At 47.6% G+C, this 105,901-nt stretch overlaps 5 protein-coding genes, 1 long non-coding RNA gene and 5 other non-coding genes across 20 annotated transcripts; 1 reads left to right on the forward strand and 10 right to left on the reverse strand.

Moving 5' to 3' along the window:
• Window positions 1–4,823: 4,823 nt before the first annotated feature.
• ZSCAN12 (zinc finger and SCAN domain containing 12) lies at window positions 4,824–21,471 on the reverse strand. Of its 4 annotated transcripts, none has more exons than XM_047103218.1 (5): window positions 21,390–21,471; window positions 20,480–20,935; window positions 15,748–15,913; window positions 12,635–13,769; window positions 4,824–6,156 (listed from the first exon to the last, which is right to left on the reverse strand). In XM_047103218.1, exons 2-5 carry the CDS (start codon window positions 20,888–20,890, stop codon window positions 5,991–5,993), a joined length of 1,878 nt encoding a protein of 625 aa, XP_046959174.1. In that variant the 5' UTR covers window positions 20,891–20,935; window positions 21,390–21,471; the 3' UTR covers window positions 4,824–5,990. The 4 variants fall into 4 exon arrangements, 3 of the variants coding, with proteins under 3 accessions (XP_046959174.1, XP_046959171.1, XP_046959173.1); XR_006966310.1 differs by having other exon boundaries at window positions 6,124–6,156; window positions 12,163–13,769; XM_047103215.1 differs by lacking the exon at window positions 4,824–6,156 and having other exon boundaries at window positions 11,012–13,769.
• A 3,573-nt stretch (window positions 21,472–25,044) lies between these two features.
• Window positions 25,045–30,710, reverse strand: LOC124529352 (uncharacterized). Of its 2 annotated transcripts, none has more exons than XR_006966311.1 (3): window positions 30,144–30,710; window positions 28,211–28,731; window positions 25,045–25,813 (listed from the first exon to the last, which is right to left on the reverse strand). It is a non-coding gene; the product is annotated as an uncharacterized LOC124529352 (long non-coding RNA). The 2 variants fall into 2 exon arrangements; XR_006966312.1 differs by having other exon boundaries at window positions 30,221–30,709.
• A 1,377-nt stretch (window positions 30,711–32,087) lies between these two features.
• Window positions 32,088–38,645, reverse strand: ZSCAN23 (zinc finger and SCAN domain containing 23). 3 transcript variants are annotated; one of them, XM_047103222.1, is made up of 4 exons: window positions 38,238–38,645; window positions 37,616–37,766; window positions 36,661–37,286; window positions 32,088–32,200 (listed from the first exon to the last, which is right to left on the reverse strand). In XM_047103222.1, the coding sequence occupies exons 1-4, from the start codon at window positions 38,643–38,645 to the stop codon at window positions 32,150–32,152; spliced, it is 1,236 nt and encodes a 411-aa protein (XP_046959178.1). In that variant the 3' UTR covers window positions 32,088–32,149. The 3 variants fall into 3 exon arrangements, with proteins under 3 accessions (XP_046959178.1, XP_046959177.1, XP_046959176.1); XM_047103221.1 differs by lacking the exon at window positions 32,088–32,200 and having other exon boundaries at window positions 35,263–37,286; window positions 37,616–37,763; XM_047103220.1 differs by lacking the exon at window positions 32,088–32,200 and having other exon boundaries at window positions 35,263–37,286.
• On the reverse strand, window positions 38,634–51,132 carry LOC124529351 (zinc finger and SCAN domain-containing protein 23-like). 4 transcript variants are annotated; one of them, XM_047103229.1, is made up of 3 exons: window positions 51,089–51,132; window positions 50,092–50,568; window positions 38,634–38,721 (listed from the first exon to the last, which is right to left on the reverse strand). In XM_047103229.1, exons 2-3 carry the CDS (start codon window positions 50,479–50,481, stop codon window positions 38,674–38,676), a joined length of 438 nt encoding a protein of 145 aa, XP_046959185.1. In that variant the 5' UTR covers window positions 50,482–50,568; window positions 51,089–51,132; the 3' UTR covers window positions 38,634–38,673. The 4 variants fall into 4 exon arrangements, with proteins under 4 accessions (XP_046959185.1, XP_046959184.1, XP_046959182.1 ...); XM_047103228.1 differs by lacking the exon at window positions 38,634–38,721 and adding an exon at window positions 46,672–46,749; XM_047103226.1 differs by lacking the exon at window positions 38,634–38,721 and adding an exon at window positions 48,673–49,828.
• Window positions 51,133–54,929: 3,797 nt separating this feature from the next.
• On the reverse strand, window positions 54,930–55,874 carry LOC124529246 (olfactory receptor 2B11-like). Its single transcript, XM_047103077.1, has one exon. It carries the CDS (start codon window positions 55,872–55,874, stop codon window positions 54,930–54,932), a length of 945 nt encoding a protein of 314 aa, XP_046959033.1.
• A 6,306-nt stretch (window positions 55,875–62,180) lies between these two features.
• On the reverse strand, window positions 62,181–62,254 carry TRNAT-UGU (transfer RNA threonine (anticodon UGU)). Its single transcript has one exon. It is a non-coding gene; the product is annotated as a tRNA-Thr (tRNA).
• Window positions 62,255–64,476: 2,222 nt separating this feature from the next.
• Window positions 64,477–64,549, reverse strand: TRNAM-CAU (transfer RNA methionine (anticodon CAU)). The gene has a single exon. It is a non-coding gene; the product is annotated as a tRNA-Met (tRNA).
• Window positions 64,550–66,723: 2,174 nt separating this feature from the next.
• On the reverse strand, window positions 66,724–66,805 carry TRNAL-AAG (transfer RNA leucine (anticodon AAG)). The gene has a single exon. It is a non-coding gene; the product is annotated as a tRNA-Leu (tRNA).
• Window positions 66,806–67,804: 999 nt separating this feature from the next.
• Window positions 67,805–67,877, forward strand: TRNAM-CAU (transfer RNA methionine (anticodon CAU)). The gene has a single exon. It is a non-coding gene; the product is annotated as a tRNA-Met (tRNA).
• A 3,324-nt stretch (window positions 67,878–71,201) lies between these two features.
• Window positions 71,202–71,275, reverse strand: TRNAT-CGU (transfer RNA threonine (anticodon CGU)). Its single transcript has one exon. It is a non-coding gene; the product is annotated as a tRNA-Thr (tRNA).
• A 10,197-nt stretch (window positions 71,276–81,472) lies between these two features.
• Window positions 81,473–92,528, reverse strand: GPX6 (glutathione peroxidase 6). The gene is made up of 5 exons (XM_047103224.1): window positions 92,442–92,528; window positions 88,821–88,974; window positions 83,508–83,625; window positions 82,917–83,016; window positions 81,473–81,738 (listed from the first exon to the last, which is right to left on the reverse strand). Exons 1-5 carry the CDS (start codon window positions 92,526–92,528, stop codon window positions 81,532–81,534), a joined length of 666 nt encoding a protein of 221 aa, XP_046959180.1. The 3' UTR covers window positions 81,473–81,531.
• Between the last annotated feature and the right edge of the window lie 13,373 nt (window positions 92,529–105,901).

The following is a 105,901-nucleotide window of genomic DNA, read 5'->3' on the forward strand; positions in this document are numbered from 1 at the left end:
CAGGCTCCTTGCTGTCAGCACAGAGCCCAATGCAGGGCTCAAACTCATGAACCATAAGATCATGACTTGAGCTGAAACCAATAGTAAGGCACTTTGACTGAGCCACCTAGGCGCCCCTAAGTTACTTCATTTTTAGCATGAAGTCTAATGATGTGTCACCACTCTACCTCTTCTGTTATGGCTGACAGCATTGCCCTTGTAGGGTAAAAGCAGTGGAATGAAACTATTTTTTAAAGTTTATTTTGAGAGAGAGAGAGACAGAGACAGAGAGTGCATAAGCAGGGGAGGGGCAGAGAGAGAGGAGAGAGAGATTCCCAAGAAGGCTATGTGCTCAGTGCAGAGCCCAACGTGGGGCTCGATCCCACAAACCATGAGATCATGACCTGAGCTGAAATCAAGAGTCAGATGCTCAACTGATTGAGCCACCCAGGTGCCCCAGTAGAATGAAACTATGAATAAAGTGTCAGGGCTCCAGATCATGGATTTCTTTCATACCTACAGACCAGCGAAGAAAACTGTATCATGAAGGGATGTATGGAGTGAGGGGTAGTTGGTCATTTCTATGTGATGGCGGTAGCTCCATAGGTATTCTTGGGGTATAAAGTTCTGTGTTCCCAATTAGCAAGTTCCCTAGAGGTTAGAAGGTCATATTTTTCTACCTCACTTTTGCATTTAACAAATGGCTGACCCAGCACAATACACCTATCAAAGCTGACTGACAAAATGCTACTTCTTAGAGAAGGGGAAAAATGGGCAAAAACTTGAACAGATACTTCAGGAAAAGGCTTTATAGGAACGACAAATGCTCCCATGAAAAGATGCTCAATATCTTTAGTCATTAGGAAATGCAAATCAAAGGGGCGCCTGGGTGGCGCAGTCGGTTAAGCGTCCGACTTCAGCCAGGTCACGATCTCGCGGTCCGTGAGTTCGAGCCCCGCGTCGGGCTCTGGGCTGATGGCTCGGAGCCTGGAGCCTGTTTCCGATTCTGTGTCTCCCTCTCTCTGCCCCTCGCCCATTCATGCTCTGTCTCTCTCTGTCCCAAAAATAAATAAACGTTGAAAAAAAAATTAAAAAAAAAATAAATAAAAAAAAAAAAGGAAATGCAAATCACAATTACAATAAGGTGCTACTGCACACCTATTAGAACGTGTGAAATGAAAGACCGACCTTACCAAGTATTAGAAGAATGTGTAGTGAAGGAAAGCTCGTGCGCTGCTGGTACGGGTGTGAAAGAGGACAGACACTAGAAAACAATTTGAGTTTCTTTAAAAGTTAAAAATATTCTCATCACGTAGATCCAACCATCCCACTCCTAGGTATTTACTGAAAACAAATGAAAGCATATGTCTATACAAAGACTTGTACACAAATGTTTATACCAACTTCATTTTAGGAGCCCCCAAATGGAAATAACCCAAATGTCCATCAAAGGGTAACTGTATAAACAAACTGGTGTATCCATACAATGAAATACTCAACAATAAAAAGAATGGATTATTGATATATGCAACATGGATGAATATCAAAATAATTATGCTGAATGAAAGAAGCCTAAAAAAGGAAGGAACATACTGTATTCCATCCATACATAATTCTAAAAAATGCAAATTTATAATAATTTATAGGAATTTCTAGCAGAGATTGTCTGGAGATGACGGCAGGGTCCAGGGAAGTGTGGAAGGGAGGAATTACCAAAACAAACAAGGCAACTTTTTTGGGTGATCTGTTCGTTATATTGATTGTGGTGATCATTTCACAGGTGTGTACATGTTAAAACATATGTGCAACTGTATACCTGTGCAGTTTACTGTACATCAGTTTCCCTCAATAAAGCTATTTAAAAAGTCATAACTGATGATATTGCAGATTCGAGGCAAATAAATTTTAAAATATAGATGAAATGGATAATTTTCTAGGCAAATATTAGATCACCAAAATTGACCCCCATTATAAATAGAAAGCCCAAAAGGGCTTTTTATTTATTTTTTTTTAACATTTATTCATTTTTGAGAGAGAGACACAGAGAACGAGTGGGGGAGGGCAGAGAGAGAGGGAGACACAGGATCTAAAGCAGGCTCCAGGCTCTGTGCCACAGAGCCTGATGTGGGGCTCAAACCCACGAACCACAAGATCAGGACCTGAGCTGAAGTCAGATGCGCAACTGACTGAGCCGCCCAGGTGCCCTCCAAACAGACTATTTTTTAATAGAAGAAACAGAGAAGGTTACCAAGGAACTATCCCACAGAAAAGCACTCAGCCCAGATGGTTTTACACCAGAATTCAAACTCCAGAGACTAGCTAATTCCAATGCTCTATAAATTGTTCTAGAGTATTAACAATGAACAAAAATGTAATTACTTTTAAAATGCAGTTAAAATGTTGAAACCTAGGGGTGCCTGGGTGGCTCACTTGGTTAAGCATCTGGCTTCAGCTCAGGTCATGATCTCATGGCTTGTGGGTTCAAGCCCCGCGTCCGGCTCTGTGCTGACAGCTGGGAGTCTAGAGCCTGCTTTGAATTCTTCCCCTTTCTCTCTGCCCCTCCCCTGCTTGCACTCCGTCTCTCTCTCTCTCTCAAAAATAAATAAAACAGTTTTTAAAAATTTATAAAATGTTGAAACCTAAACCTGAAAAATATAGTACAAAAAAAATTACAGACCAATTTCATATAAACATTGAAGAAAATGGAGTAAATAAAATATTAGCAGTCAAACTCATTAACACATTAAGAAAAGAATACACCATGACTAAGCAGGACTTATTGCAGGAATGCAATGTTGGTTCAATATTAGAAAATCCTTGCACATAATATAATAATGAAGTTAAAAAATAATTTTTAAAAAATGTGATTTCTATAGATGCTAAAAAGACCTTTTATAGAATGCAGTCCATCTTCTAAATGGACTGTAATACCTATGCAAAAAAAAAAAAATAGGGATGTACAGCAAATACACTCAGAATTCTGAAATAATCATTGCAAAGTTTTAAAATCTATATTTATTCCTATATTTAGGAATTCCTAAATTCCTATATTCCTAAGTATTCCTGTATTTAGTAACCTAGTATAAAATACATAAGCCTCATTCTCTCTCATAGAGATTGGGCTATATTAACAACTTGCCGAAAAGCTTCTAAACATCTTTTCCCCTTTTAGTTTGTTTCAGAACTGAAAAGGATAATAAGCAAGTTACATAAAGTATTAGCCTTCACATTATATAATGTATTATCTATAAGGGGAAATATCTTCATCATTATTTCTCAATTTCACTATCTTAAAAACAGCAACAATTAAACCAAAGCTGGAAAATATATACTCTGAAGGATACTTGCGTGGCCTTATGCTGGAGAACACAGAAGCAGCCCCAAATTTAGGGGAGCATCCAACAAATTAATGACGTGGTTCTTCATTACATGTACTGAAACTTTATAAATGTGATTTGTGTGTCCTGGGGTACAGACACAAACCTATTCAGCCCATAAACAAGTAAAATAAAATGACCACAGTAGACAGTAATCTGCTCTTGTTGAATGAAGCTCCGAGAAGAGCAGACCTGGGAGAAACATGTCCCCAGTGTGCACTGTCACGCAGGAGACAGTGTCCCAAGTCCTGACATGCAGGTGAGCAGCTCATTTCAAAATTCCTGGTTGCTCACATCTACAGACTCCTCTAGATAGCAAGAACTGCTGACCTTTCCTTTTCTTGACCTGAGGCATCCACTGAATGTTTTTATTGGCCAAATTGGGCAATTAAGAATACCCATTCCATGGGGAATGGAACCTGTGCACTTGTATTAAATTAATTTTTCAATACTGTGGAGATTCTGTTGTTGAGATTTGGTCTCTGCCCATACAACTTCCTGTGATCCTGCCATTTATAAGAACCTCTCTCATACGGACTCACTGATGTTTACCAAGGTGGAACCACCCTGAAGACTTCCATACTCCTCACACTGTCTGGGTTTCTCTTTAGTGCGAATTCTCCACTGCTGAATGATAAAGCTGGTGATTCCATGCAAAGCATGCCCACATTCACCCCGCTGACAAGATCTCCCTCCTGCGTCGACTCTCTGGTGCAGTCGGTCCTGACTTCTGGGCCAAGGTGTTCCCATTTCCTTCACGTACAGTTCGTTGAGGTTCTGTGCTGAATGAAGGCCTCCTCACAGTCACCACATCTATGCAGTCTCTCGTTTATGTGGATTCTCTGGTGTAAAATAAGGCCACAGTACACGAAAGCATGCCCACACTCCTAACACGGAGCACTGTTCCTTGGGGTGGATCCCCTGGCAGGAAAGGAGGGACCCGCTACAAAGAAAAGCCTTTCCAAACCTGTTGCCCTCAAGGAGGTTCTCTGCGGCATCTGTATTCCCTGATGCGGAGTAAGGGCTCGCCAGTTACTAAAGCTGCTACTACACTTACCGCATAGATGTTGCAGTTCTCGAGAGATCCCACCACAGCATTTCACATCTGCAGGATTGGAAACAAGTCCTTATTTTTATTCTTAGTATAACCATCTACAAAAACGCACAGATAATTCAAATGTCAGTTGTCTCTTCTGCTGAGATAATGAGACTAAAAATGAAGAACAGTGACAAAGGTAAAACCCAGTTTGACTTAAAGTACACGCCTTTATGTGTCTAAACTGTCATCTCAGGTTGGCAAAGTGCCCAAAAAGGCATGTGAGGTTCCACTTTGAGTGAGAAGAGACAGCTGGGCAGAAAGTTTGGAAGAGCAAGGAGGATTTTCCCACAAAATGTGACAAAGAACCAGGAAGGTATAATCAAAAACTTAAGAAGAGATCAGTTTGAATCCAGAGATAAAAAATAGAATATAATGAAATCAAGAGAAATTTTAATTTGTTAGGACTACTTAAAAGGATCATGTATACCAACTGAAATGTACCTAGGCCACTACTACAGACAAATAAATGCTCTACAAATATTGGTTGAGTGAATCAATGAATAGTGGGATATGACAAAAGTTAACTTGAAGCAATAGCTAGGTTTCAGTTATAAAATGCACACTGTTTTGATATGGGAAAATGTTTCAAAATTACATACTATTTTGATATGGAAAAACTAAAGTGGGGAAAAATAATTTTTCCAGTAATGTTCAGGACTAAAACATAAGAAAGCAGCACTTTGAAGTAAAGTAGCTGAATAGGTCAAACCAAACACCCAAACTGCTCACAAATATAGCTGAGTTTCCACCTAAAGAACTGGGCAGACAACAAGGAGACAGGGGCAAGTTTTCAAGGGAAAGGACATGAACTAATGAGAGACCCAAGAAGCTTCTTTTCAAGGATCTCTTCTCTCTGCAGACACCCTTTCTCACTGGCTTTCTGTTTCAAAAGGCAATAATGATGAAAGTCAAACTAAAATTGGGTCTTAACAGGCTGCCTGTGAAGCCTCGGATTCCGAAGTACTTTCTCTGCCATATCTTGTTCTATCCTTTAGCCTGGACCCTAGAGCCAATTGGATGAAGCTGGTCTTGGAAAACTGAATTTGAAGTTAAACACTCAGTAAAAACACTCAAACAACAACCCAACATCGGAAGTTTCCCGGTGTGCACAAATACCAGGGGGAATTAAAGCCCCGAGGGAGGCGCTGGGTTTTCGCTTCAGAGACATATGGTGGATCCTACAGTTCAGCTTTACTGCTTTCTGCGCCATTCCAGAAGGCTTTCACTAGTCAAGCCATAACATAAGCGATTATCCCGACCCTTTCCACCTGATGGCTTTCCCTCCAAGCTGTCTCCAACTTCTCTAGCACAAGTGATGCCTCTTCTCCACATTCTGGGTATTATCCCTGCCCAACTGTGCAGCTCCCTAGGTAGGTGTCAGGACCTACTTCAGCACCTGCTCCTTGGTCTGTTTCTGATCTCAGCACCTGCAGGTAAAGTTCTCTGAGTCGTCTGGCAGCCCCGGGGTGGGGGGCAGGCAGCTATCTTGGGTAGTAGCAACTTAAAAGTCTGAAGGAGTATCCGTGCCTTCTTTGTCAGCGTGGTCCCAGGCACAGCCCTCTCCCTCGGCCATCAGTCACGTTAGGGACCTTCCCACAGGAGGAACGCCATTCTGGAATGAGAGCACTCAGGAGAAGATTCACTCCAGCTTGAGGTTCACGCTGGTTTTTCAGAAGTATTTCCTTGTAGTCGGTCTTCTTCCTGGGACACAAAATAACATTGTTAACAAAACCTCTAAACTTTGTTAAGCTCCTTTTTTACTCAAGAACTCACTACTCAGACAATGCACTGAAAGAAAAAGGAACTTTGTTAGGAAGCTAAATACATTAGAAGAGTGGGAGTGGCTTTGCAAATTATTAGCTAGCACCTTATGCTAAAATCTTTTACTTCCTAAATATTAGTTAATAGAGCTAGAAAGACCATGACGCTCTTCCCTTCGGTTCTTCCCAGAGAATCCCAAATAAATGGTAAGAGGATAACATGAGAAATGAGAAAATAATAACAGCCAATATTTATTTAAAAGTGACTACAAATCTACTCATTTAAGTAGACACTATTATAATTCCACTGACAGCTGAATGATACTGTGGCACAGAGGGATCAAATCGTTTGCTAAATCACATAACCGGGAAGTGGCTTCCAGTCGTGAGTCAGATCACCTCCCCAGTCACTCCCACTGTCCCACAGCCAAGGTATCCTAATACAATTCAAAACTCGGAGGCCATCCTTGACTTCCCCTGGAACCCTGAAGTCTGACCGAAGCCCCCCGTGTCCCGCCCCCGCAGTCCCAGATGCCGGGTCAGAGGCGGAGCCAGCCCGGCGCGCGCAGGTGCACCGCCCCCTCTCCCGATACAGGTGCGCGCCGAGGCCGGCGGAGCGCGCGCTTCCCGGTCAGCTGCGGGGCCCCAGCCGCGGCGCCGCCGGTCTCCTCTGGGAATCTGGAGGCTTTCTCCTCTCGGTGGTTGCCTGGCAGAGTCCCCGCCCCGCAGAGCATCCCGGCGGGGCCCACCTCCCGCCGCACGACCGAGCCAGAGCCGCCTTCCCCCACCCCCGAAGACAAAGGGCGCGAACCTGGGCTGCGTCATCTCCGGTAACCAGGGGGAGGCCTGTCCCCACGGAGGACGGCGACTGCGGGACTGGGTGGCGCACCTGGCACCAGTCCTGGGGAACTGCGCGCGGGGACGGGTGACCTCTGCAGCGGGCGCTCCCGGTGACCGAACACCGCCGTCCAAGTGCTTCGCGTGTAACCCACTCAGCCCACCTAACTGCCCCAGGAGATGGTGGTACTATTGCCATGTTCCCCAAGGGGAAAGTGAGACACAAGGCTAGTAAACCGCTTGCCCAAACTCACTCAGCTGGAATTTACAGTAAACTGTAAGCTGCCACTTTTAGCGGGTATGAAATGATGAGATACCTGCTCCTAAGTATCTCAGTGAAGTAGGCACACCGAAGCACTAGCTCAAAAATTAAAATATGCGTATCAGGCTTAGAGAGGAACCAATAAACACCTAACCCTTGGTTGTTACTAGTTACTAGTAACCTTCACTTAGAAAGCCCTTGGGACATCCAGGACCAGGCCTTTTAGGCTAAAGACCTACCCAAAGACCACCTTCAACTGAGACGGGTGGAAGACGAGCCTTGACTGATGGGCTGATGGGCGTTCAGACCCATGGGTGAGAATCAGTGGTTTCCATGAAATCAAGGGAAAACTCCTGGCTTTCAACGGTGGTCTTACGTGAGCTAAGGAGCTGATCAACTGAGAAGCTGAAAATACTCATCACGGTTGGCCTTGTCAAAATCTTATTGTATGTATAAAACATACACAACACACATTTTTATAAAATATATTCATACGTATACACTCTCCCTATATTTACAGAAATACGTGTGTAAAAAATGTGCAAGGACTCCTTACCAGTTATACCCAGTATTTGGAATGGCAGGATCTACAGAAATTCCAATAAAAGGAACTGCTAGAGCAGCTGTGACAGAACTTTTCAGGGCGAAAGGATGGACGTTGAAAATAAAGGTTATCACATGATTATCACCAAGTTGAACAAGCACTTGCTGCTCAACTTCTGGGCTGTGGGGACAGGACAGGCACCTGAAAGAACTACTTTATATAATAATGATGGTTTCTTTCATCCTAGAAGTGGTATTAGCTACATAGAAGAGATCCATTTGGGCTACTGGGTAGATCCAAAACGGGATAGCTTTCTGATGTGCATCAATGGAGACTGCCAAAAATCTATTCTGCCAGAAAGGAGAGTGAATTTCAGCTCTAAGCCAGGAGGGGGATCCCTTTCTCTAACGAGCCCATTTTTAGCGGAAATGTCTCCTGTGGACACCCTCCTTGTGAGGCAACAAGAATTAGGGCTCATGTTATGCTGACCAAACCTCATCCAAGAGTTGGTATGCAGAGAGGGTGGTGGTGGTATTATTAGCCTTGGGTGTTTGGACCCAGGACTCTGGGGTTTCTGAAGTATCTTCCAGAATAGTGATAGATTTTCCAGATAATTACTTGATTATGACTGCAACACAGGGTTCCTTCAACTGAACTAGACAAGGAAGCATGGGCTCTGGAACTGGGCCGCTGGCCTTCAAATCTTGGCCCCACCACATTCCAACTTTGTGACCTGAGGCAGCTTCAACTCCTCCAAATCACAGGTAAAAATAAAACCGTGGAAAGCACTTTAGTAATGCCTGGCCCTTAATAAGCTGTTAATGTTACATGTTACTAACAAATCCTTTTCTTGACTCCAAAAGATGGCCAATAAGGACTCTGGCTGTAAGAGTTCTGGAACAGATCATCTATGGGATGTAACAAGAGGCTACTTCCATTCAGGGTACGGGAGTGCAGAGCTGCTCCACGTTCTGGTACCTTCGTGCTCTCCACCTCTGCCCTCAACACACAGTGGACATTTCTCAATTTGGAGCCCTGCTCAGTCCCACTTTTTCTGTATTAGCTTTATCTCATACCTAAAATTCCAGGAGCCTGTTCCTACAACTGAGGTTTCTTTTGGAGGAGGCCCATCTTTCTTCCCTTTGCAACCCCTATCACACCCCCTGGAGCTCCTGTTTGTCATGTTACTTTTCATCCTGAGCCTCCTTCACTTTTCACTGCTTTAGCAATTTGATTCTCCCCAAAACCCTACAGGAGCTTTTTGTCTTAAACACTGAGTATCTTGTTTACCTTGAATCAACCAGAAAAGAGAAGCCAGTCAATCTCACTCTTATCCTTAATGTTATTCCCAAGCCACCGCTTCGCGATTCATCATTTGAGTGTTGCACCAATTGCTCAAGCTGGCTGTTATGTCACTACTCTGGACTGACATTTCTACCTTGGACTTGCTTCAGTGTCCTTTTTCCTTTCCATCCCGCCACCTGTTGTTGATGGTTTCAAAATCTGCGAAGATAAGCTATTCAAACGAGCCTAGAGCCTGTCACTGTTCTACCTTTTATTCAGAACGACGTACTGTGGACTTCACTGTGAGGCATTCTCTGTGCACTGCACTCCCCAATTCCATGTCTAACCTCGGTCACATCCTCCACTTGCCCCTCAGGGTCTTCTACTCCTGTGTTGCCCATTTAGCTCCAATTATTCTACTCTATTTTCTTATCCTGGATAGTTTGAGCCCCTTTGATGTCTACCTGGAAACGCCAGGTCACTCACCTTTTCTTGGTAGTGCAACTACATTTAAGCGTAAGAAACAACCAGAACAAAACCTCCCCCTTTATTTTTAACCAAGTTATGAACTGTATCCTATATGATAGGCATATCCCACTATTCTGGATCTTTGTCTAGGGTTCATTCATATTAAGCAAATAAAGGTGTTAGAGGCAAATGGAGGAACATGTCTGCCCTGAGCGGGTATGTTTAACAGCAGATGAAGGGCGGAACCCACAGATAACAGCACTGAGAGCCAAAAGCAAGTTTAAATTAAGAGTCGTGTTCCAGTGAGCAGTAAGATTAGAGGTTTGAGGTTACTATGAAGAGTAACTTCAGTCCGGATAACATGTCTGAAATCAGGCAAGGTGACAAGCATGGACAGCATCTGAAGGACATTCTCATTTGGGTTCTCATCTCTAAGCGACGTCCCCTCCATCAAAGAGCTTGCAAGAGTGAGAGACGCATGGCAGGGGAAGCTGGGAAGAGAACAGGTACACACCCGGCTGAGAGCCCCCAGCCTCACTCAGGGAAACAAACTCAGTTTTCTGGAGATAAAAAAGGAGGTACCCAACCCCAGCTGCCTCGACGCCTTCTGTGTGCAGCTCCAATGTTGGTCTTAGGATATAACACCTCAAGGGTCCTCAACTTGAGAGTGAGCTGTTTTTCAGATGTTCATTTGCTTTCCTCTATTGTGAACTCAGGATGTTTTCCCTTAGTCACAGAAATTGCAATCCCAAAAGCAAATCTGACACACAATGTACCTAAATTATGGTACTAATACATTATTATTATATTATTATTATTCTATTATGAAAATGTGCTCACACTTAAAGCTTAGAAGCTAGAACATATCAATTTCTCCAGGGACTTCTGGTTCCAACCAGTGATGATACTATGTTCTGGATAGGGTGATGGATAGAGGGGCAAGAGATGGGGGCCGTCGGGAAAGGGGGGCAGAGTACATACAGTAGTGGGGAGGAAACAGGATAGACATGGCAGCTGGACAGAACGGCAGTTAGGAGTAAACACGCTAACTACCCTCGTTTCTCCCCTGTCCCTTGTGTGTCTCACCACTTCAGGCCCACTAAGGAGCTAGAGGTGTGGGGAGAAGAGGATCCCGGAGTTGTGTGGGATGATCTGGGGGAGGGGGGGTGGGGGCAGTCCCAGAAGTTGTAGGGCCTGTTGCGGTGAGGTACAAAGGGAAGGATATCAGAGGACATGTCAATGAAGATTAAAAATAATCTCTGTAAATAAAAAGATAAACCGGGTGCCTGGGTGACTCAGTCAGTTAAGCATCTGACTCTGGATTTCAGCTCAGGTCATGATCCCAGGGCTGTGGATTCAAGCCCCTCCTTGGGCTCTGCACTGTCAGTGCAGAGTCCTCTCTCTCACTCCCTCTCCAAATAAATAAACATTAAAAGAAAAAGAAGAAAAGATAAACTGAGCAGGAGTCACGTGTGCGTGCCTGTTGTCCACGACTGAGTCACAGGCCCTCATCTACAACAGAACTGCTTACTCAGTGATACGGGAGTCCTGTCAACTAGCTTTCGGTTGATGTTTTTGCACAAGCCTCAAGGGATAGAGTCACTAATCTTTGGCTCTTTTATGTGCTCAAGAAGGTATACAAACCAAAAAATTATAAACCAGTTTTGAAGAGCAACTATTAGGGAACTCAGAACATAAGCTGGGAAAAAACAGAGGTTAGGAGCAAACCAGAACACCAGCACTCTCCCCTAACTAACACACAGCCTTGTGCTCTGGAGACCCCTGGGTGCCTCACAATGTAGGTCAGTCTCCGATTTCCTAAGACTTAAGTTGGAAGAGGTGGAAAGGCCGTCCCGAAGCCCCTGATGCTGGATGGCTGTCTAATTTCCCTGTTCACTCCTGTCCTTCAGAGCTTTCCCCAAGCTAAGAATCTGCAGTGGCCTGTGTTTAGTGGCCCGTGTTGACGCTTCCCCACCTCACAGGCGACCATGAAGGCAGCTGCGATTCAATGCAGTGTTCCTTGAATTTTAGAATCAGGTGACTGTGGAGCTTGGACAATGGGGATTCTCGGCCCCCGCCCCAGACTTCACGAAGCAGGATGTGAGGGGGTCGCAGGCATCTTAACCAAACTCCACAGGGGACTCTGATGTGCACTGAAGGGGAGAACCACGAGAGCAAGGGACAGGACAAGTCGGAGACCTACTGCCGGCCCCTCCCTGTGACACTGTAGCTAGGTCACCCTCTCCAGAAGCAGGTGTACCCTCACTTTTAAAACAGAGAAGGATTCTAATTTACAGGCAGATCTTAGGAATTAAGAAAAGTGCTTTGTGCCTTTTGTAAGAGGCACCGTCCGCGCCCTCCCAGCCCGGCCCAAGCCGTTCCCAGGGTATCTCCGCCACCGCCCACCTGAACAGATGCCCCACCTCAGGCTGTCACTGGCGCCACAAGCCCCGAGCGTCCTCGCCTCCCCCTACGTGGGCTTTACCCTGGTTTCCACCCCGCCTTCCAAATCTGCCCACTGAACCCCGATCTTCAATACAATCTTGGCTGACCCGCTCAGGCATTGGTGATCCGTCCTTCAGAACGGACAGCACTGGCCGCCACCCGCCACCTCACGGACATGCGGCTCAGATCACTTCTGCCGTCCTGCAGTCCGATCTAAGCTCACACGTGACCTGACGGACCCCAGGCTCCACCGTAAACAGCGAGAAGAGGACTTTCGTGTTACGCTCTTTGTCCTACACACCAGCTGATGTCACGCACGGCACACGGCGAACCCTTTACAAGACGTCTGAGGTGTCCTTGTAGCAACGGTGACTGCCGTTGGAATCACTCCCAAGCTAGTATTCCTCTCCAGCCTGTACTCTGGGACACAGCGTCCCCGAGGTCGTCCCAGAAACAGACTCCTCCCCTTCGTGGACAGTCCGCTGCTGCCTAGGAGCTGAGGGCTGCCTGAACGACTCCCCACACTCATTAGAGGGAGCACCTCTACTATGGATTCTCTGGTGTTTGCTAAGATCTGACCTCTGTCTGAAGGCTTTGCCGCACTGGTCACATCGGTAGGGCTTCTCCCCAGTGTGGATCCTGTGATGCTGAATGAGGCTGGTGATGCCTCGGAAGGCGTTCCCACAGTCGTCACACTTGTACGGCCTCTCTCCGGTGTGGGTTCTCTGGTGTTCCGTGAGAACTGATCTCTGAGTGAAGGCCTTCTCACACTTATCACACTTGTAAGGTCTCTCTCCAGTGTGAACTCGCTGATGTTCTACAAGGCTTGTCCTCTGAATAAATGCTTTTGCACATACGTCACACTTGTAAGGTTTCTCCCCAGCGTGGATTCTCTGATGCTGAACAAGGCCACTCTGACTGAAGGATTTCCCACACTCCTTACACTGATGGCACTTTTCTCTGTGGTGGATCTCCTGGTGGGAAACCAGGGAGGAGTTATAAACGAAGGCTTTCCCGCACTCGCTGCACTCATAGGGCTTTGCCCCAGTGTGAACTCCTTGGTGTTGAGTGAGTATTGAACGCCGACTAAAACTTTTATTGCACTGAGCACAATGGTATGGTTTGTCTCTCGTGTGGATCTTGAGATGGTGAAAGAGGCCCGCTTTCTGGCTAAAGGCTTTGCCGCATTCGTTACAGTGGTAGTGTTTCTCTCCTGTGTGGAGCCTCTGATGTTGGTTAAGAGCCGACCAGCGGCCAAAGGCTTTGCCACACTCATTACATTTATACGGTTTCTCTCCGGTGTGTATTATTTTGTGCCGAATCAGCACGGTTCTCCCACGGAAAGTTTTCCCACATTCCTCACATTTGTAGGGCCTGTCTCCAGTGTGGACCCTCTGATGTTCTAAGAGGTTCAAGTGCTGACTGAAGGCTTTTCCACACTCCTCGCACTCATGAGGTTTTTCTCCTGGACAGACCCTCTGCTGCTCAGTCAGACGGAGTCTGTTCTCATCACCCGCAGACTGTTCACGTTCCCTGGAGTGTCCAGAAGACTCTTCTGTTTCTGCTTCGGATCCGTCCGCTTCTCTGCACCTAGCCGACTGGGACATGTCCCTTTCAAATCCGCTACACATATTCCCCTGCGGCGCCGCTTCTTCAGACACTTCTTGCGTTAGAGTTAAATTCCTGTACTTATTTCCAGTCTCAACACCTGAAACTGCAATGGATCACAGTTACTAGTTTCCACCTCATCAGACACTCATTATTCGGGTGAAAAACATATTAAGAACCCAGAGTTTCTGCAGGAGTGTACAATGGTATTAAAACATAGAACAGACCTAATACATAAAACACTCCAAAAATTGTTATGGAAAAGACCAGTAATCCAATAAAAACTGGGCAAAGGAAAAGTTGTTTCCAGGAAAGGAAATACAACAGCTCTTAAAGATGCCCACCTCAAAATAAGGGAAAAGCAAACTTGAGTATTGAGGTACAATTTGCACCCATCACCTCCGCCCATCAGTAGAACACTGTTCATGAAATGGGTATCACACATCGCCAGTGGGAGTGTAAACTGACCCGGGCTTCATACAGACCAACTTGTCAATATCCATCAAAATGACAACTGTATTTAATCTTGGGGCTGGTAATTCCACACATGGGAATTTATACTGAAGTACTCACACACGCTCACCACAGCACTACCTGTTAGAGCAAATCACTGGGGACAACTGGGGAATGGACAAGTTAATTGTGTGGTTCATCCATACATTAAAATTTTTTTTAACATTTACTTTTGAGAGACAGAGAGAGACAGAGCATGAGCCGGGGAGGGGCAGAGAGAAAGAGAGGAGACACAGAATCTGAAGCGGGCTCCAGGCTCTGAGCTGTCAGCACAGAGCCTGACGCAGGGCTCGAACCCACAAACCATAAGATCATGACCTGAGCTGAAGTCGGATGTTCAACTGACTAAGCCGCCCAGGCACCCCCATCCATACATTTTAATATTAAGGTGCTGTTAGGAAATAAAAAATATGGGGCGCTGGGTGGTGTCCGTCTGACTCTTGATTTCGGCTCAGGTCATGATCTCACGGTTGTAAGACAGAGTCCAGAGTCGGGCTTTGCTCTGAGTGTAGAGCCTGCTTGGGACTCTCTCCCCTGCTGCCCTTCCCCCCACTCATGTGCGTGCATGCATGCTCTATTTAAAATTTTTTTTAGGGGTGCCTGGGTGGCTTAGTCGGTTAAGCATCCGACTTTGGCTCAGGTCACAATCTCACTGTCCGTTGAGTTTGAGCCCCATGTCAGGCTCTGTGCTGACAGCTCAGAGCCTGGAGCCCGCTTCAGATTCTGTGTCTCCCTCTGTCTGCCCCTCCGCTGCTTGCACTCTGTCTCTCGCACTGTCTCAAAAAATAAACATTAAAATAAATAAATAAATAAATAAATAAATAAATAAAATAAAAAAAATTTTTTAAAACGCAAACCTTTACCATCTTAGTAATAAAGAGAAGAAAATGTATTTGCTTGAATGTGGAAAAACATATACATATAAAGAGATCTCTAGGGAAGCACATACAAGAAACGGAACAGTGACAACTCATCTCAGGGCAGGGAGAAGACCAGATGGCCGAGGGAATGAGTGGAAGGAAAACTTGTCACTGGGTAACTTTAAGTTTTTATCTTTGAACTATATGAATTTTTACCTATTTTTAAAAATTAAATGTAGAGAACACAGAGATAAGAAACATGGGGTCTTTCGCACATTCACCAACTTAACATTCCGCCACATTTGCTCTGTTGTTCCTCCTTTTCCTAAGAGTACACATATATATGCTTTCTCCTGAACCATCTGGAAACTGCAGACATCCTGGGCCAAAACCTGGTTACTGAAGGCAGGAGGACAGTAGCACCATCTGACAGGATAAAGGCCAGAAGTAGCAGGGAAGTCAGTATGAAGGAAAGTAACTATCAGAAGGACTCAATTAAGTGATCTCATAAAATACTGCAGGAGTGGAGAACAAAATATTAACATGAAGAGAAAACGAGAGTTGAAGCGTGACAAACCGAACCAGCTGAGAGTCCGTGCACGAGAGGTCGTCCTGACTGTGACGAGGAGAAACGGTACACGGAACTAAAGATGCCCCAGGTCCTGTGCCTGCCTGTCTTCCCTTCCTCCCAAGCTGCTCTGTCTTCCTTACCTTGCTCCTCCGGCTGGGTTCCAGATCCTGGAGATTCACACTTCAGCTGGGCAACCCCGGATGGGAGGGACATGCCGGGCTCCCGTCCTGTTCCCATAAGGGCCGTCTCCTGCAAGAGCGTGTCCTGTTGCTCAGTGTGGACAGGGACACGGTGGACACATTCATCCTGCCAACAGGAAACAACGGTTAGGATCCGATCCGAGGCAGTGACATCCGGCTCTCCGGCACCTGCGCTTCCTTCCAGACATCAGCCTGCTGGAACGCGCCTCATTCCTCAAAGCCTGTATACAAGCGACCTCCTCCAGGAACCCCGCCCTTGTGTTCTGAACCGCTAAAAAATGCTGGCTGTGCCACTGTCACGTCTTTGTCTTATGCTCAAAGTGGAGATGCGAGAGGAAGAAAATAGGAAGGAGAGAAGGAAGAGAAGGTAAAGGGAAGCAACGAGCACAAGAAAAGAACTTGGGCGAAATTAACAGAAGAGAAGAAGAAGAAAAGGACGGGGTAAGTGAAGAGAAATGATGGAGAAACGAGGCAAAAAGGCAGAGGGAACAAAGGAGAAAGAGGGAGGAAAGACAGGGGATGGGAGGAGGAAGCTGTTCCCTACAGTCTCTGCTCTTCTGAGGCTCCTCCCCCACTTCCTTCCAGGAGATGACCTTGTTCTCTCCTTGTCCAAGGTCATGGTCACATCAGAGATCACCCACTCTTTTCTTCATCACCCCCCACACACTTACTCCCTTCCACTTAGAGGAAGAGGCCTTTGCTTCATCAAGGCCCGTACCTTGTAACCTCAACTCTTGCCTTCAACCCCATCCCTTCCTGCACCTCTGACCTCTGCTCCCTAAACTCACTCACTCTGGCTTCCACTCCTCCACGGAATCACTCCCTCTTGTATTTAAAAATAAATCGTATTTCCCCAGCGTGGTATGAAAGGCAGCGATTCGGGGGCCACACTTAGTTGCTTCTTGGTTCAGGAGCTCCATGTCCCTGGGTGGTTTCTCAGACCGTGCATGACTCAGACTGTGCATGAGGCACATTGCGGGGGCACCGGCATACAACAGACCCTCAAGTTACCCCCCAATCCTGTAACAGCTACAGTCTGGGAGTAAGAAATCACCACACGCTGCCTCTACTTCCAACACAGCTTCGTTCTGTAACTTCTGACCCCAGAATAAGAGCCAAAGTCAGTAGGATGCTCTCAGAGGCAGACAGAAAAAGGTTTTCAGACCTCAAATTTGGAAGGAGAAAAAGGCCGGTACAGTGAGCTGTGCCTTCCTTCTGTCCCTGGATCTCTGGTGAGGCCTCAGAAATCAGGATGAAATTCCATCAGCCACCCCCAGCATGCTTTGAGGGAAAGGGCAGTACAAAAACAACATGTTTAAAACCAAATTACTTCTGCCCACACTTGGGAGTGCCATTCTTTCTTCTGGTTCTCTTCCCATCTCCCTGGCCACTCCCTCTCAGTTTCCACCGTCCTGTCGATCCTTTTGTCCCACAGCTTTAAATATCACCCACATTATGACAAGCTCCAATTTTGTTATTTCCAGCACACATCCCTCTGCTGAGTGGAGTTGCTTGCCCAACTTTTCCAACTGGGTTCTAAGAGGAATCTACAATTCAACACGTCCAAAACCTAGTAACTCTAGATTCCCGCCCCTACTCCAAACCTTCTTCTTTCCCCGCCTTTATCATCTCCTTGAATGACAAACCCATGTGACACGACGCGATGTTCAAACAAATCCCCTCAAGATCCAACTGCATCTCGCTGCTTCCACTGCTACTGTCACAGTTCAAGCCACTGGTACCTCCTGCCTGGATTAGTGCTGACCGGGCTTCCCTGCTTCGACCTTTGACCCTGGGCCTCCTGCACTCCCTACACCAACCCTAATCTAGGACTCTTCCAACAGAGCGGCTGGAGTGATTATTTTTAAAATTTAGGTCATAGGGCACCTGGGTGGCTCAGTCGGTTAAGCGTCCGACTTCGGCTCAGGGTCATAATCTCACGGTTCATGGGTTCGAGCCCCGCGTCGGGCTCTGTGCCAACAGCTGGGAGCCTGAAGCCTGCTTCCGATTCTGTGTCTCCCTCTCCCTCTGCCCTCGTCCTCCTCATGCTCTTTCTCTCAAAAATAAACAAACATTAAGAAATAAAAATAAATAAATAACATTTAGGTCAGATTAAACCTCTCTTCTGTTCAAAACCCTCCAATGACTTTCCATCTCAGAATAAAATCCAAAGTCCTTACAATGGCCTGTAAGTGCCCCCATGATTTGATCTCGTTCTAACTACCTGATTTCATCTCCTGCATCTCTACCACGATAAGCACATTCTCACCTGCCCACTATTTCCTCTGGCTGAATGTCCTCGGCCTAGGTGACTGCACAGCCTGGTCTCTGCTCTAAATGTCACCCCATCTGGAAGGCCTTCCCTCACCAGTCTGTCAAAAATCCCACAGTCTCCGCTTCATTCACTGTTTACCTTTTTTCCGCTTCATTGCTGTTTTCATATAGGATTTATCTCCACCTGGCACCACCTGATTACTACTCTCATTAGACTAGAATCTGTTTACAAGACAGAGGCAACTTCTGTGCTTTGTGCACTGCTGTGTTTCCAGTGCCTAGAATGGTGCCTGGTGCGTATTAAACATTCAATAAACGTCTTCTGAACGAATGAACTTTCCCCCAATCCACCATCCCCGATAGCCTTGAACTCTGTTAGGAGCACCTCAATTACACTAGTCTCTCAAGCTTGAAATCCCCCGCGCTTAGCCTAGAATAGATTGCTCCGTAGAGAGTTTTCCCTTTTTTATCCATCTAATCTAGCATTGTTTCCAATTAATACTTACCTAAGACATGCCTCATCCTTCATAGCCTGTCTTGACTCTACTTCAAACTCAGATCTTCAAACTCTGCCACATGTTCCTCCCCCTTGCCAATGCTGAGTTGCACTTCTTGTTTTATTACTTCCCTGTTTTATACTCTTCATACCAAGACTTCTGAGTCTTGATTCTATTGACATGTTGGGTCAGAAAAATCCTTGTTATAAGACGCCATCTTATACGTTATAAGATATTCCAAAACATCCTTACCCTTTAGCCACTCGATGCCAGTAGCACCTCCCCCCACTATGACAACCAAAAATGTGCCAAGACATCACCAAATGCCCTTTAGGGCAGAAAATTGCCACTGGTTGAGAACCGCTGCCTTTTATCAATGTTGGAACAAAACAGAACAGAATTCTACATAATTTGGTTAGATCCTGGCGTTACAGAAGCTCACTTAAAGAGAAAAGGTTAGAAGCTTGTGTCCTACAGAACAGACTCTACACTCCACAGGTGATACTCAAGGTCCTGGACTCTGTTCTCAACCCTTCTACTCACTACCCATGTGTCGGACCTAACTGGGCTCTACTACTCCAGGAATCTCGTCCCTGCTCTCTGAACCTTCCTCTCTGCTCTGACCTCACATTCCTCCAAGATGGTGACCTTGATTTCTCCATCTTTTAATCCTTTAATGGATGCAGAGCAGTGGATATACCTGCAAGACCTTATTTCTTAATTACTTGTATCCTGCAACAGAAGAGATGTCCCTTCCAAGAGACTGCTGCGCACCCGTTACGCTCACTTAACATTTTCTCTTAGAAATCTTATTTTTAAAGAAGACATCCAGATGGCTGACACGTGAAAAAATGCTCAACATCACTCATCATCAGGGAACTACAAAACAAAACCACAATGAGATACCACCTGACACCTGTCAGAATGGCTAACAGTAACAGTAATGCTAGTCAGGCAACAACAGATGTTGGCGAGGATGTGGAGAAAGAGGAACCCTTTTGCGCTGCTGATGGGAATGCAAGCTGGTGCAGCCACTCTGGAAAACAGTATGGAGGTTCCTCAAAAAATTAAAATGCTACGACCCAGCATTGCACTACTAGGTATTTATCCAAGGGATACAGGTGGGCTGTTTCGAAGGGACACATGCACCCCCATGTTTATAGCAGCACTATCGACAATAGCCAAACTATGGAAACAGCCCAGATGTCCATCAACAGATGAATGGATAAAGAAGATATGGTATATATGTATGTGTGTGTGTGTGTGTGTGTGTGTATGTGTGTGTGTATGTGTGTGTGTGTGTGTGTGTATACACAATGGAGTATCACTCGGCAATCAAAAAGAATGAAATCTTGACATTTGCAACTACGTGGATGGAACTGGAGGGTATTATGCTAAGCGAAATTAGTCACAGAAAGACAAGTATCATATGACTTCACTCATATGAGGAATTTAAGATACAAAACAGATGAATATAAGGGAAGGGAAGCAAAAATAATATAACAACAGGGAGGGGGACAAAACAGAAGAAACTCATAAATATGGAGAACAAACTGAGGGTTATGGGAGGGGTTGTGGGAGGGGGGAGGGGCTAAATGGGTAAGGGGCACTAAGGAATCTACTCCTGAAATCATTGTTGCACTACATGCTAACTTGGATGTAAATTAAAAAAATAATAATGAAATAAATCTTGTTTCTAATGTTTCTGAGTAGCATTTCATCAACTAGAAACCATAAGCTCATTACAGAAATACAGGATCCTCCCATAAAAAAGATATAAATAAGTTAGGTCTACATTAACCAAATTTCCATGACTTGGTGGAATAATGCTGTCCTTCGCTCTGGCCTACAAATCCGTAACTTACCTTATCTCAATCACAAACCATCTCTCATTTTCTCACCTGCTCTCCAGGCTCGTCCAGCTCCCGTTCCAGATCCTCCAGCACGGTCACCACCTCGTCCCCGCTCTCCGGGTGCTGTCCCCGCACCCAGGCCTGGAGCTCCTCGGGCAGGATGGTCAGGAACTGCTCCAGCACCAGCAGCTCCAGGATCTGCTCCTTGGTGTGTGTTTCTGGGCTCAGCCACTGGCGGCACAGCTCGCGGAGCCGGCGCAGCGCCTCGCGGGGTCCAGGCGTCTCCTGGTAGCAGAAGTGTCTGAAGTACTGTCGGAAGACCTCCCTGCTGTGGGTGTTGTTCTTCTGCAGGTTCTGATCCCGTCTGGTGGTATTCCTGTACCCCTCCTCCTCCTCCACCTTTACTTCCAGAAGCGCACCCTGTTCCTCGTGGGCCGGCGCAGCCCAGGCCGACGCCATCGCGGCCGTGCAGAAGCTCTAGCGGTGCTTCCAGCAAGGGTGGACCTGAGGGAGAAGCCGTCGCTTTTAACACAAGCTACACCATAAGCGAAAACTGCAAATTCTAACAATTTACTTCTGCGCTTTGCAAGCCACCCCCAGGGTAATTCACGACACTCACGGAAACTGAATACGAAAGACTTAAGAACACATTAAAGAGAAAGATTCGGTAAAAGGTGCTAAGGGTTTAAGGACTTCACAAAGGCAACACTTCCATTTAGCCCTAGAATAAAGGACGACCAAATGGAACACAACTAACGTTCAGAGCAAACAAGTAATAATAAAACACTGAGACGACCTCTTTTAACGGGCAGGCGTGTGGCGGAAAGCACGAAACCGGCGCGGCAGCCCCGCAGCAGATGAAAGGGCGGCGGACGCCGCTCCCGAAAGCTGCCCCCCGCCCCTGCGGCTTCTCGGGCCGGCGGGGAAGGGCAGGGGAGAGCTGCAGCACCTCGCTCACCTGCAGCTCCCGAGGCCGGCAGCCGGGTCCCTCCAGGGGAGACCACGGGTCACGCGGTCCAAGCCGCCGGGGGCCCGAACAGCCCACAGCGCCCCACAAAGGCCGGAAGCGAGCCGGGCGGGAGCAAGCGCACTTCCGCTCCAGCCTCAGGAAGGGGCGGGCACTAGCCGGGCGGATCCCGCGCTGCCCCACGAGGTCCCGAGAGTTGGCCCGGTGGGCGCGAGCGCACTTCCGCTACAGCCGGAGGCCCCACGGGTCGCGGCAGGTGGCCAGGAAGCTGGCTGATGTTGCAGGTCTCGGCCCTGCCGGTCCCGCCCGCCGTCCCCGCTGCCCCGCCCCACGGTGAGCGAGGCCTGGCACACCTGGAATCGGTGCCACTTTGTCATGTGTGTAATTCATTTTATAGATTTTTAGCGTCAACTTGCCAGTGTTTTGTTGAGGACTTGGCGTTTCTGCTCGTGGGACGTCTTGGCCCGTCGTCTTCCCTTCTGTGACTTCGTCCGATTCTGTAGGCTCCGCCGCGTGGGTGCCAGCCCCAGGCACGACCTGCGCGCTGCGAGTCTTGTCACCGGTGCAAGTGCCAGGAGAAAGCACCTGCGCGTCCAGGGGCAAGACACGGGAAGCCGAGGAGCAGAGTTCCTGTCTCGTACACGCGGGAAACCCAGGGATGTAGGGGCACCGAATAGACGTTAGTTTATTACTAACATGTGGACAATTTATAAACCAGGTGATTCTAACATTTAAAAAGTGCCGTCTCCTGTGATATTTTGATAAGCCTTCTAACTACTTCTAAAATGAAAAGAGAAAAATTCACTCAAATGGTGAAACTGTAATGTCAGATCACTTTGTTACTTTGTACATAAAAAATGAGCATAGATACACTTGATTAGCTCAGTCATGCTGGGTGTCTTTAGGGAAGTTAAAAAGGAGGCAAGAAAGGAGAAAAAAAAGTAAACAATTATATAGAGAATCCAAAAAGAACTTTATTATTTTTCCCCCAGGCTTTATATCTGGGTGGATAAGGGTATTTTGGAAAATTAAAGATGACTACAAATTTTTCCATGCTTTTCCTGGTTAGCTGTGGAGTCTATGTCATTTCCCCTTGAGTCTTGAGTGGGCTTGAGGACAGCTCAAATAAAATACAGCAAAACTGATGCTGTTTTAGTTTCCCAGCCTGAGCCCTTAAGGACAGCAGCAGCTTTCACTGTTTTTTGGAACAATTGCTCCTGGAGTCCTGAGCCACCACAGAAAGAGTCCGACGGCCCTACTGCAGAGATCACATAAGGAGGCCCCAAGACCGTCCTAGCTGTTCTTGCCCCAAGGCACTGGGCATGGCAGTGCAGCTTGGATTTTCCAGCAAACCCAGCTGCCAGATAAACACCACCAAGTGCCACTGTAAGATGCCACACGAAATGGAAGAAACTTCCAGCTGAGACCTCGCCAAATTCCTGGCCCAAAATCTCATGGGATGGTTATTCTAAGCCACTGTTTCATTTTTTTGTTTGCTTGTTTGTTTATTTACTTTGAGAAAGCATAAGCAGAGGTGAAGCAGGGAGGGAGGGAGACAGAGAACCCCAAGCAGGCTCCGCACAGTCAGCCCAGAGTCTGATGTGGGGCTTGAACTCACAAACTGTGAGATCATGACCTGAGCCAAAATCAAGAGTCGGATGCTTAACCCACTGAGCCACCCAGGCGCTCCCAACTATATTCTTAAGTGCCTGTAGAAGCCAAAGTAAATCTAGAGGAAGGTAACATCACTCAGAACCTTTCAGAACCTCAGCTTTTTTCCACAAATTTTCACACGTAGTGTGACTCTTGATCTTGGGGTCCTGAGTTTGAGCTCTACACTGGGGGTAGGGATTACTTTTAAAAAAATTTTAAAAACTGAAAAAAAAAAAACCATTTTCTTTGTATACAGTCTGTGATGCATATAGCATACAAAATATGTGTTCAACTCTTCAGGTTATCAGCAAGTCTTCTGGTCAATAGTAGGCTCTTGATGATTAAGTGTTTGGGGGTCAAGTTATACTGAGATTTTTGTGTAGGGGATCAGCACCCCTAACCGCATGTTGTCCAAGGGTCAACTGTACTATACTCAAGAGTAGGAAAAGATCATTGTTTATGGTGGTCGCAATGAATAATTAACCTGATCATCTTTCTCCTGTAGAATTCAAAATAAAGAGAATCCTAACAATTTCCCTGAACTTAATGCAATGTAAAATAATGGTTTTTGTTTTTCTTTGTGACTCTAGGATTGCTTACTTTATTTTTACCTGCCTTTCCTGGGCATTTGAGTTTGCTTATTCTCCCTTGAACACTAACTTGGGTCTTTTCTGTTTTCCTAATACAAATCAATACACCTCTTTTTGAAAAAAAGATGCACCTGGGGCTCCTGGGTGGCTCAGTCGGTTGAGTGTCCAAACTCTTGGTTTCAGCTCAGGTCACGATCTCACGGTTCGTGAGTTCAATCTCCATATTGGGCTCCCTGCTGACTGTGGAGCCTGCTTGGGATCCTCTCTTGCCACTTCCCTGCTCATGTGTGCACACTCTTTCTCTCAAAAAAAAAAAAAAAAAAAAAAAAACTTTAAAAATAAAGATGCATCTTTCTTGTCTGGAGTCTTAACTGGGGGCTACATGTCACACATCATACCCTAGATAGGAACGGAAGGCGCAAAAACTCACCATGTCATTACTAAAAAGATGTTGAACAAGTTTTTTGACTTGGCAAATCATAACTGCAGCATTTAAAATAATTAACCATCTAATAACATTCCTATTTGTATTTTATACATAACTTAAATTTTCACTAAAATAATTTAACAGTCCAAGCTTTTGTGAGAACTGTATTTAAGAACTAATTAAGGGGCGCCTGGGTGGCGCAGTCGGTTAAGCGTCTGACTTCAGCCAGGTCACGATCTCGCGGTCCGGGAGTTCGAGCCCCGCGTCAGGCTCTGGGCTGATGGCTCGGAGCCTGGAGCCTGTTTCCGATTCTGTGTCTCCCTCTCTCTCTGCCCCTCCCCTGTTCATGCTCTGTCTCTCCCTGTCTCAAAAATAAATAAACGTTGAAAAAAAAAATAAAAAAAAAACTAATTAAAACATCTGGAAATCTGAACTGGTGGTCCATAAGCAGCCCTTTGAATCACTAAAATAATGTAGCTGCTTGAGGAGACTTAAAAAAATTTTTTTTCAATGTTTATTTTTGAGAAAGAGTGCAAGTTGGGGAGGGGCAGACAGAGAGACACAGAATCTGAAGCAGGATCCAGGCTCTGAGTTGTCAGCACAGAGCCGGACACAGGGCTCAAATTCACGAGCTGCGAGATCATGACCTGAGCTGAAGCTGGACATTCAACTGACTGAACCACCCAGGCACCTTGCTTGAGGAGACGGTTAAGGAAAAGTAAATGGCTTGTTCTGTTGAATCTGACAAGGTTTTGAGGGACATTCTGAAAGGCCAGTTCCCATCAAAGACCACCCAGAGGTCTGGTATGAAGAAATTCTGCCTTGCTGATTTCACATGCTGGACACTTTAAGAGTCTGTTCTGTTTTGTTTACAGAGAGCAAGCGAGCACAAGCAGGGCAGATGGGCAAGAGAATCTTAAGCAGGCTCCATGCCGAGTGTAGAGCCTGACATGGGCCTTGATATCACAACCCCAAGATCATGACCTGAGCTGAAATAGACACTGAACTGACTGAGCCACCCAGGCTCCCCTAAAATTTTTAATGTTAGATGAGATGCTACTGTTCACAGGCTTTTCCATTCACATTTATCAACTTCTCACACTCTCGAGTTTTCTGGTATTTAATAAGGAATGAAATATCCAGGAAAATTCTTACTACATTGATTAAACGAAGAGTTTCTCTCCAACACAGACTCTGATAGTGAAAAATCTGTGTTCTGACTGTAACCTTTCCCACACTTGTTAAGATGGTAACACCTCTCCTTGGTGTGAAGTCTCTGGTCCTGGTTAAGGGCTGACCATCCAAGGCTTTACCATACTTGTCACTTTTATTATAGGGTCTCTCTCCAGCATGGGTTCTCTATGATGAACTAGTCCAGTGTCTGCACTGAGAGCTTTTCCATATTCTCCATATTTGTGGGTCTAATTCAGTGGGAATTCTCTTATCTTCAATGAAGCCAGCACTCTTGGACTAAAAGCTTTTCCACATTTCTCATTTTCATGGCATTTCTCCTGTGTATCTCAGATGCTGGATAAGGATGGAGCTCTGAAACTCATTCCACATTCATCACTTATGCAATCATAGATCTATTTCTAGGGTTCTCTGGTATTTTGGGACTTCTACATAATTCAGGCACTTAAGAATATTGCCATCAAATCTAGCAGTGTGTCCCTGTTGGCATGTTATTTCTTCAGATTTCTTCTACTTTGGAAACACCTTCTCATTTTCCATTTTGACCAAATCACCTGAAAGAAGAGATTGAAAATTTCAGCCTAATTCCCTCATTCACACATACCTTACTCAGTTACTTGCTCACTGAACAAGTCTCATTCAAACTACATGCTAGAGGGAAGAAAAAAAAAATGTTTCATGTAAGACAGATGTGTATTGAGTTTATGACATAAACTATAGTGTGTTACTTTAATTTTTTTTATTATTTAAAAAAAATTTTAATGTTTATTTATTTTTGAGAGAAAGAGCAAGCGGAGGAGAGGCAGAGAGAGAGGGAGACACAGAATCCGAAGCAGGCTCCAGGCTGAGCTGTCAGCACAGAGCCCGATGCAGGGTTTGAACTCACAAACTGTGAGATCATGACCTGAGCTAAAGTCAGATGCTTAACTGACTGAGCCACTAGGCGCCCCTATAGTGTGTTATTTTTAAAAGGGAAGGGTGTGCATGTACACATGTGCCTATAATAAACAAATAATAAAAGGATAAACCATTAAAGAGCAAAAAAGGTTACCTATATGAGAGAGGGAACAGGAGGAGGAAAAGGAGAATTTCCTTGAAAACATTTTATAGATTTCATGTATAAAACTTTGTATTTCACATAATTTAAAAAATGAAAAAAAATTTTTAAATAAAAAATAAAATAAAAAAAGCAATCCCTAAACATTGAAACAGAAATGAAACAAACTGAATTTAAATGTGTACCTGCTGGTGACATAACCACACAAAAGAGAAATTATTTCCAATGTCCTTTGAAGAGTAATTTTTTTGTATATACCCAATGATATAGAACTTAAGGACAAAAGAATGGAAAAATCAGGCACCACCATTAAGCTGTTTATAAAAACCATATTTGATGGTAATGCTAACATTTTTTTTGAGGCCACTGAGATACTGTGGGATAAAACAGATGAGTATTTGATACTCTATCATTCCCGGTGTCTTTGAGAAGTCTCTAAAAGGAGATGCAGATGAAAGATTAAGGCCCTGAATTTGAACTCGAACTGTCAGTATGAATTCACAATACATACTTTATCTTAAATTCTTCCTAGCTCTGAGCACTGAAAGGCCTAGGAACAATGTCCAATAACAATATGAGCATTCCTAGCACCTTATCTTTGGTTTTAAAATACCATTTCTTACTAAACAGAATCTGGGGTCCTTGGGAAAATGATTGATTTCAGGAGGAGGAAAGGAATTAGAGGAGTTTATACTTCTTTTTATACCAGAAGCAAGAAAGCTGTCAAATGCCTAGACTCATGTCATAAATATAGGAGACCAGCAGCTGAGAAGTGTGCAGAAGAGAAACCCACCATGTAAGACAAGAAGCCTGCTGCATAAGCTTCAGTTTATTTGTTCCATAAACGTCAAATCATTCTGGACAGCTAATTTTTAATAAAGACCTGATTAAAGTAAAAACGAAAAATAATTTGGTATCTGTACAATGGAACTTATGTCAGCCATATGTATACATTACATGTAACTCTTGGAAAATGTGTCCATAATGTAATACTAAATTTAAAAGTAGTGTCAGTTGGTATGTTCAGTATGATTACAATTTGGGCATATATGTGTGCTTGTCCAATGAGCACATAAAAATACTAAATAAGTTTTGTTTTCTACACGAAGTCTTTGAAAATGCACATTTAACAACTTTTCTATTGTATGTAGCCTTTGAGTCATTTTCTATTGGCTTCAATGTAGAAAAATGCTGTCCTGCCTTTGGCATAAAAGGTCAGGCCCAGGGAAGCTGGCAGTATTCAGTTAGAATGGAGAAACAACCATTCAATAGAAGCAGGATTTTCAACGTCAGTGCAAAGTAGTGAAGGGAGAATGACAATCAAGGTTAAAACAATGTGCTTAGAGGGACAAGGTAAAAATGAAACAAGACATCAAGTGAAAGGTAGGCAAAAGGTTTAGTGATGAGGTTCATTTGGAAAAACGCAAAAGACATTTCTGATCTTTTCCCCGGTAGGATCTCCTCTTTCTCCTCAGTAGATTCAGATCGAGCTGCCCTGTTTCTGGCTGGAGCTGCCCTGCCCTCCCCGCCCCGTGAGTCTTAATGCTGCTGCCAGCCAAGCCATTTGCCCTTAGGGCCCTCGTTTGCCCTTCCTGTCCCCACAGGAGGACAAAGGACCCAGGGACAATTAGAGAAATTTGACCAGGGTGATATCTGCTAGGGTTCTAGAGCTTAGATCCCAGTATTAATCGGGGAACAGAAGAGGAGGACAGAAAGCAGAGTTTCCTTTGACCTACAAGGACAGGGAATAAATGGACAGGGAGGGGAACACAACTCTGGCCAATGCATCTTAGCCATTTCCTCTCACTACACTTGAGAGGAAACTTCAAGTCTCTGCTCTCTCTCTGGAGAGAATACCCGCCTCTGGTAATAGATTGTTTCTTCCTTATCTCACCTTCCTCCTGGATGGTCCAGCTTCCTCAACAAGCCCCCAGTCCAGTAACAGCCTCCGCCCTATACACTGGATGCTGCCCCGCACCCAGGCCTGGAGCTCCGGGGGCAGGATGGTCATGAGCTGCTCCAGCACCAGCAGCTCCAGGATCTGCTCCTTGCTGTGCGTCTCGGGCCGCAGCTACTGGCGGCGGAGAGCCTGCCTGGAGCCGGACTCCCGAGGCCCAAGGGAATCCTCCTAACAGAACTGCCAGGAGTTTTGTCCGAAGAACTGTCAGAAGCACCACTTCTGTGCAGGCTAGATGCTTTAACTATTTGACATCCCTTCTGTTCTTCTGCAGCCCAAAAGGGTTGGACTGAATCATTCCTGGGCAAAGCAGTTCACCACAACAGTAGCAGGGGCTTAATAAGGCTGGTGATAAGGCATAACACATCACTGTTAACAGAGATCAACTCCAAACTAAGAACATATTTACTCAGAGTGAATCGCTATGGTCAAGTCAATGATTTGAAGGTAAAGACGCCCTGTAAAAGATAAGACAAGCACAAAATGTCATTAGAAAAATGTCCTAAAATTGACTTACAGACAATTCGGTTACTTTAGGACTAAAGAACAATACTAGTAGCTTTTAGATCTAGAAACTGAAGTGAAATATTCAGATAACGTGAAATATCCCGATAACAAAAACAATGCAAACAGCTTTGCTTACTTGAATTGCGTGTCACAGATTTAGTCAATCATATTTATAAATCAACCTCTCTGTGCCAAGAATTATGCTAGATTCTTTCAAAGGCATTTTTAGTTTTAGAAAAGAACAGTGTGCATGTCAGTTGGGGTGTCCCACATTTGAGTTAGGGGTCCCAAGTCAATTAACCAAAGCCCCCCTTGTATACAAACCCAGTGAGTATTTTTCAGTCCTTTACTTACCAGATGCCTCTACAGCTCCTAACACTCTAACCACTCCCAATCTTCTTTTTTTTTTATTTATTATTTTTTTTTAACGTTTATTTATTTTTGAGACAGAGAGAGACAGAGCATGAACAGGGGAGGGGCAGACAGAGAGGGAGACACAGAATCTGAAACGGGCTCCAGGCTCTGAGCTGTCAGCACAGAGCCCGACGCAGGGCTCGAACTCACGGACCGCGAGATCGTGACCTGGCTGAAGTCGGACGCTTAACCGACTGCGCCACCCAGGCGCCCCCAGTCCTAGGTCTTAAAAACACCTCAACACCACCAAAAATTAACTCATCATTTTCCCCTCATAATCAATGGCTCTTCCAAAATTACTCATTTCTTTTTTTTTTTTTTTTTTTAACTTTACTTTGCTCCGGCACTGTCAGCACAGAGCCCAACTAGGGCTCCCACAAACCACAAGATCTTGAGCCGAAACCAAGAGCTGGACACTTAACGACTGAGCCATTCAGGCGGCCCTACCCATTTCTTTAAGAAGGACACATTCATTCCCCTTACCATCTATCTAATCCAAAAACCTAATCATCCCTAACTATGTTAAAAATAAAGCTCGTAATACGTACTACGTGCCGGGCATTGTGCTCAGCACCTTTTCAACAATCTTTCTCCCTTAGACATCAAGTGGAGTTAAATCCGCGTCTTCCACACAATCCACTCCACCCTCGTCACTTCCACGGCCAGCACCTGGCTTTCACCAACTTACAGTACCGGCTCTTTCCGTGACGCCTGCGCATCTCTTGCTTCCAGTCGTACCCCCTTCCAATCCACCCTCCTGGAATTTCTAGAAGCCTAGTAAGATGACGCTACTCCCGTGCGTGAAGACAGGGACTCCCGTCTCTGCGGAGTCCGCCTCCCAGAGCAGCGTAGCCGGGCCCTGCTCCCTTCTGCGAGGCAGTGTGCGCACACACATCGCGTGCATTCTGTGCGGGAGCCGTCGCACGGAAAGGACGGAGAGGCACACTACCTTTTCAAGTCCAAGTTCCCTGGGGTATCGCAGCTGTCACCTGCTCATCCTCTCTGCCCCGGCCACAGCACACCCACCTTCCCTCGGCTGCCTCCGGCCGCCCGTTTCCGCTCAGCTCTCCGCCTCACCGGGAGATGCCCCCACCCCCGGCTCCGGGCATCCCCGCGGTATCGCAGGGGTGTTCCCCTCTTCCCCACGGCACTGTGAGCTGGAGGGGTCTTAAAAGCACCTGGAGACGCGCACTACGCGACCGGCAGCCCATGTCCGCTCGAAGGACGCGCTCACTTCTCAACGTTCTCTGAGCCGAGGAAATCACACTTTCCTCCGTTTTCTAAGTCCTGAGACCCCGTCACCGTACGTCCTCCGAGACGAACCCTCCCGGCACAGGCGTGCAAGGTCATGACCACCGCCACGAAGGCCTCGATGAAAACAGGACTCCGGAGGGGGACAGAAAACCACCGCCGGCCGTAAAGACGCACCAGCGCCCGGAGCCCCGAAGCGGGTGGTCCGCGCAGCGCTCGCGTCCACGTCCGCGGGCGGCGACACAGACGAGCCTGCCTCTCGGGGAGCGGCCACCAAGCCTCGCGGGCGCCTCCCGCCGGAAAAGGCTCGCGCTAGCTGTGTCTCACACGAGACCGGAAGTACGTCACGACGCCCGGGCACGCCTCCACCCGCTCCTCACCGCCCCTCTAGGAAGCACAGAGGTCCCGCATCTCAGTGGTTGGCCGGCTCCCACCGCAGGGGCCCTCGGTGGCCTCTGCACAGCGCAGGCGGTTCACCGGGTGTCCAGCAGCCACTCAGCCTGGGCCCGTCTCTCTGTTACACTGAGGGAATGCGACGCAGTCCTCCGTTCCCTAGTACCTTGGTCCCGTGATACCCATTGTCCACTCGGCCCCCAGGGTCCGAAGCAATAATCGATACCCACCCGAGCAAAGCGGCATTAAGAGGGGCAGGTGCTGGCTTGCTGTCCACCGTCTCAATCTTTGTGCATGTGACTCCGGTCCTTTTGAGTAACCTAACCACTTACAGATCCCTGACTCTGCAGAATTAGCAGAAAGTGAGGGGAAGCCACACACCCCGTCCCCGCTGTGAATGGCCCCAGGGCAACTGCGGAATGTGGGGCCTGGTCAGCCTGTGTTTGGTACCCTGCGGTGTTAAGAGCGCTCTGGTTGCACAGCCCGTGAAGAATGTGCATCAATTATGATAACTTAGGAAACTTGGCACAATATCTGGACCTCATTCATCCTAGCTACTTGCTTCAAACGGCTTGCCCTCTGCCTTATTCCTGCGAGGTTGTGATCTGGCGTGCTATATTCCCACGCTTCCTCTGTATGTTAGAGGTGAACAGCCCATACTGGTCCATCGATCCTATACCACTGAAATGCTCCTATGCTTCTGGAACGTCATCTCTCTCGTCTGGTAAGCCATAGTCTCAACAGGCTCATCTTAGGTAACTAGCTATTTTAAGCGTGTTGTTGTTTGTGGGTTTTTTTTTGGGGGGGGGCTTTTCTGGGTGGGTGTCGTTTTTATAGGCATACCCACCCCTTCTTACCTAATCCAATAAATGTGTTAACGGGGATTATTTCAAACCAGGCAGATGGTGGCTACTTTGGTCTAGGTGGCTACACCTAAACATCCCACAGCCTCCTTCATAGATGCTCTACCTTAGCTTTCATGAGAACATTGTATTCTTTCTGTCTCTTCTTCTTCTATCTCCTCAGCAGGAAAAGTCTTAAGTAGGAAGACCATACATCCTGATTTATGCCTCTTGGCTGGCTGTAATTATTAACAGCAATCCCTTTCATTCTCAGAAGTGTCCTAGATTGGGCAATACATTATATATAGTTACCTCAAGTCTGACAACCACCGATACACTAGCTGAAATGCAGATTCCCAGGTCCTGCCCTCACAAACATTCAGCCAGTCTGTGGTAGTGCCCAGGAAACTGCAGTTCAAACAACCCAGGTGATTCTAACACAGGTATATATTCAGAAGCAGCGGCTTCATCATAGAGCTGAGACGTTGGCATGGAAAACTGGGTGTGAGTCCAGAGAGACCTAAAAAAAAGAAATCAGTGATTTACACACTGTGCTTGCCTCCTCTTTGTTACCTAGAGCACTGAGAAGAGTGAGGAGTGAAAAGCAGTGGGACTCTTTTCACTGCTAAGACACATGGACCAATTGAGAGCCGGAGGGCTAATAGGTATTATTTATGGACAAAGCACGTTTCTTGGTAACAACGTCTCTTTTTATTTATTCCTTCTCTTTGGTCACCACTTGTTGGCCTAATCCAGTTTTAGCGTGTAAGTTTGCCTGGTTCCTTTTTATGTTCTCACATTTCGTTCTTCCTTTTCCTTTTTCCATCCTGTTTTGTTGCTGCTGTTGCTGTTTGCAGAGGCCTAAAAGGTTCTGAGCCTCCAAGTCCAAGTGCCTGTGAAACCTTATATAATTCACAATGATCTTTGTTCACAGTTTTGTTTTAAAAATTTTTAAGATTTTTAATTTTAAAATTTTTAATGTGATTAAAAAATAGATCACAACGAGTGTTTAACCACTTTGGACTTCACTTTTCTCATGCAGGTATGAAATTGCTCAACTCAAAATTTCTTCTTAAAGCTAATATTTTCTGATTTTTTGTTAGGAAACTCCTATAGCGCAATAAAATACTTTCAATGATTCCATTATGCTTTAACAAAGTGTTCCGTGACCTCTGCATCTGGCCCCCACCCCTGCACACTCATGGCTCTTGAGCCTGCCTTAGCTGGGCCTTCTTCACCCTGTTTCCTCTATTGGAGATACTTTCCGCTATCTTCCAGCTCCTTCTACAAATAATCTACTTTCCTCTCAACTTTTACGTTCTCTCTCAACTTCTAACTCAACATTTAACCAGTGACACACATGTATACTGGTACATAGATTTCAAAACTGCTCCTGAGAAGATACTTCATATTTTATAATTTTGACTTTAGATATGCCATTGTTTTAAAATTTTCTCAGAGATATTTTTTGTCTTATTGGAAAAATGTAAAACAATCTTCCACTATAAATTGTTTTTTAAAGGAAAAATATTGTCAGATAGAGAAAATAGAAGTCATTTTCAAAAACAAAATCTGGACAGAGACTTGGTTCTCCTTGAAGATTTGGTTCCTCAAATAAAAATTATAGTGAAAGAGAGTCTTCAGGGCTCTTACCTACAGCTCTAGATAGCTTTCAGTTGCAAAATTCTCAGTCATTTCTTGACATACAGTGTTCACTGTCCTAACAATGCTCAGAGGGGTGCTGTACTATCCCTCAAGAACCAGTAAGGCTTTTTTATATTTTTAGTAATCTCTACACCCAACGCGGGGCTCAAAATCATGACCCTGTGATCAAGAGTCACACACTCTTCTGAGTGAGACAGCCAGGCGTCCCTCGAACCAATAAGTCTTTTTAATTGGATTTGAATCAGTACTTCTTACACCTTGCTCAGCCATAAAACTGACTAGTCTTTCAGACTGGGGCTTTTCAAAGGCATAAGGAGAGATGGTTACTGGTTTACAGAGCAGCTGAAAGGAGATCAATGCCAGAGACTTGATGGGTTGAGTGAAAAGAGCCAGGGTAGAAAAAGAAAAGAGAAGTGAGGGTAATTCAGAAATGTAAAGGGAGACAACACCTAAGAGCACCCTGCCAGGAAGGCTGGAGTAATCATAGGAAAGGCCAGGGCCTACATGCCCCTGTCTAGCGGTTAAGTCAACTAATGACAAATGTGCATCCCAGATAAAAGAATTAGAAGAATAATCCGTATCAGAAAACAAGGCAAGTTAATTTGGTGAACTGTCAGTAGTTTTAATCATGTTAACCATCACTGCACTCGAGTGGTATATGCCCCTACAGCACATATAACATCTTTTCTTTCTTGGCATTTTTATCAGTTATTGAGAAAATTTAGAATTTTTGAAAAGCTGTGAAAACAAAAACAAGCACAAAACAAACCAAACATTCAATCTTCGATTGCAGCTGTAAAAACAATCCATTAGAACTATATCCTTTAAAATCCTGATCTGTTCATATTTTAAATCTTTTAAGAGCTGATATAATGGAATTATCCAAACATGCTGTTTTGGCATATGCAGAGGTACCTGTGATGCTTACAAACTCAGATTATTAGAGTGTATGTCTCATATTACTGAATGGAATATGTGTTTACTTGAGAAGTTGATTTTATTTCAAACTTAAGTCTACTATATCTTTCTTCACTTTAAAATCTATAAGTATTTCCTTTGGAAATAGTTAAACCTCAAGATACAGTAAAATACAACCTTGAGAAAATTTAAGATTTTTGAGAAGACCTACAGTTACCCATAAGCGGCGACACTAATGGTTTGAAATGCTGAGAATACCTAACAGAGCTAAATACACGAGACTGAAACCATCCCCATCACTCTGCATTTCTCTGTAGAAGAATTATGTCCACCTCTAGTTGCCAAAACCCTGTTTTCCAGCTCACGTGGCTGTTTTCCAGCTCACGTGGAAGTTAGCTTTTAAAGTTTGACTTGAAGTACATTTGGGAGGAGAATGAAATAATTTGTAACATTTCAAAGTAGTGGTTGTGCATTTACACCAGTGTGTTAAAGTATGGAGCATCAGCAAATGAGATACTGTCCACCTGTAAACAGAGAGGAGGCTGGCTGTTTCTCTAAAGATTGTATTGTTTCATGAACACAGCAAGGGGTTGAAGAGTGTAAATATACACCATCTTTCCGTGGAACAAAGGAAATAAGTTTTATATATGTTCACATTTTCTTGTATTTCCATGAAGAAACACTGAAGATATGTAAGATACTAGAAAAATGGCTACCTATGAGGGAAAAGATAGGCTCCCTTTTTAATGTTGCTTTCATACTTGAATCAGATGAAGAATGAATTATCTTCTTGAAAAGTCCCTCTAAGTAAATTAAAAGTTAAAAAAAAAAAATCATTCACTACAAAAATAAATAAGGGGCACATGAGTGACTCAGTTGGTAAGCGTCTGACTTCGGCTCAGGTCATGATCTCGCGGTTTGTGGGTTCATGTCCCGCGTCGGGCTCTGTGCTGACAGCTCAGAGCCTGGAGCCTGCTTTGGATTCTGTGTCTCCCTCTCTCTCTGCCCCTCCCCTGCTTGCGTTTTGTGTCTGTCTCAAAAATAAATAAACGTTAAAAATAAATAAATAAAATGCCCCAAATGAGGGATCAGTGCAAGGAGTCCTTCCTGCAACTCGGCTGTAAACCGAACAGAGCAACATGCACAGACGGGAGGCTTTTATTGAGCTGTGCCTCAGTGCCTTCTAAATCCTGGAAGTTCCTTCTAACCTCAGTGCCTTCTAAATCCTGGAAGTTCCTTATACTAGTCATTTCTACGTGGTGATAAAATGCTTCCAGATGCTTAGAAAGAACACTAGGAATCAGGAGACAGGGTTCCAACTCCAGCTCGGTGAACCAGCTGAAAGGTCCGCAGTCACTTCCAGCCTCCGTTTCTGTATCATATAAGGGGCACAGAAGTTATCTGTAGGGTCCCTTAAGATGTTTCTATCATGGTTAAGTGACCTGCAGTGTATTTGGTACTCCAATCTGAATTGTCATCACCATAGATTCCCATTTCTTTGTGTCCTAGGCTTAGTATAAAGTTTGGTAAACGTTCAATCAATGTTAAGGGAAAGAAGTTTTTTTAAGCATGACCTTGGTGGTAATTAATAGGTAATGCTGAGAAGCATGGAGCTTATAAAAAACAATCAACGTGGAAGACTGATCATACTTTTCAACTTCTGTAGATGTTTGAAATTTTGTATAACTAAGGGTTAAATAAAGCAAGCAAAATCCAAAAATGCTTTAAATCACAGGAAAAATGCAAAGAGGCCTATATTTTCGTAATGAAGATCAGAAGTGAGATACCAGATTTTTAGAGAAGTTTCTTGGTCTACACAAATCTGAAATCTCGAGCAACAGTAACACATTGATGTGTCCTCACTTGGGTCCTTGGTTCCTCACTGAAGGCGGAGTCAGTGGAACTCTACAGAGTTCTTAACAGGGAGAAGCCTTCTGTGTATCTATGGGAGGATTTATCTGTCCCCTTTTGTAGGTTAAAAAGCAAATTATCATATCTTATGAGAAAACAAATCGTTTAAGTTGCAAGTTTTACTGCCATTATTCTTAAATTAATTTTTAAATACTCAAACGACTTTTAACATAATTGTGTATTCAGGTAGCATGAGTTTTCCTAGAGCACACCTGGAGAACTTTCTGCACAGACAGGCGTGGGACCAGTTGATGAAGTCACCACAACATTGTTCACTACTGCAAACACGGATGTCACAGACCCCAGAGAAGCTGACAGATGGACTTAACATATTATGCTTCTCTCAGCATAAAAACACGGACACCTTCCACAGTCTGCACTCCAGAGGACCGAACGATTCTTTTCCTAGGACTCTGCTTCAGGGACAAAGTGAGAGCCTGCCCCACCACCTCCACTAGGGTCCGACACCGGGAGCCTCTGCCCTACCTGCTCCCGGGGGCTAGCGGCACCCACCCCAGGGTGGACCTTCCGATGCTGGACGAGGTTGCAGTGATAAATAAAGTTCTTGCCACAGTCTTCACATTCATAAGGCCTTTCTCCAGTGTGAATTCGCTGATGCTTAATGAGGACAGAACGTCGGCTGAAGCTCTTCCTGCACTGGGTGCACTGGAAGGGCTTCTCCCCCGTGTGGATCCGGAGGTGATGGAAGAGCCCCGCGTTCTGGCTGAACGCTTTGCCACAGATGCCACACTGGTAGCGCTTCTCCCCGGTGTGGAGTCTCTGGTGCTGGAACAGACCCGAGCGCTGGCTGAAGGCCCGTCCGCACTCATCACACCCGTAGGGCTTCTCCCCGGTGTGTGTCCTCTGGTGCTCGATCAGGATGGAGTTCTGGGTGAAGCTCTTCCCACACTCACCGCAGACGTAGGGTCTCTCCGCCGAGGAGCTGGCCCGCTGCCTCTCCCACCTGCCCTCCTGGTCACATGTGTCTGCACACTCAGGCCCCAGAAGAGTGTCACCGTTCAGTTTCTCAGGAACTTCCACAAGACATTTCTTTTCTTTACAGAGCTCCCTCTTCAGGGCTGACTGCACACTCCAAGCCCCAGCCTCATCCCCTGAAACGAGAAATGGATCACATGAATGTCATGTTTCCAAACGGAAAAGAAAAAAGCAACCAGGAGGGTGGGTGGCAGGGGACACATAAGCACGGTTCTGTGTACTTCCCCCACCTAGACAAGGATGCCCGGACCTCAGGGAGAAGACACACTGAACTGTAACCGTCAGGGGACTGTCTTCCCCCCACCAGGCCGCAACCTTCCCCCCACCACCCCTCCTTGCCGGTCAGTGTCCTCAGGACCAAGCACAACGCCTGGCACACAGCAGACGCTGAGCAGATGGACGGTGAGGGAGTGAGGGAGGCCTCTGAGGAAGTTCCAGTCCTCACCGATCTCCCGAAGCAGGCACACCTCCCGCGACCTGCACTGACGCGGCCCTTCGAAGGTTGGGGGCTGGCCGCTTGATGAGTCCTGGGCTGCTCCCCGACCTGCCTCCTCCTTCACCAACTCTTCCTGCTCACAGGCACAGGCTGGAATCTGCTGGAAATTAAGGACGGTTAGAAATCAAATGTCAGGGTGGCGCCTGGGTGGCGCAGTCGGTTAAGCGTCCGACTTCAGCCAGGTCACGATCTCGCGGTCCGTGAGTTCGAGCCCCGCGTCGGGCTCTGGGCTGATGGCTCGGAGCCTGGAGCCTGTTTCCGATTCTGTGTCTCCCTCTCTCTCTGCCCCTCCCCCGTTCATGCTCTGTCTCTCTCTGTCCCAAAAATAAATAAACGTTGAAAAAAAAAAAAAAGAAATCAAATGTCAGAGAAGACATCGTAAGGAGGCCTCCTCAGGCCCACTGCACGGGAAAAAAAGGACCAAGAAACTGGCAGGAAGAAACAGGCAGAAGGATGGGGCACCCACAATAGACCACATCAGGCACAAAGAAATCCTCGTCCTCTTCCTCTTGCTGCACAGAAACCCACACTCGTTCTTACAGCTACTGACCTCTGTCCTGCCCTCTCCCACCTGTTCTCCCGGCTCGTCCAGCTCCCGCTCCAGATCCTCCAGCACGGTCACCGCCTGCTCCCCGCTCTCCGGGTGCTGTCCCCGCACCCAGGCCTGGAGCTCCTCAGGCAGGATGGTCAGGAACTGCTCCAGCACCAGCAGCTCCAGGATCTGCTCCTTGCTGTGCGTTTCTGGGCTCAGCCACTGGCGGCACAGCTCGCGGAGCCTTCCAAGAGCTTCGCGGGGTCCAGGGGTCTCCTGGTAGCAGAACTGCCTGAAGCGTCTACGGAAGATCTCTCTGCTATGCGGGTGATCTCTCCACGGGCCAGATTCCTGCCCAGAGGCACAATCCCCCTCTTCCTCTTCTACCTTTACTGCCAGACGTCCTTCCTGCATCTCTGGAGTCTGAAGGACTGAGGCTGTGGCCATTTTAGGCTTCACTATTCAGAAAAAGAATCTATCCTTGATGACTCCCTTTGATCTTTTCCTCTGAAAATCCTAAAATCTAAAACATAATTTGCAGAGAAAAAAAAAACATTAAAATGTAGAAAATCTTTTCTGCTCGCGGGCACTGGGGTATTTATAGCAAAAGCAGTCACTGTCTAGTGAAGAGCAGAGAACGCATGACTAACAGTAAGGACTTTGCAAATCCTGAGGCAGGTGATACAGGGGAAGGAAAACAGAAACAGAACACGTTCCCCAGAACCGCCCCCCCCCCACGGTTTTATTGAAGAAGGGACCATTTTGATCATCCGCAATGAATCAGCTCAAGTAACTCAGAATAAACTGAGTTTCCATTTGAATGGCAAGATCCTAGACGTGGCGTAAGTGTCATGCTGAATGGAGGTAAACGAGCATCATGGTGCCAAGTGGTCACAGAGGACGCTAAGAGTCAAGGAGAAAAGGGAAACAAAATGGAGAAGGGAGAAGTAAAGACAAAAGGACAGAATGAGGAGCAAAAGAAATGTACTGGGGAGGAGAGGCCAAGTCTGTCCAGTCGGGTGAGGTGCGGAGGAAAGAGTTCTGTATTTGGGCTGAGACCCGATCTTCCAGGTACAATCTGTGCGGGCCCATCTTTCTAGGGGATATGAAGATAAAATAAGATCATGGATAAAGAGCACGAGAAGCTGGCAGCTTGGTAAATCCTAAAGTATTCTAAATTACTACTATTGTTATTTTTCTTATAAATCTTATTGAAGGAATAAATGAATCCTAGCAATCAAAACACCATGGCAAAAGAATCAGAAAGTAGTCAAGAGATATTAAAATGAAAGCAACATTGGTTCTGATATTTTAGAATTTTTTTTTTAATTTGAGAGAGAGAAAGAGAGAGCGCACGTGTGCACACGGTGGAGGGGCAGAGGACCAGGGAGAATCTTAAGCAGGCTCCACACTCGGTACGCAGCCCAGTGCAGGGCTCGATCCCACAACCCTGGGATTGTGACCTGAGCCTACTGAGTTGGACATTCAATCGACTGATCCAAGCCTCTGGTTCTGATATTTTAAAACAGGGGTAGGGTCTGAGCTGTTTCTTGTCCTTTAATTTCCTGGAAATTGTTTATCTTTGAGACTTTGAGGATGGACAGTGGACAGCAATGCATAAAATAAAACCAGTGCTCATAAAGACACAAATGTCTATGACCACATAAAGCTTATGAAAGAATCTAAACCCGAATAGTAATTAATGAAAGCAATTTTCTGAAAGAATATTATGTAGCCTAGTGATTTCAAAGGATCATTTTTGGGCAGAGGCTTTCAAACTTTTTTGACCAGGACCCGCAGTTAAGAGCTATTTTATACTGAGACCCAGAACACATATATGCATGTGTGTGTACGTGAATGTATATGAGACACGCACACACATAACTGAAATAATAACTTCACAAAACACTAAGCACCCTTATTTATGTGATATGTATTATTCTTTTTCTAAATCCCGGTTGTTGTTTTTAAACCCCAAAACAAAAAACCCTGGTCACAGCCCACATGGACTTCATGATCCACATGAGTCATGACCTATAGCTTTAAAAAGTTGCCAAATTTAAGTAAAATTATTATAACTCATTGTAAATATAACCCAACACTGTTCTTAGGTATTGGAATCCATCACAAAAGAAAAAGAAAAACTAAGGAGAGGGTATTTAATTACAACTGAACATGGATCGCTTACGAGTCCAAGAGAAGTTAAATCTGCATCGCCAGTATTAGGCATACTTATCAAGAAGAGAAAGACTACCAGGGCAGGGAAGCATTGTTCTGGGTAATCTGCAAATATTATCCTTTCCACAAATTCCTAACATTTCTGGCTTCACTAACTTTTATAGTCACCACTCCAGGAGAAGTGGAGAGGGTTTTCTCCTCCAAAGACAGGATCCCTGAGCTCAAATTCCCTCCCCAGCTTTGCCTGGCACTGACTCACCATCACTTTGAGTACCACGTTATCTTTTTCTGTCCAAACTTCTCACACACCACCCATGCATCTAGCCAACATTTACTTAGAGCCTGCCATATTCCAGGTACCGTTCTATGCACTAGAGATAAGCTGCAAAAAAAACAAAGTCCCTACTTCCATGGGATTTACATTCTAATAACAGTATTAGTAACAGCTGACGTATATTGTTTTTGAGGTACCGGGCATTGTACTAGACGCTTTACATATATTACCTCATTTCATCCTCAAACGACCTCAAGTAAGCTTTTATTACCCAGTATCATAGATGAGAAAATGGAGGCACAAAGACTTTAAATCTTCGCGAAACAAGTTTCACAGGCCTCGGTGGGGAAGCCGCCTTTTAAACCCCACAAATCTAACTTCAGAATTCACTCTTGAGCACTACACCACTCGTTCTCCTCTACGTGGGAAGGAAGACGGAAGGGGCCAACAGGGACAGACGGTAATATGCCAAACAGCAGCAAACGCTACAGAGAAAATTCAAGGTAAAGGAGATGGGGGGAAAGGTCTCCATTTCATGTGGGGCATCAGGGAAGGCCTTGCGGATAAGGTAACATCTGAGCAGAGACTCGAGAAGTGACTGGCGGTCACAGGACTCCCTGGAGAAGGATGGTTCCACGCAAAGGGAACCAAGTCGTTGGAGGCCAGAGCACGGCTGGGTTCTTCAAGCAACTACCAGTTGAACAATGTGGTGACAGCAGAGAGAGCAAAGGGTACAGTGATAAGAGTCTGGTCGGGAGATTATGAAATGCCACGTGAGGGCTCTGCCTTCTAGTCTAAGACATGTGGAAAGCCATTGAGGTTTACAGTGGGGTGGGGGGTGGCGACGAACTGTTACTTACACTTAATATGAAGGTATAACCGGCTGCCGTGATAACAGACTATGGAAAAGTGGAAGCAGAGACAGAAGCTACCTAGTCTTTGAGGGAGCGATGATTGTGGCTGCAAGCGTGGTCTGCAGGGTCTATTCTAGGGTGTGGAAGTTTGGGGTGCAAGTAGCAAACAGGTAAATGAAGGACATGCGCTCTGATGCCACTCAGTTAACCGAACACAGGTTCAAAGGATTAAACAGCGACTCATGCCCTCTTGTTTTGTCAATCTTCTAGGCCCTGAAAAAGGTCTCTTTCCTATTTGCTGCCCGTCTGCTTTGGCTTTAAGTCAAAGATTTTCTATTCACAGAAAATGCAGCTGAAGCTTTGAGTTCTGCTCATAGAAAGTCATCTCCGCTCTGTGGTGTTTCAAATCTTTACTCAGTTTCACGAAGATCGATTTCCCTCTCTTCTCTGTATAGGCTCCCTTTCGCCTTCCTCCTGATTTCATTTCTGTCTGGTGGCCTCACACCGGCACATCTTTGCTGCTTTTTGAACCCAGTGCTGCCCCCCTGCTCACAAACATACAGCTATTAATCTCACTTAGCTTCACCACCCCATTGTACACACCTTCCTTGACGTACCGTGGGGCTACGTCCTGACGAACCCACCATGAGTTGAAAATATCATAGGCTGAAAATGCACTGAGTCCACCTAAGCGACCACACATCACAGCTTAGCCTCACTTACCGTAAACATGAGCCTACAGCGGGGCAAAATCACCTAACACAAATCCTGTTTTGTTGTTAAGTGCTGAAAATCTCATGTACCTTAGGGAATATTGTCCTGACAGTGAAAAACAGAATGGTTATAAACGTATCCGTTATTTCTCACAAGCAACTCGAGAAAGATCAAACTCATAATTCGAAGTAGTATGAATGTGTACCACCCTTTGTCGGGGGACCATCGGTACATGCCAGGTAGAGAATTAGCATAATAATCTCCCACACTTAAAAGAACCACATCCGCATTTTAAAGCTGGTTTCTCCTAGAGTCTCAGCAAGCTTGATACTCCCAAATCTACCACTGCCCTCAGGGAGGAATGCTCTTTACCAAAGAAATACATGCTGCTGAAGATCAAGCAGCATGCAAGCAAGGATGTCTTTATCACAACACACCCCCAAGCCCTCCCCCCTGAGGTCACCATCTAAGGCCCCCGACTACTTACTGTACGCACTCCCAAACCCTCCCCCCTGAGGTCACCATCTAAGGCCCCCGAAACACTCAAGCTCGGCTCAAGACCAGTCAGGTCTCTAGCTTCAACCGTTGGGCCCCTCTTGTTCTCCCGTATTCCACATGCGAAACCTGCCCGCTCCACTCCGGCTTCTCTTCTCACTGTTCTTTAGTCAGGCTTTCCTCATCCCTGCTCCATGTCTGTGGTCTTGCCAGCTGCACTTGTTCCAACCCTACCCAACCTCTGCACCTTGATTTGAATCTCACATACTCTGAGGTCTTCCTCATGCCTTCCAGCCCACCCTCTTCTTCCTTCCAGCTCTTCTATCATTTTGCCCCCAGTCTCTATCTTGCAGTTAGCTCTCACATTAAAACAAAATCCCAGAATAGCCAATTCCTTCATCAAGCTCTACTCCCCAGAAGTAGACATCGTTAAAGATTAGACTGTATCAGGGGTGCCTGGGGGGCTCAGTCGGTTGAGCGTCCGACTTTGGCTTAAGTCACGATCTGGAGGTTTGTGGGTTCAGGCCCCGCGTCGGGCTCTGTGCTGACAGCTCAGAGCCTGGAGCCCGCTTCGGATTCTGTGTCTCCCTCTCTCTCTGCCCCTCCCCTGCTCATGCTCTGTCTCTGTCTCAAAAATAAATAGAAACATTAAAAAAAAATTTAAAAAGATCAGAATGTATCTTTCCGTCGTCTGTGCATCTTTAATGTGTGCACGCACACACTCACACAAACACAACCTTTCCTATTCATCTGCAATAAGTAGGAAGTGGTATAAGGTAGCAGATTTAGTTATGAATTCTGACTTACTAACAACGTGATCTTGAGCAAGTTACTTGACTGGTTTTTCTGATCCTCAATCTCCTGTACAAAATGAGGACAGTTCCTTTGCAAAGTTGTCAAGAGTATTACAGGAGACAATGCATACAAAATGATTCGGCACAAAGCCTGGCACACAATACACTTCCACCTTTTAAAGAAATACTGTACAATTTTTGGCTTCGGGTGGCTTAATCGATACCTGCTACCTACCCTTGGGGCCAAGACTGTAAGGTTTCCTTCCTATTGCCCAAAGCACAGCTAGGGTAAGTGGGCGGGGAAGCACGTGTTAACACACCACTGAAGTAGCTGCTTCACCAACCTTGCAAACATACTCTGGAAGACATCCATGTGTTCAGATAACACTTTACTCTTAAATCCTAACCGGAAGCCCAGGACTCCTGAGGCCTGAAAGTGGGGAGGACCGGATTCAAACGAGATAAGTAACCCCTGGGCTGTGGCCGTGAAGCTAATACAGAAAAGAGAACAGAGTCCGCACAGCAGGTTTAAGAAAACGGCCTGGATCTGAACCCTGACTACACCCCTTACCAGCTGGTATGAGTTGGGTCGAGTGAGTGGGCCTCACTTTCCTTCTCGATGTTAGAAAAGGGGGCAGGAGAGGGCTGGTCCGTACTCGGAGCCTACCTACATACGTTACTACCCGGAAAGTGCTTTGAACAACGCCTGCCCAGAACGTACTACCTGCTGCTGAAATATTCGCTTACCAAACACGAGCAAATCGCGAGCGCCCCTGTGGGTGGTGAACCAGACCCCGAGAGGCCGAGAGGAACGCTCCTCCGTCGGCGCCTGTCCCCTCATCCTACTATGGGGACGGAGACGGCCCGCGGCGCCCGAGCTCGGGTCCGGCCAGGACGCCCCCGCCTCCCGCACCCGGCCCGGTGACAGAGCTCACACACCGGCGCGGCCCGACTCCGAAGCTCACCGAGCATCCGCGGGAGGAGAGGCCACCCCGCCAGGCCCCACCGCCTCCCGGTCCTTGACAACCACAGCCCGCACAGTGACCGGCTACAAAGGCCGGAAGTGCGTCACGCGCGCCACCTCCGGGACGGCGTTCCGGCCGCTTTCCTTCTAGCGAGCCCGGAGGTCTCACGCCTCTATGGTCGCCCCGCCGAATCGGCTCCACAGGTGGAGTGAGGCGCTGGGAGGTTTATTCTGCCCCGCGGGGCAATGGGACAACAGCCAACATAGTGTTTAGCCCATATTAACTTACTCATTCTGCATTGCAACCCTGTAAGTTAGGTACAGTTATCCCCATTTAAAAGATGAGGAAACTGACGCACGTTCCCTCTGCATTTGTTGCCATTCCTGCAAAGAAATCATTTTTGTGCACTTTACTTAATTGCACGAGATATTCCAGGTTCACTTTATATATTAGCTGCCCTAGACCTAGAATCCACCATTGTTCCATAAAGCATGAAGCTCTGGTTCCTTTCAGTGGAGAATGGTGTACAGAAACCAGCCGATAAGCCATGGGTAGTAGGATATATCATTGCTTCTAGGCCATATCAGTGAGTATATATATAATTTTTTTCCTTCAGGATTTTATCTCATTTTTTATACAATTTTTAAAGTTTATTTATTTTGAGAGAGAGAGGGAGCAGGGGAGGGGCAGAGAGAGAGAGTCCCAAGCAGGCACGGAATTCAATGTGGGGCTCCATCTCACAAACGGTGAGCTGAAATCAATAGCTGGCTGCTTCAGCGACTGAGCCACCCAGGTGCCCAGAAAGTTACACATGATTTTTGACTGCACAGGGGTCAGAACGCCAATCCCTGCCTTGTTCAAGGGTCAGCTATATACTCATGCCCCATTTTCATTAGTTTTAATTTATCCTGTCCTTCCTTCCTCTTTCCTTCCTTCTCTCCTCTCCTTTCTCTTGCAAAAATAAGCACCTGCCTTCTTTACCTCCATAAATTATATTATATACACTCTTTTATACCTTGCTTTATCACTTATTAAAAAACCCGGAGGGGCGCCTGGGTGGCGCAGTCGGTTAAGCGTCCGACTTCAGCCAGGTCACGATCTCGCGGTCCATGAGTTCGAGCCCCGCGCCGGGCTCTGGGCTGATGGCTCAGAGCCTGGAGCCTGTTTCCGATTCTGTGTCTCCCTCTCTCTCTGCCCCTCCCCCGTTCATGCTCTGTCTCTCTCTGTCCCAAAAATAAATAAATATTGAAAAAAAAATTTTTAAAAGAAAAAAAAAAAAACCTGGAAATTATTCTAAATTTGCTCATTGAAATTTTTTTTTTCTTTTTTTTACAGTGGCATAGTACTCCATCGTGTGGCTTTTTCAACTAGTCTTTGAGGGATAGGTATTTGGATTGTTTCCAATATTTTAACAAACAATGCTGCAATGATCAATGAAGAAACAGAAATGAGAAGTGAGGAGAGAGAAAGGGAGGTGTCTTTGTAAGGGCTGTATTACTTTGCACTCTGAGAATGCCTGTTTTCACATAGCCTCCCAGACTGTATGTTCTTAAACATTCAAATTTTGTTAATATGACAGGTCATTAGGTATTTCTTATGCAATCATAACCCCAATGATTAAATCCTTGTTAAAAATGGATTCATAGTATATTATGAATAATTGAAAAAGTTAAAGATAACAGAAACAAAGATATTCCATGCTCATTAACTGCAAGAACCAATATTGTTAAAACATGCACACTACCCAATGCAATCTACTGATTAAAAGCAATCTCTAACAAAATACTAAAAACATTTTTCACAGAACTAGAACAAATAATACTAAAATTTGTATGGAACCACAAGACCTTGAATAATCAAAGCAATCTTGAAAAAGAACAAAGCTGGAGGTATTACAATCCAGATTTCAAGATATACTATAAGCTGTCATAATCAGAACAGTGTGGTACTGGCACAAAAACAGACACACGGATCAATGGAACAGAATGGAAAACCCACATATAAACCCACACATATGTGGTCAATTAATCTTCGACAAAGGAGTTAAGAATATCCAACGGGGTAAAAGACAGTCTCTTCAATGAATGGTGCTTGGAAAACTGAATAGCTACATGCAAAAGAATGGAACTGGACCACTTTCTTACACCATACACAAAAATAAACTAACAGATTAAAGACCTAAATGTGAGACCTAAAACCATAAAACTCCTAGGAGAAAACATAGGCAGTCATTTCTTTGACATTGACCGTAGAATCATTTTTCTGGATATGTCTCCTCTGGCAAGGGAAACAAAAGCAAAATTAAATTATTTAGACTACACCAAAATAAACAGCTTTTGCACAGCAAAGGAAAGCATCAACAAAATAACAAGGCAATCTACCGAATGGGAGAAGATATTTGCAAATGATATATCCAATAAAGGGCTAACATACAAAATATATAAGGAATTTCTATAACTCAGCACCAAAAAGGCCCAAATAATCCGATTAAAACATGGGCACAGGACCTGAATAGACACTTTTCCATGGAAGACATTGAGATGGCTAACAGACACGTGAAAAGATGCTCAACATCACAAATCATCAGGAAAATGCGAATCAAAACCACAGTATCACTTCACACCTGTCAGAATGGCTAAAATAAAAAAGACAAGAAATCAAGAAATAACAAGTGTTGACGAGGATGTGGAGAAAGAGGAATCCTGTACGCTACCGGTGGGCATGTAAATTGGTACCACCACTGTGGAAAACAGTATGGAGGTTCCTCAAAAAAAAATTAATAGAATTGCCACATGATCAAACGGAAGGCCTTCCCACATTCATCGGGTTTCTCTCCAGTGTGGATTCTGTGATGTCTGTTCAGGTCAGAACTTCCACTAAAGGCTTTCCCACATTCATCACATTCCTAGGGTTTTTCTCCTATATGAACTTGCTCATGTTCGGTGAGGTTTGAACTCACTGAAAACCCTCCCACAGTCAGTGTGCTGGTTTAAGGAACGGCATCTCCAATGGGCGAGTCCTGTGCTGTTACTGAAGGTTTTACCACATTCACTCCTCTTAAGCTTCCTCCCCAGTGTGATTTCTCTGACATCTAAGAAGGACTGAGTCTTGACTAAAACTTTTCCCACACTGATCACACTAATATCGTTTTTCACCCATGTGAATCAGGGGGCACTTAAAAAGCTTTGTTTTGGGGCGCCTGGGTGGCGCAGTCGGTTAAGCGTCCGACTTCAGCCAGGTCACGATCTCACGGTCCGTGAGTTCGAGCCCCGCGTCAGGCTCTGGGCTGATGGCTCGGAGCCTGGAGCCTGTTTCCGATTCTGTGTCTCCCTCTCTCTGCCCCTCCCCCGTTCATGCTCTGTCTCTCTCTGTCCCAAAAATAAATAAACGTTGAAAAAAAAAAAATTTAAATAAAAAAAAAAAAAAAAAGCTTTGTTTTGACTAAAGGCTCTCCCACACTCTTCACATTGAAAGGGCTTTTCCCCCGTGTGGATTCTCTGACATCCAAGAAGACTGATGCTGTGCATGAAGCTTTTCCCACACTGATCACATCTGTGTGGCTCTCCTTCCTCTGAATTTCCTTGATGCCTGCCAGACCTGTCCTTGCATTCATGAAGGTCTCCAAGATGGGTCCCCTGGAAACTGGTCCTGCCTCTGCAGATTCCACAGAGTATCATCTTCTGTGATTCCATTCCTTTGGACACTTCCTGCCTCCCAGCCAATGTCCCAGCCTTGGGCTTGGTCTCACTATCTAAACTAGGACATGGATCGTTCCAATGTCACTTTCTTTCCAAACTTTTTGTTATGGAAAATTTTAAACATCTATAAAAGTAAACAAAATGGAAATGTCACCTGTTTGAGCTGATGGACTATTACACCCCAAGGGACCATTTTTCTCTTTTGTAGTCATGTTCCCCCAACAATCAATAAATATCTCTTCAGCTCAGTTAAGGAAGGAAAGTACTAGAGAGGAAAGGTGAAAGTGGTACTTACCAAGGTAGGACAGAGAACAATATTTACCAAAGGGCACAGATTATTAAAATGTTTGTTAAAAGTCTAAGTTTATAGGAGGTGCCTGGGTGGCTCTGTTGGTTAAGCATCAGACTCTTCATTTCAACTCATGATCTCGTGGTTTGTGGGATCAAGCCCCGAGTCAGGCTCTGCACTAACAGCACAGAGACTGCTTGGGATTTTCTCTCTGTTCCTCCCCAGCTTGTGCTTGCTCTCTCTCTCTCAAAATACATAAATAAACTTAAGAAAAAAGTCTAAGTGTATAAAGAGCACTTTAAACTGCAATCAAATTCAATTATAGCAGAAAGGCAAAAGTGTATTCATTCTATTGCTTGGAAAGAAAACTTCCTCTTAATCTTCCCCCAAATAGGGCACTCCTTGGAGATTCAGTGTAAACTGATAATTCCTTTATATTAACTAAGATATGGAAAAACAGTTTTACTGAAATTTGGCCCGAGGGAGATAAATGTCCCACCAAACTCATTAAGATGAAGATTCTACCTCAACTCAAAGGAAATACCGGAAAATGTCTGATTTCTTGGCTGTTCTGGTCCCTTTATTCCTATTTTCTGGAGACTGTGAAGGGGATCAGGACGTAAAAAGGGGATCAGGAAACTTTGTCAGTGGGAAGCACATCTGACATGCCGTGTATGAAGTCCTTCCTGACATGGAGAGAATGTGGGAGGGAAAAAGGATTGAAAGTAGACTGGAGTACCATGCAGGGGAAGGTATGGGCATGAAAACAGGAGGGAATTTAATGTGGAAGAAGATAGGAGCAGTGCAAAGTGAAACGTTTAAAAGGTGGCTCTATCCTAATGTGTAGAGAAAACTTAAAAAGACAGGATAGGGCAAGACACTGAGGAGGCCTCTGTAAAGATCATAATGGAGAGATAACATAAGAAGCCACTGAATGATGTGATAATTCCACGCTTTTTTAATGAAAAGCAAAGATGGGTATGTTAAAGTAAGTAAGTAAATACGTAAATAAAAATCTTTTGCTTAAAAGGTCAAGAACACCGGTTATACTTTGCAAACAGAGAGGCAGATGAGCCAGGGAGGATTTTGGGTGAAATCATGCACGGCCATCAGTCTCCTTGGCTACTGCTCCTGATTAAACTGTAAAGAATGGCTGTGATTGGCCAAGCAGGAGCCCAGCTACCCTGATCCACCTTTCCAGACAGATCCTCCTCTTTCTCCTCACCTCTCTCTAGGGAATGGGGCTCCAAGGTCATGCTGGGGGGGTGGTCTCCACATGCTGGAGCTGATCACATGGTGACTGGCAGCCGGCTCCCAGGGATGTCACTTCCTCCCAGAGCACTTCCTGTCCATCTGCTTGGAATGTGCCCTGGGGACAATTAGGGACCATGGGGCTTGGGAAGAAAGTGCCCTGAGAACTAGATGTAAAACCTTGGGAAGTACTTCCCATGGAGCCAGGACAGGGAGAAAGGACTCAACAGGCTTAGAAGGAGAGATGAGGCAGGAAAAGGAACAGACAGAAACAATGATGCAGGACGGGGACAGAAGCTCATGGCTGCCCTCACAGCTCTCCTACTGACCTAACCGGTAAATGCTGCACTTTGTCACCACAGAACATGCCTCTCTTCCCACCTGCTCTCCGGGCTCGTCCAGCAACCGCTCCAGATCCTCCAGCACGGTCACCGCCTGCTCCCCGCTCTCCGGGTGCTGTCCCCGCACCCAGGCCTGGAGCTCCGCGGGCAGGACGGGCAGGAACTGCTCCAGCACCGGCAGCTCCAGGATCTGCTCCTTGCTGTGCGTTTCTGGGCTCAGCCACTGGCGGCCCAGCTCGCGGAGCCGGCGCAGCGCCTCGCGGGGTCCAGGGGTCTCCTGGTAGGGGAAGAGCCTGAAGCGCTGGTGGAAGATCTGACTGGACTGGCTGTTCAGCTGCAAGTCAGTTTCTTGTACGTAAAAGTGATCTTCCTCCACCTTTACCATCGCAGGTCCTTCCTGTTGTCCATCTTGGATAAGATCTGTAGCCATTTTCTCTCAGCTGGGGGCGAGGGGAGGGGTCCGCGAAGACGGCTCTCTGCTGCAAGGAGATTCCCCTTCACAAAATGTAGGAAAGTGCTAAGATGAAAAATTGCCACCAGTTAAAAAGGAAAATCTACAATTTCATCTGCGTTAAAGGCTGCCCAGAACACTTTGAGAAAAAGAGAACAGAAAAGATTTTTGAAGTTTGGCTAACAATGATTGATGTAGATGATTTGAGGAGTTGACATTCTTGGTAATGGAATTTTTTTTTTCTAATGGAAATTTCTGACTATTTTCGAAATTACGGGAATAATCCTTTTCCTACCAGTCTTTCCTGTGCTCACTCTACTCCAATTAAACCCTTTTCAATTTTATTGAATTTTTTTTCAAGTTTATTTGTTTTTCTTGAGAAAGAGGGAGAGCACACACAAGTTGGGGAGAGACAGGGAAAGGGGAGAGGGAATCCCAAGCAGGCTCGGCCTGCTTTGCAAACAGCACAGCGCCGGATGCGGGGCTCCCCTCTGACACTCCGGACAGCCCTGGGGAGGGGAGCCGCCGGGGCGGGCCCTCGTGGGTCACCAGGAGACCCGTCTCCTGCACGGCGGGGGGGTCTTACCCTCGGCGCGGCGGGTCCGGAGCTAAGTCGGTGAGTTTGGGCTCACTCACCCGGAAGCCCAGAAACCCCACTTCCGGCCGGCCTATAACCCGGAAGTGTGCCGTGCCGCTCTAGGAGTTCTCGTCTCTGTGGCTCCCGCCGGCCGGAAACGGCTGCGTTTTGTCCCAGGTGGTCCCCTGTGGCCTGGGAATTGGCAGAACCAGGGCTCTGCCGGGTCAACACCTGGCTGGCTGGTCCAGAAATGACCGTCAGTCTGGAGATACTGATTTTGTTCTTCCACTCCCCCCCCCCCATGGTTTTCCTCTTCCTCTCTCCACCTCTGCCATCCCGAAGTCTACACTTCCCCTTGTCCCTTTCCGCGTTTTCCTCCCGGCTCGTGTGATCATATATGCAGACACATGTTCATGTGCAATTACAGACGGGCACTGTGGTGTTTAACCGGTCGGTTAGTTTTGTGCTATGGATTGTGGGGGAGCAAGAATACCTGTTGCCCTAAACATCCTTCTAGCCCAACAAGAATCAAATTGACGGATTGAAGGGAGAGCATCAAATTTAATAGTATACGTGAGGGGAAGCCACACAGACATGAAATTCCAAAGACTGGCAAAATGAGGCACATATGTCATTCTCAACTAAAGAGAAGGGGTCGGAGTCTGAGACTCCAAGGGAAGGAATGCAGTTCACCAGATGAAAAAGAGTTAAGTGTCTGGTAAACAAACGTTTTCACGACCGCTCAGAAACAATGGGAAATAGAGGAGGACCCTGATCAAAGAAGCCTTGCCAGGTCCTCTCTGTCCACCATGCTTACTTCATACCATAGTGTGGTTGTCCATGGTTACCGCTCTTCCTGGAGCAGCTCTTCTACCTAAATTCTTTTTAGGTAATTGTGGGGGCGGTAAAGAGCTTTTCCAGAATCTGCTGGGTTTCTATTGCTTGTTAACTCAAAATTGCCTTCACACCTAGGAGGCCCATCTTGGGACAGCCTGCCCTTGGGCCCTACAGGATCCAGTTACTAAATCTCTGTGTACCTCATTTCCTTATCTGTAAAATAAGAATAACAGTACACATATCAGGCAGTTATCATGTGTAAAGAGCCCCTACAGCCAGATAGATCCTTCCAAGTCATCTGGAATAATTTTTAAGCATTATTTTTAATGGTCTTAAGGCATTTATTTTAATAGCTAATTTACTATCAATAGCATACTAAAATATATTTCTTTTTGTTTTGACGTTTCTTTATTTCTAAAGAGAGATAAAGCGCACAGGAAAGGGGCAGAGAGAGGGAGAGAGAGAATCTCAAGCAGGCTTCCCACTGTCAATGCAGAGCTCAACTCAGGGCTCGATCCCACAACTGTGAGATCACAACCCCAGCTGATATCAAGGCTTGGACACTTAACTAACGGAGCCACCCAGGATCCCCCTAAAAAATATTTCTTTTTTTTTTTGTTGTTGTTATAATGAACAAGTCTGCAATATTTATTCTTTTTTTTTTTATTTTTTAAATGTTTATTTATTTTGAGAGACAGAGAGAGACAGAGCACAAGTGGGGAAGGAGCAGAGAGAGAGGACACACAGAATCTGAAGTGGGCTCCAGGCTCTGAGCTGTCAGCACAAAGCCTGACTCCGGGCTCAAACTCATGAACCACGAGATCATGACCTGAGCGGAAGTTGGCTCTTAACCAACTGAGCCACCCAGGTGCCCCTGCAGCATTTATTCTTATGCATGCCCTCCTCACAGATGATTTTATTTCTAGTAAAATTGCTGGGTAGAAGAACATATATATTTTTAATAAAAACAGGTCCTGTTAGATTGCTTTCCAAAAGGCTGTAACCACCTCATATTTCAAAGAACAGACATCTTAGCTTTTCCAAAACGAGGACAAGGATCCCCTCATGTCACATGGGAGCGAGAAGGTTTTCCCAAGATTATCCTCTAGTCTTGGCCCTCAAAGCTCTTTCTCTAGGGTCCTGTTGCCCTCCAGATAACAGCACTAAGCTAATTTACATATTCCAACTATTTCTCACATTTAAAAAATATTATTTTCTAAAACCCATCAACTTCTTTCATATACCTATCACATTTCCCAGCTTGTATTAGCAGAAGGAGCCAGGAACCCACGTCAGTTTGCAACCTTGTCTGCATTTTAAAAAATTTGTTTGTAAGACCAAGTTTTGTCACATAATGATATATTGCCCTATGTTTCCCCATACATAAACTATCTGTATATTTATCTATTAGCTGTTGCTTATTTAGTGATTGCAGGGTAATATATATATTATATAATTATTATATTTTGCATAGAAAAAATATAATATTGGCTACACTTTCAAAACCACAACTTCACTTTTTATGTTTATTTTGTGACACACATCTTTATCATTTCTATTCATCTTGTTTGGTCTTACATTCCATTTATTCAATTGTCATAAATTCAATTCCCTTCTACAAATGTGACAGAAAAATATATTATTTTTAATGAAAAGCTTTTTTTTTTTAAATTTTTTTTTCAACGTTTATTTATTTTTGGGACAGAGAGAGAGACAGAGCATGAACGGGGGAGGGCCAGAGAGAGAGGGAGACACAGAATCGGAAACAGGCTCCAGGCTCTGAGCCATCAGCCCAGAGCCCGACGCGGGGCTCGAACTCCCGGACCGCGAGATCGTGACCTGGCTGAAGTCGGACGCTTAACCGACTGCGCCACCCAGGCGCCCCAATGAAAAGCTTTTTAAAATGTTAACTTTTTGATTCAAATATAATTTGTTATAATTTATACTATGAAGAATAGATCCAAATTAAGTAGTTACCATACCAACTTTTTGATTCACATTTAGTTTGTTGCAATTAACAACACCTGTTGTAAATGTGTTTTTTATGAAGGTGCTTATTTTCATAAGCAAAGTGTGAGAAAAAGAAATATATATTTGGTCTTTGTCCCCAGTTCCTGACACAGAACTTGTGTTTTCCTGAGTGATAGGGGTGATAGGAGCATCTTTTATTATTCATAACAAGCCCTTCCAGTCATACTTGAGTTTATCCTAGTAACGTGATTCATGGCCTCAGGATGAAGGGGCTGGTTGCCAGAGGGAACAACCTCTATTGGAGGGTTGGAATTTCTGGCCCCTTCCTTGGATTCCCCAGAGGGGAAGAGGCTGGAGATTGAATCACTCACCAATAATTTAATCAATCGTGCTTGTGTAATGGAGCTTTCATAAAACCCCCTAAACAATGGGGTTTAGAGAGTTTCAAGGCTGGTAAACACATTGAGGTGCTGGGAGGTGTCATGCTCTGAGAATGAATGGACACCCTACCCACCACCCCTTCCTGCCAAGCCTCACCACATGCACCTCTTGCATTCAGCACTTCCTAGGTGGTTTTGTTTTGTTTTGTTTTGTTTTTTTAGTAACAAACTGGTAAAAGTAAGAAAAGTGTTTCCTTGAGTTTTATATACTGTTCTGGCCAATTATCAAACCTGAGGAGGTTGTAGAAATCCTTGACTTAGTTTGTGGGTCATAAGTATAGGTGGCCTGGACTTCTGATTGACATCCAAGGTGGAGGCTGTTTTTGTGGGACTGAGCCCTTAAGTTGTGGAGTCTATGCTAACTCTGGGTAGTTAGTATCAGAATTGAATCGAATTGTAGGCCACCCCATTGGTGTCAGAGAATTGGCTGGTGTTGGAAATAAACCAACATAACTGGTGTTAAAAGTGGTGTAGATAAATATAGCACATGAAGGTTTTCTTGAGTTGGCTTTTGAGCACAATTCTGGAGAAACATATATTTAAAGGAGGATATATTTCAGTTTACTGTTGAGCTTTTCAATTCAGAGTAAAGCATCATTTTCTCATATTCTTTTGGACAAAATGGCACTCCTCAGAAATCTCCTCAAAGCTCCTTTAACATCCTTGTTCCTCAAGGTGTAGATGAATGGGTTGGCCATAGGAGTAATAACACAGTAAAACAGTGTCAGAGCTTTGGTAAGGTCTTGAGGGCTGTCCCCTGAGGGCTGCATGTAGATGTAGATGCCAGGGCCATAAAATAAAGACACCACCAGTAAGTGTGATGAACAAGTGTTGAAGGCCTTAAGTCTCCTATCAGCAGAAGGGATTCGAAATACAGCTTGGGCAATACAACTGTAAGAGACAAGAATCATGGAGAGGGGTCCCATTATCAGAAAGGTGGCCACCACTGCTAAAGTGACCTCATTGATTGTGGTGTCCGTGCAAGCCATCTTAATAAGCCCGGGCAGCTCACAAAAGAAGTGATCTAGCTCCTGATTCCCACACAGGGGCAGCTGGACTGTGAGTGTCGACTGCAGCAGTGAATTTGCCAGACCAATGAGCCAGGCTGAGCTGGAGAACTGCTGGCAGTGCTTGTGGTCCATGATTACAGAGTACCTCAGAGGCTTACACACAGCCACATAGCGGTCTAAGGCCATGATGCCAAGCAGGACACATTCAGTACAGCCCAGCCAGTGAAATACATAGGCCTGCACCACACAGCCTATATAAGTGATGTTCTTGTTGGAGCCTCCCAAGTTGAACAGCATTTGGGGTACAGTCGTGGTGGTGAAACAGAGGTCCAAAAAGGAGAGGTTTGTGAGGAAGAAATACATAGGACTTTGGAGTTGGGAATCTAGTTGAGAAACCAGAATAATAGCAATATTTCCCAACAGTGTCAACGTGTAGGAAATCAGGAGGGCAAAGAAGAGAGGGAGATCCAACCGAGGGTATTTGGTAAAACCCATAAGAATGAAATCTTCTGGAAAACTTTCATTCATGTGCTTCATTGAATTTTGATGGGAGACACCTGCTAAGATCAAGGAAGATAAGGTTGATTTTAAAACCCCAAGTTAGCAGAAGTTTTGAAGACATGAGAAAAAATATACTTTTATGCGAGACAGATTGGGGACATGCTCAATATAAATCATAACATTAATGAATATCATAATTATAATTAACATTATAAAGTAACATTTGAAAAGCCCTTTCAGTAAAAAAAGTGCTTTCAAATCTATCTATATCTATATCATCTATATCTATCTATCTCTATCTCTATCTCTATCTATATGTATCTATATCTATCTATCTATCTATCTATCTCTTTCCTAAATCAAAGCACTGTGTGATAGGTTAGTGGACATTAGTGGTTGTGACTCTTCTGTATAATTAAAGAAGCCATTGGAAGGTGGGCAGTGTATTCTTCTCCAAGCAACCTTGAGCTAAAGGGTACGTGTGATCTACATGTGGTCAGTCAGACTCTTCTACACAGGATTTGAATCTTGGTAAAATGATGCAAAAGAATGGGGAGGAGGAAACGGACTGTCAGAGCAGGTGCCTCCCTGACTGATGTCCCATGTGACAGCATTAAAGGATATATCCTTCATCGTCTTTCTGGAGTGGGATCTTGGCTGTGTCTTGCTTCCCTTCATTTCTGCTTGTTGATCAAGTTTGGTTCTTCTCCTTTTGCGTTGATGCTGTAAACTACCACTCTTCCAATATCTCCTTTCTGCTTAACTTATCAGAATCATTATCTTTGTTTACGACCAGGGACCTTGACTGAAACAGAAAATGGTACCAGAAAGTGGGTTGAAATTTTCTGCAGGGCTCTCGTAAGTCAGGGCACTGAGGAGGAAAGAGCGGGACTCCAAGAATTGGAATGAGGATATAGGTGGCATCCAGATAAATCAGGATGACAGGATCCCAAAGACTTCCAGAGGGGAAAATATGCATATGAAGTCCAATAAAATAAAAAATGGCACTGAACTTCCTAACAGCAACCATGGAAGTGAGAAGGGAAGGGCGATGATTTTAAAATTCTCAAGGAAATGATTTCTAACCTAGAATTCTATTCACAACCAAGCAATCAAGTATGAAGTTAGAAGAAGACATTTGAAGGCATGAACAAAACCCCAAATGCCATTTCCCAGGCACCATTTCTTAGGGAGTTATTGGAAGCTATGTACCTTCAAAATAAGGGAGAGAACAAAACAATAGGACGACCCCAGGAGACAGGGAACCTAGGATGAGGGGCAATCCCATAACAACAGTAATGGGACGTCTTGGGAACGTGTTAGAGTACAGCAAGGGTCGAACAGCATAGCTCCAAAAATGAAAACAATAAAAATTAAAAAAGGAATTTTGTACCATCTGCGATAGAACTGAGAGGAGAGTTTTAAGCAGCTGTGGTTCATTACATGATTCCATCGTTACTAACCTAACACAGTCACGAAAGCGTAAACCCTCAATGCTGCTGTAACTAAACAGTGTGATGTGTGAATACCCGGAGGGTGAGGCATGGAGCGCTCTCTCTCTGTCTTCTCTCTCTCATTTGCTCTTCCTTTCACTCTCTCTTTGTTATGTAAGGGTTAAAGTTTCTCATTTTTCATAGTAAATAATAAACAAATCATGTGTAAAGTGAAAAAATCCAAATAGAATGAAAGCTGGTTATTAGGAAATATGGGTGAATAGAAGAAAACACCAAAATTATTAAAAATGTGTTACCTCAGGCGAACAGGAATCAAGAGTGAGGAGTGATGAGGAAGGTTTTTCGATGCGAGCTCGTAGTATTCTTTTATTTCTTAACTTTGAACATAAACGAAAATTAAATGAAAAGGGATGGAAGGGCATCTTGAGATCTCTAAGTGATGGCAAAGGGCGTTAGAGAGAGACGCATTTTTTTGAAAACTGGAAGCACGCACTGATGATGCAGTCTAGGATGCATAGACTGGCACAGTGGAAAACCGGGCTGTAGAAATAACTCGGGTCCAGGATACGGAAAATCTTGAATATGAGGTTAAGGGGTCTGAGCAAATCAGGACTTTTTTCAGAAGGGCTGTGAAATGACGGGAGCGGCACTCCGAACATTTACTGGGGCCGCAGAATGAGGGATTGAGGGGAGGAGACTGGAAACTGGGGGGCCGGTTGGAAATGTGCTGGAGGAGCCCAGGGAGAGAGGCTGAGAGTGTCAGCTAGGAAATGATCAGGAGCAGGTATGTGTGCAAGACGGAGGAAGCAGTGGAGAGAAGTCTGAAGTGTTAGTCCGAGGTGCTGAGAGAATGGAATGCGACGAACAGGATGGGGCTTGTATGTGAGGATTGATAGGAGTATGTGATTTAACCGAAAAAGGCATCCTAAAAAGAAGGTAAATTTAAAGCTTGGCCTGTAACAATGGGTCCTCAGGGTCCAGAGGATGAATTCTGCCTCTCGAGTCACTTCTGTGTCAACTTGACCAAATTGCCATTCACGAAGTGTCACACAACCACCTGAATCTACGGTCAGGACGCTTTGTTGCCGCTATTTCACCACCGAGGACAGATATCAGGGCAGAGGCAGTGGTAAGGGAACATGTCTCCGAAAACAGAGGACAGGGGCACCCAGGGTGGCTCAGTCGGTTAAGTGGGCAACTTCGTCTCAGGTCATGATCTCGCTGTTCGTTGGTTCAAGCCCCATGTTGGGCTCTGGGCTGACAGCTCAGAGCCTGGAGCCTGCTTCAGATTCTGTCTCCCTCTCTCTCTGCCCCCCTTACTCATGCTCTTTCTCTCTCTCTCTCTGTCAAAAATAAATTAAAAACACAAAACAGAGAACATAATAAACTACATTTGCCAGGAAGTTCCTACATCTGCATGTGAAATGGCAGAGGAAAAGAATAAAACAAGATCCCACAGCACCCCCTCCCCCACCAAAAATCCTCAATACTTTGGCTTATTGGTCATTGTTCACAACGTTTGATCTTCACATTTATCTTCAGAGTATCGGCCTTTAGAGAACTGATTTTTAGTGACACCTGCTCTCTTTCCTCCTGTCTCCTAGACAATGGGATCTTTTGCACATAATTCTGGACTGCGGTGGATACACGCTAGCCATTGGTCTGGCAGAATGAGAATTCATTTAGCTCATGGGGTCGCCTCACCATGCTTGATCTTGTTCACAGTTTGGAACCTTCACTTTCTGTCTCAAAACAAAATAAAACTGAACAATACCCATTTCCCTCTTGGCTGGTGTGACTAGAAAGAGACATCACCAGAACATACCTCTTCTCATTTGAACTTGTATTAAGCGGGTGTCTTTAGCTATAGAAGCTTTTAGTCAGGAGAAAGATTGCAAACGGGTTGGATCCCAAAAGTCCTGGGAGAGGGAAGCAAGCACGATTCGGCTTCAGTAAGAGCCACTAAGGGTCTTGATGCGGCAGGTAGGGTGAATGTGTTTCCTGAGGCCTGGGTTCCAAGTCTGGTTCAAAGGCATATAAAGCCAGTTCTCACCCATTATGCCAGTGGCCCCTGGGGGCGGGGCGGGGCCCATCCCTGGCAAGTGAATCTCCCTGGAGAAACAGCATCCATCTTTCATTTACAGTTTGGGTTATGATTATAGAGGGCATCACTGCCTCCACTCATTAGTCCCATCATAATAGCAAGGGGGAGTAGGATTTACCCCAACAATTTGCAGAAAGCATATATTGCACTAATGATGATGATGATAGTAACTTCATATATCCTAGACACTTTACACGAATGTTCTCATACAATGCTTCTAACAACTCCTTGAGATGGGCACTATGAATGTTCTCATTTTATTTTATTTTTTAATGTTTATTTTCTTTTGAGAGAGAGAGAGAGACAGAGTACAAGCAGGGGAGGGACAGAGAGAGAGAGAGAGAGAGAGAGAGACGGAGACACAGAATCCGAAGCAGGCTTCAGGCTCTGAGCTGTCAGCCCAGAGCCCAACGCAGGGCTTGAACTCACAAACCACGAGATCATGACCTGAGCCAAAGGTGGACACTTAACCAACTGAGCCACCCAGGCGCCCCTAATGTCCTAATTTTATAGCTGAGGAACTTGAAGCTTAAAAAGGTGTAATTTGTCCAACGTACCCAAGGCTCACACATTTCCAGAATTCAGACACCAAGTGAATTCTTTGCAAATGTCATGAGTAAGCATTGGTTTTCTGATGTCTGTAGTGTTTAGGGTATGTGTTTATTTGGTCTTTTCAACCATATTGGAGGTTCCTTGGAGACAAGGCTCATGTCTTTCTCAGCTGGCTTCAGGACGGTGTTAACCAAATTAAGTCTTCCTTTTATTTCCTACAAAGGCTGGGACAATTTCCAGCTACCTCCATTATGATATGGGAGAATATGTCAGACCAGGTCACTCCTCAGGACCAGGCAGAACAGAAAAAGCAATTTAAAAAGTGCTTTAAAGGCCAAATCCTTGCTAACTATATGACAACACTTTTTTTCTCAACACTTTCTTCACATCCACAAAGCTCCCTTTCCAGCAGGTAACACTTTAGCGGCTCTTAGATGCCGTCATGACGAAGCTGTTACTCAGAGCTCAGCCACACAGTTCTCCCTCTCCTGCTTGTTATGGGCTGAAACCCCTAATGTGCCTATATTTGGGGATAGGGTCTTTAAGGAATTAATTAAGATGAACCGAGGTCATAAGGGTGGTGCCCTTAATAAGACTGGTGTCCTGATAAGAAGGCAAAGAGCTACCAGATCGATCACAGTGTCTCACTGTCTCTCTCTCCCCTTGAAAAGCCATGTGAGGATTCAGCAGGAAGGCTGATGTCTACAAGGTGGAGGAGAGGCCTCACCAGAAAACCACTCTGATGGCACCTTGATCTTGGACTTTTAGCCTCCAGAACCACGAGAAGATAAACTTCTCTTGTTTAAACCACCCAGTCTGTGATATTTTGTTACAGCAGCCCCAGCTGACTAATACGCTATGTTTAAATCAAAAGAAGCAGGGGATGAGGAGAGCTTGTCCAGGGCAAAAGAAGATAGATCCTAGGAGACGGGCCCGGTTTGTTCACCGGGCCTGCTCATTCCTCATGGAGAACTTCTTACATCATTTCCTGAGGTTTTGTTTTACATTTTCCTCTTCCATGATTCAAACATGAGTTGAGCAGTCGTTCACTGGGCAAGAATTTTCTCAAACAAACAAACAAACAAACAAACACCAGAGTTATCTCCTGCTCCCAAACCCATTGGACTAGGTTTGAGATCAGTCCCAGTCACTTAACTTTGTTCAGTTCTGTGACCAAAGACTTCATTATTGACTCTAATAAAATAGAAGACATGTATCATGAGAAAAGCATGGGTTCTAGAATCAGACAGACAGGCTTGGGTTTGACATTGAACTTTGTCCTTAACTATGTGTCTGTGAACATCATCGAGGCTGTTTTCTCATTGACAAAGAGCTATTTATTACACGTGTTCGACAGGATTGGTGGGTTAAGAGAGGGTGGGTCTGGAAACACCTGGAATATTGTAGACGTCCCACAATTCGAACTTGATGATAGGAGGGTAAGTGGATGTTCGTGAACCAGCACGAAAATGTGAAGGGCATACAGCCACCTCCCTCTGGGTTCAGCTCTGTCTGTAATATTATAAGCTGGAGTTTTGCAAAGGTAATTGCTAAAAGTAAACACAGCTGGGTTCTTCACCAAATTAAAACCTCTGGGGATGAGTCCCAAGAAACTGTTTTAACAAGTTCCCTAGGTGACTCCAGTGCATACCCAGCTTGGCAATCACTGTGTTGTAGGATCGTTCTGCGTTTTGAACTGCAGAACTGAAGTTTAGTTTCCCGTGGGGCCAATTTGTTTAGTTCCTTGGGGACTAAAAGCCTCCCTTGAAGACTGAAGACACATAAGAAAATATAAATTACTATTTTATAATTTAGTAGTATTTGGAAAATCACATGTAAAACATACCATGCTGGGTTTTCTAGAATCACTAATGAATTCTGTGGGAGTTCGGAAAAAGGTTTTAAGAGTTGGGAACATTTATATTGTACCCCCCCCCCCTCACCACGTCCCTCCCCCCCAAACAGCGAGGACACGGAGGAGCTTCGGCAAAGTAGGGAGTTGCCGATTTCTGTGTTTCTCGCCTCTGAGAGTCACCGGAGGCCCATTTCTATTGATTCCCTCTCTTACAGTTGTTATCACTTTGATCATAAAGGAACATCACTTTCCCTTGAGAGTGAGAATTTCACAGTCACAAGTGCTTTATGAGTGGCTGTGTCAGAATTTATAGAAACACTAAATACAGTGCAGAACAAGGAACAGAAGGGGTTAATGGATCAACAACAGAAAAGCCGAGGCCCCACTGGGACTCGAACCCAGGATCTCCTGTTTACAAGACAGGCGCTTTAACCAACTAAGCCATGGGGCCTGCGCGCACGGCGGGGTCGGTGCTGGGTCTGCCCTCACTCTCAGACTAAACGTTCCCGCCCGAGCAGGTGCAGGTGCAGGACCCGGTGGGAAGCGGACACGCTCCGCGCCTCTGCCCTGTTAGGCCTCCCAGCGCTTCGTTCGGTCCAAGGATAACCCACAGCGCCTCTCTCGGGCCGAGGCTAGCCCTCAGTAAGTCGACGCCATCCCCCGTAACCCCCAAGCGGGATGACGTCTTCCAAAATCACACCTTGCGGGGGCTGCGCCTCTTCTGTAACGTGGACTCCACCTTCGAACGTGCGAAGTTGGGGTCTCTAACAAAGGAGCTTCACGCAGGACTCTCGGAGCGCCGCCCGGGCACCCGGCACCTGCACTGCGCAAGCAGTCACTTGCAGGGAGGGTCAGGAGCTGGGAGCGGGATGCCGGGGTGTGGACCTCGGCCAAGCGAGGCATGCCGCGTCTCCAATCCACGCCGCCCGCGCGGAGGGCGCTGCCGGGACCCGCGCAGGTGCCCCGCTGGAGGCGAAGGGGAGGCGGAGAGGCCCCCGGCGCCCCAGCTGGTTCCTGGGTCCGGGTCGGCCCTCCTGGGGCTTTACGGTTCCGGCGAACGCTGCTCCGCCCACCCCGCGCGGCCCCGGCCGCCTGAGAGGGAGGGGCGTCTTCCGCGGGCAACGGGGACGCCTTCTCCCCTCTAGCACCACCCCCCGAGGTCGCATCCCCCGCGGTGATCCGCCCCAACCCCCGAGGTCGCACCAACCCGTGACCCGCCCCTCCCGCCCCCCAAGTCTCACCCAGCCGTGACCCGCCCCCTCCCCCCGCCTCCCCGACGTCGCACCCCACGGTGACCTGACCCACGCCCTCGAGGTCGCACCTCCCTGCAGTGACCCGCCCCCCCCCCCCCCGAGGTCGCATCCCTCTCGGTGGCCCGCATCCCGCACCCGAGGTCGCACCCCAGTGATGGCCCGCACCCCCTCCCCAAGGTCGCACCCAGGGCGCCGAGAGCCAGGCGCACAAGCTGGCACCTGGTCTCGCTGCGCCCCCGGAAAGGCTCCACGACTGACCGGGGTGGGGTCTGGGACTGGGGGGATGTCTGCGGGCAGGGGTCCTGGACACCCGGAGGTGAGGGGCGGAGGGCGGGAGACCGGGAGGCAGGGACCGGCGTGGGAGGACGCGCCCAGACCGCGTGGGGACTCTGCCCCGCGTGACATCCGCACCGAATTCCAAAGGATCCTGGCCCTAAACTCCGGGTCTTTGTTTTTCTCCCTCCCTCCCCAAACTTCTCTCCCTCCCTTCCTTCCCCTCCTCCCCCCCCCCTCCGCCAGTCGGGCAAACACAACCCCGAGTGCAGCTCCCCTGGGGGGGAGGCAGGGATGGGGAGGGATCCCCTGTGACTTCCACCTGCAGACCTTGAAAACATTTCCCTGCTGTCTACCCGGACCGCAGACCCGAGACTCAACACAGCCTGACTGATAGATTCAAGGAAATACCAATCCAAACTCCAGCAAGTTACTTAGAATATTGACAAACCGATTCTAAAGTTGAGACAAATGGCTCAGAATAACCAACACAAAACTGAAGAACAGATTTCGAGGACTGTCACTACCTGTCCTCGGATTTACTAGAAAGCCATAGTGATCAAGACAGTGTGGTGTTGGTGGGAAAATAGAATGGAACAGAATAGAGTCCAGAAATAGATCCAAAAGGGACTGGGGAACTTCATTTTGAACTTGCTCAGGACTGGTGCCTCCTTCTTCCCTCCAGGGCTTGCCTTTGCAGGGGGAGTGTCTACCACGGTTATCTACGCCTGTCCCACCGCTGCATTTGGGGGAGCAGATAGCCTGTGAATTTCGCACATTTGCAAACGGGGAGGAATTGTGTCCAGAATCGCTCACACGTAGAGCCACCGCTCACACACCCTTCGTAACTGGGCTACTTAGACGAGTTGACGCTGAAATGAGTTGAGATCTGGGGAGACTGGGCCGGGTGCGTGTTTTGTCCTGGGGGACCCGTGGAAGGCTTTGGGGAGCAGGGGGCAGGTTGTTAGGTGCCATAGCGTCTCCCCGCCCCCTCCCCCTCCCCGGGATCTCCTGCTTCCCAACCTCCAAACCTGTGAGCACGGTAAAAGGGGCGTGGAGGACGGGAGTGAGTCACGGGTCTTGCTTGAGACGCGGTAGTGGCCTGGCTTCTTGGTCCACAAGGCGTGGGGAGGGGACAAAAGTCGCGTGCCTTCTCTGAGGCTCGAACTCAGGACCTTCAGATTATGAGACTGACGCGCTGCCCGCTGCGCTAAGAAGGCACCTGCCCGGCGGGCCTCTCGGCCTCTCCATCCGGTCCAGCCCCGGCACCCGAGGCACACCCCGGACCCGGGAGGTCCTGCCCGCTGTCGTGCGGCCCTCCGCGGACACTGTGTCCCCGGCAGGTCACAGTGACCGATCCGAGTCCCCGGGGTTTACCCTCGAGGAAAGAAACCGCCCCGAGCGGCGCCGCCACAGGGCTGATTTCACCCCAGCCCCACGTCGGCCCCGCGTGGGACCAGGGCGCGCACCCTCCCCACCCCCCGACCCCCGCGGGACCTCCGGACCGCGGGCCCCGCGCCTGCCCCGCACACCTGCCCCCTGCCCCCGGGCGGCCGCGACCCCCGTCCCCGACGTCCAGGCAGCAGGTGCGGCGGGACCTCCGAGGACGGGGAAGGAGCCGCGGGGTCGGCCCCGGAAGACCACCGGCCACGCGGACCGCGTCCTGACTCAGTGCAGGCCTCCCACGTGCCATCTGGCAGCCCAGGAAACGATTCGCTTGGTTTTCCTGCGAGTAGAAGTTCCTGATTGGAAGGGCTTCGTGGAAGGGCTTCGTGATGTGCGAAACGGGATGACGTCTAACGGGAGTGTTGACGCCACCGAACCCTGGACACAAGACGGCCGCGGGTGTTCGGGAGGGACGAGGGTAGTGACAGTGATTGGTATAGCAAATAAAAAGTCCAAAGGAGGGAGCGGCAAATATATACATTAGAGTATGATAACAGTGGTAACTAAGTAAACAGAGCAGGAGGGATTGTTCAGCGTATGGTGTTGAGTAGTTATTTGGGAAAACAAAGCTTACATCAATACACCACCTGCAATAATAAAAGATTCCAAGTAGATATAAGTTTTAGAAGGGGGGGGGACCAGAAATATAATTATTAGCACTGCCAAGGGAGACATTTTTATGATTTTGGTGTAGAAAACTAATTTTTGCAAAAAATTCAGAAACAATGAAAGTGACATAACTCACTATATTAAAGCCATATTCTGCTTAGATACTCCGTCATCCCCTCAAAGAAATTGCATAAGCGAAGTGAAAAATCAAATGAACAAATGGTGGGGAATTGTGTAAGTTGTGTTGTGAAGTTAATTTTCCTAATGTAAGTAACTTCTATACCTCAGCAAGTACATTCCGACTCACAGGAAAGACGTGCAAAGGGTATAGACACTGAGTTCATGAAAAAGGAAAAACAAATGGCTGTGAAACATGGAAATATTATTAATCTTTTAATAATTATAAGATTATAATAAGTAATATTATTCTTAAGAGAAATGCAAAAATGCAGCTACAGAACTGCAGCGAAACCCCACTTTGCACCTGTCGGGCTGGCAATCAAAGAAACTAACAAAAACAATTGTTTGGGCTGGTGTTGCTTAGCATTGACGCACACTGATTTAGAGTCCCAGGCTCACTGCGACAGGTTACCACCGGCTCAGCAGCTTGAAGCTACAGGTGTTTCCTCTCAGCGCCCGAGGCCACAAGTCCCAGCGTCAGTGTTACTGGGGGGAAATCAAGGCGCCCACAAGGTCCCAGTGGCTTGTCTCGGCCTCGTATCCATACCCTTTTTCTTTCCCCCTCTCTCTTGGACAGTTGTGAGGCAGTTAAGGTCCGCCTGAACCATCCAGGATAATTTCCCCATTTCAACTTTTTGCCATATAAGGTGATATTTACAGCTTCCAGGAATGGGGAGGGAGGGGTATTTTTCAGTCTACTACAGTCACTGCGTCCTGAATCCACCTACAGGCACGGGGTTTCCTGGTCCTAACTTTAGTCTCCTTCTCTCCTTGCATCTCTAATGTAAATCTCCTCGTGTATTATTGAGAATATTAGATGGCTTAATATGTGTAAGGAACCCATGACAGTATCAGGGGACTAGCAGGACACACGTGGCAGTGGTGATGCTCTCACTGCGCGACAGGCTGGCGGGGAACCAGGACCTTCCCAGGCGCTATAGGAAGACGGTTTAGTAACATCTGGGGGAGGCCAGACTCAACAAAAGTGCCACCCCAGGTCGGGTCTCACGACCGCTCCCCTGGTACCGCGCACCTGCCGTTTAGGGAGCTCGGTGTGGCTGGTGGAGGTCTCACTTCCGTGTGAACCTCATGACCTTTCATTACATATAAATAATCGGCAGCCAGACTTTTTTCTAAGGTCTGCTCACAATATAAAGGCTGGCAGCGGTGGGATTCGAACCCACGCCCCCGAAGAGACTGGAGCCTTAATCCAGCGCCTTAGACCGCTCGGCCACGCTACCGCACGCCTGCCGCTCGTGGATCCTGCGGGTGGTGAGAAACCTCCCTCCCCCCCTCTCCGCCCCGCGATCCTTCCCCGGGGTTCTCCCCCTCCCACGACCCCCGGGGCCAGAACACCGCACACCCCGCGGGGTCCGCACGGGGGGCGGAGTCCGCACGGGGGGCGGGCGCCGCTTAGAGCCCCAGCGCCGCAGCGTGCACCCCCGCCCCCCTCCCGCCCAGGCCCGGGCCACTGCCCATCTACACCGTGGACACGACACTAACGTGCGCACAGAAGTGATGGAGAGACGTGTGTCACTTCAGGCAAGTGGCTTCGAAGAGCACGTCCCAGGGGAGCTCACTGTCACTACCCTCGTCCCTCCCGAGCACCCGCGGCCGTCTTGTGTCCAGGGTTCGGTGGCGTCAACACTCCCGTTAGACGTCATCCCGTTTCGCACATCACGAAGCCCTTCCACGAAGCCCTTCCAATCAGGAACTTCTACTCGCAGGAAAACCAAGCGAATCGTTTCCTGGGCTGCCAGATGGCACGTGGGAGGCCTGCACTGAGTCAGGACGCGGTCCGCGTGGCCGGTGGTCTTCCGGGGCCGACCCCGCGGCTCCTTCCCCGTCCTCGGAGGTCCCGCCTCACCTGCTGCCTGGACGTCGGGGACGGGGGTCGCGGCCGCCCGGGGGCAGGGGGCAGGGGGCAGGTGTGCGGGGCAGGCGCGGGGCCCGCGGTCCGGAGGTCCCGCGGGGGTCGGGGGGTGGGGAGGGTGCGCGCCCTGGTCCCACGCGGGGCCGACGTGGGGCTGGGGTGAAATCAGCCCTGTGGCGGCGCCGCTCGGGGCGGTTTCTTTCCTCGAGGGTAAACCCCGGGGACTCGGATCGGTCACTGTGACCTGCCGGGGACACAGTGTCCGCGGAGGGCCGCACGACAGCGGGCAGGACCTCCCGGGTCCGGGGTGTGCCTCGGGTGCCGGGGCTGGACCGGATGGAGAGGCCGAGCGGCCCGCCGGGCAGGTGCCTTCTTAGCGCAGCGGGCAGCGCGTCAGTCTCATAATCTGAAGGTCCTGAGTTCGAGCCTCAGAGAAGGCACGCGACTTTTGTCCCCTCCCCACGCCTTGTGGACCAAGAAGCCAGGCCACTACCGCGCCTCAAGCAAGACCCGTGACTCACTCCCGTCCTCCACGCCCCTTTTACCGTGCTCACAGGTTTGGAGGTTGGGAAGCAGGAGATCCCGGGGAGGGGGAGGGGGCGGGGAGACGCTATGGCACCTAACAACCTGCCCCCTGCTCCCCAAAGCCTTCCACGGGTCCCCCAGGACAAAACACGCACCCCGGCCCAGTCTCCCCAGATCTCAACTCATTTCAGCGTCAACTCGTCTAAGTAGCCCAGTTACGAAGGGTGTGTGAGCGGTGGCTCTACGTGTGAGCGATTCTGGACACAATTCCTCCCCGTTTGCAAATGTGCGAAATTCACAGGCTATCTGCTCCCCCAAATGCAGCGGTGGGACAGGCGTAGATAACCGTGGTAGACACTCCCCCTGCAAAGGGAAGCCCTGGAGGGAAGAAGGAGGCACCAGTCCTGGGCAAGTTCAAAATGAAGTTCCCCAGTCCCTTTTGGATTTTCGTGTTGGGCCGGCTCTCCAGGCCTGGGAAAAATCCCCTCCCGCCCGGTCTCCACCATGGGAGTTGGGCTTCCTTCCCCCTGAAGGCAGCACATGTTCCCGGCCAGGCAGGACGCTCAGGCGGCTCCCTCACTCTGACATCTTGGGAGTTAAGCGTCCTTCCGGGTGGTCCGCCTTCTGTCCCAGTTGGCAGAGTGTCTGCCCATGTCACACTCAAGACCCGGGTGAGTGTCCTGTGGATGCCACGCAGAGTGTGGGCTCCACAGATGACAGGCTTGGGGCAGGAGGCCCTTCCTCCCGGAGGTCGCCAGGCTCCAGATCACCCTTTTCCGTAAAAGACTTCATTCAGTTGGTCTCAAGTCCCCGCACCTCCTGGAAGGCGGTTTGAGGAGGAAACAGTAAAGAAATCACCATTTCTATCCCAGGTCTACATGGGCTTTTCTCAGAATCCATTCAGCGTGGACAAGGGTGAAGTACTGAGAGGCGTTACTGCTGCGTCACACAGTGAGACTCTCTCATTTTGTAAGAAGCTGCCAGGCTCTCTTCCAGGGTGGCTGCCCCATTTTGCATCCGCACCGGCAACGAATCGGAGCTCCCGTTGCTCCACGTGGTCACCGACAGTTGGTGTCGTTTGAGTACTGGAGTTTGGCCATAGCAGTAGCCACCTAGTGGTATCCCAGTGCTGTTTCAGTCTGCAATCCCCTGATACGGCAGGCGGTGTTGAACACCTTTCCATGTGCTTATTTGCCGACTCTATCTCGGTTGCGTTGCTTGTTCAGATATTTGCACATTTAAAAAATTGAGTGGTTTGGGATTACATCAAAATGCAAAGCTTCTGCACAGCAAAGGAAACAATCAACAACACTGAAAGACAACCGACAGAATGGGAGAAGATATTTGCAAATGACATATCAGAGAAAGGGTTAGTATCCAAAATCTATAAAGAACTGATACAACTCAACACCCAAAAACAAATGACCCAATTAAAAATGGGTAGAAGACATGAACAGACATTTCTCCAAAGAAGCCATACAGATGGCCAGGGGTGACTCTCGATTTTGGCTCATGTAACGATCTCGAAGTTTGTGAGATTGAACCCCGCGTGTGAGCTCTGTGCTGACAGCTTGGAGCCTGCTTGGAAACTTCTCTCTGCCTCTTCCCCGCTCTCTCTTCCTCCCTCTCAGAATAAATAAATAAACCTTAAACATAAAAAAAAGAAGACTTCCAGATGGCTAACAGACACATGAAAATATGCTCAACATCACTCATCATCAGGGAAATACAAATAAAACCCACAATGAACTATCACTTCACACAAAACGGCTAACATCAAAAACACAAGAAATAATTAGTGTTGGTGAGGATGTGGACAAAAAGGACCCCTCTTGCAGTGTTGGTGGGAATGCAAATTGGTGCAGCTGCTGTGGAAAACTGTATGGAGTTTCCTCAAATAATTAAAAATAAAACTAACCTATGATCCAGGAATCACACCACTAGATACTTACCCCCCCACAAAATATAAAAACACTAATTCTAAGGTATACACGCACCTGGATGTTTATTGCAGCATTATCTACAATAGCCAAATTATGGAAACATCCCAAGTGTCCGTGGATACATGAATGGATAAAGAAGATGTGGCATAGAATATACAGTGGAATATTACTCAGCCTTAAAAAGAATGAAATCTTGCCATTTGCAACAAGATGGATGGAGCTAGAGAATATGATGCTGAGCAAAATGTCAGTCAGTCAGAGAAAGACAAATACCATATGACCCTCACATGTGGAATTTAAGAGACGAAATAGGCAAAGGAAAACAAGAGAGAGAGAAAGAGAAACCAAGAAACAGACTCCTAACTGTAGAGAACAAACTGATGGTTACTGGAGGGGAGGTAGGTGGGGGGCTGGGGGAGATAGGGAGTAGGGATTAAAGAGTACTACAGGTATCATGATTAAAAAAAATAAAATAATTGAGTTGTTCGGGGTTTTTTTAGGAGTTATCTTTTCATGTGTCTGTTAGCCATCTGGATGTCTTCTTTTTTTATTTTTAAGGTTTATTTATTTATTTTGAGAGGGAGGGAGAGAGAGCGGGGGAGGGGCAGGGAGAGAGAGGGAGAGAGAGAGAGAGAGAGAGAGAGAGAGAGAGAGAATTCCAAGCAGGCTCCAAGCTGTCAGCACAGAGCCCACACGCAGGGTTCAATCTTACAAACTTCATTTCGAACAAAGTGGCCTTAGGTGTCCCCCAACCTGCTCTTTTCCCACAGTAACTTTGTCCTCCCCTGGGAATTCTTGGGTCCTGGACATTTTAACTTCCAGTTGATCATTATTCCTAAAGTTTCCTTAAGAGGATTAACAAGGGATCTTAACTGTTTATTCTCCACCCCCCACCCCCGCAAACACCCCAAGTTTTCTTTGTAGTGAACACAGGATTCATGGTTCATGAATTTCTCTTATTTTATGAAATCATTATAAATAGAGCTGGAGATTGCTAGAATCTAGAGACATTACGCATTTCTCCGTGTCTGCCTGCTTTAAACTGTTAACACCCCGCAGGTGCTCAGAAACCCTTCTACTAGGAAAAGCATCCTTCCTCGGCAGTGGGTCGCATTTGAACTGTCATCTCCCTAAGAATCCACTTTTCAGGAGCAAGGAGCTCGAGCAAGCTGCAACCGAACAGCTCGGGTTCCACCGCCGGGAGATTGGTGACAGTTTGGGGGGTGAGTAGGACTGACTCGAGGGGCCTGGCCAACGTAAAACGATTCTCAGGAACAGTGGGTTTCAGAAAACGCCAGGCCCTACTGGGAGTCGAACCCAGGATCTCCTGTTTACGAGACAGGCGCTTTAACCAGCTAAGCCATAGAGCCACCCGGGAGCCGGCACCGCGCTGAGGCCTCGTGTCCCTTGGACAGGGTGGAAGCGAGCTCGCATCGCGGTCGTCTCCGGAAGACACGCAGGGGCGGAGGGAGGCTTCTCTCCCGCAGGACGCGCTGGGGGCAGAACACCAGAAGCACCAGGAGGCCGCAGGGGCGGACCAAGGGTTTTTCTATTACCCGGAGGAAGAGTGCCACAGAGAGTCGAGGCCACGCAATCCGTGGTGAAGACCGTGACAAGAAGGACTATTTACGACTTAAAGATGACCGCAGGATTTGCACAGAGCGGCTGGGCCCGGGCACCCGCGTACCTGCCCGAGGCGCCTGCAGCCTCCAGATCCGGGACACGAAGGGCCGCGCGTCCCCGGGCGAGCGGAGGAGGCCGGGGTCAGGGGGCCCTCAGCGACAGGTGGCAGCGGGCCCCCGGCCCTGTTCCAGGGCTCAGCCAACATCTGCGGGAACGACTCTGCAGGGGGCGCCTCTCGGGAGGGGTGCGGAGTGCGAGCCACGTGGTGAAGTTTAGAAGCATCCACGAGGAAAAAGCCGTTTGTCGGCTGGTTTCCCGCATCTCCGGTCCCCTCGGTTGCTCCCGGCGACAGTCTGAAAATCAGCTCGCCAAGCATGGCAGGCCTGCTCCGCCCGAACCCGCCGCGCCCTCAGGTGACCCCCCTCCCCCCCCGCCCCCCGAGGTCGCCCCCTGAGGTGACCTGCCCCTCCCAGGTCACCCCTGCCCCCTCCAGGTCTCCCCCCTGCAGTGACTCGCCCCCCCCAAGTCATCCCTGCCCCCCTCCCGAGGTCGCACCCCTGCGGTGACCACCCTCCACCCTCGAGGTCGCAGCCCCGCGGTGACCCTCACCTCCTCGGTTGCACCCCGGACCCGGAAGGCGCCCTGTTGCGCTGCGCGCGCGGGAGGCGCGGCGTCAGGGCGGGGCGGGGCCTGGGACCCGAGGGTCTGCGGGGTGGTGGGGGGGGGGACCTGGAGGGCCCGGGACTGGGGGCGGCGGGGGGGCGGCTGGGAGGCCGGAACGGCGATGGGGGTAGAGTCGGGGGCCCACCCGGACCGCGCGGGGGTTCGGGGCCGGATTTTATTCCCCGGCCGGGTCCCCCTCCGCACCCCCAGCCCCGTGTCCCGGGGGCAGGGTTCAGGCGGCCGATCCAATCCGGGGGCTCGGCGTCTGGCCTCCAGTGGGTGGGCTCAAGGGGCGGTCTAAGCGCACGCGTCGACTCGGACTGTGCGGGTTGCAGGTCGTGGGACTCCCGACGCCTGCGCCAAAGGGAGTGGGTGATGCGCCCGGGGCCGCCTGGTGTGTCTTCTCCACGGGGGAAATAGCTCCGAAAGAATCGTGTGTGTGCGCGCGCGCGTGTGCGCGATGAACTGTGAATATTACTTTTGGGTCAGTTACTCATTTACCTTTTCACTTTACTTGGAAGTTTTGTTTTGGTTGTTTTTTGAATCTCGGCAAACTATTTTGAGGTTCACAAACTGAGGGAACATAGACATTACTCACCAAACACTTGAGGGATCTGAAGTGTCTATTGTGGTCATGGAGGTAGGAGAGAGGTGCTGGCCGCTCTATTTAGCCAGAAGTCACGAGACCACAGTCTGCGTTTGTAAAATGAGTTTTGCCATTAAAAAAAAAAAAAAAAAAAATCCTTGGACTCCTGGAGTGAGTTTTGTTTGGTGCTGTTGAATTAACTATTCTTGCTGGATTCTTAGTTATATTTTATTTGGGATGTTGATCTTTAGACGTTACAGTTGAATTGTTCTCACTTGGTTTTCTTTTGGGTGCTACTTATATCAGGTTTTGGTGGCCCTGACCAGCAGATCAGGCAGCTTTCCATTTCTTATGCCCTGGAACTGTTTTCAACTGGCCACAGGAGTGATCTGATCCTTGGCAATTTGAAGGAACTTGCCTAAGGGAGTGAGTGCTTCTCAGAGTGGAAAAGAGGCCTGACGCCCTGTTCATTTGCTTCTCTGGTTAACATTCCAGCAGAATGTTTAACTTGGGCACGTCCTACTGTCTGTGATTCTCGGTGTATTTGTTGAGAGACAACGACACTAAAAGACTAACTGATCCACTGTGTCTATTGTCCTCGTATATTGTCCTCCTGGCACAGGCAAGCCTTCAGTCAATGTTGCTCATTATTATTATCACATCAATGTTGGCCATTTATATTGTCCTAAACTCAGTCATTATTTACTCTTATCACCAGATACAGAGGTATAAAGTTGTAAATAATATTTGATTTTTCCTTAAACTATCTCTCATCTATTCATATATCTACACTTTCCTTACTAATTTTGAATTCTGATTTTATATTTTCCTGTGATTAGACTTTCCACTGGGTTGTAGTTTGGTTTCATTTGTCAAGAAGACTTTTTTAGCTCTCCTAGCATGTAAACAGTTTTTCTTTCTAAATTTCTTTCTTCCATTTTCATTTGGTAGGTTTTGTGGTCTTTTATTTACTTTTTAAGTGGTATACTAAACAGTAATTCAGGCATTTTTCATCTTATTCTTTAAAAAATGCATCTGAGGTTATGAATTGTTCCCACTGACATGCTTTAGTTACATCCTACTGGTAATGATATATGTTGCCTTCTCATTCTGTTGTGCATAGCCTTCAGTTTTAGTTTTGATTTTCTCTGAGATATTTTAAGAATTTGATTTTTTTAAGCAAAAAAATTTATATTTTTAAATTATATTTTGATTCTTATTTTTACCCTTATTTTCTAGTACATTATTTTCTAAATTAAGAAAATATTTTGACAGTTTCTTACTGACCAATATATAGTCAAGTTATGAAATTCCATGGGTAATTTTAAAATGGTGTATTCTCCATCTTTAGGAAATAATTTGTATTTATCGGGTTAGTTTTGTTGATTATTTTTAAAGTTTCTTATTGCTTATTTCTTTGTCCATTGATATTTCTTGGAGTGAGAATGGTAAATTAAAGCCAGTTATTAATTGTGTCTACTTGTATCTCTGATGAATTTCTGCTGAATGAAAATTGCTGCTTTATTTTTTTGAGCATAAGTATTGAAAGGCAAAAATCTTTGTAACTCCACTTATAACTTTTAGTATTTTTAAATCCATGGTTTTGAAATTTTAAAATGCTGGGAAAAACTGCAATTGGGATTTTTGAGTAGACCTACTGTGTGCCTTTTAGAGAAATTCTAGGGGTAATGGAATCTCTCAATCTGGCCAAGAACTTCCCAGAGACTTGAATAAAATGTGTTTCTGACCTGAAAATCTGGGACGAGTGGGAGAATCACCCTTTTGATGTTGGTGTTTTCTAGGTCCCATCCTTCATTGTCCTACTTTTCCTGGAGAGAATATTCATACTATTCCATACATTCACATCTCCCAACTACCCAAAATAGGCTGATGGCTTCTAAATATCTTTCTCACAAAGACCTCTGTAGAATTTCATAGGATCGTAGACAGCTGCCTATGAGACATTTCCACCTTATCATCTCACAGACACCTGAGCACATCCAGTCCTTCCTAGTCTTTTCTCCTTAACACCACAATCCGGAAACCGGGTAAGTACCCGAGATGATGCTCCGTCATCCATTCCCTCCTCACGCATGTATTCATAAGGGAATATGCAGTCACGGCTGTTTAGGCTCAAATAGGGATCTTTTCCTAACTCACCACGGCAATCACAGCATTAGTAGAGTGTTCCAAGTGGCGCCTGCTGCTGTGAAATCATAATTTGATGTCATTGAGAGTTTTTGCTATTAATGCAGGTAACCCATCAATAAGCCAGCTATTCCAAAGATACAATTCTAGTTTTAATCTGATATTGTCTCTAAAGAACCTTGTAGTTTAAGTAGATACAAACCTGAGTTTTTGCCTGGACAAAAACATTCTGGATCAAGTTTCCCATGAGGGATAGTTGAATTTGCCCCCCAAATTATGAAAAACAATCCTAAATGATGCTATGTAGTGTCCCAAGTTTGTCCTTCTTGGCACGGAGGGAGTTGTAGACATCGGGTGACCTCCTGGCTGGGACCATGAAGGGCAGAATGAGCCGCAGCCCCGTGGCACCTCAAAACTTCAAGGCAAGCGTTTTGTCCTCGCGTTCTTGCTACCTTCTGTCCCCTGACGGACGGTACCTCTTAAAATGCAGGACAGGTGTGGGCTTTGGTTCCCGATGAATAATCCGGTTATGGAGCGCCTGCCACAGTCTGGCGTCCCCAGGCCTTATGCTCCATGTGGCTAATGCCAGGCTCATACCAACTACTCATCCTCTTTGCACTGAGAGAAGACAAGTAGAAAGTTTAAAGTTAGCTCACATTTTGGCTAGGGTTTTTAGACATGGTCCGTGAAAATGTACTGGCAGAAAGTGGCTGATTTCAGGAGAACTTGATACCAGACATAGAGGCATGGCTTCTACATAACTTTGCAAATTAGGAATATATGTTGAAGCCAGGAGATACCCTTAGAACACAGTGAGTGATCACGATTTATTTTATATTAGAATTTTATTATTTTTAAAATTTTTGTTTATTTATTTTGAAAGAAAGAGACGGAGAAAGAGAGAAAGAGAGAGAGAGAATCCCAAGCAGGCTCCACAATATCAGCACAGAGCCCGACGTGGGGCTCAAACCTACAAACCATGAGATCATGACCTGAGCCGAAATCAAGAGTCAGACACCTAACTGACTCCGTCACCCAGGCACCCCCAATTTTATATTAGAATTTTAAATAGACTATTAAAGTCGTAAATTATTTTCTCTCCTTTGGTGGGAAGTCACTGTCTGAGACTCAGTTTTCCCTAATTAAGGGAATAGATAGAAAAATTGCCCTGCTGAGTATCACTTAGTTTTGATTACCATTTCTACTCCTTTCTAAGTAACAGTCCTCTTTGTTCCATCATATAATCCGTGTATTCCATGTATTCCTTATATTCCATTTGGTTTATCTTCCAAGTTACTAATGTCCTTGGTATCTATATTGAACACAATTCAACACAATTTAACACAATTAGGAATTCCGCCTGTCTCACCAGCGACTTATTATCTATGCTTCCCACATCCTATGAAGTTTTGCCTTCATCTCATGAGCTACTACCTTAATTACTCCCTAGATAGGCTTTATCCATCCAATTTGCTTTCCCACTTTCCATATCACATATTATCAAATAGTACAGCAAACTCATATTTCATGACCCACCAACTGAGCATTCTGTATTTCTGGGCAGGCTGCCAGTGTCCTGTACACGAACGGTCCTGAGGTCCCGGAGGCGAAGACAGAGCTCCAGGCCCAGGCTGGCGGGGTTACCGTGTGAGGCTCAAGGTGTCAGCATATCAAGTTCTTCAAAACTAATTTGTGGGGTGATACTCAATTTCAATTCCTTACAGATTTGCCTGCCGGAAGCAAAGAAATTGGAAAGAGAGAAAAGATCTGAAAAAAGAAAAGATCCCCAGTCATCTTTTCTCTAGTCCCTCTGAAATTATAATCTAAAAATTGACGGGGTGCCTGGGTGGCTCAGTTGGTTGGGCGTCCGACTTCAGATTATGATCTCATGGCTCGTGGGTTCAAGCCCTGCGTCGGGCTCTGTGCTGACAGCTCAGAGCCTGGAGTCTGCTTCGGATTCTGTGTCTCCCTCTCTCTCCGTACTCCCCTGCTCATGCTCCGTCTCTCTCAAAAATGAATAAATGTTATAAGAATTTTTTAAAAAATAAAAAAACCCTAAAACTAAGAATTGGTATAAGCTGTACGTCTGCCCTAGGTGTCGCTCTGAGGTGACGAAATGGGTTTGCACAGTGTCGAGGCCACTACATTTCTGAGGCCAAACGGCGTCTGAAAGAATTCAACGTCCGTTGCTCTTTCCTTTTAGAAGAACAAAAGGGTGGGTAGTCTGTGTGATTTCACAAGGAAAATTTGGGCAGGGGGGAAGGGGAACAGAATCTCTATCAGGAACTTCCCAGATTCAAAGAAAATAATGTTTCTGACCTGAAACTTGAGGAAAGCAAGAGAAAATTCTGTAGTCAGAGCAGCGGGTGAGGTGGGCTGGCAGGCGGGGTGGTGACGGGAGAAGAGAAAGTGAGACTTTTCCTGGGCTCCAAATCACATTGCAAGGCTGAGTCTTTGGGAAGATCAAGGAAAATTGTTTTGACTTGTTCAAGCGGACAGAAGACTTTATCTAAGACATCTGCAACGGAGCCCAAAGTTTGGAAATAGGGGAGCCAGACTGAACTCCGCTCTGCACACAGCAGGGACGTGTGGGCACTTACAGCTGACACGCAGGGTGAGGGGAAGTGGGCCAAGAACTGCTGAGACGTAGCAGGGTTCTTGGCAAAGCCTGGCCAACGTCAAGTCCTAGTTGAGAAGGGGGATCGGAGGAGCCTGACCAAGGTCTGGTCAAGGAGGAGGTGTGTGGGATGATACACCTTGAATTTGGGCCCACGTGGAGACCACAGAGGTCAGACACTGAGGGCCCTGACAGGCGGGGGATGGCTGAACGGTCCATGTCAACCCTGGGTCTTAGGGGCACCTACCGGCTGAACGGGGGAGGCAGTGGGCTGAGGCTGAGCACAGTGGGAGACCACGTGAAGTGCAGGGGCAATTCTTTCATCCTGTGTCAAGACGCCAGCATTTTGTGCACAGCCTCCACTCCCCGGGGCAGCATATACTAGGATCGCCCGGAAGGCCTTTTAAAGCACACACTGCTGTTCTCACCCCCAGAGTTTCTGATTCAGTAAGTCTGGGAGCCAGCTAAAAACTGCATTTCCTTGTCAAATATTTTCAATGTTTATTCGTTTTTGAGACGAGGGGGGAGGGGCAGAGAGAGGAGGACAGAGGATGTGAAGCAGGCTCTGTGCTGACAACACAGAGCCCAATGCGGGGCTCCAACTCAGGCACCGCGAGATCATGACCTGGGCTGAAGTCGACGCTCAGCCGACTGGGCCCCCAGGCGCCCCTCAGAACTGCGTTTCTAACAAGTTCTCGGGTGATGCTGTTGCTACTGGTCCTGGTCAGGACACATCGCCGAGAGAATGAGCTCCCTATGGATGGAGGGTGAGGAGGGGAACACGTGGGTGGGTGGAGACTCTCGGGGGTCCCTCTGGGTAAGGAACTGTGGAGGGTGGTGGGCAGTCTCCACGGCCTTACCCAGGTCTGCTTTGGCCGGATGGTGCCCCGGCCCCCGCCTGTGGCTCCCAGCTGCCCCCTCCAGCCAGAGGAGTCACCTCACCTGGAGGTCTCACCCTGGGGCTGGGGCGACCCCACAGCCAATGGTTGACCGACCTGAGTTACAAAAGACCATCCCTCTTCCTTCAAGGTGGAATGATGATAGCGGGCTTTATCCCGAGGTAATCTCCAGCAGAAATCCCGCGTTATCTTCTTTCTTCCTCTGCCCCATCCTGCGTCACTGGTCCCTTCTTCTGAGACCACTCAGTAAGCGACATGTGTCCACATCTCAGACTCAGTCTGCTTCCTGGGAACCGAAGCCAAGTCAAGGGGTATTTGTGGGGGTCACAGGATGAGATCCGATGTGCTCTGGCATGGACCCTGGCCCTCCCTTTCTCAGATTTGGGGACTCCAGCTTCCAGAACGAACAGGTGCTCCCAAAGCCCAGGAACGCCAACGTTCACGCAGTCCTCGGGGAGGCCTGGTTTCTACGTGGTAACTGCCGGAGGGAGAGTGTGCTGGGGTCTGGCCTCCGGGAGTGGCCGCATCTCAACTCTGGGAGTGGGCGGTTAGAGGGTCTGAGTCCTGGTTCCCTGGACTTTGGAAACCGCACCCCACCCCCCATCCCGCCTGGGGACTGTCCTCAAAGGTTTTGTGATCCGCAGAGCAATAGTCATTTCAGACACCGGTTAGGTGGCTGGTGGGGTAGATGCCTGTGAAAACACCGCACCAAGTGTATCTAATTTGCATGACAGTTTGTGGGAACTTCTGGTTGGAAGAAAAAACTCCGCAGCAATAATAGAGCCAGTGAGGTCATGATGAGCACCAAAGCGGCAACAGTAAGGTTCCGACTTCCTTCACGGACCTGAGCAGTCCTGCGCAGCCCGCCCGCTCCCAGAAGGTTCTGTGTGTGGCTTTCCCGGGGGGCCAAGATCTGTCACAGGGGTCGGTGAGGAGGGGAGCAGTGGGCAATTTATTTCCAGATCCCCCCTTTATAAAGACTTCTACGTTCTCCTCATCATTGCCACCTTCGTCTGCAACACCTGCCCCCACACCTGCCCCAGTTCCCCCACCTCCCAGCGCCAGGAAGTTCCCCCGCTTCTCTGGCCTCAGATCAGCCTTTCTGTTCCCTGCAGGGTCAGCCCTGGGGGGAGGCATCACGGAGGGAACCTGCATTTTTCACAGCAGCTACAGGATGGAGCCTGTCGCAGACGCTCAGCAGAACCGCTCGGGGAAGCCGCGCCCTCTTCCCCCTTGGCTTCGGGACTCTCCCACGGACCGGGGACTTGCTGCCCGGACCGCTCACTCCCACACAGCAGTTCTCTGCTTTACGCTGAACTGGAACCTCGAGCGGCCCCCGCCTCCTGGCCTCTGTTGCTACGGTCCCTGGGGGTTCTCAGGAGAAACTCCACAAGGAACACATCTCCCACCGCGACCGGAGAGGCCCTGCAGCCCCTCCTCACTCCCTCCCTGCTTGGCGAGGCCTCTGGGGGTCTCACGTCCCGAGGGGACGCCACAGACGGCCAGGCTTTGTTTTCCTGACTGGATTTTGAGTGCAAGAAGACAAAACATCCAAATGTGGGGAGAACATTTTCCTCTGAGGTCAGACGCAGCCCAGTCCTGGAGGCCAGACCCCAAGAGTCTCCGCGGCAGCTCCTCCGGGAGGCCGGGTCTTCCCCGAGGACCGCGTGAACGCCTGCGTTCCTGGGCTCCCAGAGCACCTGTTCCTTCTGGAAGCTGGAGTCCCCAGGTCTGAATCTCTTCTCCCGCCCTCGCTGGCTTTGCCAGTTTGCACGTTCTACACACAGGTTAAGTCAGGGATTGCTTCCGTCCCGGCGCACGGCCGACGATCGTGTCTCACCACTGACACTTAAATTCCCTCTCCATTTAAAGTGCAAAAAAATTTGAAATTTGTTCAAAGTAATTTCTGAAAGGGAAAAGAAAAAGAGCTCTTTTGCTTCACTTCCTCGTGCAAGCCTCTCCTAGTTTCTGGTGGTCTGCAGGCTGTGCTCACAGAAAGGACTGAACCCCGGTGATAAGGCAGCCGCCGGACGGGGCATCCCAGCACGTCCTTTGCCCCTGACTAGGGGGGCACTTTGTTTCACTTTTCTTCCGGTTTTCCGTGTTTTTAGATTTTTAACTGTGAGCAGGAATTTTGCAGACAGAATGTTTGTGTCTTCAGAGAGAAGCAGGGCTACCTCACATGGGGGCCCCCAGAGGGAGGGGGCGGCTGCCTCTGCAAGGTCAGTGCCCACGGTTACAGCCGCCACCCCACCTGGTGCCTGGATGGGCCAGGGAAGCATCCAGAGTGCACGTGGGAAACACAAAATACTGAGGGTGCAGGGATGTCATCCGGGAGCGGGGGGACACCTCGGGAAACAAACTCTGCTGCAGAATTTCCTTTATTTGAGTCAGTGATGAGAAGAGGTATGTGTGTGGCGGGGGGAGGCTCAGGGTGAGGACAAAGCCCCAACTTCAGAATGAAGGGACATCCCTGCCCTGGAACCACTAAGGGACAGGGGCCAAGGGAGCTTGGGTAGGTCCAACCCAGAGGGGCCGGGGGCCCCCATCAGGGAGTTGCCTTCCTTCAGGGACCCCAGGTTTCCACCCTCACCCGGACTTCAGAGGCCCTGTAGGAGTGTGCAGGGTGTGGGGGACAGAAGGCCTCACTTGGGAGAGGAAGAGCTTCCACCCCAGGGCTATCTTCAAGGACAGGAGAGGTTATGAAGGGGGTCTTGAGGGTCTTGCTGCCAGTTCCTGCTTTCTTCAAACCTCCACGATGGGGAAGGACAGACGCCAGAACTCCTGGGGATCACCTTTTTCAGGGATATTTGGTAGTCTGAGCCATCTACCCGGAAATCTGCTTTTCCTTTGCAATGCAGTGGAAAAAACCTGATATTCGGGGAGCAGAGAGTTGGGGAGATAGGTTTTCGTGGCCTTGTTCTCAAGCACACGCACGAGCACACGCACACCAACACGCACGCATATCCAGGATGGCGGGGTCACAGGGACGCTGGGTAGGAAGGCATGTGGAGCAAAGATGGACCCAGTGTTCAACCATGTCCTTCAGGTGGGAGGCAGGTGGCTATTTCTGACGGCCTCTGGGCCTTTCTACTTGGTTTTTAGCTGCTTCAGGTACTCCAGGATGTCCGATCTGACGGTGCTGATGGGAGCCTTGTGGAACCAGCGCATGACAGGGACCCCGTTGGGCCCCACCAGGAACTTCTCAAAGTTCCAGCGGATGTCATGGACCTTCATGGGCTCCCAGAACAGCTGGTCTGGTGAGCCCAAAAGATCAGAGGTCGGAGGGCAGGAGTTCTGGAGCAGAGATATGAAAAACAGAAAACAGTTTTTTTTTTTCCCCCGTGCTTCTGTAAGGTCCAGTTTTAGCTGGAACCCTAGAGTACTCACCATCCACGTGTCAACATGTGAACCCCCGACGTGCCCCCAGTGAACCACACATTTTAATGCAACATCACCAATACAACAACCAAGAGCTAGAGAGTATGACAGAAAATACTCCTCCCTTCCCAGTCTGCCTCTCCCATGATTATATCATGGTGCTTCAGTAAAATAATAGCTTCTGTTTTCTTTGCTAAGTCCTACCATTTCTATAGCTTTGGTTTTCTTACCCAAAAAAAGAAATGGCTCGGTTTAGAGTTGTGGTTCCCAGAGTTTGGGGCTTCATAGGGTGGTAAAGGTTTAATAACTATTTTCCGGAGATGAATGTAGAATAACCAACATTTATTTTGACAATAAGAAAAATCAAAAGTCTACCTAACTGTAAAATTTAAAATTAGCAGACTTTTAAAGGATTAGGTCGAAGAAAAATCAATAGCATCACCATTTTTGAGCAACAGAAATGGCAATTTATAGGATTTAACAAATAATTTAGTATCAGAATAAATGATGGTCTTTTAGATTCAAGGAGCTGAGCTTTGCGAAAAACTCCCCACATTGTCTTTTTTTTTTTTTTTTTTTTTTTTTTTTTCAGTTTGCAATGGATGGGTGAAAATTTCAACGGGGACCAGATTTGTTTGGCAGACCGGCATGTGGGAACCTGCGGCCTAAGAGAACCTGGGTGGTTCTAAGACTCGGTGACGCTAAGACAAGTTGCCATACGCACTCTACATTATGAATTCCATGAATTCCATGTCCGTCTCCCTGACTGGAGAGGAGCCTCCAGGGAAGGGCTGGGCCCTATTAGTACTTTTGGGCTCCCAGTGGGCAGAGATCCTCACACCTATGGGGATTCCATAAACGACCACCGAAGAGTGAATCGCTACCCTTCAGTAAGGGGCGCTGGTCCACATCAGGACTGTCACAGGTTACATTTCCTGTAGTTGAAGCTCGAGCCTCACCGTGGACATTGCCATGATTCTTGAACTTATCTAGGCATTTCTTTCCAAGGAGTCCAACCTCGATCCAAAATGAGCCCCATGCTTTCGGGGCATCTCTGCCTATGACCAACGCCTGCCAGGTGTGTGGGCACTCACCTTCAGGAAGGTAAAGACCTTCTGTTCGTTTTCTCCATTCACATCCCCTTTCTCAAAGAGCTGAAAGCTGGGGACGAAGCCGCCACCTGGACGCACATACCTGCAATGAACCAGCGTGTTCCCAAGAGGGCGCAAGTTAGGACAAGGAGGGATGGTGAAGGCCACCATAACTCTACCACAAAAGGAAGTTAGGATAAAGAGGGAGACACGGAAGACAGGGAAGGTGAGGAAAGAGAGGTCTCTGGGAGTCAGGACATCATGCTTTATGGAGCCAGTAGAGACTTCCAAGAAAACTGGAAGGCATATTTTAAGGTCAGGATCCCGATTCATTTTTATTGCCCACATTCCTGCCATCGTCCCACATTTCTTTTCCATTGGACATTCCCCTCATGTCATTATCAAGGAGCTCAAGGCAGAGCGAATGCTTGAGCACGGCCAGCAGGCAAGTCTGCACGCAAAGCTTCACAATGATGTTCTTGGACCCAACGATCCACCACCCACCCTGGAAGTTTCCAGAGGAAGCCGGCCTCCAGGCAGAAGGAGGAAGGGAAATCCTGGCAGGGTCTCTGCAGGGTCCCAGCAAGCACTCACTTGAGCCCGGAAAGGATCTCTGAGTTCTTTCCTGGTTCTTGTTTTCCAAACTGGTTGCAGGGAAAGCCCAGCACGACCACGCCATAGTGCTTCAGCTCGTCCTGAAGTGCGTTCAGTTCTGTGGGAAGACAGCAGCATGGGCAGACTGGCCTGCAGGCCACCCTGCACGGGGAAAGACCACTGGATCGATCCATTGATCATATGAATAAACTGAGGACTATGAGCGAGAAGTTCAAGGTTACAGAGACTGAGGAGGCAGAGCAGGAAGCCGGAACAGAAGTTTCCAGAAACAGACCCAAACAGCGGCCATTGTTCTTGTGTGGTGGTTCCCGTAAGTGGCTCTGCTGTGTCATCCAGTGGGGGTGCTTCTTAGAAAGCACAGGTCGGTTAGCCCTGTGGGGCAGGGGTGAGGAAAGGGGCAGGGGCGGGGGCCTGTGTGATTCTGAGTGGAAGTAAGAGTTAAATGCCACTGCCACCTTCCTTAGTGGTAGACTGACTGGCCAAAAATTTTCAAGGCAAAGGCAAACAAAATGGACAAGCTACCCAGCCCCCACGATGCCCCATGACCACACACCTGATGCCCAGGCCTCCTCCCAGGAGCACTCTCGGGTACTGTCACCTGGGCGCAGAAATTCAGAGGCTGGTTCCAGAGCATTCTCTCCCCTCTTGTTTACTCTGCTTCCTTGGAACGCTCACGGGGATTCCAGACCACAAACTCCTGTGCTCTCCTGCGGCCGGAAGCTGCTGACTTGTGTCCAGACCCTGCCAGCATCTCATCTTCGGCCACTCTCAGTCCCCACGTATTCGGTCCGCATTACCAGTGCCACTCAGTCCACGCAGACTCCGCTCTGGGCTCTGCCGCGGCTGCCTCCCCCAAAAACCTCTTCTTAAGTGACAGTGCCTTCCTGTTTGTGTATGTTTCTTCAGCGACCGTCCGTACTCACCTTTCTCTTTAACCCTCAAGAACAGTCCCTTCCTGCGGCAGAAACACCTAGCCGATCCTGGCTCTAACGCTTCGGCGGATTCCTTTAACTCTCTCAATTTCCCCATCTGGAGTAAAGTTTGAACGAGACGCTCTTTACGATTCTCATGCGCTAGTTTAATAAATTATATCGCAGCAACAGAGTGGAAACTATGCCTTCGCATAAATGAGGACACTCATCACACACTGATACACAATAACATCCAAGATGCTTGATTATGTGAAAAAGCACGGTGCGGGACTGCACGTGTGTATTCGTGTATTTCTACAGGAGAGAGGTATCTGCCTGCATAGACATTAGAGGTTTATGAAAGTCTACACCCTAAACGGACGACAGTGGTTTCCCAAAAAGAAAGAAATGCGGATGTTTGCACTGTTAAAGCCTTTTGTATCTTTTACATTTTGAATGTTGTGAATACAGTCCCTTTTCAGAACAAATTTAAATTAAAACTGAACATTTAAAAGCAGATTCTCATTCCACGGAATTGCTGTTTATACATCACAACTTTGTTTTTGCTTTTTTAATTTAAGTAGGCTTCATGCCCAGTGTGGGGCTTGAACTCATGACCCTGAGATCAAGGTCACAGGCTCTACCAACTGAGCCAGCCAGGCACCCCTAAACGTCATAACTTTTAAACTTACTATATTGTTTCCAATTTAACTGTTTGAAGGGAGAAAACTGCTACTTGCTAAGTGATATTAAACTGTTATTTAGGCTCTTATAATTAGATCCTGAGGTGTTGTAAAAATTAAGTAAAAATTTAGTCTGTAGCTTTTCAGGGTTTTTCCTAGGGCCAATTGTACAGAAAAAAATAATAAATATAAAGTGACCCCCCCAAACTATTTTAAATGTAAGATCTTTCCATAATCTGTGCTTTTGAGAGTATCTTTTTATACACAATTTCACCATTAAATTTAAAAAGTCTTTAGAGTCCCTTGGTGAATGTGAACCATTTTTTTTGTGGTTCTTTGAAAATTAACTAATTATAATATATATAATATACTTTTATGTTACATATAACTATATAATTTATTTTAAATATTATATTTAATTATGTACATTATATAATTATATACGTATAATTATAATATATATTATATATAATTATGAAATTCATATAATTTTGCCTAAATCAAGCAGCCCCCTCCATGTTAGCCCTTGTAGGCTGCTGTAACAAAATACCATAGACCTAGAGGCTGAGGAACAATAACAGTGTATTGCTCACAGTACTGAAAACTGGAAGCCGGAAGTCATGGTGCCGTTGTGGTAGGTTCTGGCGAAGACTCTCTACTCTACCAGACTGCATACTGCCCGGCTTCTCCCTGTGTCCCCCCAACGGTGCAAGGGCTGGGCATTCCGTGGGGTCTAATCCCTCCATGGGGGTCCCACCTTGTGACCTTCTCCCTGTGTCCCCCCACGGTGCAAGGGCTGGGCGTTCCGTGGCGTCTAATCCCTCCATGGGGGTCCCACCTTGTGACCTTCTCCCTGTGTCCCCCCATGGTGCAAGGGTTGGGCGTTCTGTGGGGTCTAATCCCTCCATGAGGGCTCCACTCTCATGACCTCAGTACCTCCTGAAGGCCCCATCTCCTATCACCATCATATTGGGCATTAGGATTTCAACATATGATTTTGGGGGGACACAAACATTCAGACCATAGCACCTGCTAAGTATTAATTTTAAAATATCAAAATTTAGGGGCACCTGGCGGCTCAGTCAGTTAAGGATCTGCCTTCAGCTCAGGTCATGATCTCATGCTTTGAGAGTTCAAGCCCTGCGTCGGGCTCTGTGCCGACAGCTCAGAGCCTGGAGCCTGCTTTGGATTCTGTGTCTCCCTCTCTCTGCCCCTCCCCACTTGCACTCTCTCTCTCTCTCTCTTTCTCAAAATGAACATTAAAAAATAAAATAAAATAAAATATCAAAATATAGTGAACCATGTATCTTAGAGATGAGGTTGCAATGTACTTAAATTTAAGTGGTGTTAAAAGAGAAAATTCCTGGGGGCGCCTGGCTGGCTCAGTCAGAAGTGTGTGAGACTCTTGATCTTGGGGTTGTGAGTTCAAGCCCCACATGGGGTATAGAGATTACTGAAATTAAAACTTAAAAAAAAAGAAGAGACAGTTCTTGGATTTCTTATTATTGAAGTTCCATTAAGACAAATTGATGGGAATAAAAAGAAAAAAGGACAGATCGATGGGACTTTCTATTTAAAAATTTTTTTAATTTATTTATTTTGAGAGAGAGAGAGAGAGCATGAGCAGGGAAGGGGCAGAGAGAGGGAAAGAGAGAGAATCCCAAGCAGGCTCCACACTGACAGCATGGGGCTCGATCTCACACACCACAGGATTGCGACCTGAGCCGAAATCAAGAGTCGGACGCTTAACCAACCGACTAAGCCGCCCAGGCAATTTGTTTTTAATCAGTTGAATAGATACCAATGTGGACATGTCAACATGTGGAACATTCTTCTTAAAAGCTGTTCGTGTATTATTTTGATTCCGTTCTTTGTGGCGTTTGGTGCACTTAACCTTTTGAATTAACCTTGAAAACAGGCATTTTAAAAAGGCAGAAAAATTCTTGGTGTGTCAGAAACTGCATTTATCTCTACTGCAATCCATCTAAAACTTTAAATAACCACGTCTGGACCAACAGGGAACCCAGAGTCTTCCCCAGGAGCTCATGGAAAGAAAGAATCCACCTCAGGCGTGGCAGAAGGTCGGGCCAGGTTTGGAGAGATACAGCATCTTCCCAAACGGCCACCACACCAAAGATCATCGCTTAGAAAACCACATCTCCCTCTTCTGTCCTGCGGCAGTGCCGTGGAACCCGAGTGTTTTCCAAAAGATCAGAGATCAGTCCTCTCTGCTGTTGTCACCAGCGGGCAAGAAAGACAGAGGCGGCCCCTGAAAGCCAGGCTCTGGCCTGGGAGTCCAGCCACGGCTTGGCGTTTCCCTGGTACAGTTACACAGGACATCAGTGTCGCACAACACGGGACCACGAGGAATTAAGAGAAAACAAGACCACTCCATAATCACATTGGCACACAGACAAAACACGAACCCTGTCCAAATCGCAAAAGTGCCCCAAATTTCCCTATTCTTTTTTTTTTTTTCAACGTTTATTTATTTTTGGGACAGAGAGAGACAGAGCATGAACGGGGGAGGGGCAGAGAGAGAGGGAGACACAGAATCGGAAACAGGCTCCAGGCTCCGAGCCGTCAGCCCAGAGCCCGACGCGGGGCTCGAACTCCCGGACCGCGAGATCGTGACCTGGCTGAAGTCGGACGCTTAACCGACTGTGCCACCCAGGCGCCCCGAAATTTCCCTATTCTTGTCAACGTAAGGGACTTCTGCTTCTTCACTGGCTACAGTTTTAGCCTTATTTTATCCTCCTACCTCGTAGATAGGATCTACTGAGACAAAATTTTTTTTTAATGTTTGTATATTTTTGAGAGAGAAGGACAGAGCATGAGTGGAGGAGGGGCAGAGAGAGAGAGACACACACACACAGTCTGAAGCAGGCTCCAGGCCCTGAGCTGTCAGTACAGAGCCCGACACAGGGCTTGAACTCGTGAACAGTGAGATCATGACCTGAGCTGAAGTCGGACACTTAACCGACTGAGCCCCTCAGGCGCCCCGATGAAGGTGTATCTTTTTTTTTTTAATTTTTTTAATGTTTTATTTTATTTTTGAGACAGAGAGAGACAGAGCATGAGCAGGGGAGGGGCAGAGAGAGAGGAGACACAGAATCCGAAACAGGCTCCAGGCTCCAAGCTGTCAGCACAGAGCCCAATGCGGGGCTCGAACTCACGGACCGCGAGATCATGACCTGAGCCGAAGTTGGATGCTTAACCGACTGAGCCCCTCAGGCGCCCCGATGAAGGTGTATCTTAATCATTGTCACAGAACTGTCCCCACTTCTTCATTTCCTGACAGCATCCAGTTCAGGGCAAAACTTCCACCCCTTGAATTCTGCCCCAGAGCACCTAACACAAGCCCAGATTCTCAAATAAGTTCTTTCCAGCACCTTCTTACTGAGGAGCCCCACGGTTCCCCACAGTAAATGTTCTACCTCAGGGCGTCGAGGAACAAACCACCTCGTTTGGTGACAGGCACGTTCCTGGCCTCTGACTGCATCTTCGGGAGAATCTTATTTCTCGGATCTGGAGATAATTCTGTTGGCCCCCAAGGAGTAGAGTGGTGGCAGGACTGAGGGGGACGGACGCATGTGATCACCACCCCCTCCCCCAATGGCAAATTGGGAAACCTCTGGAATTAGGATGTGGCCATCTGACAACGCTGGTTCCAAAAGAATTGAAACACGCGTTCTTACCAGGATACTGAGCTGTCAAGCCACAGTAGGAGGCCACGTTGACGAAGAGGACGACTTTGCCCGCGTACTGCTTGAACTGGATGTAGTCCCCGTCACTGAGCGGGAGGGCACCGTACTCGTAGATGGTGCCTGTCACCCCCGTATAGCAATCCATCTGGAATGTAACAAAAACAACCATAATGAGATGATATTGACATAAACAATGATCCCCAACACCCGTGGACTTTTGCAAAGTGCTTGACGGTCTTTCATGTAGTACCGTGGAAGTCTAAGAACTGAGGACACTTTTTCCAGCAATATTTTTAGTTATGGCGAGGCCACCACTAGAATGTGTGTCTTGTAAGTGACATTCCTTTTTGTGGGGGGGAGGGCTGTCCGGCTTCGTTGGTAGAGCACATGACTCTTGATCTTGGGGGTGTGAGTTTGAGCCCCACATTTGGTATAGAGATTATTTAATTTTTAAAAAAATGTTTACTTACTTTTGAAGAAGAGAGAGACAGAGAGACAGAGCATGAGTGGGGGAGGGGCAGAGAGAGAGGGAGAAACAGAATCTGAAGCAGGCTCCAGGCTCTGAGCTGTCAGCACAGAGCCCGACGTGGGGCTTGAACTCATGAGCCATGAGATCAGGACCTGAGCTGAAGTTAGAGGCTTAACCGACTGAGTCACCCGGGTGCCTCAGGTGTAGAGATTATTTAAAAATAAAATCTTTTAAAAAAAAGTGCCTGTATGTGCATGTGTGTATGTTTGTATGTGTGTGCATGTGTATATATGCGCACGCACATATGTGTAGGCACACACGTGTGCATTTATGTGCACATGTGTGCATGCATGCATGCGAATGCACGTGTGTATGTCTGCATGCATGAACACGTGTATGTATGTGCACACAAACGTGTGTATGTGTGTGTGTGCACGTGTGACGCTCTAGCCGTCCCTGGAAGATTAGCACGAGTGTCCCCCGTGCTCTGACACTGCACGCTAACACCATGCTCCAGTCATCCCAGCCCTTCTAGAGTTTTCTTAAGAGATCTCTGCGGTTTTACATCCATTTTTCATCTATACGTTCTTAAACTGTGATTTCCTTCCCCCAGAGCTGGGCCAATAACGTGTTCTCCATCTGGGTCCCATGGAGGCCGTGCCCCCAGCTTTGCCAGTGCGGTGCTCACTGGTACAGAACTCATCTTTCTTGTCCCCTGTTGTGGACAGCCGTGACTGCTCCTGGATGAAATGGGACACAGGGGAAGGAGCTGCCCACCCACAAGCAGCCGTGTTCCAGGCTGACCGGGCCGGGTGACAGGCTGGACTGCTCTTGTCTGAGGAGATGGCAGACCCCCGGAGACGGCACAGAAGTCAGAGGATTCTAGAACGATGGAGCGGGAGCCTCCAGGGATCTGGTCCATAAAGGATGGCCTGGAGCAGTAAGGGGACCGCCTATGGACGAGCTTCCGCAAGGAAAGGCCACATGTTGTCCACTTCTCGAGCCTGTAGCTGCTTCCTCACTGTCCTGGAGGAGGAGGTGACCCTGGGCAGGTGCCCTCTCTAGGTGTCCGCCCGTTCGTCCACACCGGAGCACACACGTTGATCCAAACGTCTGGGAACGCTGGCCTCCGAACGCCCCTAAGATGCTGTCATCCGTGCGCCCGTGTTCCTGGCCTCTGCCTTGGCTCCACACAAACCCTTCCTACTAGTTGCCTTTTTCGCTACTTAACTTAAAACATCACATGGAGGGGCGCCTGGGTGGCCCAGTGGGTTAAGCGACTGACTTCAGCTCAGGTCATGATCTCACAATTTGTGGGTTCCAGCCCCACGTCGGGCTCTGTGCCGACAGCTCAGAGCCTGGAGCCTGCTTCGGAATCTGTCTCCCTCTCTCTCTGCTCTTCCCCTGCTCGTGCTCTGTGTCTCTCAAAAATAAACAGTAAAACACACACACACACACACACACACACACACACTCACACACTCACACACACACACACTGAAATCGTTCCAAGAGCTGTGATGCGTGCACCTCTTGCCTTCGTGCGACCTTACCTCTGGGCTCAACAACACCCGGCTTTTGTCTCTCACGTGGATATCACCCCGTAAGTGGGACACAGAACCCCAAGAAAGCCGTACACTTGAAGGGTGGACCTTCCCAACTCCAAGGTGAGCTCTGCTCCAGTCTGAAGGGATCAGGATACTCTAAAATGCAGCCGTTTATTCAGAGGACGGCTTTCTACCGCCGCAAGTCCACGCCAACCAGGCGGCACAGACCGGATGCCTCCCACGGGTTGCGTCCTGTCCTCTCACAGAGGGGAAATGCTCTTCCAACAGCTACCGGTCTTTGGGCATTTTATATGCATCATCTTACACATCACAGGGACCAATGGCAGAGCGCTCAAAGTGGGTTGCGGACCTAGACAAGTATCACCCGGGGACATATTAGCAATGGAAGTTCCTGGGTTCTCCCGAGACCCGCGGAATGGGAAACTTTGCGGGTGATGGGAGAAGAACGAACAAAGGCCGAGTTTTGCTGTGGCTCGCAGTCTCCAGGAACGGCTCCCGAGGCATGTAGACCGTAACACTCCTACAGCTCCTGCGAGACTTCCTCTCACGTTTTACCACTGCAGCTTTGCTCTGGTCAGTGTGACTTCACTAAGCACAAACACCCCCCTACATATACGTTAGCAATCGTCGCCAAACATACGGATCAATACACAGCTGGAGGGTCTCAGGACTGAGGTCTTACTAAACAGTAATAACTAACCTTATCGTAACAGCAGCTCGCCCCTCAAGGTCTTGGAAGCCTTGCTTCCAAATTCCTGACACTTATGCTGCCCCCAACCTCCTGTAATCAGTCACTCCTCACAACCCCAGTGCAGCTCCTCCTGTCCCCGGGTCCTGTCCCTGTGCTATAATGAAACCACCTTTCTGCACTGAAAACGTCTCAAGACTTCTTTCTTGACTGTTCATGGGGGGCCTCCCCTCTGGTTGTTGTCTGGGGGTCCCTGCACTTTACCACGGCATTCTCCGCCTTCTACAGAGGAGGGGGAGGCCAAGAAAAAGGACGTAACTGGTTTAAGGCCACAAGTGAGGCTGTTTTTGAATGAATTTGTCTGGTTTTAAAGTTTAAACCTGTCGGTACCTCAAGGCACCTACGGAGTCCCCACCCTGCGTCCTAAGGCTCGTACACACATCTTTTACAGGGTGGCTGGTGACCTCCAGTGTGGGCACTTCGGGGCATCAGGCGCTTTGCGACCTGAGAGCAAATCCTCCTCCTCTGGTACAAGCTTTGTCCCCCCAGCCCACCCCCAACCGCTGCTCACCAGCCCACGTCCCCTAAAATTACATTGGGCCAACAAATACTGGCCTTGTGTGTTTTACTATTCCCCGGGGAAAAAAAGCCCCTGTTCCCTGACCCTGACGCCCCAGAGTGCATCCCGGCATCAGCTAGCTCTTTTCCCACGAGCTCCGGACCAGGGGCGCGGCGCCCAGGCAGCCTGGGTCCCACCTGCGGTGGCACCACCGCCCGGCAGGGGGCCGCTCAGCAGGGCTCCGGACACCTCGGCCTCGGACGAGGTCCCGCAGGCCAGGTGACTCGTCGGGCGCTGCGGTCCGCTGGGTCCCCAACGGGACACTCACCCTCATGGTCTGCGGTTTCGGGGCCGGCTGAGCGAGGCCTCCCAGGAACAGGGGCAAGAGGCACGAAGCCCAGAGCGGCGGGGCCATGGCCGGTGCGCGCTCGCCCAGGAGGTTCTGCGCTGCCCCGGAGCGTCGGCCCCTTTTGAGCGCCCGGCGGGAGCGGGGCGAAGGCGCGCCCTCCAATCGCAGGGCGGCGTGCACGCGCGCGCGCACACACACACACACACACACACGCACGCACGCACGCACCTGCCCCCCCCCCCCCCCCCCCCCGGTCCCCTCACCGCTGCCCCTGCAAGCTCCTCCTCCCCTGCCCTTCCCGGCTCCCCCTGCCCGCTCGCCCCTCCCTCGCGCCTACCGCCCTCCGCTAGCCCGGGTGCATCCGGGAGACGTCTTGCACCTGTTCCGGCGCACGTGTCCGGGCGGGTGGCGGCGGAGGCCACTCTCTGGGACCGGGAAGTGCCGTCCCCACCCTCTCCAAGTGACCGGCCGCCCCTAGGTGCTCCCCGCATTCTGGAAGTGAAGCTGCCGCCACTGAATCAGAATCTGCTTTTTCAAAAACGAGCGTCACGTGGTTCGTGTGCGGAGTAAAGTTTGAGAAGCGCAGTCCTGGAGGACGGCACCTCTCTGTCCTGTGTCCCAAACCTCCATCAGTAGTCACGGCGCACTGTGTTTCCTAATGACGCAGTCCGGCCGCGGGGCCCGAGTGTCCCCCGGAGAGGACCTCGTTCGCGTAGGTGGCGCAGCCGGGGGCGGGGGGTCACACCTGCAGGGCGGTCGCAGGAGAGAACGACCTACACTGTGAGTCCGGGGCGGCCCTGGGCTGGGGTCTCTCTCTGTAAAGCACCTGCCCGCTTCCTCCGAAACACCTGTCATTGCGAGGCCCTAACGGACACCGGGCGGGGGCGCTGCAAGGCGTGTGACTGGGTGGGGAGGCGCCCCACCCGCTCTCCCACCTGCTCCCGCCGGCTTGCCCGCCGGCTCGGCTCGGCTAAAGACCCCTGTGAACGGAGGTGCTAAGTCCTTCCTTCTCGGCTATAAGCCCTCTCCGCCCCGCCTCTGCCAGGATCACCCGCGCGCGCCTCTGCGCCTGACCCCGAGGCTGGCGAACTCTCTGGAAAGACACACCTCGCGTCGGCTCAGATCTCCCGGCTCTTCTCAGGGGCCTGTAAACTGGCCTGGTCGCTGATCCCTGTTCCAGCCTGCAGGTCCCCAGGACATTTGCAGCAGCTGAGCAGAAGGCTCCCTCCGGGTGGGGGGGGGTGCGCAGACCTACACGCACTCCCAGGCTCTCCGGCCTCTCCCCGCTCTCAGCCCCCAAATAATGGCCCAACCGCAGACTAGGAGGTGACTATGAGGTGCCGGAGACCATTGAGTTCAAGACCCCTGTGCACCACTGACCAGCTCCTTGACGCAGAAAAGGCTCAGGTCTCTGAACCTTAGTTTTCTCATCTGTAATATGGGCACAATTAATAGTGTGTCCCTGCTAGGCTCCAGCAGTGCTGATAACCATACAGGACTGAGCCCAGCGCCTGACACCGGCAAGCAGCCATTCACACACTCCTCTTCGTGCCTGAGGAACTGAGGCTGGAGGGAGGTCACCAGCGGGTCATGGTAAGATGAGAGCAAACCCGGGGTTCCTGTTGTAGGCCCCTTGGTCTTCTCCCATATGGATCATCAGTTGTGACTAAATCCCCACCATCTCTCATGTGGACATTTGCTCACCATACAGTAACCCGCCCTTGAGTGGTGAGGACCCTTCATCACAGATCATCAGTAGGGCCGATGGCCCCAAACCCCAGCTCCCCAGGTCTCGTTCCAACATTCCTCGTGAACTTTCGAGCGCCTTGGGTTGGGGCTTCCAGCAACCAGAAGTGAAGGTGTGGGGCGCACACCAGGGTGCACCTGTCTCCGGTCCACCGGAATGAATGTCAGGGCTCCGTTTCCCTTCTCTCCTCCTTCGGAGCCTGCATCCTGACCTGCTTCCAGGAATTTTGCTTTGGTCCGTCCCTTGTCTCCTTCCTTCCAGAGTCTTCTGTGTCCGTCTTCCTCCACGCTCCGCCTCTGTTGTATGATCTTCTGGAGATCAACTTTGTTGACACCACTCTTATGTTGAAAATGCTTTGGTTCCTCCCTAATTCCTACACCTTTAATTTGAAATTCTATGGAGCACTCCAGATTTGACGTCGGCCCAATTTCCGGGCCTATCCTTCACTCTGTAAATACTACGTTTCTGGCAGATTGAACTTGCTTCATCACCCCAGGTCCACCTACCAGGGTGTTGAGTCTTGACCTCTTAGCTAAAACCTGGGCCAGTACTTCGGGATCGTTCCGGAAAGGTTTCTTGATAGATTAGTTCCATATTTTTATCAAAAATAATGGGACACAGTTCTATCAAATAAGACTTCAGAGGTAACTCTCTGAGGCCTGAGATACTATTCAGGTCCTAAAGAGCTTGACCAGGCCTCGAACTGGACCCAAGATCAGGTCTGCTAAAGCCTAGGGCAGAAAAGGGTGAGACTCAGATCAGTTTGTCTCAGTGGCTGTTTCTGTGACCCAGTCAGGACTGAGAAGTTTACAGGACATCGGGAGGGGTCCTGGGGTGGGGTGGGGGCAATGATCTGCTCCAGATCATAGGGAGGGGTCCTAAGGGGATCAGTGATCTGCCCCAGATCATAGGGTGTTACGGGCTGAATCATGTTCCCCCAAAAGATATACTGAAGCCCTAACCCCCTGGACCTCGGAATGTGGCCTGATTTGAAGATAGGATTGCTGCCAGTGTGACAAGTTGAGGTCATACTAGAGTAAGGTGGGCCCCTAATCCAATGTGACTGCGTTTTTTATTTTTTATTTTTTTTTTAAATTTTTTTTTTCAACGTTTATTTATTTTTGGGACAGAGAGAGACAGAGCATGAACGGGGGAGGGGCAGAGAGAGAGGGATACACAGAATCGGAAACAGGCTCCAGGCTCTGAGCCATCAGCCCAGAGCCTGACACGGGGCTCGAACTCACGGACCGCGAGATCGTGACCTGGCTGAAGTCGGACGCTTAACCGACTGTGCCACCCAGGCGCCCCGTGACTGCGTTTTTTATAAAAGGATGGCCATGGGGCGTCTGGGCGGCTCAGTCGGTTAAGTGTCAGACTCTTGATTTCGGTTCAGGTCGTGATTGCACGGTTCGTGGGATCAAGTCCCACATTGGGCTGCTCGCTGATATCATGGAGCCTGCTTGGGATTCTCTCTCTCTTCCTCTCTCTCTGCCCCTCCCCCACTCACTCCTGCTCTCTCTCAAAAAAAAAAGAAATGTTACTTGGCTTCAAATCTAACTTTTTGTTTGATATTAAGACTTCTTTGACTTCTTTAAATGCACTAACAACACGTATTTGGATTTTGAGAAGAGTGATGATTTTGCTGTTACATTTCTGTCCAAGTTCATGACTACTACAGCCTTACCCTTGAGGATGCCTCAGATCTAGGCTGGCTGTGGCCTTCAGGAGGGCCACTGGTCCTGACACTGTGTCCTCGGGGGCCCTGCCACCATTGCCAGAGATCCCACCCTCATCTGCTCCGAGAGATCGTTCTTGTGTTCAGTGAGACAAAGGAAACAACGCGTGCAGGGAAACGTGCCCTTTCCCAGGTGAAGCCAATGTCCACTATTCCCACCCACATGTTCCAGGGAGTGCCCCCGTGTCCACGCACAACTGTGGGCGCTGGAGACCCCGTGGCAGCCACAAGACTTAACCAACTTGTCCTCCATAGACCCAGCCTCCCCCAGCAAGGCGATGTCCCAGAGCCTCTGTGAGTCTGGCCTTCCTCCTCCCTGGGAAGGAAGGGACACTGCAAGCCAAAGCCTGTCACCTGGGCAGGGATCTGGGACCATGAGATGAACATCTTCACTGCCTTTGACACTTTGTATCTTTTCATTTCTCCACATCTTTTGGGTTGTTTCCTTGTTTGTTTATTTTGAGGAAGAGAGAAAGCAGGGGAGGGGCAGAGGGAGGGAGAGAGAGAGAGAATCCCAAGCAGGCTCTGAGCTGTCAGCACAGAGCCCATTGAGTGGTTCGAACCCACCAACCGAGAGATAATGACCTGAGCCTAAATCAAGAGTCGGATGCTCAGCCGACTGAGCCACTCAGGTGCCCCCATATTTCCACAGCTTTTAAGAGGAGGCCACCAGACCTCTTGGTGATTTAATTTGACCAGATTTCACCTTGGGAAGACTGGAAAGAGAAAGTATTGACTCGGAAACCTCTAAAATTTTAATGCTTGAATATGTTAGCTTCTTGAATTCATATATGGGCTTTCAGAGGCCCAGAAAGTGGAGCGATTGCCCCTCTGGCCTCGGGTGGCCTTACCTGAAAAGCAAGCACTGGTCTCTGTCCCTGTGCCATTGGGTCAAGTCAGGGGCCACGAAGGGAAGCTGGGAAGTGTCACCTCTTCCAGGGGACTCTCCACCAATGGTTCACGCCAAGTTCTGGCCTGGGAGGTCCCTGCAGCTCCCAGCCTACGTTGGGGCAACTCGTCCTCTCTCTGGACACGACCTGCAGGAGCAAAGTAGAAACGCAGGCTTCAGAAGGGGCGCCAGAACCAGAATGGGAGAAGATGGGAGAAACAGAGCAGTGGTGAGGGGAGAGGGGACATCAGGGGGGTAGGGGAAGGAGCGGACAGAGTACGAGGAACAGAGAGGGAGGCGAATCAGTCTGCATCAACTCCCTGTTTACTGAGTATCAGGAATATTTAGGTAGATTTTCCTATGAAAGCATCACCAGAATAACCATAAGGTTAATACTTTCTCCGTGTTATAAGTAAGGATATAAATACAGAGTAAAAACAAATAGCTCCCCAAGTTCCAGGCCGAGTAATATGTCGAGCTGGGACTCACACTCAAGTATGTTCTGATCCCAAATCCGGACCCTGTGGTAACTGAAGTAATGGCCCCCCAAGATTTCACGTGTTAATCCCCGGAACCCAGACGTTATCTTATCTGGCAGATTTTGCAGATGGGATCAAGTTAAGGATCTTGGGATAAAGGGATTACCCCGATGATCTGAGTGGGCGCTAAATACAATCACACGCATTCTTAGGGGAGGGAAGCAGGGAGATTTTGCTAAGAAGACAGGACAGGTACGACAATGGGAGCAGAGGTTGGAGCAGCGCCAGGAAGGGGTCACGAACCTTCTTCCAGTTGCTCTTGACGTGTTCCTCCTTCTGAGCCCTTACCACAAGCAGCCTTTCATATCTCTGTTTCTGCAACAGTGAGGTAAGGCATTTTGGGCTTTTTCTATCATGAACCTCAAGATTCTTCGAGTCTCCACACATTATCCAATTCCAAAGCCACTTTGAGATATGTATAAAACAGATAAATATATAGATATATCCCTATTTATATCTACATTTATCTCCTATTAAGTATGTAGATATCCAAAAAATAAATATATAGATATCTGTATCAGTGTAGGTGTATTTATGTTTGTGTATATATGTATAGGTAGAGAGACAGAGAGGGAGGGAGGGCGATTTATTATAAGGAATCGGCTCATGTAACTGTGGAGGCTGGGAAGTCCCAAGATCGGCTATCAGCTGGCTGAGAACCAGGACAGTAGTTCTAGTCTGAGTCTGAAGGCAGAAGACTGGTGCTCCAGCTCGAAGACAGGCAGAGAGAAAGAATTCTTTCTTACTCAGCCATTTTTTTTTTTTTTTTTTTTTTTATGTTTAGACTTTCAACAGATAGGATGAGGCCCACCCACATTGTGGAGAGCAATCTGTTTTCCTCGTGCTACCAATCTAAGTGTTACTCCTGGAGCACCTGGGTGGCTCAGTCGGTTGAGCGTCCGGCTGTTGGTTTTGGCTCAGGTCATGATCTCACGGTTTTGCGGGTTCGAGCCCCGTGTTGGGCTCTGTGCTGACAGTGTAGAGCCTGCTTGGGATTCTCTCTCTCCCTCGGTCTCTCTGCCCCTCCCCCATTCACTCTATCTCTGTCTCTCAAAATAAATAAATAAATGTTACTTTCATCTGAGTGATGAATCACTAAATTTTACTCATGAAACCATTATTACACTATATGTCAACTAACTTGGATTTAAATGAAATTTAAAAAATTAAAAAATATGTATATATGTCACTCTCATCTGGAAACACCCTCACAGACACACTCAGAAATAATGTTCACCCAAAATATATGGGCACCCCATGGCCCAATCAAGTTGACACATAAAATTAACCATCATGGTGAATGTATCATGAAGATTGACAATGTGGACAACATCTTTTTCTTTATATATTTAGATAGGTAATGTCTATGTTTAATCACAACAGTAATATACCATATAATTATATAATTCAAGAGATTGGATATAGTGTTATAAAATTCTAAGGTCTTTACATTGCCGAGAAAGAGGGTAAAATGAGGCAGATTAACTATTTATGAATAGAATCTGAATGATATATTCAGATATATATCCCAGATGCATATATCCCGGATGCATTTTGTAATCTCAAAGAATGTTCAAAGTGTATATAATCATCAACCTTATGGGAGTGGGGGAGGGGGAATAAACATATACCAAATAGTTCAAAAGAAAACTAGAATGAGAGAATATGGGATATAGAACAGAAGAGACAAAATAGACACCTAACACAGAAAGATAAATAATGCTTGAAAGTAAAGGGTAGGAGTTACTAAGCATAAATAAACCAAAATAAAATTTGCTATGTTGTTTACAGACAAGGTAGACTTTAAGGCAAAATGGATAACAAAGGATTTAGAAAAATTTTTCGTACTGATTAAGCATATAATTCACCAGGAAGATATAATTACTGTAAGTTTGTAAGCACCTAATAGCATAACTAACAATATATAAATTAAAAATTGACAGAAACTGGGTCACCTGGGTGGCTCAGTTGGTTAAGCATCTCTCAATCTCAGCCCTGGTCTTGATCTCAGTGTTGTGAGTTCAAGCCCTGAACTGGGCTCTTGTGCTGGGTGTGAAGCCTACTAGAAAAAAAAAAAAAGTTATTAAAAATTGATAGAACTCTACAGAGAAATATACAAATCTGCATTTAGTGGAAAACTCTAACATACTTCTTTTAGTAACAGAAAAAGCAGGAAAAACATGAATAATGGCATATGAGATTTAATCAGCACAGTTATCAAATTAGACCTAGCAGACATATAAAGAACACCTAACAACTGCAGAATACATATTATTTTAAAGCACACATGGAATATTTATAAAAATTGACCATACGCTGGGCTATAAACCAACTATAAATTTGAAATGAAATGAAATTTGAAATTTGAAAGTATACAGATCTCATAGAGCAGAAAAGCCTGCTCGTGCATTCCTACTGACCTACAACATATTTCCACGCATCTGCTGTGCGTGTGATTCTACTTCTTAGATTTCTAGCAAAGACATGCTTTCGAACTATTGTCTCCTTGTTCTTAGCATGCTGAGCCTTGATTGGTCTAGGTCCCCAGGAAGCCCTAGCATATGCATAGATGAGCGTACAGAGGCTTTTTACACAAGCTTTGCTTGTACGAGGTCACCAGTTACGGAGCTGTCCTGGGCACCACACTTCGATGCCACAGCACACGTACAAGCACGGAATGTTACTTCTGTGCACTAGCTCTCAGAGCTCAGAAGGCCTGTGTGTGTGTGTCTCCTTCAGTGGGAGCAGGTAGGGCCTCCCAAAGGCACAGCCGCGGACTTACAGTTTTTCAAGCTGTAGCCTGAACCACTAGCTCAGGACCAGAGAGACACTGTGAGCTTCTAGGGATAGCTGTATTTGTTTCAAAGGCTCTGAATACATTGGGAACTGGAAAAAATATTTGGCCAGAACATCCACTCTCAGTTTCTGGATGAAACTCATGTCCTTAGAGGAAAAGATTTTCTGTTCCTGCTGTTTTAAGCAAACCTAACATCGCTATAGACAGCAAGAGTATTGAGGGATCGGGAACGCCTTGGTGTTATAACCGTAGTGCGCAGCGTCATTTTTCTAGAGAGTGAGGAGTCCATAGTTTTCAACAGATCTGTAAAATGGCTTATGTGCGTCCAACCAGATCTATGAGCTATTACTCTAAGACATCTAGAGGTCTACCTATTCATCCGACGAGTGTTTATTAAGCTCCGAATGAATAAAAGCAGGTGACTTTTAGACAAGCTGGACAGAGGGAGGTTTACACCTCATGGGTAGGCAGACCATAAAGCGATGTCTGCTTGTTTCATTGAATAAACAAGGAAGTTGCAGAATTTGAGAAGCCCTGTCAAGAAGACCACAGATGAGATCACACAGCGTAACCAGGAGGAGTCGGAGGGGGTCCCTCCATCCAGGGGACCCGGGAGGTGAGACCTGGGACAAGGCAAGACCTAGGGAGAGGCAGCGCCGGGTGGAGGTGGCTGGCAAGACCCAGAACAGACCGGAGCGGCTGGAGGATGCGAGGGCTCCGACTCCGGGGCGCCTCGTGCTCGTTTGGATTCTGGACGTTCGCTGAGCAGCCTTGGGACCTGCAAGCGGGAAAACACCGTGTCAGATTTAACCGAATATTTTTACAACGTTCACTCTGCCTGCTGCATCGTAAAGGGCCTGTGGGGGCCCAAATCGAGGCAGACAGATGACCGATCGTTTCTTCCTCCCTTCATGAGTTCATCTAGTTTCTCTGCGTTACCGGCTCGCTCGGTTCTCGACCCAGACGCGCGGAAGGATGGAGACGCGACACCAGAGTGGGGGCATAGCTCATAGGGCTGCTACGTACCGTTCGGGCCACTGCGGAGCGAGAGTGGGACCGGCCCCGGAAGCTCTAGCCGCATCCTCTTAAATTTGCTTTGTGTACGAGCAGATTGGGCTTGGATTGACTTGTTTGACCGGCAGCTGGTGGGTCCATCACACTTTGGCTTGGAGCATGCGCCTGCCCCTGATGCATTGTTCTAACTGTATTTATTCACGCATCGCGTATTTGTGGGTTTCTAACGAGGTTTTGCTGTGACCGGAAGGGCAAGTTGTACCGTTTGTGCGCATGCTCAGCTCTTGGAGCTCCCCCCCCCCCCCCACGCCCCGCCCCCGCTGTGGCTTCTGAGCCGGCTCTGCGGTTAGGCCTTTCTTGTCCTGTTATTCCTTGGAGGTGGCTCAGAGGTTGTGGTCTGCACCTGCTTTATCCCTCCTCACGCACGTCTAACTACCTGCCTCGTAATTCAACAAATACCTACTGGAAGCCAGCTTATATCCTGACGCTCTTCCTTAGAACATGCTCTGATTTATTAATTTACATTTTTATTCTGTCCGCAGGTAGAAACGCTATTTCAGGTCTGATTCGATCAATATAAAGGACATTTTTTGGAATACTGTGCACTAATCAATATAGTCCAAGATAGCATTCTTTTCTCTAATATCCTTGGAACACTATCAGTTCACTCATTTTTATTTTTTATTATTCACTTTGGCTTTAATGTCAACCAAAAGTCAGTCTAAGTTTATATGAATTGCCATTTTGAGATTGGTGCCCATTTCAGTTTACCCACCCAGGCAATTGAACTTTAAAAAATATTTTTTAATGTTTATTTATTTTTGATAGAGTGTGAGTGGTGGAGGGGCAGAGACAGGGAGACACAGGATGCAAAGCAGGCTCCAGGCTCTGAGTTGTCAGCACAGAGCCCAACACGGGGCTCAAACTCACAGACCAGGAGATCACCACGTGAGCCAAAGTCTGACGCTTAACCTGACAGCCAATCAGGCGTCCCTCCCCACCTGTTCCCTTTCTGCTATAATTTAGCTTGAACACACACACACACACACACACACACAGGAAGTTCGTGGCAAGGCTAGTCACAAATGTCTGGGAGGTCATGGATTCTCCTGGGTGCCTGCACCAGTAGGAGATGGAACTATGGAATTCATGTTTCCTTCACAGCAAGCTCCAGATGGCATCACAGGTTTCTATTAACTTATCCCGATGCAAGATTAACCCTCCTCCTCAGAGTCCGGGGCGGGGGAGAGGGACCAGCCCCCACTGCCCACCGATCCGGGAATGGCTTCGAAAGGGCTTCCTGTCAACCTGGTCCCTGATGCCTAACTCACTGAGCCTCGTTCTGTCTCCCATTTGTTTCCATTTCTACACTCTATACCCTTCGCTGTCTACGGCTGCTGTCTCTTTCTCTCCCTGCCTGTTGTGTCCAGGGACAAAAGTTGGGATTTAGGGCTTAAACAGACCTGGCTTTGAGTTCTTTCTAGCTATGCAATTTTGAGCAATTTTAATTTGTATGTGTATTAGTTTCTTCTTTGTAAAAGAACATAATAATGATGACTTTTAAAGTAAACATTAGTGAGAATTTATACCTAGAAATGCCTGGCACAGAGTAAGGACTTAGTGACTACTCACAAAAATCCCACTATTTGTCTGTCTTCTTTCTTCCTTCCCCTTCCCTCTCCATTAATCTCTTTTATTTACCCTCTAACTGTGCTATTCCTTTTCTATCCATTAGTTTTAAGAAGCCCCCTTCCCAGCTTGTTACCTTTGATTAAATATTTTCTATGGAAACTCTCAAACACACGCAGGCAGCAGGGCGAAGAGTATCATTGACCTCATGTACCTCCTAATTGCTTCAGCCGTGATCAGCACATTTCCCGGCCAATTTCATCGACATCCACATGTGCCCCCAGCCCTCCCCCCTTGCACAGACACACGGAATGATTTTGATGCAAACTCCAAACATCATATCACTGCATCTGTAAATACGTCCTGCCTCTCTTGATCTTAGGCAGAAAGAGAGCCAACCTTGTCCCTGGGTGTCCCTGGGGTGACTGCAGGGGTTTTCTAGGTCAAGTCCTGGTGTTATCCTGGTGCCCTCAGACCCTTCATAGGGTGCCAGAGGCAAAGGGGTGATAGAGAAGCCAAGTGGTCTCAACCGCGAATCTGTTCTGCGTCTGATCTGATTGCAACGTGGATAGACAGTTGTGGGGGTACGGTTGTAGCTGTGTCTGGCCCTGGCCTGGTGGCTTGGACCGGCCAGTCTTTCCACTTTACTGAGCATCTGGCTCTCCCATATACAGCTGTGGCCTGGAAAACCTATATGCCACAGGAGAACTCAAAATCCACAGAATTTCTTGATTCTTACTTTTGTTTCCCAATCGCCTCGGGGTAACAACTGATCAACTCAGCTTCGGAGGAGCTCGGAATCTCTCTCAAAAGCTGAGACAAAAAAACCTGAGAATGTCGGCCTTAGAAAGGACTTTGGTGATTTTCTGATTTATAAATGGGTAAACTGAGGTCTAGGGAGGTATTTTCTCAAAGCCTCACAGATCTGGGACGTCATTGGCGATGGCCACAGGGCATGTTTGTTGACAAAAGACATCTTTTATTTAGCATATTTATTCTTTCCCTGGGAGCAAGGGCCTGAGGCACAGACTGCAGACTCTGCAGGTGGGAGGGCTCTGGTTTCCAATCGTGTGGGTTCCTCAGGTTCCGGTAGTTGTGCCAGGACACGGAGCTCTCTCCCACGCCCTCCCCCAGCCCATTAGAGCTGGAGTAAGAGACGAGAACACCGCCTTGGGGAGCACACACCCTTCCTCTCGCTGCCTCCCACCCTCACCTCCAAGCAGCAGAGCTCTCCCTGGCAGAAAGCTGGGGTCAGTGACATGGCCGCGTGCCAGGCCGCCTGGCTCTGGGGAAGTCTCGGGGCCACAGTCAGCCCAGACCGGGGGAGAGGCCCAGACCTCAGCAAGTCTGGGAAAGGAAGTCAGCAGGTTAAGAACACGTGTGGATGAAAATTAAATGCAAAAGGACTCTGGTCTCTCTGGGACTTTCCTCCATTCCCAAACATGTTTTATGGGGAATTGAGCTAAGAGTGGAGAGACAAATGGATTTGAAATAAAAACTCAAACTTTTGGTCTAGGTCTACACTATTCTGACACTGCCCAAGTCATGTCCCCTGTCTGAACCTCACTTTTCCATTGCAAATTCGAGCAAGGAATGCGTGTCCTATCTGCCTAACCGGCTTACTGGGAGGGCTAAATGGAATTAACGATGTGAAGGACATTGGTGAACTACAAATATTACATAAACATATGCAATATTATTTTAAAGTTGCAGATTTAGGGATAAGTCGTATGCCTCACACTTAACACCCAGAGTAAAGAAAATCCTGGAGGTCTGAACGGGGATCCCAGATGCCAACAGAGACGATCTAATTCAGGGAAAATATTCAGGTAAAACTAAACGGGGACCAAAATCTCTATGTCAGGTCTGGGTTGCAGAGGCTGGGTTTGAATCTGGGATGAAGAGGTGGACAGCATCTGAGCAAAAGTTGAACCTGTTTCCTTTATAACCAAAGGAACCAAACTCCTGTTACTTTTAATTAAAACACAAGAAACTTGCTGTCAATTTTCAGGCAGGATCAAGTCAGTAACAGAAGTGAGGAGGGGGAGTCTGGAGGTTTTATTTAACTGCCACTCATTAGCTGTGTCACCTTGGGCAAGAAAGTTCTCCTCCAAGGAGTCCTAGCTCAAGGAAAAGTTGGAGTCTGAATGGGAAAAGTAGGCAGTGGTTGAGACATAGTGATTTCTGCCACCCTGTGTGGGGTGAGCTGAGGGCAAAGTACAGGTTATAGCCTCCTCCCGCCCCCCCCCCCAGGTGGGACATGTGTTTCCTGGCTGTCCAAGGAACAAAACACTCCTGGCTGTCCAAGAACAAAAGAAAGGGGTGTAAGTGCTTGCCATGGTGATGTGGGAAACTAAGGCAAATGAAAAATTAAATTCCCTTACTGCCTACAGCCCATCGACAAGTTCTTAAAACTGATAGAATGACCTCCCTCTACGGGGTCAGCTGCCTCAATGATGACACTTCGCTGGGGCAAAGGGAACCTTGGCTTAACATTACCCTGACCCCCCCAGGATCCTGCAAGTCTACTTCCTTTGTCTTAACCGCCCTGAGATACATGCTGGCAAACATACTCCAAGCATATGCAACCCCACCCTACATCTGAAGGGTCTCACGACTGAAGTTTTACTAAACGGTGATAAGTGGCATTTCCCTAGCAACACCAGCCCCTCAAGGTCCTGGAAACCCTGCTTCCAAAATTCCTTACAGACTTACTCTACCCCTGACCCCCTCCCAACCTGAGGGTACATAATCAGTTATCTGTCAGGACAGCTCTTCCTGCCCACGGGTCCTGTCCCTGTGCTTTAATAAAATCACCTTTTGCACCAAAGATGTCTTCAAGAATTCTTTCTTGGCCGTTGGCTCTGGACCACCCCACCATCACCTTAAAACTTCATCATTGTGTATTAAATATCATGGATTACGGGCAAGTGTAGGATTTTTAAAGTCAGAAAGTGAGAAGAGTTTATGGTTCAGTTTAGGTCTGGACAGGTTTCCAGCCTTGACTCTATGGCTCAGGTTACAAACGTTTCCACCTAAAATCTTGTTTGGTAAAATCTGATAAAATTGCATCCTTGTCTTCTAGGTGG

The sequence above is a fragment of the Lynx rufus genome, unplaced genomic scaffold, assembly GCF_022079265.1.
Source record: "Lynx rufus isolate CCGP_SWC_20201006 ecotype Redwood Valley unplaced genomic scaffold, mLynRuf1.p SCAF_6, whole genome shotgun sequence".
Classification (NCBI taxonomy): Eukaryota; Metazoa; Chordata; class Mammalia; order Carnivora; family Felidae; genus Lynx; species Lynx rufus.

Coding starts and splice junctions, on each gene's coding strand:
- ZSCAN12 (XM_047103215.1), bottom strand. CDS start 20,890: ATGGCGTCGGCCTGGGCTGCGCCGGCCCACGAGGAACAGGGTGCGCTT. Junction 15,914..20,479: donor TGGACGAGCCTGGAGAGCAG/GTGAGAAAATGA, acceptor TCCTGTTGGCAG/GATGAATGTGTCCACCGTGT. Junction 13,770..15,747: donor AACCCAGCCGGAGGAGCAAG/GTAAGGAAGACA, acceptor GATCCATTGCAG/TTTCAGGTGTTGAGACTGGA.
- ZSCAN23 (XM_047103220.1), bottom strand. CDS start 38,645: ATGGCCACAGCCTCAGTCCTTCAGACTCCAGAGATGCAGGAAGGACGT. Junction 37,767..38,237: donor TGGACGAGCCGGGAGAACAG/GTGGGAGAGGGC, acceptor CTTAATTTCCAG/CAGATTCCAGCCTGTGCCTG. Junction 37,287..37,615: donor GTGCCTGCTTCGGGAGATCG/GTGAGGACTGGA, acceptor TTCTCGTTTCAG/GGGATGAGGCTGGGGCTTGG.
- LOC124529351 (XM_047103226.1), bottom strand. CDS start 50,481: ATGGCTACAGATCTTATCCAAGATGGACAACAGGAAGGACCTGCGATG. Junction 49,829..50,091: donor TGGACGAGCCCGGAGAGCAG/GTGGGAAGAGAG, acceptor AATTGTCCCCAG/GGCACATTCCAAGCAGATGG.
- LOC124529246 (XM_047103077.1), bottom strand. CDS start 55,874: ATGAAGCACATGAATGAAAGTTTTCCAGAAGATTTCATTCTTATGGGT.
- GPX6 (XM_047103224.1), bottom strand. CDS start 92,528: ATGGCCCCGCCGCTCTGGGCTTCGTGCCTCTTGCCCCTGTTCCTGGGA. Junction 83,626..88,820: donor CTTGACAGCTCAGTATCCTG/GTAAGAACGCGT, acceptor GTCTTCCCACAG/AACTGAACGCACTTCAGGAC. Junction 83,017..83,507: donor GAGATCCTTTCCGGGCTCAA/GTGAGTGCTTGC, acceptor GGTTCATTGCAG/GTATGTGCGTCCAGGTGGCG.